Below are 121,896 nucleotides of genomic sequence, written 5' to 3'. Positions count from 1 at the left end.
GACATTAGCTTTATGAGATACGTTATCTTCGAGCGGTCCGAGGGGAAGGATGAAGGCTCCAGCTCGAAGATGAGGGAACACTGGGAAAGAAACACCCGACAGGTTCCTGACCCTCCAGCGAAGTGTTCCGGAAGAGGTAAGCGGGGTTCTTGGGAAGCCGGGGTGGCCTGGAGAGATGCACTGCAGACAGTGATGTTACTGGGGGGCTGGAAGGCTACTGTCGTGGCCGGCTGACTCACAGATAATCAGTGGAATTGCTCCAGCAATGTATTCAAGGCACAGTCATGGCGTTCTGCCAAGGTCTGGAATCCATCTAGATGACCTTGAAGTAACTCCTCGTGTCCCCCAATGGTGGCTCCTTGGGAGGAGATGGCGTTGCGGAGTTGGTCCGAAAGGAACAGAACAGCAGGCAGCCACAGGGCAGGCAGAATGGTCAAAACCAGGAAAACTAGATAACAGTGACTAGAGAGAACCCAGGAGTACAGGAAAACCACTAGTAGGCTTGACGAGACAAGACGAACTGGCAACAGACAAACAGTTAACACAGGTTTAATTACACAGGGGATAATGGGGCAAATGGGCGACACCTGGAGGGGGGTGGAGACAAGCACAAAGATAGGTGAAACAGATCAGGGTGTGACAGGTACTGTAAATCCACACTATGAGGTTGGAAAAATACTGTGAAATTGTGTAAGAGTTTTTAGTGTAAGAGCTGTTTGAAAAGACTGCCTGAAATCTCAACCTGTTTTGGTGGGATGGAATTGTGGCCTGCCTGGTGACATCACCAGGCTGTAAATGAGTTAGTAGGCTAATAAGAAAGAGTTTAAGGACTGCACTGTGGCTGCATGGTCCTACACACTGTACAGAGGTCAGGTGTAGTAAACTTCTAAACTACCTCCTCATGACTGTGTATTGTAGATAGAATATAGGGTTAAAAAAACAGTCCATTATTCACTTGCAAAAAAATTACTCAATAACTTATAACTTAATAACTTACTCAATAATGATAGCTATCCTATCTGACAGGAGAACAAAAAAACATGTGAATACTTACATACCTGCAAATGAATACAGTATGTCAGAGTCAGACCACAAAGGTTCATGTGATCTTACTTGATATATTTACCCACCTGGCAGGCACCAATAACCCCACTAAACGGATAAGCTGGATAGGCGTCATAAATCTCTAAATGTTATTTACCTGTGTCGGGCAACTTAGGAGTTATTGGAACACTTGGATGAATGTTATATGGATTTGGGCATTAAATGTCAGGCCTTTGACTCAGATTGGAACGTACATATGCATTAGGAAAGAGAAATACAGGAACAAGATTGTAATCTTTAGTTTCCCTTCTGTTCTCTTGTGGTGTTAGAACAATAGCTACTGTTTCAGTGCTGGGGTCAATTCCATTTTAATTCAACTTAGTTTACTTCCTGACATGACATTTTTGTTTACTTACTGAATTGACTCAATAGCAATGGAATTGACCCCAACCCAGCTCACACCCTGTCCTGTGTTTCCCCTATTGTGCCAGGTAGGCTGCACTCCTTAAATAACATTAAGCTTGGCTCATAGATTAATTAATCAAATTTATTTACACCAGCTGATGTCACAAATTCTTACATCAGCTGATGTCACAAAGTGCTGTACAGAAACCCAGTCTAAAACCCCAAACAGCAAGCAATGCAGGTGTAGAAGCACAGTGGCTAGGAAAAACTCCCTAGAAAGGCCAGAACCTAGGAAGAAACCTAGAGAGGAACCAGGCTATGAGGGGTGGCCAGTCCTCTTCTGGCTGTGCCGGTTGGAGATTATAACAGAACATGGCCAAGATGTTCAAATGTTCATAGATGACCAGCAGGGTCAAATATAATAATCACAGTGGTTGTAGAGGGTGCAACAGGTCAGCAGGAAACAGTTGGAAACAACAGGTCTGGAACAGGTAGCACGTCCGGTGAACAGGTCAGGGTTCCATAGCCGCAGGCAGAACAGTTGAAACTGGAGCAGCAGCACGACCAGGTGGATTGGGGACAACAAGGAGTCATCAGTCCAAGTAGTCCTAAGGCATGGTCCTAGAGCTCAGGTCCTCAGAGAGAGAAAGAAAGAAAGAGAGAAAGAAAGATAAAAAGAGAGAATTAGAGAGCATACTTAAATTCACACAGGACACCGGATAAGACAGGAGAAATACTCCAGATATAACAGACTGACCCTAGCCCCCCGACACAAACTATTGCAGCATAAATACTGGAGGCTGAGACAGGAGGGGTCGGTAGACACTGTGGCCCCGTCCGACGATACCCGCGGACAAGGCCAAACAGGCAGGATATAACCCCACCCACTTTGCCAAAGCACAGCCCCCACACCACTAGAGGGATATCTTCAATTATAATTTGAAAGAGATTATAATTAGTAAGAGGTACAGACCTTTAAGTTATCTGTCTTCAGAGCTTGATGTGATCCGCCATATGAATGGTGTTCTTGGTGTTATATTAGATTGTAAACTGTCATGGTCAAAGCATACTGATGCACAATTGAGACATCCTGTAGGGCTGTATCACCGCCTGGTACGGCAACTGCACCGCCCACAATAGCAAGGCTCTTGTGGGCGGTGTGAACTGCACAACGCATCACCGGGAGCAAACTACCTGCCCTCCAGGACATCTAGAGCACCCGATGTCACAGGAAGGCCAAAAAGATCATCAAGGACAACCACCACCCAAGCCAATGCCTGTTCACCCCGCTGCCATCCAGAAGTCGAGGTCAGTACAGGTGCATCAAAGCTGAGACCGAGAGACTGAAAAACAGCTTCTATCTCAAGGCCATCAGACTTTTAAACAACCTTCACTAACACTGAGAGGCTGCTGCCTAGAAACAGACTTGAAATCATTGGCCACTTTAATAAATGGATCACTAGTCACTTTAATAATGCCACTTTAATAATGTTTACATATCATGCACTGCTCATCTACATTTACATTTTAGTCATTTAGCAGACGCTCTTATCCAGAGCGACTTACAGTAGTGAATACATACATTTCATTTTAAAAAATTGTACTGGCCCCCCGTGGGAATCAAACCCACAACCCTGGCGTTGCACACACCATGCTGGCGTTGCAAACACCATGCTCTACCAACTGAGCCATATGTATATACTGTATTTTATACCATCTATTGCATCTTGCCTATGCCGCTCTGTCATTGCTCATCCATATATTTCTATGTATATATTCTTATTCCATTCCTTTACTTAGATTTGTGTGTATTAGGTAGTTGTTGTGGAATTGTTAGATTACATGTTAGATATTGCTGCACTGTCAGAACTAGAAGCACAAGCATTTCGCTACACTCGCAATAACATCTGCTAACCATGTGTATGTGACCAATAAAATGTGGTTTGATTTTGATTTGATTTGATTATATTGTTGAAAAGATGGGGAGAGGTCGGTCTTTGATAAAGAGATGCTCTGCTTTTTTTAACATCACATGCAATCAACAAATCCTGTAAGCTCTGGTTTTGTAGCATCTTGACTATTTCCCAGTTGTATGGTCAGATGCGGCACAAAATGACCTAGAAAAGCTGCAGCTAGCCCAAAACAGAGCAGCACGTCTGGCCCTCAAATGTACACGGAGGGCTAATGTCAAAAAACATTTATTTAAGTCTCTTCTGTTTCAGAGTGGAGGAGAGATTGACTGCATCACTGCTCGTCTTTGTAAGAAGTATTGATGTGCTGAAAGTACCAAATTGTCTGTTCAGCCAGTTAACACACAGCAAAAAAATCCATACATACCTGACAAGACACACAATCAGTGGTCTCTTCACAGTCCCCAAGTCCAGAACAGAGGCTGGGAGATGCACAGTACTGTATAGTGCAGGGGTATTCAACTCTGATCCTACGAGATTCGGAGCCTGCTGGTTTTCTGTTCTTCTACCTGATACTTAATTTCACTCACCTGGTGTACCAGGTCTAAATCAGTTAATGATTAGAGGGGAACACTGAAAATGCAGTGGAACTGGCTTCGAGGTCCAGAGTTGAGTTTGAGGGGTATAGAGCAATGACTACATGGAATTCTCTCCACCTCAGGTAACTCAGGCAAGCAATAAAATCACTTATTAAAAAACAAATAAAACAACACTGCAAGGAACAAAGTGGTCTTTGAAGAGACACAAACTCTAACACACACAATCTCACACACCCACACATAATTTGTTTTGCTGCATTCTTTAACTGCAACATCCTACAAGTGTCTACATGACAATGCACTTGAATGTTTGAGATTAGTATTATTCATTTATTTATTTTCTCCTTTTTTTTAAAAGTAGTTGTATTGTTCTTTAGTCGTAGTGTTCTTATTTAAATGTTATTGCTGTTCTTGTCCATTAGTGCTCTGTATTTTGTCATGTTCTATGTTTCTGTGGACCCCAGGAAGAATAGCTGCTGATCTTCAACAGCTAATGGGGATCTGACTAAAAATCATAAAAAGTAATAAATCATATGCTAATTGTAGTTACTCAGTCCTATTCTTGCCATATCAGCACTGGAGTCTGTGGGTTTTGATTGACAGGTGACAGATGTATTATTGCTTGGCCGCTCATGAAAGGTCTGCACTTTAACCTTTTTGGCAAGATTAAACATAGCCCATAAAAACACATTGGACTGTCTTTTTCACATTGGACTGTCTTTTTTTTCACATTGGACTCTTTATCACACTGAAAGCGTAATAGGCAGGTTTAGGAAGTTACATTTTTTCGGAGGCAATGTGCTGCCATAGCTGATAGAGACTAAAACAAAAACCTTGAATCATGCCTCTAGTCTAAATAGTGGTAGCAGTTATCCTTTCCATGTCAACGGTCAGTTTGTGTATAATGCCCTGCATGTGAGGTCTCTGCTGCCATCTGTTGGATAAAAACTGAACTTTAGCCACTACTCCTGTCACTTATGTTCAGAGAACGATAGACAGAGTTTACAAAAGATTAAGAACACCTTCCTAATATTGAGTTGCACCCCCTTTTGACCACAGAACAGCCTACATTTTTGGGACTTGCACTCTACAAGGTGTTGAAAGCGTTCCACAGGGATTGTGGCCCATGTTGACTCCAATAATTCCCACAGTTGTGTTAAGTTGGCTGGATGTCCTTTGGGTGGTGGACCATTCTTGATACACATGGGAAACTGTTGAGTGTGAAAAACCCAGCAGCGTTGCAGTTCTTGACAAACTGGCACCTGCTACCATATCTCGTTCAAAGGCACTTAAATCTTTTGTCTAGCTCATTGACCTTCTGAATTGCACACATATACAATCCATGTCTCAATTGTCTCAAGGCTTAAAAATCCTTCTTTAACCTGTCTCCTCACCTTCATCTACACTGATTGAAGTGGATTTAGTAAGTGACATCAATAAGGGATCATATCTTTCACCTGGATTCACCTGGTCAGTCTATGTTATGGAAAGAGCAGTCTATTTTTCAGCAGAGTCAGACTTAATGGTTTTCTAAACCATATAACACACCTACAAAGAGTTTCCATATTTCATGAGTTAATATTCACTGTCAAACTGTCGATGACAATAACAATTCTGACAGTAGAGCAGGATAAACGATGTCCATATGGTTTATGAGAGAATACAAGTGGAGAAGTGATACTGTTATTACAGTACAGACATAAACCTGCCCCATCTAAGTGGAAGTTTGTTTCAAAACATGTAATCCCCAAGTCAAGGACACTCCCACTTATCTTTCCTGACCAATAAAAGGAGCCGCCAAACTAGCAGAAATTCTAGCAGCCTTCTCTGAGTTTCCCTTATAGTTGCCATGGATATGGAACGTATTAATTAGCATTTCTAGGAGAGGACTTGGCCTCCCAGACAGTGAATTCCTAGAGTAAGGTCTTGCTTGATGATTCCTTTCCTCAACTGAACACATGAGCGCTACTTCACATGTAATGGAAGCCACTCTAACAAGCTTTTTTCCCCCAGAGGTCAAATTCAGAATGTGAGCTTATCTTGAATTAAGGAGAGTAATTTATCTCACTTCGGTATCACCCATATAGCCCAGTGATACACTCTGTTTGTACTTTTGCCAAATGTATGACATGACAACGAGCTGTTTATACTGTAGGCCTAAAAACATTATGGGACCAGGCTATTACTGTCACGTCCTGACCAGTGAAAAGGGTCATTTGCCATAGTAGAATGGTCAGGGCGTGGCAGGGGAGTTGTTTTGTGTGTTTTGGGGTTTTTGGTTCTAGGGGAATTTGTTCTAGTTTTCTATTTCTATGTTTCGTTTTCCATGTTTGGCCGAGTATGGTTTCCAATCAGAGGCAGGTGTCTTTCGTTGTCTCTGATTGGAAGCCATACTTAGGAAGCCTGTTTTCCTTTGGGTTTTGTGGGTTAGGATACCTGACAGAACTGTTTGGCTGTCGTTTGTTTTTCTTTGTGAAGTGCTTTCATTCAAAATAAAAGATGAGCATTCAACACGCTGCGCCTTGGTCTATTCACTATGACGGCTGTGACAATTACCATCATGCCCAGAGTTACATACATGCCTTACATTCAGATGGTTATGACATGGTGGGCTGACTCTGTGGTTGTTGTGTGTGGTTTCTCAGTATGGGTGTTTTTTCCCCCAATAACTAATGTCAATGTTGAAAGAGGAAGCACTATGTTGGGACATATGATATTTATGCCTCTTAAACATTCTCACTCATCATTATTCACGATTCATTCATGATTATCCGTAATCATGAAAGCATCCACATTAATTTAGAAGTGTTTAGAAACATATTCTATTCTTATTTACAATAAAAGTGACTCAAAAATGACACAATACATTATGTACCATTAATTTCTATTGGGCACCACATAATCTGAAACACAACCAAAACAAACTGCAAATGCATCCAACAAGTTTGTAGAGTCACAAGCTTGATGTAGTCATTGCGTGCTAGGAATATGGGACCAAATACTAAACCTTTGATTACTTTAATACACATAAGATAATTTGTCTAAGTACTTATGACACCTTCAAATTGGGGGGATTATATACATAAAGTGCTTTCATTTCTAAACGGTAAAACAGATATGTATGAAAATACCCTAAAATAAAAGGTGACATTCGGTACTGTCTCCTCATATGAAACATTTGATCTCAAATCCAAATGCTGGGGTATAGAACCAAATGTCAAGTTCTATCTTCACTGTCCAAATAAATATGTAGGGGAGTGTATGTAATTGTGTGGAGAATACAGTAGATATGTGCATCGATGCATGAGCAAAGAGGGCATTTCCTGCATTTTCTAGTTTCGCATCTTTTTTTATTTTCTCACTTTCATTTCCTGTTTATATTGTGAGCTACTGTACTGTGCACACTAGTTACCAAACATGATGCAGCAAATGCTAAAATTGTCCTGTCAGTTATTTTATTTGCTACGCCTTAGATAAATTATGTAAATAAATCCACTGAAGTTGTTATACATGGGTAGTAATACTATAGTAACAATATTGTTTTAGTAAATGCATAATAATGGACTTGAGTGTTTTTTGCTATTACAAAAGTGGAGTAAGGAGCAGCCCCTATTCTGCTTGGGTAATTGCCAAAACTGCTCAACATGTATACACAATGTTGTTAGTGTAATTACAGCTCAGTAAAATTTGTGGGACAAAATCTACATTTTAAAAGGCCATCTCACATTATCACATACACAGTAGGCATATTCCACCAATGATTTAGCACTGCTACTGCAAGTGGAATGGTTACAGGGATAGCCAACAGTTTTTGTGATACAATAATACTCACTGATACAACATTATTTTCAGTGTGATATTTTCAGTGTAGTTTATTATTTGAGATTTGCCTAGCAAAAGTTGCAGTGTGGTGTCATTTTTGCAGCGTTTGTGTTTTGGTTTGATCACATTACAATAGGTCCATCATGTACGCAACTTGCTCCTTTAAATTGAGAATTTGACCAACCATTAGGCACTTGAGAGTCATATTCAGTAATATTTAGAATAAAATACAGTGACGAATAAGAGCCAAATGTCCCTGCAAGTCCCTCCTCCTGCTCTCCTTCCACCAATAATCTGCCTTTCCCAGCTGCCTGCCTATATCAGTTTGTGTGCCTGTGTTCAGCCAACCGGCTCGCTCCTTGCCGCTGACATCACTAACTAGCCAGTTCCCTCCAGCAGCACCAGAGAGCTTCATTTTCTGATCTGCTTTTGTGTTAAAATGGAGGCTGGCTCCTTGCCTTAAGTGGATTGCCTTCCTGGTCGAGTTTAGATGTTGACATGCACTAAAGCTGGAATGAGGATGGTTGTGGATGCACCTAATTCCAATGGGCCTTTCCAGCCAGTGGCTCTTATGCACTTCAGAGGTACGTAGGAACCGTTGTTGCTTTTTGTCCTGGGGAAGACAGAGACAGCATTTCTCTAGCTGTTCTTTTTCCCTCCATTGGTTATTGGCTGATTTGTCACCAAGATGGGAAGATACGGTTTAAGAGTCTTTGTTTCAGAAGGATTGATGTTTGTAAAGGGTTTTATAGTTTCCTTATAGGGGATCGGGGATGTTTGTCTTGGGGATGGCATGCAGAGCTCCAAGAAAAGAGAGTGTGAAAAAGCTGGTTTTACTACCCTCTCAGCCCCCCCCCCCCCCCCCCCCCACACACACACACAGAGCGCAGGGATGTAAAAGGAAGTGAGGTCATAGCCTAGGGAAGGTGTGTGTGTGTGTGTGTGTGTGTGTGTGTGTGTGTGTGTGTGTGTGTGTGTGTGTGTGTGTGTGTGTGTGTGTGTGTGTGTGTGTGTGTGTGTGTGTGTGTGTGTGCTTATCTGTGTAAGTGTTTAAGAGAGTTAGACAGAAAGAAATAGGGAAGGGTAGCCTTTGCCTGTGTTCGTTCTGCTTGTCTCTATTTGGTCCCAGCTCATGGTTTGTGTATCACTCCAGTTCATCTGGGCACAATTTAGCCATAGGGTGTTGTAGACTACTGCCTCTGCTGCAGCAGCCTCTCCCTGCCCTTTTCCTTCTTCCCTCCTTCCTCTTCCCAATGGAGGAGAGGTTGCCTCCGCTTAAGAGGGGAAAAGCCTGTTATTACCTTCCCCTGAAAAAACAAACCTTAGTGAGGCACAGTTACTAGGCTATAGGCTTGCAGTAGGCTATTTCAGCTATAGGCTAGCTTAGTCAATAGGCTAACTGCTAGCGCTTTCATAAAGAGCCATTTCCATGTAAAATGACCCATGAGCATCAACATGTGAAGTTAATAGGAGCATGTGAAATTGGGTGTCAAATGAAAGGTAAGAGTCTATATTTTTGAGAAATTAAGGCATATACATTTTTCTACCGTTTTCAATCCTAAAAATGAGGAATAAGTAAAGGCATTGATATCTTGTCAAACAGATGGAAAAGGGGTCTTAGAAAACATCTACCAGAAAAAATTATTAAAAGGTATCAGAAATATATCAAAACATGTTAATGTTGAAGTAAAGACCCCTGTCAACTAACATCAACACTTATATTTCGTTCAGGGGAATCTAGTGCTTTCTGTAAGTTTAAGAAACATTGCCTTGAAATTCCATTACCAAAAACCTACATCTTAAAGATATTTTCTAATTTCTCTCCCTCGTGAGTAGGGAGGATAATGAAAGTTCACAAAAGTAACAAGTAAAAGTAGACCTATCAATTACTAGTGTTTTTACTGACATCAATTTTGTGTATGAATTGTTAAGTGATTACAACTCAAAATTCTCTTAATAAATCGGTAACAGAATTTCTGAAATCATAGTAGTCACAAACCACAGTTGGGTCACCTGCTGCTGTCCTCTTTTCCTCTGGCATACTGTTATGTATAGCTGAGAACTATTTTCTTTCTCTTTCTGTTGTCTGGTTGTCAAAGCGAGTGTGAAAAGTCTGGACAACCCCTCCCTCTCTCTCCTCTCTCTCTCCGATAATGTCACCTCTCCCGACTCTGACTTGATTTCAACGTCCACAGACCTCGTTTTTTAGTCAGGTCCAGACCAGCCTTGATTTCAATGTCCATATACGTCTGGACCGGCCTTCATTTGGGCCAAACATAGATGTCCTGGACGTTCTATGTTTTGACAGCATAGTACATTACAGTAGAGCACAGTAAAGTACAGTAAAGAAAAGTAGAGTATAGTTCAGTACAGTCCATGTCATAGCTGACTCCCCATTCTTTCTGCAGACATTTTCTTATCTTAATTCGGAGCAGATATTTAGGAGTTTTTAAAAAACATGATCACAAAAAAACAGAGGGTTACGGTTAGTTAGTTCTTAGTTAAATGTTTTTGCAAAATATTCTGTGTAAATTGTTAAAAGTAGTCCTTGTGCATAGTTGTATGGTTTGTTAAACTTTGAAATCAATGATTTTAGTTTGGCATACATAGAGTCTCAGTTCAATTACATTACCTTGGAATTTCCCTGAGCTATAGGCAAGGCTAGCCAGCACACTGAGTCAGTAGTATGCAGACTTGAACTTGTCTGAAAATGTGAGTCTGAAACTTGTCTGAAAATGCCCCCGCTGTATTCTGTGAAAGCCAAGGGGGGTGGTGGTGTTGAATAAGATCTATGATGCCATGGGGTGTTATTGATTTGACTATGAATTTGAGCCGACACACCCCTGCATTGAATTACATTCATTTGTTTTGTGTGAGCTATCACACACTCTCTCTTATCCCCTATGTCCTTGTAAGACGTCGGACATATTCTTCTTGCAAAGAGAATAGCACAAATGGCCGTTGAAAGGCCTTAAGTTTATTATTCTGAACGCAAGACACAATGGAAATTGCAGCATAATGTGGCATGCTTTACCTATTCAGAGCCCATGCCTTTGTCAGTAACCTGTCCAAATAATACAAAAAGCAAATGTCGCTAGCTATATGTAACTTTAGAGCTCCTTCCTAAACCAGTTTTCTAGGCAGAAATGCCTACTACTGACTACTGTTTATATCCTGAAATAAACAAGCTAAATGTTTGCCTGGAAAGTTTCAGTCACTGGAACTTACAATAGCCCGTACTGAAACAGATTGCTATTTTGGAAGCTATTATGTGAATATGACCCATGCCAATGAGACTCCCATTTAGTATTGCTATTATATCCACGCAAAGACGATAATACTTTTCCGGCAAGGCTGCCTCCCGTGACCCTATTGTGTGCAACAGTAATGGAAGTCACATCAGGGTTAATGTATATTGTCACAACCATAACACAGCGCCTTTCTCTCTTCATCACAGAGGGTATTTTAGCCACATGTACAGAAACTTGATCAGTGAGCGTTATGTAATTGGAGAAGTCTGCGGGCTGACATGGACAAGGTAGGCAAGGGTGCCTGTGCCTAAATGAAGACCCTGTTCTGGAAGCAACTACTTGGGGACAGAACATTTACACATAACATATCGGTTAACACATATCATAAAGTATAACACAGGCTAACGTATAACCAAATGGCCATTTTATCCATAAGAAATGCTTTTACTTTCATCTGATGTGGAATTCCCAAGCTATTATCACTGACATTTATATGATTTATTGTCTTAAATTGAACATGTCAATGACACTCCAGACAGTTGTCTCTCTGTACCAAATCCCTTTTGTGTGTATCTAGGAAGGATGGGCCTCTCCTTTAACCCAGAATCTGTCACGGCCTGCTAAAGCCTTTGGGATATCTTTGTGTTTTCTCTTCTGTCCTCTGGCATTCGTCAGTCTTTGTGTATATCCACAAAAATTAGGGCAAGTGCTGTTATTATTTTGGGGATTGTGTTTGTCAAGTAGGCTAGTCGTTTCATGGGATGTTTTCCTCTCAATTATTCTTGACATTTGACTCAATACTATAGTGGTTAGTGCCACAGTCAATAAATGCAACTCCAGAGATGGTTGCACATTCACTTTCCTCAGTAAGGGTATAGTTTTCAACATTTATGTTAAGATTGTCATTTTGGCTCCTCCTAAATGAAGGCCAAATATGCCAAAAATGTAGGCTAAATTCACAGATTTTCTTTTTTTTTTCTCCGCAATCAGTCCACTATTATGTTTGATTGCTTGAGTAAAACCCTTCCATTTTATTCAGAGCTGGATAAGTGGAATATAAGTGGAATCATGCTTTGCATGAAAGCGCTCCATCAAAATGTCCTTCAATTTATTTTAATCTAGGCCTATATCAGATGGGATATAAAGGGGCTTTATTCAGTTGTTTGGGCCCCAGGTCCTCAACCCTATCTCTTGACCACACCCTTACTGCATCCTAGTCTAGACAACAACCAACTTTGCCATAAAAGCATGTGAAAAATCAGTAAGCCTCAGACCTCAAGTCTAATTTACGCACTTACCATTTAATTTGAAAAATATTCAAATTGATAAAGATGGTGTTGTGTCCCTTCCCCGCCACAAGAATGGCTGGGGTATTGATGGAAGGTCTTGCATTGTCCAATTTAAGAGCCTGGCCCTGCAGGGAATTTAATGGTTACATTTCTTCCAGGACCTATTTCATATGAATAGGCCATGGGTTGGACAGCCTTTGTGGGCTGAAAGAGGCAGTGATGTGCCGAAGCATGTAAAGTTTGTGGAATATACTGTACAACTGTGCAGGCACGGCTGGTGATTCAGCAGACTGTGGCCCTGTTCGAATACTTTAGAAATTATTTCTTGATCCTTCATTCCGTCCTTCTTTCCTTGCGGTACATACACAGATCTTTAAGTGATTGGATTGGTGAATAAAAGGTTACCACCTTATCACTTTCCTCAATCTAAACAATGTTTATTTCTGAGGCCTTTCTGAAGTATTCGAACTGGGCCTTTTGACTAGTGTCAGATACCCACTAGCAGACATACTGTACCAGTCTTATCAGCACAAAATCTCTGCCGCTTTAAACACACTCCACCTTCCCCTGGAGAGAACTTTGGCCATGACATGCAGAGGCAGACGACTATTATATTATACTAAAATAGTGTGTGTGTTAATTGACTGCTTTCTGTGCCATAGCATGACTGCTCACTGTGTCAAAACTGTGACACAGTGAGAACATCCCACCCTAGCATATTAAGTAATAGACTGGCACTGTGGAATGTTCCCAATGCTGTCTGTGACACCAGGGTTGGCATGTTCTAGTAACGATATCTCTATCATGCTGACTGCCTGCCACCCAGTGCGGTTCCTGTTGCCATGTTGGTACGGCAGATTGGGGATTAGTGATGGCAAATGTGCTTATTTGCCTCCTGTATTTGTTGTTTACATTGGCAGTGTTATAGGCTTTGATTTTTCCATTAATATTTTGAGGTTGGACGTTTGCAGATGGGGCGCACCGATTGATGTCACCTCATTAGTCAGTATGTGTTACACCTGTGCTGGTTTGTCATCTCGTTAGTGGGAAGGTGTTTCACCTGTGCTGGCCTAGTGCTCCAGTTGGCTTAAGAGATGTGGAGGGTTAATACCTTTTAGTTGGCGCTCCTGATTTTGATTTCTAAAAAACAATCCTTTATCTGATCTTCCTGGTTTTTGTTTTGTTCCACCATTTTGGTTTGCTTCCGGTCATTAAGTTTGGTGTTGGTTTTATTTTGTTTGCCTCTTGTTGGGCAAATTTAGTGGTCTCTCATGGTGGGTGACTTAAGTCCCAGTTGTTTCTAGTCAATTTTCAGTGGACACGCCCATGAGTGACTTTCAGAACCCCCTCTTAGAACCCCACCTGTTTGGTTGTTTGTGACTCTTTGCTAGTTCTCCCTTCTGTTTTGAGTGACAATTTGGGGTTTCTTGCTGGGGAATGTAACAAAATGGGGCTCGTCCGGGTTCTTGTTTCCCAGTAGTATGGCAGTTGCTCAGCTGTGCCCAGACAGTTTGTCACTGACATCCACCCAGAGGGGTTATAAGATTGGTGGAATCATTTTGAAAGTTGCATAAAAAAAGCATTTGTGGAAAACCCTACATGGGAGATACTAGATAAATGTACGATGGAGAATCTGCTTGTCATTGCAAAGCACTATGACATCAAAGTTGCACATGCCAATTCGAAATGAGTAGTCAGAGTTTGTCTATACTGTTTGTGTAGGATGAAATCCTTCCGTAGAGCGAGGATGATGAAAAGGGTCCTACGGGTGGTAGAGTACACCCCATAGACGTGCAACTTGCGAGAGGTAGAACTAAAGACAAAATGGGAACAACAGAAATTAGAGATTGAGCACGAGGAATGGGAACAGGAATGGGAGCATGCCATTCGATTAAGAGATTTGGAAGAACTCTGAATCTAGTCAAGCCATCCTGCACCCTCAGCAGAGTTTGATCTTGGTCGGAACAGCCGACTTGTACCGCCTTTCAAAGAAAAAGTGGACGTATATTTTACTCTGTTTGAGCAGATTGCCACATGCCTAAAATGGCCGCGAGATATTTGGTAAGTGTCCTTGTGAGAAAAGCTCGGAAAGTGTACGTCGCTTTATCTCTTGACCAGAGTTCTGATTATGACACTGTTAAAGCTGTTACCCTTCTGGTTTATGAGTTGGTCCCAGATGCATACAGACAACTGTTCTGTAAATTATGGAAGACAGAAATACAAAGCCATGTTGAGTTTGCAAGGGAACAAGCATGTATTCTTGATCGGTGGTGTGGTTCTCAAGAGGTCAAGGACCTTGAGGATTTAAAGACACATACTTCTCAAGCAGTTCAAGAATTGCCTTCATTAAAGGGTTGCTACCTACATTGATGATCACAAGGATCTCACTCTTGAGAAAGCTGCAGTCTGTGCAGATGAGTTTGTGTTGACACATAAACCTACCTTTACAAACAAAGAACCCAGTAGTTATGCCAATGCGAAAAGCAATCCCGAGAAGACACATCCTACTACAAGGTTTCAGTCTTTTTCTACAGTGCCCAAAGATAAAGATCAGCAGAAAACAACTTTTTTTCCGCATCCGCCAGTTTATCGTTACTGCTGTGAGAAAGGGCACATTGTCTCTGTGTCCTAAGAGGAAACAGAACATTGTGAGGGAGTAAAAGCTGTTTCTTCTTGTGGGAGCACTCCAGCCCATCAAGTCTCTGGTTGGTTGAGACTGGTGTATCTCCTAATCAAGATTTTAGATCTGATGTTTCAGACGGGTTCGTGTCTCTACCGAGTGGTGATTCTGTTAGGCAGCCAGTGAAGGTCCTGCAAGACACTGGGGAAGCCCAATCCTTCATTTTGGAGAGTGTTTTGCCTTCGTCTGACACTTCATCAACTGGTTACATTGTCTTAGTACAAAGAGTGGAGATGGGTTGCATGTAAGTTCCTTTATATAATGTGGAACTTGAGTCTGATCTTGTTTCTGGTTCGCTGTCGTTGGAGTGAAGCCTAGCCTAGCAGTGAAGGGGGGTCTCCTTCATTTTGGAAAAAGATTTGGCTGGAGGTGATGTCGTGCCAAATCCTGTCGTTTGTAAGGAATCTGATGGGTTACCTGAAAAGTACCCTAGAGTGTTCCCAGCGTGCTCCGTTAACATGCTGTCTAAGAAAGTTGCTGGGAGCAAGTCTAGTGTTGAGGAGGATGTCAGCAACCCCATCTTGATCGATCTGTCTGAGACGTTTGTGTGATTCTGATTTCTTTAACCTCTTACATCTAGATGTTCCGCTAGTGGAACACCGCTCCAATATCCAATGATAGGGCGTGGCGCGAAATACAAAGTCCTGGAAAATCCGAAAACTTCAATTTTTCAAACATATGACTATTTTACACCATTTTAAAGACAAGACTCTCCTTTATCTAACCACACTGTCCGAAAAGGCTTTACAACGAAAGCAAAACATTAGATTATGTCAGGAGAGTACCCAGCCAGAAATAATCAGACACCCATTTTTCAAGCTAGCATATAATGTCACAAAAACCAAAACCACAGCTAAATGCAGCACTAACCTTTGATGATCTTCATCAGATGACACTCCTAGGACATTATGTTATACAATACATGCATGTTTTGTTCAATCAAGTTCATATTTATATCAAAAACCAGCTTTTTACATTAGCATGTGACGTTCAGAACTAGCATTCCCACCGAACACTTCCGGTGAATTTACTAAATTACTCACGATAAACGTTCACAAAAAACATAACAATTATTTTAAGAACTATAGATACAGAACTCCTTTATGCAATCGCGGTGTCCGATTTTAAAATAGCTTTTCGGTGAAAGCACATTTTGCAATATTCTGAGTAGATAGCCCGGCCATCACAGGCTAGCTATTTTAACACCCACCAAGTTTGGTACTCACCAAACTCAGATTTACTATAAGAAAAATTGGATTACCTTTGCTGTTCTTCGTCAGAATGCACTCCCAGGACTTCTACTTCAACAACAAATGTTGGTTTGGTTCCAAATAATCCATAGTTATATCCAAATAGCGGCGTTTTGTTCGTGCGTTCAAGACACTATCCGAAGGGTAACGAAGGGTGATGCGCCGGCACGTATCGTGACAAAAAATTTCAAAATATTCCATTACCGTACTTCGAAGCATGTCAAACGCTGTTTAAAATCAATTTTCATGCGATTTTTCTCGTAAAATAGCGATAATATTCCGACCGGGAGACGTTGTTTTCGTTCAAAGACTGAAAATGTCAAATGGCCTCTTCACGTGCATGCGCGCACCCGTCTCATTGTTCTCAGATCGACCACTATCCAAATGCGCTACTGTTTTTCAGCCAGAGACTGCAGAGTCATCATTCAACGTTCTGGCGCCTTCTGAGAGCCTATGGGAGCCTTAGAAAGTGTCACGTTACAGCAGAGATGACAAAGAAGGCCAAGAAATGGTCAGACAGGGTACTTCCTGTACAGAATCTTCTCAGGTTTTGGCCTGCCATTTGAGTTCTGTTATACTCACAGACACCATTCAAACTGTTTTAGAAACTTTGGAGTGTTTTCTATCCAAAGCTACTAATTATATGCATATTCTAGTTTCTGGGCAGGAGTAATAACCAGATTAAATCGGGTACGTTTTTTATCCGGCCGTGAAAATACTGCCCCCTCTCCATAACAAGTTAAACCTCCTGAGTTGACCTCTTCTTTGAAAACTACAAAGGTGAGCAAGTTTGAAGGACCACTGAAAGAAGATAGGGTCCATACAGTTGACACATCGATGTCTAGGAAGCAGCTGATTGCGAAACAGAGTAAAGATGGTACCCTCTCCCCACTTTTTAAAGAGATACGTTCAGAGGAGGAGTTTGATGAAGTTCGTGGGGGTTACTTTGACAGAAGTGGTGTTCTGATGGGGAAATGGCGTTATAGGGCCATTTCTGTACAAGACGATTGGCCCAGAGTATCTCAAATTGCCTTTCCAGTTACAGCTTCGACAAGAGATTGTCACGTCCTGGCCAGTATAAGGGTTAATTGGTATTGTAGTTTGGTCAGGACGTGGCAGAGGGTATTCGTTTTATGTGGTTCGGGGTGGTGTGTTTGTTGAAGGGGCATTTGATTTAAGTATTCCGGGGTTTTTGGGCACTGTTTGATTTTCATGTATTCTATGTTTAGTCTAGTGTGTCTGTTTCTATGTTTGGTTAATTGGGGTTGGGACTCTCAGTTGAAGGCAGGTGTTGTCTATTTGCCTTTGATTGAGAGTCCCATATATTAGGGTGTGTTTGTGTTTGTCATTTGTGGGAGATTGTTCTGTGTTAGCCTTGTGCCTTGCCAGACTGTCAGTAGATCGTTCGTTCTCTTGTTTGTTGTTTTTTGTGTTCGTTTTTTGATTTAAATAAATGTTCAAAATGAACAAACACAGTCCTGCTGCATTTTGGTCCTCCTTCACCGACGATACCCGTGACAGAATCTTCCACCACACCAGGACCAAGCAGCAGAGGAAGGAGCAGTGGGACTTCGAGTTGGACTGGCGGGAGAGATGGACCTGGGAGGAAGTTCTAGACGGGGCTGGACCTTGGCACCAGGCTGGGGATTATCGCCGCCCGCAGTGGGAAATCGAGGCAGCCAAGGCAGAGAGGCGGAGGTAGGAGGCCTTGGACGCGCTGAGGGAGAAGCACGAGAGGCACCCCAATAATTTTTTTTTGGGGGGGGGCACACGGGTAGTTTGGCTAGGCCTAGGAAGAGCCGGAAGCCAGCTACCCGTGGTTATATGGAGGAGCGTATGAGGTGGAGAGCGCCATGTTTCGCTGAGGAGCGCACTGTCTCACCCATACGCACGCACAGTCCGGTGCGCGTTATTCCAGCCCCTCGCAGGTGCCGTGCTAGAGCGGGCATCCAGCCTGGTAGGAGGATGCCTGCGCAGCGCATCTGGTCGCCGGTACGCCTCCGAGGACCAGGCTACCCAACTCCCGCTCTACGCACGGCTACCATCAGGCCCCTGCACAGCCCAGTCTGCCCTGTACAAGCACCCCGCTCGTACAGGGCTACTAGTTCTATCCAGCCAAGACGGGTTGTGCAGGAGGTAAGATCAAGACCGACTGTGCGCCTCCATAGCCCTGGGTTTCCAGCTCCTGTCTCTCGTGCGGACCCGGAAGTGCGTCAACCCAGTCCGACTCGTCCTGTTCCCGCTCCCCGCACTAGCCTGGAGGTGCGTGTTCCCAATCTGGTACGCCCAGTACCAGCACCACGCACCAGGCTTCAAGTGCGTAAACCCAGCCTCGCCAGTCAACAGTCACTAGAGCTGCCCGCCAGTCAACAGTCACTAGAGCTGCCCGCCAGTCAACAGTCGTCAGAGCTGCCCGCCAGTCAACAGTCGTCAGAGCTGCCCGCCAGTCAACAGTCGTCAGAGCTGCCCGCCAGTCAACAGTCGTCAGAGCTGCCCGCCAGTCAACAGTCGTCAGAGCTGCCCGCCAGACAACAGTCGTCAGAGCTGCCCGCCAGTCAACAGTCGCCAGAGCTGCCCGCCAGTCAACAGTCGTCAGAGCTGCCCGCCAGTCAACAGTCGTCAGAGCTGCCCGCCAGTCAACAGTCGTCAGAGCTTCCCCGTCAGAGCTGCCCATCAGTCAACAGTCGTCAGAGCTGCCCGCCAGTCAACAGTCGTCAGAGCTGCCCGCCAGTCAACAGTCGCCAGAGATGCCCGCCAGTCAACAGTCGCCAGAATGGCCAGACCGCCCTGAACTGCCGGAGTGGCCCGACCGCCCTGAACTGCCGGAGTGGCCCGACCGCCCTGAACTGCCGGAGTGGCCCGACCGCCCTGAACTGCCGGAGTGGCCCGACCGCCCTGAACTGCCGGAGTGGCCCGACCAACCCAGAACCGCCGGAGTGGCCCGACCGCCCTGAACCGCCGGAGTGGCCCGACCGCCCTGAACCGCCGGAGTGGCCCGACCGCCCTGAACCGCCGGAGTGGCCCGACCGCCCTGAACCGCCGGAGTGGCCCGACCGCCCTGAACCGCCGGAGTGGCCCGACCGCCCTGAACCGCCGGAGTGGCCCGACCGCCCTGAACCGCCGGAGTGGCCCGACCGCCCTGAACCGCCGGAGTGGCCAGACCGCCCCGAACCGCCGGAGCCGCCAGACCGTCCCGAGCCGCCAGACTGCCCCGAGCTGCCAGACCGCCCCGAGCTGCCAGACTGCCCCGACAGCCTGGAACGGCCTGAACCGGAGCCACCTCCAGAGATAGGTGGGTTGGGGAGGGGGGGTGTAGCACAGTGCCGTCGTTGACGGCAGCCACCCTCCCTTTAGTAGGGGGGAATTTTTCTTTTGGTGTTGTTTGGGGTTATTTTTGTTAAGGTGCTTCCGGGGTTAGCACCTTTAAGGGGGGGGGGGGTACTGTCACGTCCTGGCCAGTATAAGGGTTAATTGGTATTGTAGTTTGGTCAGGACGTGGCAGAGGGTATTCGTTTTATGTGGTTCGGGGTGGTGTGTTTGTTGAAGGGGCATTTGATTTAAGTATTCCGGGGTTTTTGAGCACTGTTTGATTTTCATGTATTCTATGTTTAGTCTAGTGTGTCTGTTTCTATGTTTGGTTAATTGGGGTTGGGACTCTCAGTTGAAGGCAGGTGTTGTCTATTTGCCTTTGATTGAGAGTCCCATATATTAGGGTGTGTTTGTGTTTGTCATTTGTGGGAGATTGTTCTGTGTTAGCCTTGTGCCTTGCCAGACTGTCAGTGGATCGTTCGTTCTCTTGTTTGTTGTTTTTTGTGTTCGTTTTTTGATTTAAATAAATGTTCAAAATGAACAAACACAGTCCTGCTGCATTTTGGTCCTCCTTCACCGACGATACCCGTGACAGAATCACCCACCACACCAGGACCAAGCAGCAGAGGAAGGAGCAGTGGGACTTCGAGTTGGACTGGCGGGAGAGATGGACCTGGGAGGAAGTTCTAGACGGGGCTGGACCTTGGCACCAGGCTGGGGATTATCGCCGCCCGCAGTGGGAAATCGAGGCAGCCAAGGCAGAGAGGCGGAGGTACGAGGCCTTGGACGCGCTGAGGGAGAAGCACGAGAGGCACCCCCAATAAAACAAATTTGGGGGGGCACACGGGTAGTTTGGCTAGGCCTAGGAAGAGCCGGAAGCCAGCTACTCGTGCTGCTGCATTTTGGTCCTCCTTCACCGACGATACCCGTGACAGAGATTCTAAGGTTGAATCACGGTGGTAGTATTGCAGGCCATCTTGGGGTCAGCATGACGTATCTTGTGTAACTTCTTCTGGTCTGGTCTGAAACAAGATGTTGTGGCTTAATGTAAATCCTTCCGCAGGTAGAGCAATCAGACCAAGGTTCGAATTTAATTTAAATGGTCTTCCAGCAAGTGCTACAGCAGTTGGGTGTTACCCATTGCCCCTCTAGTACCTACCCCCCAGAGTCTCAAAGTGCTCTTGAGAGATTTCATCAGCCTTTGAAGTCTATGTTGAGAGCTTACTGCTTTGAGTTTGAGAAAGACTGGGATGAAGGGGTCCGTCTTGTGCTGTTTGCAACAAGGGAGGTTGTTCAGGAATCTCTCGGGTTTTAGTCTGAATAAGCTTGTGGTTGGACATCATGTCAGAGGTCCTTTGAGCTTGCTGAGGGAGAGGTTGTTGCAGGGCAACAGCTTACCCTGTTTAAACACAAAAAAACTAATCTGTTGGAGCACGTTAGCGCTTTTCGATACAGATTGCACTGCGCCTGTGAATTTGCCAGTGAGAATCTGCAAACAAATATGAAAGTTTGGTAAGGTCGAAAGGCCCAAAACCGCACTTTCGATGTGGGTGACCAAGTCTTGGTTTTGTTACCCATTCGGGGGTCACTGTTGCAAGCTCGCTTTCAAGCCCTTACCCCATAGTGAAAAACAGTTGTTAATCTGGATTACTTTATCGCCATTATTGTGCAGGAAAAAACCCAGCTGTGTCATGTCAACATGTTGAAACCATACTTCACCCGCTATGGTTGGTGAAAACCGGTAGTGATGTTCTGCCTGTGGCCACTGCTGTCACCGTTGACTATAGTCTTCCTCAAGTGCAGAAGGAAAGCCCAATACATCCTGTGCCTGTTGGACGATTGAGTAACTCAGAGATTCTAGACAACATTGTTGCACTGCTTTTAGAATATCAGGGTTTAATCTCATATGTGCCAACTCAGACAAATGTACTCAATCATGACATTGACATTGGGGACTTTGCCCCAATCAAACAATATGCCTATCGAGTAACTCCTGAAAATAGAGTAACTAAGATTTTCTGAAACTCAATGGCGTTACTAAGTCGGACTCGTACTCGTACCCTTTTCCAAGGGTTGATGATTTAGGCAAATTTTGTGGCCGCTCATGGTGGGTGACTTAAGTCCCAGTTGTTGCTAGTCAACTTTCAGTGTACACACACGAGTGTCATTCAAACCCCCACCTGTTTCATTTTGGTTGTTAGAGACACCTTCTGTTTGAGCGACAATTTTTGCTTTCTAGCTGGGGAATGTAACATCCGTATGTTAATATTGTTGACTTTGGGACATGGTGTAGAAGGAGTGTCTATTCTCAGATTATTTTGTTCCCAGGGTGTAAACCGGAAGGTCTTAAAACTCTGTATTGTACATGCAGGAAGCGATGCCTTTTCAGTTGTGTATTCGACCAATGATGCAGATGACTGACTCCACACATTGTTGGCCCTTGTATGTTGGGCTCTTTGAATTCTCACTCAGTTCTCCTTATTGACAGGGAACTCACTCCTCTCCCCCCTCACCCCTCCTCTCTCTCCCTTTTTGTGAGAGCACTAGAAGAAAGTCCGGTCAAGCGAGAATTTGAACTCGAATTTTTTGCAAAAATAAAAAATTGCATAAAAATGTTATGAGACCTCAGGCTTTGGGATAATTTTGGGTCGTTCCATATGATTTCACTTTCTGTCTGCACTCCTTTTAGATTTGAATGAAACCTTCCAAACATGTGTGCCCATGGTAGTGGTCAAAACATTCAGGAGATGGAGGTGCTCAAAGTTGTTATTAACTGACTTGCCTAGTTAAATAAAAAAATCAAATAAAATACAATTGGTCATCCATGTCTTCATCTCTGAAAAAGTTAAAGTTTGAGTTTGATAACATTTGAAAGCTTACAAACAGGCTTTTTTTTACCTTTAACACAAATGGTCTAAAAACATGGAAACTCCGATTTTTCTCTTTTCACATACAGTACAAGTCAAAAGTTTGGACACACCTTCTCATTCAAGTGTTTTAGTTTATTTTTACAATTGTCTACATTGTAGAATAATAGTGAAGACATCAAAATTATGAAATAACACACATGGAATCATGTAGTAACCAAAAAAGTGTTAAACAAATTAAAATATATTTCAGATTCTTCAAAGTAGCCACCCTTTGCCTTGATGACAGCTTTGCACGCTCTTGGCATTCTCTCAACCAGCTTCATGAGGTAGTCACCTGGAATGCATTTCAATTAACCTGTTAGGGCTAGGGGGCAGTATTGACACGGCCGGATAAAAAATGTACCCGATTTAATCTGGTTACTACTCCTGCCCAGTAACTAGAATATGCATATAATTATTGGCTTTGGATAGAAAACACGCTAAAGTGTCTAAAACTGGTTGAATGGTGTCTGTGAGTATAACAGAACTCATATGGCAGGCAAAAACCTGAGAAGATTCCAAACAGGAAGCGCCCTCTCTGACAAGTTGTTGTTCATCTTGGCTCTTTTTATTGAAGACTGAGGATCTTTGCCGTAACGTGAAACTTCCTACGGCTCCCATAGGCTCTCAGAACCCGGGAAAAAGCTGAATGATATCGAGGCAGCCTCTGGCTGAAACACATTATCGCGTTTGGATAGTGGCTGGTCAGAGTACTCTGAGACTCACGCTCGTGCACGAGATGTATTTATTTTCTCTCTCTTTGTACGTATACATGCTTTCCCGGTCGGAATATTATCGCTTTTTTAGGAGAAAAATGGCATAAAAATTGATTTTAAACAGCGGTTGACATGCTTCGAAGTACGGTAATGGAATATTTAGACATTTTTTGTCACGAAATGCGCCATGCTCGTCACCCTTATTTACCCTTTCGGATAGTGTCTTGAACGCACGAACAAAACGCCACTATTTGGATATAACAATGGATTATTTGGGACCAAACCAACATTTGTTATTGAAGTAGAAGTCCTGGGAGTGCATTCTGACGAAGAACAGCAAAGGTAATAACATTTTTCTTATAGTAAATCTGACTTTGGTGAGTGCTAAACTTGCTGGGTGTCTAAATGCTGGGTGTCTAAATAGCTAGCCCTGTGATGCCGGGCTATCTACTGAGAATATTGCAAAATGTGCTTTCACCGAAAAGCTATTTTAAAATCGGACATATCGAGTGCATAGAGGAGTTCTGTATCTATAATTCTTAAAATAATTGTTATGTTTTTTTTTCAACGTTTATCGTGAGTAATTTAGTAAATTCACCGGCAGTGTTCGGTGGGAATGCTAGTCACATGTTAGTGCACGATGCTAATGTAAAAAGCTGGTTTTTGATATAAATATGAACTTGATTGAACAAAACATGCATGTATTTTATAACATAATGTCCTAGGGTTGTCATCTGATGAAGATCATCAAAGGTTAGTGCTGCATTTAGCTGTGGTTTGGGTTTATGTGACATTATATGCTAGCTTGAAAAATGGGTGTCTGATTATTTCTGGCTGGGTACTCTGCTGACATAATCTAATGTTTTGCTTTCGTTGTAAAGCCTTTTTGAAATCAGACAGTGTGGTTAGATTAACGAGAGTCTTGTCTTTAAAATTGTGTAAAATAGTCATATGTTTGAAAAATTGAAGTTTTTGCATTTTTTAGGTATTTGAATATCGCGCCACGGGATTACACTGGCTGTTGAGTAGGCAAGCGTCCCACCTAGCCCATAGAAGTTAACAGGTGTTCCTCGTTAAGTTAATTTGGGCAATTTCTTTCCTCCTGAATGCGTTTGAGACAATCAGTTGTGTTGTGACAAGGTAGGGGTGGTATACAGAAGATAGCCATATTGGTAAAAGACCAAGTCCATATTATGGCAAGAACAGCTCAAATAAGCAAAGTGAAACAACAGTCCATCATTACTTTAGAACATGAAGGTCAGTCAATCCGGGAAATCCCAAGAATTTTCAAAGTTTCTTCAAGTGCAGTCGCAAAAACCATCAAGCGCTATGATGAAACTGGCTCTCATGAGGACCGCCACAGGAAAGGAAGACCCAAAGTTACCTCAGCTGCAGGGGATAAGTTCATTGGCGTTAACTGCACCTCAAATTAAATGCTTCACAGAGTTCAAGTAACAGACACATCTCAACATCAACTGTTCAGAGGAGACTGCGTGAATCAGGCCTTCATGGTCGAATTGCTGCAAAGAAACCACTACCAAAGGACACCAATTGGAAGAAGAGACTTTATTGGGCCAAGAAACACGAGCAATGGACATTAGATTGGTGGAAATCTGTCCTTTGTTCTGATGAGTACAAATTTGAGATTTGAGATTATTGTGAGATGCAGAGTAGGTGAACAAATTATCTCCGCATGTGTGGTTCCCACCATGAAGCATGAAGGAGGAGGTGTGGTGGTGCTTTGCTGGTGACACTGTCTGTGATTTATTTAGAATTCAAGGCACACTTAACCAGCATGGCTACCACAGCATTCTGCAGCGATACGCCATCCCATCTGGTTTGCGCTTAGTCCCACTATCATTTGTTTTTCAACAGGACAATGACCCAAAACACACCTCCAGGCTGTGTAAGGGCTATTTGACCAAGGAGGGTGATGGAGTGCTGCATCAGATGACCTGGCCTCTACAATTCTCAACCCAATTTGAGATGGTTTGGGATGAGTTGGACCGCAGGTTGAAGGAAAAGCAGCCAACAAGTGCTCAGCATATGTGGGAACTCCTTCAAGACTGTTGGAAAAGCATTCCTCATGAAGCTGGTTGAGAGAATGCCAAGAGTGTGCAAAGCTGTCATCAAGGCAAAGGGTGGCTACTTTTGAAGAATCTAAAATGTATTTTGATTTGTTTTAATACTTTTTTTGGTTACTACTTGATTCCACTTGATTCCATGATGTGTTATTTCATAGTTTTGATGTCTTCACTATTACTCTACAATGTAGAAAAAATAGTAAAAAGTCAAGAAAAACTCTTGAATTAATAGGTGTGTCCAAACTTTTGACTAGTACTGTATGTTGTAGCTTAGACCCTATTTTACAGGGTCTGAGTTGTTTTTGTTGTGCCCGCCATCAGTTTAGACACAGCATTCTCTTGAATACAGGGTAGGTGTCATTTCAATCATAGAAACAGAATTCATAGAATGGACCTATCCCTTCAGACCACTGCAATTTAGCTGGTATGCCACTGACATTTGAAAAAAAAATGTATTTAGTTTTTTAGTCTAAATTACTCTCAGAAAGATGGCCGCCAGTCCACCATCCGTCGAAGGTCAACTTGAATGTGTATTCTATTATCTAGGCTATTTCTATGATTTCAATAGGTTTCCTATGGGAGATTGACGCTTTCCTTTCAAACAATGGATATTCCCACTCAAATCAACATTCTCTGTGTGGACCTCCAACCATCTTTTTGGTGCCATTTGAAAGTTAAAATGTACATTTTTAGTTCATTTATTAGGCAAAACATGACACCCATCCTGTATTCAGGGGCTCCCAAGTGGCGCAGTGGTCTAAGGTACTATGGGACAAGGTGCAGAAGAGCGGTGCAGAATTGGCCTAGCGTCGTCCCGGTTAGGGGAGGGTTTGACCGGGGTAGGTCGTCATTGTTAAATAAGAATTTGTTCTTAACTGATTTGCCTAGTTAAAACCTGTTAGGGCTAGGGGGCAGTATTTGCACGGCTGGATAAAAAAATGTACCCGATTTAATCTGGTTACTAATCCTACCCAGTAACTAGAATATGCATATACTTATTATATATGGATAGAAAACACCCTAAAGTTTCTAAAACTGTTTGAATGGTGTCTGTGAGTATAACAGAACTCATTTGGCAGGCAAAACCCTGAGACATTTTCTGACAGGAAGTGGATACCTGATGTGTTGTATTACCTTTAAACCTATGCCATTGAAAAACACAGGGGCTGAGGAATATTTTGGCACTTCCTATTGCTTCCACTAGATGTCACCAGCCTTTACAAAGTGTTTTGAGTCTTCTGGAGGGAGATCTGACCGAACAAGAGCCATGGAACGATGATGGCCCATTAGACACCTGGCGCGCGAGTTCATGTTGGGTACCCTCGTTCCAATACGTTATAAAAGAGAATGCATTCGTCCACCTTGAATATTATTCATGTTCTGGTTAAAAAAGGCCCTAATGATTTATGCTATACAACGTTTGACATGTTTGAACGAACGTAAATATATTTTTTCCCCTCGTTCATGAAGTGAAGTCCGGCGGGCTTAGATCATGTGCTAACAAGACGGAGATTTTTGGACATAAATGATGAGCTTTTTTGAACAAAACTACATTCGTTATGGACCTGTGATACCTGGAAGTGACATCTGATGAAGAGAATCAAAGGTAATGGATTATTTACATAGTATTTTCGATTTTAGATCTCCCCAACATGACGGCTAGTCTGTATCGCAACGCGTATTTTTCTGGGCGCAGTGCTCAGATTATTGCAAAGTGTGATTTCCCAGTAAGGTTATTTTTAAATCTGGCAAGTTGATTGCGTTCAAGAGATGTAAATCTATAATTCTTTAAATGACAATATAATATTTTACCAATGTTTTTTAATTTTAATTATTTAATTTGTGGTGCTGACTTGACTGCCGGTTATTGGAGGGAAACGATTTCCTCAACATCAATGCCATAGTAAAACGCTGTTTTTGGATATAAATATGAACTTGATAGAACTAAAAATGCATGCATTGTCTAACATAATGTCCTAGGAGTGTCATCTGATGGAGATTGTAAAAGGTTAGTGCATCATTTTAGCTGGTTTTATGGTTTTGGTGACCCTGTCTTTGAATTGACAAAACATTACACACAACTCTTGTAAATGTACTGTCCTAAACATACTCTAAATTTATGCTTTCTCCGTAAAACCTTTTTGAAATCGTAAAACGTGGTTAGATTAAGGAGATGTTTATCTTTCAAAGGGTGTAAAATAGTTGTATGTTTGAAAAATTAGAATTTTGACATTTATTTGGATTCAAATTTGCCGCTCTTGAAATGCACCTGCTGTTGATGGAGTGCACCACGGGTGGGACGCTTGCGTCCCACCTAGCCCATAGAGGTTAAATATTTTTTTTATTCAAGAGCATGCTGTGTCTCAACCGATGGTGGGCACAACAAACACCTCTGATGTAAAATAGTCTAAGCTTCAACATATATGAACCAAAAAAAATGGAGTACATGTTTGTGATAGTTGATTATAAAGGTGAAACTTATTTTTATTTTAAATAAATAATCAAATAGTTTGGCAAACATGTTTGTAACCTTTCAAATTATATCAAGCTCAACTATTTATATTTTTCACTGATGAAGACATGGTTGTCTCATGGTAGTGTGGCCTATGCAAAATGGGTAAACCTTGAGCACCCCTAGCTCCTGAATGTTTAGGCATTCAGGTCCAAAAAGTTATGTTCTGACCACTTCTACTATGGGCAAACATGAATAGAAGGTTTTGTTCAAATCAAAAGGGCTGCAATCAAAAAGTAATTGAAATCATATATTATTATTATTATTAGAACGCCTTATAGGAGAGGTAATTTTTTACAACAAAATATAATTTTTTTTATCTAAATGAAAGGGTCCAGACACCCTTTTTTGTGATTTCACGTTTCAGAGAAACGTACCCCAAAGACCAAATCACTTCCTCATCCTTGTTATGTAGTATTGGGGCCCCCAAAAACATGAACAAAGGCTCGAAAAACACCCAAATACATCCTTTTAGAAACGACAAAGCTCTCAGTATAGTGACACATGTGTTTAGATGTTGTACACTTGAAATTGTGTCATTATGAACTTTATCTGCGACCTTATATTACATTTTGTTGCGACTCTAGCATTTTACAGGTAACTGCCAAAATAATGGAAACACTTGAGTAAATTAGGGATACAAAGTATATTGAAAGCATGGGGTGCTTCCACACAGGAAGTTCCAGACACTTGTAGAAACTATGCCAAGGAGCATTGAAGCTGTTCTGGTGGCTCGTGGTGGCCCAACACCCTATTAAGACACTATAGGTTGGTGTTTCCTTTATTTTTGCAGTTACCTGTAGCAGCAGGCTACATGGAAAATGGAACCGCTCGAGTTGCGCAAATGGGAATATAACATTGTGGATAAAGTTCAGAATGACAACTTCATGTGTACAACATCTAAAGACCTGCATCACTATAATAAGATTTCTAAAAGGACGTATTTGGGTGTTTTTGGAGATTTTCTTCATGTTTTTTTCAGGGCCCCAATACTATACAACGAGGAAGTGATTTGCTGTTTGGGTAAGTTTCCCTAAAACATGTGAAATCACAAATGTGTCTGGACCCTTCTATAACATTCCATTTACATAAAAAAGTATTGAAAATGTATTATTTTTCAAAATAATCATTTTATAAAACTTTATTTTCTCTCTCCCTCAGACTGTGCTCCGGCGGAGCAGGAGAAGCTGTTTGTGCAGAAGCTACGCCAGTGTTGCGTGCTCTTTGACTTCCTGTCGGACCCACTAAGTGACCTGAAATGGAAGGAGGTGAAGCGGGCGGCGTTGAGCGAGATGGTGGAGTACATCACCCACAACAGGAACGTCATCACAGAGCCCATCTACCCAGAGGTGGTGCACATGGTGAGTGTCAGCAGACTGACTGGAAGAGAGTAGATGAGTCACCCTTAAGGCCAACCCTGGCTGGGGTGTATATGGCTGTGTTGAGTTGGACTGGGTAGAGCTGGTGTTATGATCATCTGTGCTACCACCCAGAATGTGCTACTTTCTGACAATCTAAGCTATCCCTCAGAATGTGCTATTTTTATTTCCCGGGTCCCACTGTTCAGAATGAAAGAGTAAGGGTAGCACGCTTTAAAACATGTTTCCAACAGAAAGAATGCAATACCATGAGAATCTCCATTGGGGCTAGCACATTCTGAGCTGTCAGGTCAGAGTTATTAACCAGATTATTAGCCTTTTACAGGGATTTGCTTTACATTTGAGCTCCACAAATTAAGAAAGAGATAGATAGTGACAACACCAGATGTAACAGACAGGAATGGGGTTAAGTTAAGGTTGAGTGCTCATTTTAACTTTTATTGAACACCTAAATAACAAAACAAGAAAACGAACGAACGCACAGTATTGCAGGCTAAACACAGCAGTGCAAAAACAACTTCCCACGAAGGACAGGTGAAAACAGGGCTACCTAAGTATGACTCCCAATCAGCAACAACGATATACAGCTGTTCCTGATTGAGAGCCATACACAAAGAAATACACAACATAGACAGAGCATAGAAATACAAAACCTAGAACATAACCAAAAACCCCAGAATACTCTAAACAAACACCCCTCTACATAAACACATATCCCAACAAACCCCGAACCACATAAAACCCCCCCTGCCACGTCCTGACCAAACGACAATAACAAATAACCCCTTTACTGGTCAGGACATGACAGTACCCCCCCAAAGGTGCAGACCCCGGATGCACCTCACATAAAAAATAAACACAAAAATAAACCCCCCAAACTAAAGGGAGGGAAGGGAGGGTGGCTACCATCACCGACGGTTCCCGTGCTACAACCCCCCCCCCAATCCTCCTACTGTGGAGGTGGCTCAGGCTCTGGCCTTAGTCCCCCACCTAACCTGTCCACCCCCGCTGAATATCTCAGGCTGAAGCGCGTCGCTGTAGACCTCGGGCTGAAGCGCGTCGCTGTAGACCTCGGGCTGAAGTGCGTCGCTGTAGACCTCGGGCTGAAGGGCGACTCTGGGAGCTCCGGACTGTAGGGCGACTCTCTCGGCTCCGGACTGTGGGCCGTCTCTCTTGGCTCCGGACTGTGCCGCCATCTCTCTCGGCTCCGGACTGTGCCGCCGTCTCTCTCGGCTCCGGACTGTGGGCCGTCTCTCTCGGCTCCGGACTGTGGGCCGTCTCTCTCGGTTCCGGACTGTGGGCCGTCTCTCTCGGTTCCGGACTGTGGGCCGTCTCTCTCGGTTCCGGACTGTGGGCCGTCTCTCTACGGGGCACTGTCGCCGGAAGCTCTAGACGGGGCACTGTCGCCAGACACTCTGGACGGGGCACTGTCGCCGGACACTCTGGACGGGGCACTGTCGCCGGACACTCTGGACGGGGCACTGTCGCCGGACACTCTGGACGAGGCACTGTCGCCGGACACTCTGGACGAGGCACTGTCGCCGGACACTCTGGACGAGGCACTGTCGCCGGACACTCTGGAACAGGACGAGTTGGACTGGGTTGACGCACTGGAGGCCTGGTGCGTGGTGCTGGTAGTAGAGGTACCAGACTGGCGACACGCACCCCAAGGCTAGTGCGAGGAGCAGAAACAGGACATCCTGGACTGGGCTGATGCACTGAAGGCCTGGTGCGTGGTGCTGGCTTTGAAGATGCCAGACTGGATACACGCACCTCAGGGCTAGTGCGAGGAGCGGGAACAGGGTACACTGGGCCGTGAAGGCGCACTGGCGGTCTTGAGCGCAGTACTGGCACCACCCTTACTGGCTGGATGCCCGCTTCCCCCTGGCAAATGCGGGACGCTGGCACCGCGCACACCGGCCTGTGAATGCTCGGCCTCGACGCCGTGCGCATCACCCCATAGCACGGGGCCTGACCAGTAACATGCTGCCTCCGGTAAGCTCGGGGAGTTGGCTTGGGGCTTAACCCTGGCCCAGCCAAACTACCCGTGTGCCCCCCCAAAACATTTCTTGGGGCTGCCTCTCAGGCTTCCATGCCAATCGTGTTCCAATATAACAGTCCCGGTCCTCTCCAGACTTTTTCCATGGTCCCTCTCCGGCTAGGATCTCCTCCCAGGTCCACGACTCCCGATAGCTTTTCTCCAGCTCCTTACCCCGCTGCTTGGTCCATATTAGGTGGGAAGTTCTGTAACGGTCGTCGTATGAAGTAGACCAAGGCGCAGCGGGTTGAGTGCTCATTTGAACTTTTATTGAACACCTAAATAACAAAACAAGAAAACGAACGAACACACAGTATTGCAGGCTAAACACAGCAGAGCAAAAACAACTTCCCACAAAGGACAGGTGAAAACAGGGCTACCTAAGTATGACTCCCAATCAGCAACAACGATATACAGCTGTTCCTGATTGAGAGCCATACCAGGCCAACACAAAGAAATACACAACATAGACAGAGCATAGAAATACAAAACCTAGAACATAACCAAAAACCCCGAAATACTCTAAACAAACACCCCTCTACATAAACACATATCCCAACAAACCCCGAACCACATAAAACAAACACCCCCCCCTGCCACGTCCTGACCAAACTACAATAACAAATAACCCATTTACTGGTCAGGACGTGACACAAATTGAATTTTCAATTTTCCTCATTGAGGAGCCTTTGACGTCACAAAGCCATACAAAAACTATAAATCTGAAGCATGAAGCAATTATCTGCATGCGTGACCCATCAAGTTAGCCTGTCGTGGTTTTTAATGTGATAGCTCATTGTGGCCTGGCATAAGGCTGTCATGGATAAGTGTGTAAACGCAATGATCCTTTTCAAGTGTCAAAGCATTTAACCTCTCTAGGGTAGGTGTCACCAAATCGTCCCACCTACGTAACAGCCAGTGTAATCCCGTGGCGCGTTATTCAAAAACCTCAAAAATGCAAAAACTTCAATTTTTCAAATATATGACTATTTTACACCATTTTAAAGACAAGACTCTCGTTAATCTAACCACACTGTCCGATTTCAAAAAGGCTTTACAACGAAAGCAAAACATTAGATTATGTCAGCAGAGTACCCAGCCAGAAATAATCAGACACCCATTTTTCAAGCTAGCATATAATGTCACATAAACCCAAACCACAGCTAAATGCAGCACTAACCTTTGATGATCTTCATCAGATGACAACCCTAGGACATTATGTTATACAATACATGCATGTTTTGTTCAATCAAGTTCATATTTATATCAAAAAACAGCTTTTTACATTAGCATGTGACTAGCATGTGACTAGCATTCCTACCGAACACTGCCGGTGAATTTACTAAATTACTCACGATAAACGTTCACAAAAAGCATAACAATTATTTTAAGAATTATAGATACAGAACTCCTCTATGCACTCGATATGTCCGATTTTAAAATAGCTTTTCGGTGAAAGCACATTTTGCAATATTCTCAGTAGATAGCCCGGCATCACAGCGCTAGCTATTTAGACACCCAGCAAGTTTAGCACTCACCAAAGTCAGATTTACTATAAGAAAAATGTTATTACCTTTGCTGTCTTCGTCAGAATGCACTCCCAGGACTTCTACTTCAATAACAAATGTTGGTTTGGTTCAAAATAATCCATAGTTATATCCAAACAGCGGCGTTTTGTTCGTGCGTTCAAGACACTATCCGAAAGGGTAAATAAGGGTGACGAGCATGGCGCAATTCGTGACAAAAAAATAGAAATATTCCATTACCGTACTTCGAAGCATGTCAACCGCTGTTTAAAATCAATTTTTATGCCATTTTTCTCATAAAAAAGCGATAATATTCCGACCGGGAATCTGCGTTTAGGTAAACAGACGAAAGAAAATAAAGCATTCAGTCGACTCGGGCACGCGCCTAAGCCCATAGTACTCTGATCGGCCACTTGCCAAAAGCGATAATGTGTTTCAGCCAGAGGCTGCCTCGATATCGTTCAGCTTTTTCCCGGGCTCTGAGAGCCTATGGGAGCCGTAGGAAGTGTCACGTTAGAGCAAAGATCCTCAGTCTTCAATAAAAAGAGCCAAGATGGAACACAACTTGTCAGACAGGCCACTTCCTGCATGGAATCTTCTCAGGTTTTGGCCTGCCATTTGAGTTCTGTTATACTCACAGACACCATTCAAACAGTTTTAGAAACTTTAGGGTGTTTTCTATCCAAAGCCAATAATTATATGCATATTCTAGTTACTGGGCAGGAGTAGTAACCAGATTAAATCGGGTACGTTTTTTATCCGGCCATGTCAATACTGCCCCCTAGCCCTAACAGGTTAATTCAGTCCATGATTTTAAAACATTCAAATCGTAATGCTTTACCCCAGCTCCCTACTGTACTCTCGCTTGTCTTCCACCCGTCAGCAGTCATCACCCAGATTCACTTTGAAGTGTTTCTCTTTTATACATCAAAGCTTCCGCAGTTAGCGGTAAAGCTAATGAGTTATTATAATCATTTGACATTGACATCTGTGAACGAATAAATGTATCTTTTCTCTTTTTAAAAGCTACATCTGGGCTTGAACTTGTTTACCTAGCTAGCAGCTCTGCAACCAACAGAAATAGCAGTGTTCTATATCCTCAGGCCACCTGCACTGTCCCATGATCTGTCTTTACTGGGAATAGCAGTTATAGCTAGCACCCCACAGGGCAAGTCAGTTGATGTTGGAGACAAATGATAACACACTTGGTTCCAATGAAAGATGTACAACTGGTTGAGTTGGCCAAGTAGATACTACTGCCCTGTTTGAATACTTCAGACATGCGCCCTTCCTTCCTTATCTCCTTCAGGTAAACACAGATCTATAAGTGACTAGATAGAGTGGTAACTTTCTCTCATCCATCACTTTCACCAATTGTATATCTGTGTTTAAGTAAGGTATGAAGGAAGGATCAAGGATGCATTCTAAAGTATTTTAACAGGGCCTATATTATTTGGACAAAAAAATTCCCAAGGCGATCCTGTTACATTCAATGTAAAATGAAACAACAGCCAGGGAAGTGTTTTGTCTACATACTGGCCTCCATCAGGGTGATCTACTGAATCTGAATAGACTTTGTTGTGCTTTTCCCACCCTCAGTTTGCAGTGAACATGTTCCGAACGTTGCCTCCGTCGTCCAACCCCACAGGAGCAGAGTTTGACCCCGAGGAGGACGAGCCTACACTTGAGGCTGCATGGCCACATCTCCAGGTACCCAGGGCATCTAATAACCCAGCTGACATGGCCCGGGTCGTGTTCATTCGGCACCAAATGGAAGAAAACAGACAAACTACCTGGTTTTGTCCTAAACACACATTTTTGTTCGTAAAGAGTTTTCTGTTGCATGTCCCAATGAACACACGACCCTGCTGTTTGAGTAAGATTTAAGTGCTGCAAATCTTACATTCTCTGAAGTACAGTGCTTTAAAATGAAAGCATATAATCAGTTTAGAATTAAAGTTAATTGGACCTTCCCTAACTCTTGGCTCAGACCAAACGAGCACATCTGTTTATTATGGATCATTATGATAGGATTTGCATTGGGGAATTACTGTGATTTTACAAAACATTTTTGTAAGGAAAGATTATGACTAGCATTTTGAACATGATCTTTCTTGATATGCATTCAGCAAATTAGGTATTTGTAAAAGGTTTTCTTTCTTTACAGCTCGTCTACGAATTTTTCCTTCGGTTTTTAGAATCTCCCGACTTTCAACCGAACATAGCAAAGAAGTATATCGACCAAAAATTTGTGATGCAGGTAAGAGCTGAAAGAAACATGGATACTCGTACATTGTTGAATGCTCACACAGTTTTATTGTGATGGCAAGAGCTGATGTTTCCAAAGTGCATTTCTTTCTTTAAGTGTAAAGTCTTGTCCTTGGTTTTGTGGAGTCTGATGGGAGTGATGTCATGTGTCCACAGCTTTTAGACCTGTTTGACAGTGAGGACCCACGGGAGAGGGACTTCCTCAAAACCACTCTCCACAGGATCTATGGGAAATTCCTGGGACTAAGGGCCTACATCAGAAAACACATCAATAATATATTTTATAGGTGAGTTTAATTTCAGCCGCTTGTTTAATCTTAGATATTTTAACACATCAAATCGATTGCTAAAGATTCAATGGTGAATTTGGTTGTTTAGTTTTATCACTACTAAGAAATGTATGTTTGGCTGTGCAACTAAATAAAATGTCTCTCTGTTTTTGACAGGTTTATCTATGAGACCGAGCACCATAATGGAATAGCAGAATTACTGGAGATACTCGGAAGGTACACTTTAAGCTCTAATCCAGCGTGTCTTGCAGTGGAGTTGGAATAGTTATTTTTGACTGTTATCCAGTCTCATGATGTCTTCTCGACTGCAGATAGGATCTCTAACCATTCATGGTCAGCTGTTGTTTATCCTTTATCCCTTTATTTTTCTGTTACTATTTTGAGGTCAGTTGAATTTAGTTTATTGTTCTTATACAGGGCCTAATTATTTGTTTCTCTCTCTATTCACAGTATAATCAATGGGTTTGCCTTACCACTAAAAGAGGAGCACAAGATTTTCCTGTTAAAGGTCCTGTTGCCTTTGCACAAAGTCAAATCACTTAGTGTCTACCATCCACAGGTAAGTCCTTCTTTTTTTCATGTTTAATGTCATGTTTATTAGGCACATAAGGTAAGAAAACAGACTGAAACAGGGAGGGACTACCTTCACTTGTCCAATAAGAAACGTGTGTTTTCATTTTCCGTTGAAAGACATTTTAAAATGTTTTCCATTGTGTGGCCCTAATGAACATGACACAGTTCTGATGATTGTTCAACTATCAGCCATGCTGCCCTGGGCTCGGTTCAGGAGGGTGAGAAGTTACAGAACGTTCAGATAGAAATGCATTGTGTAGAACAGACACGATTCTCTGTCGTCAAGAATAGGGAGTCGTTTCAGCTCTCTTCAATACATTTCGATCTGCAACTTTCTGATTTTCTTTTTTCCCTACTGGATACACCCTATGGAAATGTATAGAATTCTATGGAAATGGCTGAGTTCTAGTTCTGGCCAGTTGGCACACAGTGGTGTTGTTTCCAGTTGGGTCAGGCCTGTTCAGGCAGTGAGTGGGGGAGGTGAGAGCAGTAGCCTGGCTGCTACAAGCTAGCTGTAATCCGATACCTGGCATTCACAAGCCTGAGTTACTATGTGACAAAGGTCCTTCTCAGGGGCCTCTTGCTCTCTCTCGCTCTCTGGGCCGGTGTGTGTCTCTTTCACTGTATGACTGCTGTCAGCCAAGTGGGTCCCTTGAGCTGGTGGAACAGTTCTTAGTCTGCTCTGTGGGCCATTGCATAGCATAGTAGCTCAATTAGAGCTTGATCTATGTGTTAGCATCTGTTTTGCCCCAGCCTAATGCAAAATGAGGAAACACCCTTTACAGTAATTGTCGTTACAGTGTAGAACATAGCAGTTATATCGCCGTTATACTGCTAGTATTACTCGATCAAAGTATTACAGTTACTACACTGTAACTGCAACTTCGTGACTACAATGATTTGTTAGGGACTATTTTCAGTGTGAATGTCAACACAATAAGATTGTGTCTTCACTAATTGAATCACCACTAATTGTGTACTATATTGTGTTTTTTTCCCCCCTAGCTGGCATACTGTGTTGTGCAATTTCTAGAGAAGGACAGCACTCTCACTGAACCAGTAAGTCATGTGAAATTTCTCCTCACATTTCCTTGTCAATCGCTTGTTTATAGTATTTGATATTTGACCTGAGGCTGAAGGTGTGTTGCGTGTTCCTTCTGTGTTGTATTGCATCATCTCAGAAGGTATTGCTATAGCAATGCATATCAACCCATTTATCCAAATTGATCGGTTTTGATAAAAAAGTGTATAAATGCTCATTACAAGTTTATAAATTATTAACTCATTTATTATTAGCATATACACTATAAAAAGGTAATATTAAAGTAAATGTTAATGCTTATTCATGAAAGTCATTATAAAGTGTTACTAACTAATAGTAATATATTGGTCAATATTGGTCAATATCCACTCCACTCACTGATCATTGTCTTCCCAGGTGGTAATGGCCCTTCTCAAATACTGGCCAAAGACTCACAGCCCCAAAGAGGTGATGTTCCTCAATGAGCTGGAGGAGATTCTGGACGTCATTGAGCCGTCTGAGTTCGTCAAGGTCATGGAGCCACTCTTCAGGCAGCTGGCAAAGTGTGTGTCCAGCCCGCACTTCCAGGTGACTGACCCTCTGACCCCATGCCACGGGAACCCTGCTATTGGTGCCATTTTGATCTTTAGCATCATTATAATCTCGTGGGAAAGTAAAATTCAGTAGTGAAATGTTTTAATTGGTTCCGAGAACTAATCAGTCCATTACAATGGAAACAAAACAAGAACCAGGAATTTAACGGTTCTGCCTGGATCAGACTTGTAGTAGAGGACCGACATAATATACAGTCAGGTCCATAATTATTGGCACCCTTGATAAAGATATGACTGTATAACAAATAAGACTGTATAACATAAATAATGGAAATACTGCGCTACAGTATATTGTATGCTCCAAAAAATTGGGAAATTATATTATTTTATAATAGTACAATTGCCACAAGAAATACATTTTGTTTAACAAGTAATAAAAAATAATCTCAAAAAGATAAGGGTCAAAATTATTTGCACCCCTGTTTTCAATACTCTATCACTCTACCCATGCGAGGATAACGACACTGAGCCTTTTTCTAAAATGTTTTATGTGATTGGAGAACAATTTGGGAGGGATTTTAGACCATTCTTCCATAAAGAATCTTTGCAGATCCTTGATATCCTTTGTTTGCTCTTATGTACTGCCCTATTCAATTCAAACCATAGGTTTTCAAGGTTCAAGTACAGAGACTTGAACCCAATGTGGTCAATTAACTATTTCTTTGTGGATTTTGATGAGTGCTTGGGGTTATTGTCTTGTTGGAAGATCCACTTGCGGCTAAGATCCCTCCCAATGAGTTGTCCATTCTCATAAAACATTTTAGAAAAAGGCTGTGTCATGATCCTCGCACGGGTAGGTTGCTGGAGTATTGTAAACAGGGGTGCCAATACTTTTGAACCCTGTCTTTTAGAGACTGTTTGTATTACTTGTTAAACAAAATCTCTTCCTCTGAGCAATTGTATAGGTATTAAACAATATAACTCCCCCAGGTTTTTGAGAATGCAATATAGATCAGCATTTGTATTTATTTTATACAGTCTTTTTCGCTCATCTTTATCAAGGGTGACCATAATTATAGGCTTGAGGGAAGGATGTGACACGTTACTTTTGTCACCTTTTTGTTTCATCAATCAAGAGTACTCATCAGTAGTACTCTTATTGCCCCTCTAATGCTCCTGCAATTAAAGGGATTCACTCAAAATACATATTAATTTCCTTATCCTGAAAGCAGTCTATGGACAAGGAGAGAGTGTCCCTTTAACCTTCTGATGCCCTACAGTATATGGCTTCCCCTTTCGTTGTCATATTGAGTGAGATGTCCTCACCGATGGTGCTGTATGCTTGTGGTCACTGTGCAGGTAGCAGAGAGAGCTCTGTACTACTGGAACAATGAGTACATCATGAGTCTAATCAGCGACAATGCAGCCAAAATCCTGCCCATCATGTTCCCGGCACTCTACCGTAACTCCAAGACCCACTGGAACAAGTAAGTAGCCCCTCCACTTGGGCCGCGTTCATTAGGCACCAAACGGAAGATGACAAACTGAAATAGGGAGGGACTAATAAATTCAACTTTTTCATTGCAAAACATTTTCCGCTTTGTGGCCTAATCAGAATGCCCCATTGGTCACTTACTTCCATTTCTCAGGACATGCAGTGTCAGCCAGACCTGGGTTCAAATGTTATTTGTTTTCTTTCAAAAACGTTTTAGCTGCACTTGATTGAGCTTGCCTGGTGCAATGGAACCAATATAATAGTCCCAAAAGTGCTCAGCCATCTGGCACTCCAGGCAGACTCAATCAAACGTTCAGTTTTGAAAGATTTCCAGTAATCCAAATTAGAACCCAGGCCCTTATTGAATTTAGCTGAATTTGAAAGACATTGCCCCTTAAATGTCAACACCTTACCAAACAGTTTTATGTGGAATGAGAGTTATTTAACATTAAGCTGCTCTGAAAGTGCAGTGTTGAATGCGGAGAGCTCAACATTAGTACAGACCTACTTTACTCATTCCCCTGAATCAAATGTTGGTTTGGGCTGGAGGACAGGGCTGCCTTTTATGACATGACGGTAGACTGACTCACTTCTGTGTGTGCGTGCCTGTGTGCAGGACCATCCATGGCCTCATCTACAATGCTCTCAAGCTCTTCATGGAGATGAACCAGAAGCTGTTTGATGACTGCACACAGCAGTTCAGAACAGAGAAAAATAAGTATGTAAACAATATTATCATTTGAGATTAGCATAATTATCTGAAGTCTTGACTATAGATTGTAGTTAAGACTATGGATTATGATGTAATATTATCATTTACATTAGTATATGGCAAATGCTGACTATAGATTGTAATGTAGACTATTGCAATCTAGAAGCTTCAGAAATGAGCCTTAGTGTTTTTAATTGTCGTGGAACTAAACTATTAATTTAATACATTCAATTATTTAGCTGTAATTAATAATGAATCATAGGTTTAATGAATGTCATTTGACCTGATATTATGGCCATAGATGAGCAAATTAATCCTGAGATTTATCAAATTACATTTTTAAAACAGTTTAGATGTAATTGTAAACATTTTTGTGTGGTCTGAGTCTCAGATATGGTTTTGCATAAGGAATATTTTTGAAATTCTGTTATTTAATATGGTGGTTTATTTTTTGAAAGAAATTGCATAGAGAATATATTTTATTTGTTATTTTAGTTGTTCTACCAGTTATCAACACATTGTTCAATGTTTAAATATACTGCTCAAAATAATAAAGGGAACACTTAAACAACACATCCTAGATCTGAATGAAATAAATAATCTTATTAAATACTTTTTTCTTTACATAGTTGAATGTGCTGACAACAAAATCACACAAAAATAACCAATGGAAATCCAATTTATCAACCCATGGAGGTCTGGATTTGGAGTCACACTCAAAATTAAAGTGGAAAACCACACTACAGGCTGATCCAACTTTGATGTAATGTCCTTAAAACAAGTCAAAATGAGGCTCAGTAGTGTGTGTGGCCTCCACGTGCCTGTATGACCTCCCTACAACGCCTGGGCATGCTCCTGCTGAGGTGGCGGATGGTCTCCTGAGGGATCTCGTCCCAGACCTGGACTAAAGCATCCGCCAACTCCTGGACAGTCTGTGGTGCAACGTGGCGTTGGTGGATGGAGCGAGACATGATGTCCCAGATGTGCTCAATTGGATTCAGGTCTGGGAAACGAGCGGGCCAGTCCATAGCATCAATGCCTTCCTCTTGCAGGAACTGCTGACACAATCCAGCCACATAAGGTCTAGCATTGTCTTGCATTAGGAGGAACCCAGGGGCAACCGCACCAGCATATGGTCTCACAAGGGGTCTGAGGATCTCATCTCGGTACCTAATGGCAGTCAGGCTACCTCTGGCGAGCACATGAAGGGCTGTGCGGCCCCCCAAAGAAATGCCACTCCACACCATGACTGACCCACTGCCAAACCGGTCATGCTGGAGGATGTTGCAGGCAGCAGAACATTCTCCACGGCGTCTCCAGACTCTGTCACGTCTGTCACGTGCTCAGTGTGAACCTGCTTTCATCTGTGAAGAGCACAGTGCGCCAGTGGCGAATTTGCCAATCTTGGTGTTCTCTGGCAAATGCCAAACGTCCTGCACGGTGTTGGGCTGTAAGCACAACCCCCACCTGTGGACGTCGGGCCCTCATACCACCCTCATGGAGTCTGTTTCTGACCGTTTGAGCAGACACATGCACATTTGTGGCCTGCTGGAGGTCATTTTGCAGGGCTCTGGCAGTTCTTCTCCTGCTCCTCCTTGCAGAAAGGCGGAGGTAGCGGTCCTGCTGCTGGGTTGTTGCCCTCCTACGGCCTCCTCCACGTCTCCTGATGTACTGGCCTGTCTCCTGGTAGCGCCTCCATGCTCTGGACACTACGCTGACAGACACAGCAAACCTTCTTGCCACAGCTCGCATTGATGTGCCATCCTGGATGAGCTGCACTACCTGAGCCACTTGTGTGGGTTGTAGACTCCGTCTCATGCTACCACTAGAGTGAAAGCACCGCCAGCATTCAAAAGTGACCAAAACATCAGCCAGGAAGCATAGGAACCGAGAAGTAGTCTGTGGTCCCCAACTGCAGAACCACTCCTTTATTGGGGGTGTCTTGCTAATTGCCTATAATTTCCACCTGTTGTCTATTCCATTTGCACAACAGCATGTGACATTTATTGTCAATCAGTGTTGCTTCCTAAGTGGACGGTTTGATTTCACAGAAGTGTGATTTACTTGGAGTTACATTGTGTTGTTTAAGTGTTCCCTTTATTTTTTTGAGCAGTGTATAATAATGCCCAGTGGTTATTCTGTGACTTTAGCTAATTGGCTTTCTTTTTGTTTTTTGCCGTGGTATGGTTTTGGTATCGAGTATAATTTTAGTATCGTGATACTAAACCTACTATTGCTATCGAAGTAAAAAAATCTGGTGTTGTGACAACATAGAAATACAATGGATTTTACACAGCACACTACAATTCCCAGGATGGAATGCTTCGCCCAGGGCTACTGGCTGGCTACCGCTAGCAAGCCCAAACGAACGCTAAGTAGTTTAAATATATTGCTGTCAAGTTATGGGTGCATTTCACATTAATTTTGGGTTGTAATCATACTATAATGCTCACATGAATGTCATGCTGAACATATGTTCACTTCAGTAGCTAGGTTTTCATTCATTTCAAATGGCGACAGATTTATGTGAATATTCCAAAATCCACATTAAAACAATATGCGCATTTTCCCTCCAGAGATGTTTCCATCAAATTCACTTGTTGCAGATAAAAGGCTGTGTGTGACGATGTAGTGCACATAAAAAACCTTTTGCGGTTAAATTCCCATGAACCGAATAAAACATACAAGTTAAATGGGTTTCCATCGCATTTTCAGCTCTACTGATGGTTTTCTCACATAAAATGTTGCGTTATATAGCAAGGTATTGGCACGTGTGCTCTAGCCAACAGCGATACAGTTGAAGTTGGAAGTTTACATACACTTAGGTTGGAGTCATTAAAACTCGTTTTTCAACCACTCCACACATTTTTGTTAACAAACTATAGTTTTGGCAAGTCGGGTAGGACATCTACTTTGTGCATGACACAAGTAATTTTTCCAACAATTGTTTACAGACAGATTATTTCACTTATAATTCACTGTATCACAATTCCAGTGGGTCAGAAGTTTAGATACATTAAGTTGACTGTGCCTTTAAACAGCTTGGACAATTCCAGAAAATAATGTCATGGCTTTAGAAGCTTCTGATAGGCTAATTGACATCATTTGAGTCAATTGGAGGTGTACCTGTGGATGTATTTCAAGGCCTACCTTCAAACTCAGTGCCTCTTTGCTTGACATCATGGGAAAATCTAAAGAAATCAGCCAAGATCTAAGAAGAAAAATTGTAGACCTCCACAAGTCTGGTTCATCCTTGGGAGCAATTTCTAAACGCCTGAAGGTACCATGTTCATCTGTACAAACAATAGTACGCAAGTATAAACACCATGGGACCACGCAGCTGTCATACCGCTCAGGAAGGAGACACTTTCTGTCTCCTAGAGAACGTACTTTGGTGTGAAAAGTGCAAATCAATCCTAGAACAACAGCAAAGGACCTTGTGAAGATGCTGGAGGAAACGGGTACAAAAGTATCTATATCCACAGTAAAACGAGTCCTATGTCGACATAACCTGAAAGGCCGCTCAGCAAGGAAGAAGCCACTGCTCCAAAACCGCCATAAAAAAGCCAGACTACGGTTTGCAACTGCACATGGGGACAAAGCTCGTACTTTTTGGAGGAATGTCCTCCGGTCTGATGAAACAAAATAGAACTGTTTGGCCATAATGAGCATCGTTATGTTTGGAGGAAAAAGGGGGATGCTTGCAAGGCGAAGAACACCATCCCAACCGTGAAGCACGGGGGTGGCAGCATCATGTTGTGTGGGTGCTTTGCTGCAGGAGGAACTGGTGCACTTCACAAAATAGATGGCATCATGAGGGAGGGAAATTATGTGGATATATTGAAGCAACATCTCAAGACATCAGTCAGGAAGTTAAAGCTTGGTTGCAAATGGGTCTTCCAAATGGACAATGACTCCAAGCATACTTCCAAAGTTGTGGAAAAATGGCTTAAGGACAACAAAGTCAAGGTATTGGAGTGACCATCACAAAACCCTGATCTCAATCCCATAGAAAATTTGTGGGCAAAACTGAAAACGTGTGTGCGAGCAAGGAGGCCTACAAACCTGGCTCAGTTATACCAACTCTGTCAGGAGGAATGGGCCAAAATTCACCCAACTTATTGCGGGAAGCTTGTGGAAGGCTACCCAAAACGTTTGACCCAAGTTAAACAATTTAAAGGCAATGCTACCACATACTAATTGAGTGTATGTAAACTTCTGACTCACTGGGAATGTGATGGGAACAAAATAAAACCTGAAATAAATCACTCTCTACTATTATTCTGACATTTCACATTCTTAAAATAAAGTGGTGATCCTAACTGGCCTAAAACTGGGAATTATTACTAGGATTAAATGTCAGGAATTGTGAAAAACTGAGTGAATGTTTTTGGCTAAGGTGTATGTTCTGACTTCAACTGTATCTGCGCACTATTGACTAGAGTGCACCTATAGCCTACATGATGAGATTATTATTATTATTAGTAGTAGTAGTATTGACAAAAGAGCAACATTATTTTTATTTATCAAACGGCAGCCAAACATCAATTATGATGTCACCAGAATAACACCCTCAATATTTATTGGAAAGGAGCATCAAGATCAACTATATCATTTTGGAACTTAGCCTCCCTTGCACTGCACTACTTTGTAAAACCTTCTGCCTAGTTGTTTCGGTGGGCTGGCTCTCATCTTCTCTGTAAGCAAAGTATTCCCATAGTTAGTTTCTGGAGCCAGTTTTGTCAACAAGCTGCAGGCGTGGATGTATGATTTCTTTTTATTTGAAGAAAGGGAAAGGAGATACCTAGTCAGTTGTACAACCGAATGCTTTCAACTGAAATGTCTTATGCATTTTACCCAACCCCTCTGACTCAGAGGGGCGAGGTGCGAAAGCCACGCTGTCACCATTTTCTATTCCTTCTCTTACTTCTCAAAACTAGCTTGCCTGGCTAGCTACTGCCTCTGAGAAGATTCAGACAAATTACTAGACAGACTCGATCCCCTCAATCCGTATATGACGTGAGACACATTTGACACAGAAAGTAACACAAATTCTAGTACCGAACTGTTTTCATGTTCTAAGTATGCAAAAAGTACTGAATTGTTTTATTTATTTATTTATTTAACCAGGTAGGCCAGTTGAGAACAAGTTCTCATTTATAACTGCGACCTGGCCAAGATCAAGCAAAGCAGTGCGACACAAACAACAACAGAGTTACACATGGGATAAACAAATGCACAGTCAATAACACAATAGAGAAATCTATATACAGTGTGTGCAAATGTAGTAAGATTAGGGAGGTAAGGCAATAAATAGGCCATAGTCGTGAAATAACTACAATTTAGCAATTAAACACTAGAGTGATGGATATGCAGAAGATGATGTGCAAGTAGAGATACTGGGGTGCAAAGGAGTAAAAAAAAAATTAGATGGGGATGAGGTAGTTGGGTGGGCTATTTACAGATGGACTGTGTACAGGTGCAATGATCGGTAAGCTGCTCTGACAGCTGATGCTTAAAGTTAGTGAGGGAGATATGAGTCTCCAGCTTCAGTGATTTTTGCAATTCGTTCCAGTCATTGGCAGCAGAGAACTCAATCAATCAAATTTATTTATAAAGCCCTTATTACATCAGCTGATGTCACAAAGTGCTGTATAGAAACCCAGCCTAAAACACCAAACAGCAAGCAATGCAGGTGTAGAAGCACGGTGGCTAGGAAAAACTCCCTAGGAAGAAACCTAGAGAGGAACCAGGCTACGAGGGGTGGCCAGTCCTCTTCTGGCTGTGCCAGGTGGAGATTAAAACAGAACATCGCCAAGATGTTCAAATGTTCATAGATGACCAGCAGGGTCAAATAATAATAATCACAGTGGTTGTAGAGGGTGCAAAAGGTCAGCACCTCAAGAATAAATGCAAGTTGGGTTTTCATAGCCAATCATTCAGAGTATCTCTACCGCTCCTGCTGTCTCTAGAGAGTTGAAAACAGCAGGTCTGGGACAGGTAGCACGTCCGGTGAACAGGTCAGGGTTCCATAGCCACAGGCAGAACAGTTAAAACTGGAGCAGCAGCATGGCCAGGTGGACTTGGGACAACAAGGAGTCATCAGGCCAGGTTGTCCTATTGCATGGTCCTAGGGCTCAGGTCCTCAGAGAGAGAAAGAGAGGAAGCAAAAAAGCGAGAGAATTAGAGAGAGCATACTTAAATTCACACAGGACACCAGATAAGACAGGAGAAATACTCCAGATATAACACACTGACCCTAGCCCCCGACACAAACTATTGCAGCGTAAATACTGGAGGCTGAGACAGGAGGGGTTGGGAGACACTGTGGCCCCGTCCGACGATACCCGCGAACAGGGCCAAACAGGCAGGATATAACCCCACCCACTTTGCCAAAGCACAGACCCCACACCACTAGAGGGATATCTTCAACCACCGACTTACCATCCTGAGACAAGGCCGAGTATAGCCCACGAAGATCTCCCCCACAGCACAACCCAAGGGGGGGGCGCCAACCCGGACAGGAAGACCACGTCAGTGACTCCACCCACTCAAGTGACACACCCCTCCTAGGGATGGCATGGAAGAGCACCAGCAAGCCAGTGACTCAACCCCTGTAATTGGGTTTGAGGCAGAGAATCCCAGTGGAGAGAGGGGAACCGGCCAGGCGGTTCGTTGCTCCAGTGCCTTTCCATTCACCTTCACACTCCTAGCCAGACTACACTCAATCATAGGACCTACTGAAGAGATGAGTCTTCAGTAAAACTTAAAGGTTGAGACCGAGTCTGCGTCTCTCACATGGATAGGCAGACCATTCCATAAAAATTTAGCTCTATAGGAGAAAGCCCTGCCTCCAGCTGTTTGCTTAGAAATTCTAGGGACAGTAAGGTGGCCTCCGTATTGTGACCGTAGCGTACATGTAAGTATGTACGACAGGACCAAATCGGAAAAGATAGGTAGGAGCAAGCCCATGTAATGCTTTGTAGGTTAGCAGTAAAACCTTGAACTCAGCCCTTGCCTTAACAGGAAACAAGTGTAGCGAGGCTAGCACTAGAGTAATATAATATTTTTTGGTTCTAGTCAAGATTCTAGCAGCTGTGTTTAGCATTAACCTGTTATGGATAGGGGGTAGTATTTTCACGGCCGGATAAAAAACGTACCCGATTTAATCTGTTTATTACTCCTGCCCAGAAACTAGAATATGCATATAATTGTTTGATTTGGATAGAACACACCCTAAAGTTTCTAAAACTGTTTGAATGGTGTCTGTGAGTATAACAGAACTCATATGGCAGGCCAAAACCTGAGAAGATTCCAAACAGGAAGTGCCCTCTCTGACCATTTCTTGGCCTTCTTTAGCCTCTTTATTGAAAACAGAGGATCTCTGCTGTAACGTGACACTTTCTAAGGCTCCCATAGGCTCTCAGAAGGCGCCAGAACGTTGAATGATGACTCTGCAGTCCATGGCTGAAAAACAGTAGCGCATTTGGATAGTGGTCGATCTGAGAACAATGAGACAGGCGCGCGCGTGCACGTGAAGAGTCCATTTTACATTTTCAGCCTTTGAACGAAAACGACGTCTCCCGGTCAGAATATTATCGCTATTTTACGAGAAAAAAAACGCATAAAAATTGATTTTAAACAGCGTTTGACATGCTTCGAAGTACGGTAATGGAATATTTTGAAATTTTTTGTCACGATACGCGCCGGCGCGTCACCCTTCGTTACCCTTCGGATAGTGTCTTGAACGCACAAACAAAACGCCGCTATTTGGATATAACTATGGATTATTTGGAACCAAACCAACATTTGTTGTTGAAGTAGAAGTCCTGGGAGTGCATTCTGACGAAGAACAGCAAAGGTAATCCAATTTTTCTTATAGTAAATCTGAGTTTGGTGAGTACCAAATTTGGTGGGTGTCAAAATAGCTAGCCTGTGATGGCCGGGCTATCGTCTCAGAATATTGCAAAATGTGCTTTCACCGAAAAGCTATTTTAAAATCGGACACCGCGATTGCATAAAGGAGTTCTGTATCTATAATTCTTAAAATAATTGTTATGTTTTTTTGTGAACGTTTATCGTGAGTAATTTAGGAAATTCACCGGAAGTGTTCGGTGGGAATGCTAGTTCTGAACGTCACATGCTAATGTAAAAAGCTGGTTTTTTATATAAATATGAACTTGATTGAACAAAACATGCATGCATTGTATAACATAATGTCCTAGGAGTGTCATCTGATGAAGATCATCAAAGCTTAGTGCTGCATTTAGCTGTGGTTTTGGTTTTTGTGACATTATATGCTAGCTTGAAAAATGGGTGTCTGATTATTTCTGGCTGGATACTCTCCTGACATAATCTAATGTTTTGCTTTCGTTGTAAAGCCTTTTTGAAATCGGACAGTGTGGTTAGATAAAGGAGAGTCTTGTCTTTAAAATGGTGTAAAATAGTCATATGTTTGAAAAATTTAAGTTTTCGGATTTTCGAGGAATTTGTAATTCGCGCCACGCCCTATCATTGGATATTGGAGCGGTGTTCCGCTAGCGGAACATCTAGATGTAAGAGGTTAATACTATATCTCTTGACACATTGATGAAAATAATCATGGCCTCTAAACCTTCAAGCTGTGTACTGGACCCTATTCCAACCAAACTACTGAAAGAGTTGCTTCATGTGCTTGGCTTTCCTATGTTGAACATAATAAACGGCTCTCTGTCCACCGGATGTGTACCAAACTCATTAAAAGTGTCAGTAGTAAAGCCTCTCTTGAAAAAGCCAAACCTTGACCCAAAAAATGTAAAAAACTATCGGCTTATATCGAGTCTCCCATTCCTCTCAAACATTTTAGAAAAAGCTGTTGCGCAGCAACTCACTGCCTTCCTGAAGACAATGTATACGAAATGCTTCCGTCTGGTTTTAGACCCCATCATAGGACTGAGACTGCACTTGTGAAGGTGGTAAATGACCTTTTAACGGAGTCAGACCGAGGCTCTGCATCTGTCCTCGTGCTCCTAGACCTTAGTGCTGCTTTTGATACCATCAATCACCACATTCTTTTGGAGAGATTGGAAACCCAAATTGGTCTACAAGGACAAGTTCTGGCCTGGTTTAGTTCTTATCTGTCGGAAAGATATCAGTTTGAGTCTGTAGATGGTTTGTCCTCTGACAAATCAACTGTAAATTGTGGTGTTCCTCAAGGCTCCATTTTAGGACCACTATTGTTTTCACTATATATTTTACCTCTTGGTGATGTCATTCGGAAACATAATGTTAACTTTCACTGCTATGCGGACGACACACAGCTGTACATTTCGATGAAACATGGTGAAGCCCCAAAATTGCCCTCCCTGGAAACCTGTGTTTCAGACATAAGGAAGTGGATGGCGGCAAATGTTCTACTTTTAAACTGAAGGACCTCGGCGTTACTCTGGACCCTGATTTCTCTTTTGACGAACATATCAAGACTGTTTCAAGGACAGCTTTTTTCCATCTACATAACATTGCAAAAATCAGACATTTTCTGTCCAAAAATGATGCAGAAAAATGTATCCACGCTTTTGTCACTTCTAGGTTAGACTACTGCAATGCTCTACTTTCCGGCTACCCAGATAAAGCACTAAATAAACTTCAGTTAAGAAACTTGAGTTTCTCCCTTGATCCTAGGTCCTGGCAGAGTTGTGCAGACTCAGGACAACTGAGCTTTGGAGGAATATGCAGATTTAAAGAGGAGTCTGTAATTTGCTTTCTAATGATCATGATCTTTTCCTCCAAGAAGTTCATGAATTTATCACTGCTGAAGTGAAAGCCATCCTCTCTTGGGGAATGCTGCTTTGTAGTTAGCTTTGCGACAGTATCAAAATACATTTTGGATTGTTCTTATTTTCCTCAATTAAGTTGGAAAAATAGGATGATCGAGCAGCAGTGAGGGCTCTTCGATACTGCACGGTACTGGCTTTCCAAGCTAGTCGGAAGACTTCCAGTTTGGTGTAGTGCCATTTCCATTCCAATTTTCTGGAAGCTTGCTTCAGAGATCGGGTATTTTCTGAATACCAGGGAGCTTGTTTCTTATGACAAATGCTTTTGGTTTTTAGGGGTGCGACTGCATCTAGGGTATTGCGCAAGGTTAAATTGAGTTCCTCAGTTAGGTGGTTAACTGATTTTTGTACTCTGACATCCTTGGGTAGGTGGAGGGAGTCTTGGAAGGGTATCTAGGAATCTTCGGGTTGTCCAAGAATTTATAGCACGGCTTTTGATAATCCTTGGTTGGGGTATGAGCAGATTATTTGTTGTGATTGTGGTCCGATAGTCCAGGATTATGAGGAAAGACATTAATATCCACAACATTTATTCCACGGGACAAAACTAGGTCCAGAGTATGACTGTGGCAGTGAGTAGGTCCGGAGACATGTTGGACAAAACCCACTGAGTTGATGATGGCTCCGAAAGGCTTTTGGAGTGGACCTGTGGACTTTTCCATGTGAATATTAAAGTCACCAAAAATTTGAATATTATCTGCCATGACTACAAGGTCCGATAGGAATTCAAGGAACTCAGTGAGGAACGTTGTGTATTGCTCAGGAGGCCTGTAAACAGTAGCTATAAAAAGTGATTGAGTAGGCTGCATAGATTTCATGACTAGAAGCTCAAAATATTTGCTATCATAAATGTTAGCAACACCTCTGCCTTTGCGGGATGCGCGGGGATATGGTCACTAGTGTAACCAGGAGGTGAGGCCTCATTTAACACAGTAAATGAATCAGGCTTAAGCCATGTTTCAGTCAGGCCAATCACATCAAGATTATGATCAGTGATTAGTTCATTGACTATAACTGCCTTTGAGATGTGAGGTATCACAATCTCTTTCAATAATGGCAGGAATGGAGGAGGTCTTTATTCCAGTGAGATTGCTAAAGCGAACACTGCCATGTTTAGTTTTGCCCAACCTAGATCGAGGCACAGACAAGGTCTCAATGGGGATAGCTGAGCTGACTACACTGACTGCTAGTGGCAGGCTCCACTAAGCTGGCAGGCTGGCCAACAGCCTGCTGCCTGGCCTGCAGCCTATCTCATTGTGGAGCTAGGGGAGTTAGAGCCCTGTCTATGTTAGTAGATAAGATGAGAGCACCCCTCCAGCTAGGATGGAGTCCGTCACTCCTCAACAGGCCAGGCTTGGTCCTGTTTGTGGGTGAGTCCCAGAAAGGGGGCCAATTATCTACAAATTCTATCTTTTGGGAGGGGCAGAAAACAATTTTCAACCAGCGATTGAGTTGTGAGACTCTGCTGTAGAGCTCATCACTCCCCCTAACTGGGAGGGGGCCAGAGACAATTACTTGATGCCAACACATCTTTTTAGGTTATTTACACACTGAAGCTATGTTGCGCTTGGTGACCTCTGACTGCTTCATCCTAACATTGTTGGTGCCAACGTGGATAACAACATCCCTATACTCTCTACACTCGCCAGTTTTAGCTTTAGCCAGCACTATCTTCAGATTAGCTTTAACGTCGGTAGCCCTGCTCCCTCGTAAACAGTGTATGATCGCTTGATGATTCGTTTTAAGTCTAATACTGCGGGTAATGGAGTCGCCAATGACTAGGGTTTTCAATTTGTCAGAGCTAATGGTGGGAGGCTTCGGCGTCTCAGACCCCGTAACGGGAGGAGTAGAGACCAGAGAAGGCTCGGCCTCTGACTCCGACCAGTTGCTTAATGGGGAGAACCGGTTGAAAGTTTCTGTCGACTGAATGAGCGACACCGGTTGAGCATTCCTTTTCCTTCCAGAAGCCATGAGAAAATTGTCCGGCTGCGCAAGGATATTTATACTACTATCTGTACGTACTGGTTGCACAGACGCTATTTCATCCTTTCCTACACTTAAATTACCCTTGCCTAACGATTGCGCCTGAAGCTGGGCTTGCAGCACAGCTATCCTCGCCATAAGGCGATCGTTCTCCTGTACATTATGAGTACAGCAACTGCAATAAAAGGCATCATGTTAATGTTACTACTTAGCTTCGGCTGGTGGAGGTCCTGACGAACCACGTCCAGATAAAGCTTTTGGGGTGAAAAAGTTGAGCGAGGGGGAAAAACTAAAAATATAAACGGAATTAAAAAGTAAAAAAACGTAAAGTTGGCAGGTAGCAAAGTAAGGTTAGCAACAAACCGCACAACAGCACGTAAACAAGTCTACAAGTTGTGACCGGAAGAAATGGAAGGAAAGGCAGCCAAAGGAGGAGTTGGCTTTGGGGATGACCAGTGAAATATACCTACTGGAGCGTGTGCTACGGGTGGGTGCTGCTATGGTGACCAGTGAGCTGAGATAAGGCGGGGCTTACCTAGCAAAGACTTATAGATGATCTGGAGCCAGTGGGAAGTGAGGGCCAGCCAACGAGAGCATACAGGCCGCAGTGGTGGGTAGTATATGGGGCTTTGGAGACAAAACGGATGGCACTGTGAAAGACTTCATCCAATTTTCTGAGTAGAGTGTTGGAGACTATTTTGTAAATGACATCGCCGAAGTCAAGGATCGGTAGGATAGTCAGTTTTAAGAGGGTATGTTTGGCAGAATGAGTGAAGGATGCTTTGTTGTGAAATAGGAAGCCGATTCGAGATTTAATTTTGGATTGGAGATGCTTAACCTCTCTAGGGAAGGTGGGACGAAATCGTCCCACCTACGTAAGAGCCAGTGGAATCCTGTGGCGCGTTATTCAAATACCTTAGAAATGCTATTACTTCAATTTCTCAAACATATGACTATTTTACACCATTTTAAAGACTCTCGTTAATCTAACCACACTGTCCGATTTCAAAAAGGCTTTACAACGAAAGCAAAACATTAGATTATGTCAGCAGAGTACCCAGCCAGAAATAATCAGACACCCATTTTTCAAGCATGTGACGTTCAGAACTAGCATACCCCCCCGCAAACTTCCGGTGAATTTACTAAGTTACTCATGATAAACGTTCACAAAAAACATAACAATTTTTTAAAGAATTATAGATACATAACTCCTCTATGCATTCGCTATGTCCGATTTTAAAATAGCTTTTCGGTGAAAGCACATTTCGCAATATTCTAAGTAGATAGCCCGGCATCACAGGGCTAGCTATTTAGACACCCACCAAGTTTAGCCCTCACCAAAGTCAGATTTACTATAAGAAAAATGTTATTACCTTTGCTGTTCTTCGTCAGAATGCACTCCCAGGACTTCTACTTCAATAACAAATGTTGGTTTGGTTCAAAATAATCCAAGCGTCCCACCTAGCCCATAGAGGTTAACACAGTGTCCAAAGAAGGGCCAGATGTATACAGAATGGTGTCGTCTGCGTAGAGGTGGATCAGAGAATCACCAGCAGCAAGAGCGACATCATTGATATACAGAGAAAAGAGTCAGCCCGAGAATTGAACCCTGTGGCACCCCCATAGACTGCCATAGGTCCGGACAACAGCCCCTCCGATTTGACACACTGAACTCTATCTGAGAAGTTGTTGGTGAACCAGGCGAGGCAGTCATTTGAGAAACCAAGGCTGTTGAGTCTGCCGATAAGAATACGGTGATTGACTGAGTCGAAAGCCTTGGCCAGGTCGACGAAAATGGCTGCACAGTACTGTCTTTTATCGATGGCAGTTATGATATTGTTTATGACCTTGAGCGTGGCTGAGGTGCACCCATGACCAGCTCGGAAACCGGATTGCATAGCGGAGAAGGTACGGTGGGATTCGAAATGGTCGGTGATCTGTTTGTTAACTTGGCTTTCGAAGACTTTAGAAAGGCAGGGTAGGATAGATATAGGTCCGTAACAGTTTGGGTCTAGTCTCTCCCCCTTTGAAGAGTGGGATGACCGCGGCAGCTTTCCAATCTTTAGGGATCTCAGACGACATACGAAAGAGAGGTTGAACAGGCTAGTAATGGGAGTTGCAACAATTGCGGTGAATAATTTTAGAAAGAGAGGGTCCAGATTGTCTAGCCCAGCTGATTTGTAGGGGTCCAGATTTTGCAGCTCTTTCAGAACATCGGCTATCTGGATTTGGGTGAAGGAGAAATGGGGGAGGCTTGGGCAAGTTGCTGTGAGGGGTGCAGAGCTGTTGACCAGGGTAGGGGTAGAAAAATGCTTATTGAAATTCTCCATTATCATAGATTTATCAGTGGTGACAGTGTTTCCTAGCCTCAGTGCAGTGGGCAGCTGGGAGGAGGCGCTTTTATTCTCCATAGACTTTAGTGTCCCAGAACTTTTTGGAATTTGTGCTACAGGATGAACATTTCTGTTTGAAAAAGCTAGCCTTTGCTTTCCCAACTGCCTGTGCATATTGGTTCCTAACTTCCCTGAAAATGTGCATATCATGGGGGCTATTCGATGCTAATGCAGAATGCCACAGGATGTTTTTGTGCTGGTCAAGGGCAGTCAAGTCTGGAATGAACCAAGGGCTATATCTGTTCTTAGTTCTACATTTTTTGAATGCGGCATGCTTATTTAAGATGGTGAGGAAAGCACTTTTGAAGAATAACCAGGCATCTTCTACTGACGGAATGAGGTCAATATCCTTCCAGGATACCCGGGCCATGTCAATTAGAAAGTCCTGCTCGCTGAGATTGACATTTCTTGAAGTTTCGATATACCGTGCAACACAACTATAGATTGATTCAATGTTTAGACTATTGTAATGATGACTATAGATTTATGATTCAATAATCTCATTCAGATTTGCATATCCCAAGGGATTTATAGGTAACTGCCAAAATAATGGAAACACTTTAGTAAATGAGGGATACAAAGTAGATTGAAAGCAGGTGCTTCCACACAGTTCTGGTTCCTGAGTTAATTAAGCAATTCGCATCCAATCAATATTTTGACTACCATGGCTATTCCCCAGGGGAGAAGACTGCCCCCTCTCATTGAAGCCACGGAAGTTCAAGGCCAACCACGGTACTGTTTGCAGAAAACAGGATCCCCCATTATACTGAATGAAGAAATGTCAATTTTTGTTTAATTAAAAAACAATTTTGAATTACAATCATGGTACCAATAATTGCTTCTAATACACCAGATATATGTCCTTGAACCAATTTTATTTGAAAGTCGCACATTAATTTTGTTCCAAATGTCAGCCTGCAGTACCCTGGTCAGCCTTCAACTTGAGTTAATCAATGAGAGGGGCTAGCATGAGCATGCAACTAACTTCCTCGAGTAGCTCAAACTGCACATGTTATGTTTTCATGAGACGTTCAATAATTTGCTTCTTTATATCCCCAAAATGTCCATTTGTTTGGCGCGTTTGATTCAGAAAAACACTGGTTCCAACTCGCCCAACATGCCTACAAAGTATCTAATAAGTTACCTGTAAACTTTGTGCAAACATTTCAAACAACATTCCTAATCCAAATGTATGTATCCTAAAACGTGCCATGGAAAGCTAATGGAAAACAGATTGAGCTCCAAAAACATTTTCCCTAGATGGATTGTGCTCAGGGTTTTGCCTGCCAAATCAGTTCTGTTATACTCACAGACATTATTCAAACAATTTTAGAAACTTCAGAGAGTTTTCTATCCAAATCTACTAATAATATGCATATCCTAGCTTCTGGGCCTGAGTAGCAGGCAGTTTACTTTGGGCACACTTTTCATCCGGACGCAAAAATACTGCCCCCTAGCCTAAAGAGGTTTTAAGAACAAATTCTTATTCCAATGACGGCCTACCCTGGCCAAACCCAGACGACGCTGGGCCAATTGTGCGCCGCCCTATGGGACTCCCAATCACAGCCGGATGTGATACAGCCTGGATTCGAACCAGGGACTGTAGTGATGCCTCTTGCCTTAGAACGCTGGGCCACTCGGGAGCCTCATGTTGATGACTATAGATATTTTTTTTTTATAGATATATTTTGTGTAACAGACATGTACAATGTAGACCCAGAGGATATCACTTGAAAGTATTAATTAAAACGCTTGTTTCCAAAGTGGTCCTCCATGGTAAAAACAACAACACATAATGATTAAGAGGTAAGACAAAATTACAAACAACCATAAATACATTCATTTATATTGACATCCTAAAAAGTGGCACTTTTCCCTAACCTTAAAAATCAACCATATTAATTGCACATCATACCGATCCTTCAAATAAATACACCTGACCAGCAGTAGGGGGCACAAGGGGCAGTGGAGTGGTTTCTCTCACTTAGACAACCTTTTCCAAATTAAAACCTTTTAAAGTCATTTGTACTTTTTCTTTGCTTGATCTCTAGGGGTAGGCTATTCCACAGACAAATGCCTGCATAGAAAAACTTGCTCCTCGCAGTACTGTTTACTCTTGGGATTTTACAAGACATAACACTAGATGATGATGATGCCATTTTGTCTGTTTCGTCCTATAGAGAAAAGGCCAAGTCAAAAGAGAGGGAAGAGGCCTGGCTCAAGATTGAGACCCTTGCCAAATCCAATCCACATGTGAGTGAGGGACACATTTGCACTAAGACTCACTTCACAGAATTGTTTGTGTGTACGTGTGTGCCATCTAAAGAGCTGAAGTTGTTTTTTTTTCTTTCTGTACCCCCTGAGGACTGTTTTGGTATGCTGTGCAGAGCATGACCAGTTTTTATCCTCATGCACTGCAAGTGATTGGTTGGGTGCCACAGCCAACGAGTTCAACCTATCTACTCAATTGCATTCCCAATATATTGTTTCATTCTAGGTAGTGTGCTAATGTGGATATTGGAACAGAGTCCTAGTGAAAGGTAAAATGATATTTTATGATATCTACTTAATCACGGTACTAACGTACATCTTTTAGATTTAGAGGCTTCAACTGAATGATCGATGTCTGTACGTCGTCCATTTCAATTATAACCAAATCACTAATAGAAGCAATGACTCCAGCATCAAAGTTTCAACCCTTCTGCTTATCTAACCTCTGATTTCATCTTTCTTTGCATGCAACAAGGTCCCATTGTTTTTGTGTCTTTACTTTGCGTTATGTTAGTTTCTTATGTGTGTTGATTCCACTGGCCTCAATGGACCAGTAGCAATGGAGTCTGATGGTCCATTAACCTCTGAAGAAGTTCACAGGTTAAAAAAGACAGTAACGGAAGAAGCCACTCAGGTAAATACTGACTTCTTTATCTACCAATGCTGGTCCAGGATTAGGTTCCCTTCGTACCTGTAGTCTTATTCAATATGATCTAAAAGGATAAATGGATCCTAGATCCTCTCCTACTCTGAGACATTTTATGAATATGGGCCCTGACCTCTCTCTTCAAAATGGGCATAGCTCCTATAGAGAAGGAATGACAAGTCAAACTATGGGCTGAACACTGGAATCAAGTACATTTGTTATTGTCTATGTACAGTATCTACTGGATCTCCCTTGCATGTGTTTTAAATGGCATGGGGGTAGTCCTGGTAGCTTATCACTAACATTTCATCAACTCTTTTCTCACCTTCCTGTTTGGTGTTTCTTCTTGAAACGTGGATTAGTTCATTAAGATGATGCATGGTTAGCATTTCTTTGTCAATTGGTGAGAAAGTTTAGCATGAATTTGATGTGAACAGGGAGTGGTACTTGTGGCAAAAACTTGGTAGTGCCTAACCCAAGGGAAATACTGTAGTTACACAAGCTAACTATTTTATTCCTGTGGAGCTAACTGTCACCTCTAACACTCCCCACCCTTCCCTTGTTGCAGTTACAAGAGAGAGACCAGAGAAAAGACTGTCCTCTGGTGCGGCGCGAGTCGGATTTCCCTCAGGACATCTACACCGCAAAAGCCTTGGAGACCCATCGCCGCGCCGATGACATGATCACCACCCACAATGGGCTTTAGGTCTGCCCCTCCTCTCTCTTCTCTTCTGTCCAGTCCCCTAAAGGAGTACCCTCGTCCCTCCACACCCCACCTTCCCACCCACACAGCACATTCAGAATACTGGCCCGGTTTCCCTATCTCGCCAGTACACTGCCCCACCTCCCTCAGATTTCTGCTTTCTCAGGTGTTTATTTTGGGGGGAGGGGTGGGGCTGCAACTCTTTTAGCTGTCGGTCTTGCAGAGTCATTGTTTTCCTTATTGTTTCCGCTGAATTGTGCATAAAACAGTATATCGGCTCATCCCTCCCTGCTCTTATTGTACGAATGAAAATGGGGACGTTTCGTTCCACCTGTGACATGACAAGCTCATGTGAAATGCACAACAAACGTAGAGAGCAGAAACTGAATGAGGGAGACTTCTTTTCTTCTTCTGTCTTCTGTTTTCTGTCAAGGGGAAACAACCAAAAACAGATTGTTGGATGGAGGGGTAGGACTGTTGGATCGACTTTCTGGACTTTATTTTTTATCCCAGGGACATCTGCCAGTGCCAAGACCATTTGTGTTTATTTTTTTTTTCTGTATTTTTCTTAACAAGGGCGACTAGCTAGGTAGAGCCTGCGTTGTTTGCCTTCATTTTTTTGGCCTCCGATGTTTTGACAATGCGTTTCTTGTTTTTAATAAGCTGAAGAGCATCAGGATTGTCTAAAGTGACTGATCCATCTGTTCTGATGAAGTCACATTGTGACAGGAATTGAGAGAGGGAGGGAGGTTCTCTGTGGACACTGAACTCTTTACACTCTACAGTTTGTGCCATATAAATGTTTTATTTTGTCTTATTTCCTTTCTCATACTCATCTGTTGAATTCCATCTGCAATATGTGAGCTGGATCACAGTGAAATATTGACAGTTCAAACAATGGTACTTCTTATTTCATATAGAGAAACATATTGGGTGGTTGTTAGTTTCCACCCTGTTTGTCATACTCAAAAGCCCCTCTTAGACATTTCAACATCTGTAGCCAGTAGGCACACACTGTAATGCTGCATTATGTAGAATTTATTTTTAATTTTTACTGGAATCACATTATGACACCTTACCTGGGGGTATCACATAATGAGTAGTTATTTGGGATGCAAGATGATTTGTAAATCAGTGATTCTGCACAGCCTGACTGCAATGTAGTCCATCTTAAATGCAAACCCCACTGGGCACACACTGGTTGAATCAATATTTCCATGTAATTTCAATGAAATTAAGTTGAACCAATGTGGAATAGATGTTGAGTTGATGATCCAGGCTTCAGCAGGAGCCTCGCAGTCCTGGAGCTACTTGCTTGTCAAGCATTGACCTCCATTTGTTTCAGAGGTACCCATGATATCACGTTGTGTCCATCTCGTACCCCCCCCAGCATGCTCACTATTCCCCTGTTGATTATTTTTTTTACCACCACCCTCTTATCCAGATGTGCTTCTCTGTGGAGCTGAAAGGACTGTTACTAAGCAAAGAACAAAACAAATGATTCACTTCCATAAGACATCCTTTTCGAAGACATCGGAGTGCCTTTTATCGTGAGGAGGAATATGAAATAATTTTTGGACCCAATGAGGAAAATAGCAACACTGTTTGAATGCGAAAACCATTTCATGTGACGGTTAAATGAGCATATGTGTCCATTGCCAATAATATATATTGATTCACAGGGACATTCACAGAGAAAGTAGAGACCGAGCGGTGATTCCAGACCTGAATCCCTCTTGGAAGTAGATGAATCGTGTAATTGTCAAGAAAAAGTATATTGAACTACCTATAAAGCACTTCCTGAAAACTTGAAAGATGTGACATGTTTGTGTATCTTCAATGAAGCTCTGTTCAGAATAGATGTACAGTCTATTCTGCTTTCTCAAGTCAGGAAGCTGTCAAATCCAGGATTGTTTTGACCCACTTACAAATGTTAGTGTCCGTCTCTTGTACCATTGTTTGAACTTCCAAATCTAGCATGGGTATACAGTCTGTAATGTATTTTGTGTTGTCCCTGGTAACGTATAGCCTGTATGCTACAGTGAGGGAAAAAAGTATTTGATCTCCTGCTGATTTTGTACGTTTGTCCACTGACAAAGAAATAATCAGTCCATCATTTTAATGGTAGGTTTATTTGAACAGTGAGAGACAGAAAAACAACAGAAAAATCCAGAAAAACGCATGTCAAAAATTTTCTAAATTGATTTGCATTTTAATGAAGGAAATAAGTATTTGAACCCTCTGCAAAACATGACTTAGTACTTGGTGGCAAAACCTTTGATGGCAATCACAGAGGTCAGACGTTTCTTGTAGTTGGCCACCAGGTTTGCACACATCTCAGGAGGAATTTGGTCCCATTCCTCTTTGCAGATCTTCTGTCATTAACTTCTTGGGGCTATGTGGGACGCTAGCGTGCCACCCGTGGTGCACCCTATCAACAGCAGGTGCATTTCAAGAGCGGCAAATTTGAAACCAAATAAATGTCAAAATTCAAATTTTTCAAACATACAACTATCTTACACCCTTTGAAAGATAAACATCTCCTTAATCTAACCACGTTGTCCGATTTCAAAAAGGTTTTACGGCGAAAGCATAAAGTTAGATTATGTTAGGAGAGTACATTGACAATAGCTGTGTGTAATGTTTTGTCAATTCAAAGACAGGCGTCACCAAAACCATAAAACCAGCTAAAATGATGCACTAACCTTTTACAATCTCCATCAGATGACACTCCTAGGACATTATGTTAGACAATGCATGCATTTTTAGTTCTATCAAGTTCATATTTATATCCAAAAACAGCGTTTTACTATGGCATTGATGTTGAGGAAATCGTTTCCCTCCAATAACCGGCAGTCAAGTAAGCACCACAAATTAAATAATTAAAATTAGAAAACATTGGTAAAATATTATATTGTCATTTAAAGAATTATAGATTTACATCTCTTGAACGCAATCAACTTGCCAGATTTAAAAATAACCTTACTGGGAAATCACACTTTGCAATAATCTGAGCACTGCGCCCAGAAAAATATGCTTTGCTATACAGACAAACGGCCATGTTGGAGAGATCTAAAATCGAAAATACTATGTAAATAATCCATTACCTTTGATTCTCTTCATCAGATGTCACTTCCAGGAATCCCAGGTCCATAACGAATGTAGTTTTGTTCAAAAAAGCTCATCATTTATATCCAAAAAGCTCCGTGTTGTTAGCACATGATCTAAGCCAGCCGGACTTCTCGTCATGAACGAGGGGAAAAAATATATTTACGTTCGTTCAAACATGTCAAACGTTGTATAGCATAAATCATTAGTGCCTTTTTTAACCAGAACATGAATAATATTCAAGGTGGACGAATGCATTCTCTTTTATAACGTATTGGAACGAGGGTACCCAACATGAACTCGCGCGCCAGAGTCTAATTGGCCATCACTGTTCCATGGCTCTTGTTCGGTCACATCTCACAGTAAAAGACTCAAAACACTTTGTAAAGGCTGGTGACATCTAGTGGAAGCAATAGGAAGTGCCAAAACATTAATCAACCCCTGTGTGTTTCAATGGCATAGGCTTAAAGGTAATTCAACACATCAGGTATCCACTTCCTGTCAGAAAATGTCTCAGGGTTTTGCCTGCCAAATGAGTTCTGTTATACTCACAGACACCATTCAAACATTTTTAGAAACTTTAGGGTGTTTTCTATCCATATATAATACGTATATGCATATTCTAGTTACTGGGTAGGATTAGTAACCAGATTAAATCGGGTACGTTTTTTTATCCAGCCGTGAAAATACTGCCCCCTAGCCCCAACAGGTTAAGGTTTCGAGGCTGACGTTTGGCAACTCGAACCTTCAGCTCCCTCCACATATTTTCTATGGGATTAAGGTCTGGAGACTGGCTAGGCAACTCCATGACCTTAATGTGTTTCTTCTTGAGCCACTCCTTTGTTGCCTTGGCAGTGTGTTTTGGGTCATTGTCATGCTGGAATACCCATCCACCACCCATTTTCAATGCCCTGGCTGAGGGAAGCAGGTTCTCACCCAAGATTTGACGGTACATGGCCCCGTCCATCGTCCCTTTGATGCGGTGAAGTTGTCCTGTCCCCTTAGCAGAAAAACACCCCCAAAGTATAATGTTTCCACCTCCATGTTTGACGGTGGGGATGGTGGTTCTTGGGGTCATAGGCAGCATTCCTCCTCCAAACACGGCAAGTTGAGTTGATGCCAAAGGGCTCCATTTTGGTCTCATCTGACCACAACACTTTCACCCAGTTGTCCTCTGAATCATTCAGATGTTCATTGGAAAACTTCAGACGGGCATGTATATGTGCGTTCTTGAGCAGGGGGACCTTGCGGGTGCTGCAGGATTTCAGTCCTTCACGGCGTAGTGTGTTACCAATTGTTTTCTTGGTAACTATGGTCCCTGCTGCCTTGAGATCATTGACAAGATCCTCCCGTGTAGTTCTGGGCTGATTCCTCACCGTTCTCATGATCATTGCAACTCCACGAGGTGAGATCTTGCATGGAGCCCCAGGCCGATGGAGATTGACAGTTCTTTTGTGTTTCTTCCATTTGCGAATAATCGCACCAACTGTTGTCACCTTCTCACCAAGCTGCTTGGTGATGGTCTTGTAGCCCATTCCAGCCTTGTGTAGGTCTACAATCTTGTCCCTGACATCCTTGGAGAGCTCTTTGGTCTTGGTCATGGTGGAAAGTTTGGAATCTGATTGATTGATTGCTTCTGTGGACAGGTGTCTTTTATGCAGGTAACAAGCTGAGATTAGGAGCACTCCCTTTAAGAGTGTGCTCCTAATCTCAGCTCGTTACCTGTATAAAAGACACCTGGGAGCCAGAAATCTTTCTGATTGAGAGGGGGTCAAATACTTATTGTCACAGTATCCAACGAAGGTGGCGCCCCTCCACGGTCTTGCGGCGCTCGGCGGTCGTCGTCGCCGGCCTATTAGCTACCACCGATCTATGTTTCTGTGTCTTTTGGTTTTGTCTGTCTATCCCGCACCTATTTCGTGTCTGTCATTAGTGGGGGGTTATTTAGTGTGTATTTTCAGTTTGGGTTCTCGTGCAGGATTGTTTATTGTCCACTCAGGACAGTTGTGTGTGTGGCCTGTTTCGCTGGCCTGTGTAAGCTTTATTGCCGGGCTGCGCCCCGTGCGCTTTTTCCCTCGTGTTTATTTTGGGAATGTGTTTTCCCTGGCGGACTTTATTGAGCGCCCTGTGCCTTTCGGCTATTGTGTTTTGCCCGTTGCATTAAAACTCTGTTGCTCCGGCTCTCTGTCTCCTGCGCCTGATTCCGCATCTCCACTGGTCCTAGAATTCCGTGACACTTATTTCCCTCATTGGTGGGTGCGTGACAGAATCCCGCACCCACCATGGAGTCAGCAGAAGCGCCGTACATGGCTGAGCAGGTCTCTCAACACGCCAGCCTCCTCCACCGCCTAGGCTCGGCCATGGACCAGGTGTTGGCCCGGTTGGAGAGCTGGGAGAGAGGTGCTTCCCTAGCCAGACCAGCTTCGGTTCCTCACCCTGCGCCCCTACCCACACCCACTGAAGCGGGCGCCAGCGGTATCCGGATCACACCTCCCAGGGAGTTCGATGGGACGGCCGCTGGGTGCAAGGGGTTCTTGCTCCAGTTGGAACTGTACCTGGCGACCGTCCACCCCCCCCCCCCCCCTCCGACGAAGAGAGGGTGAGCGTCCTCGTCTCGTGTCTCATGGGTCGAGCCCTGGAATGGGCCAATGCGGTCTGGGATGGTCCAGACTCGGCTCGGGGCGACTACCCTGAGTTAACCCGCCGCTTCCGGGCGGTTTTCGATCATCCCCCGGAGGGCAGGGCGGCGGGTGAGCTGCTATTTCATCTGAGACAGGAGACGAGGAGCGCTCAGGATTTCGCCCTGGAATTCCGGACTCTCGCCGCTGGATTGGGGTGGAACGAGCGGGCCCTGATAGACCACTATAGGTGTAGTCTTTGCGAGGACGTCCGCCGGGAGCTGGCTTGTAGGGACAACGCCTCCACCCTAGACCAACTGGTGGATTTGTCCATTAGATTGGACAACCTACTGGCTGCCCGGGGACGTTCCAGTCGGGGCCTGTTCGTTCCGCCTCCCAGTCCTCCTGCTCCACAGCCCATGGAGATAGGGGGGGCTGCGTCGAGGAGGGCCAGAGGGGGGGGGTCTCTCCTGCACCCACTGTGGGCGCAGAGGACACACTGTGGACCGGTGCTGGAGAGGTCCACCCGGGAGTTCGGAGGGCAGGCAGAGCACTACTTCGACCCCCCAGGTGAGTCCGCACCAGCCACACCCAGAGCCCCCTGTCGACCACATGTACACCTCCGTTTGTTTTCCAGATTTTTCCCCTCACTTCCAGTATAGGGCACTAGTCGATTCAGGTGCAGCTGGGAGTTTTATGGACCGTGGGTTAGCTAAGAGGTTAGGGATTCCCCTGGTTCAGCTGGACCACCCCTTCCCTGTGCACGCCCTAGATAGTCGACCGCTAGGGTCAGGCCAAGTAGGGGAGGTCACAGTGCCACTGGTTATGCAGACGTGGGGGGGTCATGAGGAACGTATCAGCCTGTTCCTCATTGACTCCCCGGCGTTTCCGGTGGTACTGGGAATCCCCTGGCCAGCCACTCACAACCCTCAGATTTTGTGGAGGCAGAGGGCTCTTACGGGGTGGTCGAGGGAGTGCTCAGGTAGGTGCATAGGAGTTTCCATCAGTGCGACTACGGTGGAGAGTCCAGACTAAGTCTCCACCGTGCACATTCCCTCAGAGTATGCAGATTTGGCTATCGCCTTCAGTAAGACCAAGGCGACTCTATTACCCCCCCATCGACAAGGGGATTGTGCGATAAACCTCCAGGCCGACACGGTCCTTCCTAGGAGTCACGTGTATCCTCTGTCTCAGGAGGAGACAGCGGCTATGGAGACATACGTCGCTGAGTCCTTGAGACAGGGATACATTCGGCCATCCAAGTCCTCCGTCTCCTCAAGTTTTTTTTCGTGAAGAAGAAGGAGGGAGGTCTGCGCCCGTGCATTGACTATAGAGGTCTAAATGCTATCACAGTGGGTTTCAGTTACCCGCTACCTCTCATTGCTACGGCAGTGGAGTCATTTCACGGGGCGCGCTTCTTCACGAAATTAGATCTCAGGAGCGCGTATAACCTGGTGCGTATCCGAGATGGAGATGAGTGGAAAACCACATTTAGTACCACATCGGGCCATTATGAGTACCTCGTCATGCCGTATGGGTTAAAGAACGCTCCCGCTGTCTTCCAATCCTTTGTGGACGAGGTCCTTAGGGACATGCTCGGGCAGGGTGTGGTGGTGTACATTGATGACATCCTGATCTACTCCGCCACACGCGCCGAGCATGTGTCCCTGGTGCGTAAAGTGCTTGGGCGGCTGCTGGAGCATAACCTATACGTCAAGGCTGAGAAATGTGAGTTCTCCAAATGAGCCGTCTCTTTTCTGGGATACCGCATTTCCACCTCGGGGGTGGTGGTGGAATGTGACCGCGTTACGGCTGTGCGTAATTGGCCAACCCCAACCACTGTGAAGGAGGTGCAGCGATTCTTGGGGTTCGCTAATTATTATCGGAGGTTTATCCGGGGTCTTGGCCAGGTGGCGGCTCCCATTACCTCACTGATGAAGGGGGGTCCGGTGCGGCTACGATGGTCAGCAGAGGCGGACAGAGCCTTCCATCGTCTGAAGGTGCTGTTTACCAACGCTCCTGTCCTGGCGACATTGGCTTGAGGGGGCACGTCACCCTTTTCTCATCTGGACCGACCACCGTAACCTGGAGTATATCCAGGCAGCGAGGAGGCTTAATCCCCGTCAGGCAAGGTGGGCCATGTTCTTTACGAGGTTTCACTTTACCCTCTCGTACATGCCACGTTCCCGGAACCGGAAGGCTGACGCACTGTCGCGTCTCTACGACACCGAGGAGCGGACCATCGATCCTACTCCCATACTTCCCGCCTCCTGTCTGGTGGCACCGGTGGTATGGGAGGTGGATGCGGACATCGAGCGGGCGGGTCGGTTAGAACCCACTCCACCTCAGTGTCCCGTGGGCCTGAAATACGTTCCGCTTGGTGTGCGCGGTCGCCTGATCCGATGGTCCCACACTCTACCCTCCTCGGGTCATCCTGTGGTGGAACGGACAGTGCGGGACCTGAAGGGGAGGTACTGGTGGCCCACCTTGGTTGAGGATGTTCGCCGTTATGTCTCTTCCTGTTCGGTATGCGCCCAGTGCAAGGCTCCTAGACACCTGCCTCGAGGGAAATTACAGCCCCTCCCCGTTCCACAATGGCCTTGGTCTCACCTCTCGGTGGATTTCCTCACGGATCTCCCGCCGTCCCAGGGGAACACTGCGATCCTGGTCGTTGTGGATCGGTTCTCTAAGTCCTGCCGTCTGCTCCCTTTGCCCGGTCTTCCTACGGCCCTGCAGACCGCGGAGGCCCTGTTCACCCATGTCTTCCGGCACTATGGGGTGCCCGAGGACATCGTATCTGATCGGGGTCCCCAGTTCACGTCCAGGGTGTGGAGATCGTTTATGGAGAGGCTGGGGGTCTCGGTCAGCCTGACCTCGGGTTTCCACCCCGAGAGTAATGGGCAGGTAGAGCGCATTAACCAGGATGTGGGCAGGTTCCTGCGGTCGTATTGCCGGGACCGGCCAGGGGAGTGGGCGCAGTTTGTACCATGGGCCGAGATGGCCCAGAACTCTCAGCGCCACTCCTCTACTAACCTGTCACCCTTCCAGGTTGTATTGGGGTATCAGCCGGTCCTGGTGCCATGGCAACAGAGCCGGATGGAGGCATGGGTGAAGCGCTCTCAGGAGACCTGGAATGCGGTCCAGGAGTGTCTAAGGAGGGCTGGTGAACGACACAAAGAGAGCACTGACCGCCACCGCAGTGAAGCCCCCGTGTTTAACCCGGGGGACAGAGTGTGGCTCTCGACCCTCCGCCTGCCCCTCCGCCTGCCCTGCCGGAAGCTGGGTCCGCGGTTTGTGGGGCCGTTCAAAGTCCTGAGGAGGATAAACGAGGTGTGTTACAGGTTACAACTCCCTTCATATTACCGCATTAACCCCTCGTTTCATGTGTCTCTCCTCAGGCCGGTGGTAGCTGGTCCGCTACAGGACGATGAGGTGCTGGAGGTCCCCCCGCCCCCCCTGGACATCGGGGGGGCCCCGGCGTACACAGTCCGAGCCATCCTGGACTCCCGACGTCGGGTAGGGTGCCTGCAGTACCTCGTTGGACTGGGAGGGGTACGGTCCGGAGGAGAGGTGCTGGGTTCCGGCAGTGGACGTTCTGGATCCACCTATGCTGCAGGAATTCCACCGTCGCCGTCCGGATCGGCCGGCGCCTTGCCCTCCGGGCCGTCCCCGAGGCCGGCGTCAGGGGAGGGCTACTGTCACAGTATCCAACGAAGGTGGCGCCCCTCCTCGGTCGGGCGGCGCTCGGCAGTCATCGTCGCCGGCCTATTAGCTACCACCGATCTATGTTTCTGTGTCTTTTGGTTTTGTCTGTTTATCCCGCACCTGTTTCGTGTCTGTCATTAGTGGGGGGTTATTTAGTGTGTATTTTCAGTTTGGGTTCTCATGCGGGATTGTTTATTGTCCACTCAGGACAGTTGTGTGTGTGGCCTGTTTCGCTGGCCTGCGTAAGCTTTATTGCCGGGCTCCGGCTTTTTCCCTCGTGTTTATTTTGGGAATGTGTTTTCCCTGGCAGACTTTATTGAGCGCCCTGTGCCTTTCGGCTATTGTGTTTTGCCCGTTGCATTAAAACTCTGTTGCTCCGGCCTTCTGTCTCCTGCGCCTGATTCCGCATCTCCACTGGTCCTAGAATTCCGTGACACTTATTTCCCTCATTAAAATGCAAATCAATTTATAACATTTTTGACATGCGTTTTTCTGGATTTTTTGTTGTTATTCTGTCTCTCACTGTTCAATTAAACCTACCATTAAAATTATAGACTGGTCATTTCTTTGTCAGTGGGCAAACGTACAAAATCAGCAGGGGATCAAATACTTTTTTCCCTCACTGTAGTTTTAGCATTGTAGCTGCCAATGGAAATGGCCAATGCTAAAACAGACTGAGATCGAGGCTTGGCAACTGTATTTTTCATATTTGCTTGAATGCAAAAGGTGTAAATTTATACAACCAATGTTAAACATGTATTTTTTCCCCTGGAAGAATGGCACTCACCAAAACAATTTCTATCCTAAAATAATATATTAGCTTTTTATTTAACGGTATTGGTTTGTTAAGATATTTTATCAGTTTGCATTTTATTTGTGTTCAAACTGTTGTGGTTTGTTTTCGTGTTGACCCATAGATAAAACAAGTTAGATGTGAAAAAAAATATTGGTGACTGTTTTTCTAAATTCTTTGCTTGACCGCAGCATCTTTGCAGGATTTTAGTTGAACATGTACTTTACAAAATATATTAACTTGACAAGTGTCCTTTTGTATGTGACCTGTACTATATGGCTTCATTTAATATTGTGTACATATGATTTACTTTGTTTTATGTAGTGTTATAGATCTAGATTTTGTACAAAATGGTCATCTGTACAGAATAAAACATCAATAGCAATGACAAGAAGTCAATGTGGCACATACATTCTTTTCCTCTTTCACGTGTAACTTTGCATTATTAGAAATAACAAGTCATATTTTTATCTGTTTTAACTCTTCAAGGTTTGTTCCCTATTCAAAATGTCTTTGACCAGATTTCAGTCCATAGTCTTTGTGTGCTTTTCTCACAGTTTCAAGTGGTGTACATCTATATTGAATGAATAAAGAGAATATTTGAACTTATATTTTCAACCATACATCAATTCTGGAGTCATTTTACTTAACGGGAAGTCTCAACGTGGACAGTTGTTAGGAGTTTTGACAGTTTATGTATGATTGACCTGAAATAAAAAGGGGTTGCAAAAGTTGATTTGATAAAAGGGTGTTTGATTTAGTATTTCCGGGTTTTTGGTTTATGGTCTATGTTTATGTATTTCTATGTGTAGTCTAGTAAGTGTGTTTCTATGTAGAGTTAATTGGGGTGGACTTCCAATTGAATGCAGCTGTGTGGTGTTGCCTTTGATTGGAAGTCCTATATTAGTTGGGTGTGTTTGTCTGTGTGTTTGTGGGAGATTGTTCTGTGTTTAGCCTTGTGCCTTGCCAGACTGTCTGTATACCGTTCGTTCACTTGTTTTGTTATTTTGGTGTTCATTTTGGAAAGTTAATAAACGTCAAGATGAGCGTACACATACCTGCTGCGTTTTGGTCCTCCATTACCGACGAAAACCGTGACAGAATCTCCCACCAACTAAGGACCAAGCAGCAGAAGAAAAAGGATTTCGAGTTGGACTGGCGGGAGAGATGGACCTGGGAGGAAGTTCTGGACGGGGCTGGACCTTGGCACCAGGCTGGGGAGTACCGTCGCCCACGGGAGGAAATTGAGGCAGCCAAGGCAGAGAGGCGGAGGTACGAAGCCTTGGACGCGCTGAGGGAGAAGCACGAGAGGCACCCCCAAGATTTTTTTTGGGGGGGGCACACGGGTAGTTTGGCTAGGCCTAGAAAGAGCCGGAAGCCAGCTACCCGTGGTTATATGGAGGAGCGTATGAGGTGGAGAGCGCCATGTTTCGCTGAGGAGCGCACTATCTCACCCATACGCATGCACAGTCCGGTGCGCGTTATTCCAGCCCCTCGCAGGTGCCGTGCTAGAGCGGGCATCCAGCCTGGTAGGAGGATGCCTGCGCAGCGCATCTGGTCGCCGGTACGCCTCCGAGGACCAGGCTACCCAACTCCCGCTCTACGCACGGCTACCATCAGGCCCCTGCACAGCCCAGTCTGCCCTGTACAAGCACCCCGCTCGTACAGGGCTACTAGTTCCATCCAGCGAAGACGGGTTGTGCAGGAGGTAAGATCAAGACCAACTGTGCGCCTCCATAGCCCTGGGTTTCCAGCTCCTGTCTCTCATGCGGACCCGGAAGTGCGTCAACCCAGTCCGACTCGTCCTGTTCCCGCTCCCCGCACTAACCTGGAGGTCCGTGTTACCAGTCTGGTACGCCCAGTACCAGCACCACGCACAAGGCATCTAGTGCGTAAACCCAGCCTCGCCAGTCTAAAGTCGCCAGAGCTGCCCGCCAGTCAACAGTCACCAGAGCTGCCCGCCAGTCAACAGTCACCAGAGCTGCCCGCCAGTCAAGAGTCGCCAGAACAGCCCGTCAGTCAAGAGTCGCCAGAACAGCCCGTCAGTCAAGAGTCGCCAGAACAGCCCGTCAGTCAAGAGTCGCCAGAACAGCCAGTCAGTCAAGAGTCGCCAGAGCCGCCCGTCAGTGAGGAATCGCCAGAGCCACCCACTAGTCAGGAGCTGCCAGAGTGGCCAAACTGCCCGGAGATGCCAGAGTGGCCAGACTGCCCGGAGATGCAAGAGTGGCCAGACTGCCCGGAGATGCCAGAGTGGCCAGACTGCCCGGAGATGCCAGAGTGGCCAGACTGCCCGGAGATGCCAGAGTGGCCAGACTGCCCCGAGCTGCCAGAGTGGCCAGACTGCCCCGAGCTGCCAGAGTGGCCAGACTGCCCCGAGCTGCCAGAGTGGCCAGACTGCCCCGAGCCGCCAGACTGCCCGGACTGCCCCGAGCCGCCAGACTGCCCGGACTGCCCCGAGCCGCCAGACTGCCCGGACTGCCCCGAGCCGCCAGACTGCCCGGACTGCCCCGAGCCGCCAGACTGCCCCGACTGCCCCGAGCCGCCAGACTGCCCCGACTGCCCCGAGCCGCCAGACTCGCCAGACTGCCCCGAGCCGCCAGACTGCCCCGAGCCGCCAGACTGCCCAGACTGCCCCGAGCCGCCAGACTGCCCCGACTGCCCCGAGCTGCCAGAGTGGCCCGACTGCCTGGAACGGCCAGAACCGGAGCCACCTCCAGATATAGGTGGGTTGGGGACGGGGGGTGTAGCACAGTGCCGTCGTTGACGGCAGCCACCCTCTCTTCCCTCCCTTTAGTAGGGGGAAATGTTGTTTTTGTTGTTTGGGGTTGTTGTTTTTTTTGTTTTTTTTAAGGTGCTTCCGGGGTTAGCACCTTTAAGGGGGGGGGGGTACTGTCACGTCCTGGCCAGTATAAGGGTTAATTGTTATTGTAGTTTGGTCAGGACGTGGCAGAGGGTATTTGTTTTATGTGGTTCGGGGTGGTGTTTTGGTAAAAGGGTGTTTGATTTAGTATTTCCGGGTTTTTGGTTTATGGTCTATGTTTATGTATTTCTATGTGTAGTCTAGTAAGTGTGTTTCTATGTAGAGTTAATTGGGGTGGACTTCCAATTGAAGGTAGCTGTGTGGTGTTGCCTTTGATTGGAAGTCCTATATTAGTTGGGTGTGTTTGTCTGTGTGTTTGTGGGAGATTGTTCTGTGTTTAGCCTTGTGCCTTGCCAGACTGTCTGTATATCGTTCGTTCACTTGTTTTGTTATTTTGGTGTTCATTTTGGAAAGTTAATAAACGTCAAGATGAGCGTACACATACCTGCTGCGTTTTGGTCCTCCATTACCGACGAAAACCGTGACAGAATCTCCCACCAACTAAGGACCAAGCAGCAGAAGAAAAAGGATTTCGAGTTGGACTGGCGGGAGAGATGGACCTGGGAGGAAGTTCTGGACGGGGCTGGACCTTGGCACCAGGCTGGGGAGTACCGTCGCCCACGGGAGGAAATTGAGGCAGCCAAGGCAGTGAGGCGGAGGTACGAAGCCTTGGACGCGCTGAGGGAGAAGCACGAGAGGCACCCCCAATCATTTTTTGGGGGGGGGCACACGGGTAGTTTGGCTAGGCCTAGAAAGAGCCGGAAGCCAGCTACCCGTGGTTATATGGAGGAGCGTATGAGGTGGAGAGCGCCATGTTTCGCTGAGGAGCGCACCATCTCACCCATACGCATGCACAGTCCGGTGCGCGTTATTCCAGCCCCTCGCAGGTGCCGTGCTAGAGCGGGCATCCAGCCTGGTAGGAGGATGCCTGCGCAGCGCATCTGGTCGCCGGTACGCCTCCGAGGACCAGGCTACCCAACTCCCGCTCTACGCACGGCTACCATCAGGCCCCTGCACAGCCCAGTCTGCCCTGTACAAGCACCCCGCTCGTACATGGCTACTAGTTCCAACCAGCGAAGACGGGTTGTGCAGGAGGTAAGATCAAGACCAACTGTGCGCCTCCATAGCCCTGGGTTTCCAGCTCCTGTCTCTCATGCGGACCCGGAAGTGCGTCAACCCAGTCCGACTCGTCCTGTTCCCGCTCCCCGCACTAGCCTGGAGGTGCGTGTTACCAGTCTGGTACGCCCAGTACCAGCACCACGCACAAGGCATCTAGTGCGTAAACCCAGCCTCGCCAGTCTAAAGTCGCCAGAGCTGCCCGCCAGTCAACAGTCACCAGAGCTGCCCGCCAGTCAACAGTCACCAGAGCTGCCTGCCAGTCAAGAGTCGCCAGAACAGCCCGTCAGTCAAGAGTCGCCAGAACAGCCCGTCAGTCAAGAGTCGCCAGAACAGCCCGTCAGTCAAGAGTCGCCAGAACAGCCCGTCAGTCAAGAGTCGCCAGAACAGCCCGTCAGTCAAGAGTCGCCAGAGCCGCCCGTCAGTGAGGAATCGCCAGAGCCACCCACTAGTCAGGAGCTGCCAGAGTGGCCAAACTGCCCGGAGATGCCAAAGTGGCCAGACTGCCCGGAGATGCCAGAGTGGCCAGACTGCCCGGAGATGCCAGAGTGGCCAGACTGCCCGGAGATGCCAGAGTGGCCAGACTGCCCGGAGATGCCAGAGTGGCCAGACTCCCCCGAGCTGCCAGAGTGGCCAGACTGCCCCGAGCTGCCAGAGTGGCCAGACTGCCCCGAGCTGCCAGAGTGGCCAGACTGCCCCGAGCCGCCAGACTGCCCGGACTGCCCCGAGCCGCCAGACTGCCCGGACTGCCCCGAGCCGCCAGACTGCCCGGACTGCCCCGAAGGGTTAATTGTTATTGTAGTTTGGTCAGGACGTGGCAGAGTGTATTTGTTTTATGTGGTTCGGGGTGGTGTTTTGGTAAAAGGGTGTTTGATTTAGTATTTCCGGGTTTTTGGTTTATGGTCTATGTTTATGTATTTCTATGTGTAGTCTAGTAAGTGTGTTTCTATGTAGAGTTAATTGGGGTGGACTTCCAATTGACGGCAGCTGTGTGGTGTTGCCTTTGATTGGAAGTCCTATATTAGTTGGGTGTGTTTGTCTGTGTGTTTGTGGGAGATTGTTCTGTGTTTAGCCTTGTGCCTTGCCAGACTGTCTGTGTATCGTTCGTTCACTTGTTTTGTTATTTTGGTGTTCATTTTGGAAAGTTAATAAACGTCAAGATGAGCGTACACTTACCTTCTGCGTTTTGGTCCTCCATTACCGACGAAAACCGTGACAAGAACAGTTATAGCCCTTGGTTCACTCCAGACTTGACTGCCCTTGACCAGCACAAAAACATCCTGTGGCGTACTGCACTAGCATCGAATAGTCCCTGCGATATGCAACTTTTCAGGGAAGTCAGGAACCAATATACACAGGCAGTTTAGGAAAGCAAAGGCTAGCTTTTTCAAACAGAAATGTTCATCCTGTAGCACAAATTCCAAAAAGTTCTGGGACACTGTAAAGTCCATGGAGAATAAGAGCACCTCCTCCCAGCTGCCCACTGCACTGAGGCTAGGAAACACTGTCACCATCGATAAATCCACGATAATCGAGAATTTAAAGAAGCATTTCTCTACGGCTGGCCATGCTTTCCACCTGGCTACCCCAACCCCGGCCAACAGCTCTGCACCCCCCGCAGCAACTGGTCCAAGCCCCCCCTTCTCCTTCACCCAAATGCAGACAGCTTATGTTCTGATAGAGCTGCAAAATCTGGATCCCTACAAATCAGCTGGGCTAGACAATCTGGACCCTCTCTTCCTAAAATTATCCACCCGCCATTGTTGCAACCCCTATTACTAGCCTGTTCAACCTCTCTTTCGTATCATCTGAGATTCCTAAAGATTGGAAAGCGGCAGCAGTCATCCCCTCTTCAAAGGGGGAGACACTCTAGACCCAAACTGTTACAAATCTATATCCATCCTGCCCTGCCTCTAAAGTCTTTGAAAGCAAAGTGAACAAACAGATCACTGACCATTTCGAATCCCACCGTACCTTCTCCGCTATGCAATCCGGTTTCCGAGCTGGTCATGGGTGCACCTCAGCCACGCTCAAGGTCCTAAACGATATCATAACTGTCATCGATAAAAGACAGTACTGTGCAGCCATTTTCATCGACCTGGCCAAGGCTTTTGACTCAGTCAATCACTGCATTCTTATCGTCAGACTCAACAGCCTTGGTTTCTCAAATGACTGCCTCGCCTGGTTCACCAACTACTTCTCAGATAGAGTTCAGTGTGTCAAATCAGAGGGCCTGTTGTCCGGACCTCTGGCAGTCATTATGTGGGTGCCACAGCGTTCAATTCTCGGGCTGACTCTTTTCTCTGAATACATCAATGATGTCGCTCTTGCTGCTGGCGATTCTCTGATCCACCTATACGCAGACGAAACCATTCTATATACATCTGGCCTTTCTTTGGACACTGTGTTAACAAACCTCCAGACGAGCTTCAATGCCATACAACACTCCTTCTGTGGCCTCCAACTGCTCTTAAATGCAAGTAAAACTAAATGCATGGTCTTCAACCGATCGCTGCACGCACCTGCCCGTCTACGATCACTACTCTGGACGGTTCTGACTTAGAATATGTGGACAACTACAAATACCTAGGTGTCTGGTTAGAATGTAAACTCTCCTTCCAGACTCATGTTAAGCATCTCCAATCCAAAATTAAATCTAGAATCAGCTTCCTATTTTGCAACAAAGCATCCTTCACTCATGCTGCCAAACATACCCTCTTAAAACTGACTATCCTACCAATCCTTGATCATTTACAAAATAGCCTCCAACACTCTACTCAGAAAATTGGATGCAATCTATCACAGTGCCATCCGTTTTGTCACCAAAGCCCCATATACTAACCACCACTGCGACCTGTATGCTCTCGTTGGCTGGTCCTCGCTACATATTCCTCGCCAAACCCACTGGCTCTAGGTCATTTATAAGTCTTTGCAAGGTATAGCTCCGCCTTATCTCAGCTGGTCACTGGTCAACATAGCAACACCCCTCGTAGCACGCGCTCCAGCAGGTATATTTCACTGGTCATCCCCAAAGCCTACACTTCCTTTGGCCGCCTTTCCTTCCAGTTCTCTGCTGCCAATGACTGGAACGAATTGCAAAAATCACTGAAGTTGGAGACATATCTCCCTCACTATCTAAGCATCAGCTGTCAGAGCAGCTTACCGATCGCTGCAGCAGTACACAGCCCATCAGTAAATAGCCCATCCAACCAACTACCTACCTCACCCCATATTTGTTTTGGTTTTTCTGCTCTTTTGCACAAAGTATTTCTACTTGCACATCCTCACCTGCACATCTTTTTCTCCAGTGTTAATTGCTAAATTGTAATTACTTCGCCACTATGGCCTATTTATTGCCTTACCTCCTTACTTCATTTGCACACACTGTATACAGATTTTTTCGATTGTGTTATTGACTGAACGTTTGTTTATTGTCACGTCCTGACCAGTATGAGGGTTATTTGTTATTGTAGTTTGGTCAGGACGTGGCAGAGGGTATTTGTTTTATGTGGTTCGGGGTGGTGGTTTATTTAGTAGGGTGTTTGATTTATTATTTCTGGGTTTTGGTTTATGTTCTATGTTTTGTACTTCTATGTTCTTTCTGGGTTGGTGTATTTCTATGTGTAGGTTAATGGGGGATTGGACTCTCAATTGGAGGCAGGTGCTTTCTCGTTGCCTCTGATTGAGAGTCCTATATATGGGTAATTGTTTGGTGCAGTGTTGTGGGAGATTGTTTCTTGTTTTGCCTGTGTGAGCCTGACAAGACTGTTTTGTTGTTCGTGCGTTTCGTTTTGTTGTTTTGGGTGTTCACTTTATTTAAAAATAAATATCAAGATGAGCATCCATATTCCTGCTGCGTTTTGGTCCTCTATTCCCGACGACAACCGTTACAGAATCTCCCACCACAAAAGGACCAAGCAGCGGAGAAAGGAGCAAGGGGAATTCAATATGGACTGGCGGGAGAAATGGACGTGGGAGCAGATTCTGGCCGGAGAGGGCCCATGGAGGAAGTCTAGTGAGGACCGGGAAGGCTACCGGGGAATACGACTGGCGTTTAAGCCCGAGAGGCAGCCCCAATAATTTTTTTTGGGGGGGCACATGGGTAGTTTGGCTGGGCGAGGAGTGAGCCCCAGGCCAAATCCCCGTACCTTTTCTGGGCAACCAGTGAATGGACAGGTCCCGTGCTTCGGTGTAATGGGTACTGTGGCGAGGCCAAGTATTTTTAGGCCGGTACGCGCAATACCAGCGCCCCGCATTTGCCAGGGGGAAGTGGGCATCCAGCCAGTAAGAGCGATGCCAGTTCTGCGCTCGAGACCGCCAGTACGCCTCTACGGTCCAGTGCGTCAGCCCTGTCCGACTCGTCCTGTTCCCGCTCCCCGACACTAGCCCTGAGGTGCGTGTTCCCAGGCTGATACCTCCAGTACCAGCACCACGCATCAGGCTTCCAGTGCGTCAGCCCAGTCTGACTCGTCCTGTTCCCGCTCCCCGCACTAGCCCTGAGGTGCGTGTTCCCAGGCTGATACCTCCAGTACCAGCACCACGCATCAGGCTTCCAGTGCGTTAGCCCAGTCCGACACGGCCTGTTCCTGCTCCCCGCACTAGCCCTGAGGTGCGTGTTCCCAGGCTGATACCTCCAGTACCAGCACCACGCATCAGGCTTCCAGTGTGTCAACCCAGTCCGACTCGGACTGTTCCCGCTCCCCGCACTAGCCCTGAGGTGCGTGTTCCCAGGCTGATACCTCCAGTACCAGCACCACGCATCAGGCTTCCAGTGCGTCAACCCAGTCCGACTCGGCCTGTTCCCACTCCCCGCACTAGCCCTGAGGTGCGTGTCCCCAGACTGGCACATCCAGTACCAGTACCACGCATCAGGCTTCCAGTGCGTCAGCCCAGCCTCGAGAGTTCGGCAACAGTGTGCGGTCCAGAGTATCCGGCAACGGTGTGCGGTCCAGAGTATCCGGCAACGGTGTGCGGTCCAGAGTATCCGGCAACGGTGTGCGGTCCAGAGTATCCGGCAACGGTGTGCGGTCCAGAGTATCCGGCAACGGTGTGCGGTCCAGAGTATCCGGCAACGGTGTACGGTCCAGAGTATCCGGCAACGGTGTGCGGTCCAGAGTATCCGGCAACGGTGTGCGGTCCAGAGTATCCGGCAACGGTGTGCTGTCCAGAGTATCCGGCAACGGTGTGCAGTCCAGAGTATCCGGCAACAGTGTGCAGTCCAGAGTATCCGGCAACAGTGTGCAGTCCAGAGTATCCGGCAACAGTGTCTAGTCCGGAACCGAGGGAGACTGCCTGTGATCCGGAACCGAGGGAGTCTGCCCGCGACCCGGAACCGAGGGAGTCTGCCCGTGACCCGGAACCGAGGGAGTCTGCCCGTGACCCGGAACCGAGGAAGTCTGCCCGCGACCCGGAACCGAGGGGGTCTGCCCGCGACCCGGAACCGAGGGGGTCTGCCCGTGACCCGGAACCAAAGGGATCTGCCTGTGACCTGGAACCGAGGGGGTCTTTCCTGTGACCCGGAACCGAGGGGGTCGGCCTGCGACCCGGAACCGAAGGGGTCTGCCTGTGACACGGAACCGGGTGAGTCTGCCTATGACCCGGAACCGGGTGAGTCTGCCTATGACCCGTAACCAAGGGAGTCCATCAGCGACCCAGAACCGGGTGAGTCTGCCTATGACCCGGAACCAAAGGAGTCTATCAGCAACCCGGAACTAAGTAAGTCAGTTGACGATCCGGAACTAAAAATGATTAACTATGTATTTAATGAGTCTGCCTACAGTGTGGAAAGGAAGAGGTCTGCCTACGATCCGGAACAAGGGGAATCTGCCTACGGCCCGAAACTAATCAAGTCTGTCTGCATTCTGGAGGACAGTAGGCCGGAGCCAGAACCACCTCCTGTATAGGTGGGTTGGGGAGGGGGGGTGTAGCACAAGTGCCGTCGGTGACGGCAGCCACCCTCCCTTCCCTCCCTTTAGTTTAGGGGGATTCTTTTGTTGTTGTTTTGGTGTTTTTTGTTTATTTATGAGGTGCATCCGGGGTCTGCACCTTTAGGGGGGGTTCTGTCACGTCCTGACCAGTATAAGGGTTATTTGTTATTGTAGTTTGGTCAGGACGTGGCAGAGGGTATTTGTTTTATGTGGTTCGGGGTGGTGGTTTATTTAGTAGGGTGTTTGATTTATTATTTACGGGTTTTGGTTTATGTTCTATGTTTTGTACTTCTATGTTCTTTCTGGGTTGGTGTATTTCTATGTGTAGGTTAATGTGGGGTTGGACTCTCAATTGGAGGCAGGTGCTTTCTCGTTGCCTCTGATTGAGAGTCCTATATATGGGTAATTGTTTGGTGTAGTGTTGTGGGAGATTGTTTCTTGTTTTGCCTGTGTGAGCCTGACAAGACTGTTTTGTTGTTTGTGCGTTTTCGTTTTGTTGTTTTTGGTGTTCTCGTTATTTAAAATAAATATCAAGATGAGGATCCACATTCCTGCTGCGTTTTGGTCCTCTATTCCCGACGACAACTGTTATATTTATACCATTTGTAACTGTTGTTGTTTTTGTCTCACTGCTTTGCTTTATCTTGGCCAGGTCGCAGTTGTAATTTATAACTTGTTCTCAACAGGCCTACCTGGTGAAATAAATAAAAAAATAAAAAATCAGAAATACAGTGTAGACATTGTTAATGTTGTAAATGACTATTGTAGCTGGAAACGGCAGATTTATGGAATATCTGCATAGGCGTACAGAGGCCCATAATCAGCAACTATCCCTCCTTGTGTTTCAATGGCACGTTGTGTTAGCTAATCCAAGTTTATCATTTTAAAAGGCTAATTGATTACTAGAAAATGCTGTTGCAATTATGTTAGCACAGCTGAAAACTGTTGTTCTCATTAAAAAAGCAATAAAACTGGCCATCTTTAGACTAGTTGAGTATCTGGAGCATCAGCATTTGTTGGTTCGATTGCACAAAATGGCCAGAAACAAAGACTTTCTTCTGAAGCTCGTCAGTCTATTCTTGTTCTGAGAAATGAAGGCTATTGTAAAGATGTGCAATGAAAGTCAGAAAGCAAGTTCAGGGAGTGAGTGTTTTAATAAATAAACACGAAACACGCATAGAACTGACACAGGAACAGAAACAATAATGCCTGCGGAAGGAACCAAAGGGAATGACATATATAGGGAAGGAAATCAGGGAGGTGATGGAGTCCAGTTGAGTCTGATGACGCGCAGGTCCTACCATCTCAACTACACAGTACTGGACAAAGTTATACTTACCAATTGAATCAAACATGTTTTAGACCTTGTTTATGGAAAACTGTTTATAACTGTGTTGCATGGTTGCAACTTGCTGAAAATTGTCCATAGAGTTCCTACCATTTCAACTACCCAGTAAAGCACACATTTTTACTTACCAATTGCATAAACATGTTTTAGACCTTGTTTATGGAAAACTGTTTATAACTATTTTTCATGGTTGCAACTTGCTGAAAATTGTCCATATTGTTCCTACGATCTCAACTACAAAGTTTTACTTACCAATTGCATCAAACAAGTTTTAGACCTGCTTTATGGAAAACGGTTTATAATTGTATTTCATGGTTGCAACTTGCTGAAAATTGTCCACAGTGTTCCTATCATCTCGACTACCCAGTATATAACTAGATTTCTCTTATCAATTGCATGAAAAAATGTTTTAGACCTTGTTTATGAAAAACAGTTTATAACTGTATTTCATGGTTGCTACTTGCTGAAAATTGTTCGTAGTATTCCTACCATCTCAACTACACAGTACTGGACAAAGTTTTAATTACCAATTCCGTCAAACATGTTTTAGACCTTGTTTATGGAATACTGTTTATAACTGTATTTTGTGGTTGCAACTTGCTGAAAATTGTCCATTGTGTTCCTACCATCTCACCAACACAGTACTGGACAAAGTTTTACTTACCAATTGCATCAAACATGTTTTAGACCTTATTTATGGAAAACTGTTTATAACTATTTTCCATGGTTGCAACTTGCTGCAAATTGTCCATAGTTTTCCTACCATCTCAACTGCACAGTACTGGACAAAGTTTTACTTACCAATTACATCAAACATGTTTTAGACCATGTTTATGGAAAACTGTTTATAAGTATTTTCCATGGTTGCATCTTGCTGAAAATAGTCCAGTGTTCCTACCATCTCAACTACACAGTACTGGACAAAGTTTTACTTACCAATTGCATCAAACATGTTTTAGACCTTGTTTATGGAAAACTGTTTATAACTGTTTTTTATGGTTGCAACTTGCTGAAAATTGTCCATATTGTTCCTACAATCTCAACTACAAAGTTTTACCTACCAATTGCATCAAACATGTTTTAGACCTTGTTTATGGAATACTGTTTTTGACAGTAATTAGTAGTTAGAACTTTCTGATAATTGTCCGTAGTGTTCCTACCATCTCAACTACACAGTACTGGACACAGTTTTACATACCAATTGCATCAAACATGTTTTTGAACTTGTTTATGGAAAACATTTTATAACTGTATTTCATGGTTGCAACTTGCTGAAAATTGTCCATAGGGTTCCTACCATCTCGAGTACCCAGTACTGCACACATGTTTACTTACAAATAGCATCGAACATGTTTTAGACCTTGTTTATGGAAAACTGTTTGTAACATTTTCCATTGTTGCAACTTGCTGAAAATTGTCCATTGTGTTCCTACCATCTCAACTACACAGTACTGGACAAAGTTTTACTTACTAATTGCATCCAACATGTTTTAGACCTTGTTTATGGAAAACTGTTTATAACATTTTCCATGGTTGCAACTTGCTGAAAATTGTCCATTGTGTTCCTACCATCTGAACTACACAGTACTGGTCAAAGTTTTACTTACCAATTGCATCAAACATGTTTTAGACCTTGTTTATGGAATACTGTTTATAACTATATTTTGTGGTTGCAACTTGCTGAAAATTGTCCATAGCGTTCCTACCATCTCAACTACACAGTACTGGACACAGTTTTACTTTCAAATTGAATCAAACATGTTTTAGACCTTGTTTATGGAAAACTGTTTATAACTATTTTACATTGTTGCAACTTGCTGAAAATAGTCCATAGTGTTCCTACCATCTCATATACACAGTACTGGACAAAGTTTTACTTACCAATTGCATCAAACATGTTTTAGACATTGTTTATGGAAAATAGTTTATAGCTCTTTTCATTGTTGCAACTTGCTAAAAATAGTCCATATTGTTCCTATCATCTGAACTAAACAGTACTGGACAAAGTGTTACTTACCAATTGCATCAAACATGTTTTAGACCTTGTTTATGGAAAACTTTTTATAACATTTTCCATGGTTGCAATTTGCTGAAAATTGTCCGTAGTTTTCCTACCATCTCAACTACACAGTACTGGACAAAGTTTTACTTACCAATTGCATCAAACATGTTTTTGAACTTGTTTATGGAAAACATTTTATAACTGTATTTCATGGTTGCAACTTGCTGAAAATTGTCCATAGGGATTATACCATCTCGAGTACCCAGTACTGCACACATTTTTACTTACAAATAGCATCGAACATGTTTTAGACCTTGTTTATGGAAAACTGTTTATAAAATGTTACATGGTTGCAACTTGCTGAAAATTGTCCATTGTGTTCCTACCATCTCAACTACACAGTACTGGACAAAGTTGTACTTACCAATTGCATCGAACATGTTTTAGACCTTGTTTATGGAAAGCTGTTTAAAACATTTTCCATGGTTGCAACTTGCTGAAAATTGTCCGTAGTGTTCCTACCATCTCAACTACACAGTACTGGACAAAGTTTTACTTACCAATTGCATCAAACATGTTTTAGACCTTGTTTATGGAAAACTGTTTATAACTATTTTACATTGTTGCAACTTGCTGAAAATAGTCCATAGTGTTCCTACCATCTCAAATACACAGTACTGGACATAGTTTTACTTACCAATTGCATCAAACATGTTTTAGACCTTGTTTATGGAAAACTGTTTATAAAATGTTACATGGTTGCAACTTGCTGAAAATTGTCCATTGTGTTCCTACCATCTCAACTACACAGTACTGGACAAAGTTGTACTTACCAATTGCATCAAACATGTTTTAGACATTGTTTATGGAAAATAGTTTATAGCGCTTTTCATTGTTGCAACTTGCTAAAAATAGTCCATATTGTTCCTATCATCTGAACTAAACAGTACTGGACAAAGTGTTACTTACCAATTGCATCAAACATGTTTTAGACCTTGTTTATGGAAAACTGTTTATAACATTTTCCATGGTTGCAATTTGCTGAAAATTGTCCGTAGTTTTCCTACCATCTCAACTACACAGTACTGGACAAAGTTTTACTTACCAATGGCATCAAACATGTTTTTGAACTTGTTTATGGAAAACATTTTATAACTGTATTTCATGGTTGCAACTTGCTGAAAATTGTCCATAGGGATTATACCATCTCGAGTACCCAGTACTGCACACATTTTTACTTACAAATAGCATCGAACATGTTTTAGACCTTGTTTATGGAAAACTGTTTATAAAATGTTACATGGTTGCAACTTGCTGAAAATTGTCCATTGTATTCCTACCATCTCAACTACACAGTACTGGACAAAGTTGTACTTACCAATTGCATCAAACATGTTTTAGACCTTGTTTATGGAATACTGTTTTTGACTGTAATTCGTAGTTAGAACTTGCTGATAATTGTCCATAGCGTTCCTACCATCTCAAGTACACAGTACTGGACACATTTTTACTTACCAATTAAATTAAACATGTTTTAGACCTTGTTTATGGAAAACTGTTTAACTTTTTTCCATGGTTGCAACTTGCTGAAAATTGTCCGTAGTGTTCCTACCATCTCAACTACACAGTACTGGACAAAGTTCTACTTACCAATTGCATCAAACATGTTTTTGAACTTGTTTATGGAAAACATTTTATAACTGTATTTCATGGTTGCAACTTGCTGAAAATTGTCCATAGGGTTCCTACCATCTCGAGTACCCAGTACCGCACTCATTTTTACTTACAAATAGCATCGAACATGTTTTAGACCTTGTTTATGGAATACTGTTTTTAACTGTAATTCGTAGTTGCAACTTGCTGAGAATTGTCCATAGCGTTCCAACCATCTCAACTACACAGTACTGGACACAGTTGTAAATACCAATTGCATCAAACATGTTTTAGATATTGTTTATGGAAAACTGTTTAACTATTTTCCATGGTTGCAACTTGCTGAAAATTGTCCGTAGTGTTCCTACCATCTCAAATACACAGTACTGGACAAATTTCTACTTACCAATTGCATCAAACATGTTTTTGAACTTGTTTATGGAAAACATTTTATAACTGTCTTTCATGGTTGCAACTTGCTGAAAATTGTCCTTAGGGCTCCTACCATCTCGAGTACCCAGTACTGCACACATTTTTACTTACAAATAGCATCGAACATGTTTTAGACCTTGTTTATGGAAAACTGTTTATAACATTTTCCATGGTTGCAACTTGCTGAAAATTGTCCATTGTGTTCCTACCATCTCAACTACACAGTACTGGACAAAGTTTTACTTACTAATTGCATCCAACATGTTTTAGACCTTGTTTAGGGAAAACTGTTTAAAAAATATTCCATGGTTGCAACTTGCTGAAAATTGTCCTTAGTGTTCCTACCATCTCAACTACACAGTACTGGACATAATTTTACTTACCAATTGCATCAAACATGTTTTAGACCTTGTTTATGGAAAACTGTTTATAACTGTTTTTTATGGTTGCAACTTGCTGAAAATTGTCCATATTGTTCCTACAATCTCAACTACAAAGTTGTACTTACCAATTGCATCAAACATGTTTTAGACCTTGTTTATGGAATACTGTTTTTGACTGTAATTCGTAGTTAGAACTTGCTGAGAATTGTCCATAGCATTCCTACCATCTCAACTACACAGTACTGGACACATTTTTACTTACCAATTGCATCAAACATGTTTTTGAACTTGTTTATGGAAAACATTTTATAACTGTATTTCATGGTTGCAACTTGCTGAAAATTGTCCATAGGGTTCCTACCATCTCGAGTACCCAGTACCGCACACATTTTTACTTACAAATAGCATCGAACATGTTTTAGACCTTGTTTATGCTAAACTGTTTATAACATTTTCCATGGTTGCAACTTGCTGAAAATTGTCCATTGTGTTCCTACCATCTCAACTACACAGTACTGGACAAAGTTTTACTTACTAATTGCATCAAACATGTTTTAGACCTTGTTTATGGAAAATAGTTTATAAAATTTTCCATGGTTGCAATTTACTGAAAATTGTCCGTAGTTTTCCTACCATCTCAACTACAGAGTACTGGACAAAGTTTTACTTACCAATTGCATCAAACATGTTTTTGAACTTGTTTATGGAAAACATTTTATAACTGTTTTTCATGGTTGCAACTTGCTGAAAATTGTCCATAGGGATTATACCATCTCGAGTACCCAGTACTGCACACATTTTTACTTACAAATAGCATCGAACATGTTTTAGTCTTTGTTTATGGAAAACTGTTTATAAAATGTTACATGGTTGCAACTTGCTGAAAATTGTCCATTGTATTCCTACCATCTCAACTACACAGTACTGGACAAAGTTGTACTTACCAATTGCATCAAACATGTTTTAGACCTTGTTTATGGAATACTGTTTTTGACTGTAATTCGTAGTTAGAACTTGCTGATAATTGTCCATAGCGTTCCTACCATCTCAAGTACACAGTACTGGACACATTTTTACTTACCAATTAAATTAAACATGTTTTAGACCTTGTTTATGGAAAACTGTTTAACTTTTTTCCATGGTTGCAACTTGCTGAAAATTGTCCGTAGTGTTCCTACCATCTCAACTACACAGTACTGGACAAAGTTCTACTTACCAATTGCATCAAACATGTTTTTGAACTTGTTTATGGAAAACATTTTATAACTGTATTTCATGGTTGCAACTTGCTGAAAATTGTCCATAGGGTTCCTACCATCTCGAGTACCCAGTACCGCACTCATTTTTACTTACAAATAGCATCGAACATGTTTTAGACCTTGTTTATGGAATACTGTTTTTAACTGTAATTCGTAGTTGCAACTTGCTGAGAATTGTCCATAGCGTTCCAACCATCTCAACTACACAGTACTGGACACAGTTGTAAATACCAATTGCATCAAACATGTTTTAGATATTGTTTATGGAAAACTGTTTATAACATTTTCCATGGTTGCAACTTGCTGAAAATTGTCCATTGTGTTCCTACCATCTCAACTACACAGTACTGGACAAAGTTTTACTTACTAATTGCATCCAACATGTTTTAGACCTTGTTTATGGAAAACTGTTTATAACATTTTCCATGGTTGCAACTTGCTGAAAATTGTCCATTGTGTTCCTACCATCTCAACTACACAGTACTGGACAAAGTTTTACTTACTAATTGCATCAAACATGTTTTAGACCTTGTTTATGGAAAATAGTTTATAAAATTTTCCATGGTTGCAATTTGCTGAAAATTGTCCGTAGTTTTCCTACCATCTCAACTACAGAGTACTGGACAAAGTTTTACTTACCAATTGCATCAAACATGTTTTAGACCTTGTTTATGGAATACTGTTTATAACTGTATTTTGTGTTTGCAACTTGCTGAAAATTGTCCATAGCGTTCCTACCATCTCAACTACACAGTACTGGACAAAGTTTTACTTACCAATTGCATCAAACATGTTTTAGACATTGTTTATGGAAAATAGTTTATAGCGCTTTTCATTGTTGCAACTTGCTAAAAATAGTCCATATTGTTCCTATCATCTCAACTACACAGTACTGGACAAAGTTGTACTTACCAATTGCATCGAACATGTTTTAGACCTTGTTTATGGAAAACTGTTTAAAACATTTTCCATGGTTGCAACTTGCTGAAAATTGTCCACAGTGTTCCTACCATCTCAACTACACAGTACTGGTCAAAGTTTTAATTACCAATTGCGTCAAACATGTTTTAGAACTTGTTTATGGAAAACGGTTTATAACTGTATTTCATGGTTGCAACTTGCTGAAAATTGTCCGTAGTTTTCCTACCATCTCAACTACACAGTACTGGACAAAGTGTTACTTACCAATTGCATCAAACATGTTTTAGACCTTGTTTATGGAAAACTGTTTAGAACATTTTCCATGGTTGCAACTTGCTGAAAATCGTCCGTAGTGTTCCTACCATCTGAACTACACAGTACAGGACAAAGTTTTAATTACCAATTGCGTCAAACATGTTTTAGAACTTGTTTATGGAAAACGGTTTATAACTGTATTTCATGGTTGCAAATTGCTGAAAATTGTCCACAGTGATCCTATTATCTCGACTACCCAGTACATCCCTAGATTTTTCTTACCAATTGCATAAAAAATGTTTCAGACCTTGTTTATGAAAACCAGTTTATAACTGTATTTCATGGTTGCAACTTGCGGAAAATTGTCCATTGTGGTCCTACCATCTCAACAACACAGTACTTCACGAAGTTTTACTTACCAATTGCATCAAACATGTTTTAGACCTTGTTTATGGAAAAAATTGTATAGAACTATTTTCCAGGGTTGCAACTTGCTGAAAATAGTCCACAGTGTTCCTACAATCTCAACTACACAGTACTGGACAAAGTTTTACTTACCAATTGCATCAAACATTTTTTAGACCTTATTTATGGAAAACTGTTTATAACTATTTTCCATTGTTGCAACTTGCTGAAAATTGTCTATATTGTTCCTATAATCTCAACTACAAAGTTTTACTTACCAATTGCATCAAACATGTTTTAGACCTTGTTTATGGAATACTGTTTATAACTGTATTTTGTGGTTGCAACTTGTTGAAAATATTCCATAGCGTTCCTACCATCTCAACTACACAGTACTGGACACATTTTTACTTTCAAATTGCATCAAACATGTTTTAGACCTTGTTTATGGAAAATAGTTTATAGCTCTTTTCATTGTTGCAACTTGCTAAAAATAGTCCATATTGTTCCTATCATCTGAACTAAACAGTACTGGACAAAGTGTTACTTACCAATTGCATCAAACATGTTTTAGACCTTGTTTTTAACTGTATTTTGTGGTTGCAACTTGCTGAAAATTGTCCATAGCGTTCCTACCATCTCAACTACAAAGTACTGGACACAGTTTTACTTTCAAATTGCATCAAACATGTTTTAGACCTTGTTTATGGAAAACTGTTTATAACTATTTTACATTGTTGCAACTTGCTGAAAATAGTCCATAGTGTTCCTACCATCTCAAATACAAAGTACTGGACAAAGTTTTACTTACCAATTGCATCAAACATGTTTTAGACATCGTTTATGGAAAATACTTTATACCTCTTTTCATTGTTGCAACTTGCTAAAAATCGTCCATATTGTTCCTATCATCTGAACTAAACAGTACTGGACAAAGTGTTACTTACCAATTGCATCAAACATGTTTTAGACCTTGTTTATGGAAAACTGTTTATAACATTTTCCATGGTTGCAATTTGCTGAAAATTGTCCGTAGTTTTCCTACCATCTCAACTACACAGTACTGGACAAAGTTTTACTTACCAATGGCATCAAACATGTTTTTGAACTTGTTTATGGAAAACATTTTATAACTGTATTTCATGGTTGCAACTTGCTGAAAATTGTCCTTAGGGATTATACCATCTCGAGTACCCAGTACTGCACACATTTTTACTTACAAATAGCATCGAACATGTTTTAGACCTTGTTTATGGAAAACTGTTTATAACATTTTCCATGGTTGCAACTTGCTGAAAATTGTCCTTAGTGTTCCTACCATCTCAACTACACAGTACTGGACAAAGTTTTACTTACTAATTGCATCCAACATGTTTTAGACCTTGTTTATGGAAAACTGTTTATAACATTTTCCATGGTTGCAATTTGCTGAAAATTGTCCGTAGTTTTCCTACCATCTCAACTACACAGTACTGGACAAAGTTTTACTTACCAATGGCATCAAACATGTTTTTGAACTTGTTTATGTAAAACATTTTATAACTGTATTTCATGGTTGCAACTTGCTGAAAATTGTCCTTAGGGATTATACCATCTCGAGTACCCAGTACTGCACACATTTTTACTTACAAATAGCATCGAACATGTTTTAGACCTTGTTTATGGAAAACTGTTTATAACTGTTTTTTATGGTTGCAACTTGCTGAAAATTGTCCATATTGTTCCTACAATCTCAACTACAAAGTTGTACTTACCAATTGCATCAAACATGTTTTAGACCTTGTTTATGGAATACTGTTTTTGACTGTAATTCGTAGTTAGAACTTGCTGAGAATTGTCCATAGCATTCCAACCATCTCAACTACACAGTACTGGACACAGTTGTACATACCAATTGCATCAAACATGTTTTAGATATTGTTTATGGAAAACTGTTTAACTATTTTCCATGGTTGCAACTTGCTGAAAATTGTCCGTAGTGTTCCTACCATCTCATATACACAGTACTGGACAAAGTTCTACTTACCAATTGCATCAAACATGTTTTTGAACTTGTTTATGGAAAACATTTTATGACTGTATTTCATGGTTGCAACTTGCTGAAAATTGTCCTTAGGGCTCCTACCATCTCGAGTACCCAGTACTGCACACATTTTTACTTACAAATAGCATCGAACATGTTTTAGACCTTGTTTATGGAAAACTGTTTATAACATTTTCCATGGTTGCAACTTGCTGAAAATTGTCCTTAGTGTTCCTACCATCTCAACTACACAGTACTGGACAAAGTTTTACTTACTAATTGCATCCAACATGTTTTAGACCTTGTTTATGGAAAACTGTTTATAACATTTTCCATGGTTGCAACTTGCTGAAAATTGTCCGTAGTGTTCCTACCATCTCAACTACACAGTACTGGTCAAAGTTTTACTTACCAATTGCATCAAACATGTTTTAGACCTTGTTTATGGAATACTGTTTATAACTATTTTTTGTGGTTGCAACTTGCTGAAAATTGTCCATAGCGTTCCTACCATCTCAACTACACAGTACTGGACACAGTTTTACTTTCAAATTGCATCAAACATGTTTTAGACCTTGTTTATGGAAAACTGTTTATAACTATTTTACATTGTTGCAACTTGCTGAAAATAGTCCATAGTGTTCCTACCATCTCAACTACGCAGTACTGGACAAAGTTTTACTTACCAATTGCATCAAACATGTTTTAGACCTTGTTTATGGAAAATAGTTTATAAAATTTTCCATGGTGGCAACTTGCTGAAAATTGTCCTTAGTGTTCCTACCATCTCAAATACACATTACTGGACATAATTTTACTTACCAATTGCATCAAACATGTTTTAGACCTTGTTTATTGAAAACTGTTTATAACTGTTTTTTATGGTTGCAACTTGCTGAAAATTGTCCATATTGTTCCTACAATCTCAACTACAAAGTTGTACTTACCAATTGCATCAAACATGTTTTAGACCTTGTTTATGGAATACTGTTTTTGACTGTAATTCGTAGTTAGAACTTGCTGAGAATTGTCCATAGCATTCCAACCATCTCAACTACACAGTACTGGACACAGTTGTACATACCAATTGCATCAAACATGTTTTAGATATTGTTTATGGAAAACTGTTTAACTATTTTCCATGGTTGCAACTTGCTGAAAATTGTCCGTAGTGTTCCTACCATCTCATATACACAGTACTGGACAAAGTTCTACTTACCAATTGCATCAAACATGTTTTTGAACTTGTTTATGGAAAACATTTTATGACTGTATTTCATGGTTGCAACTTGCTGAAAATTGTCCTTAGGGCTCCTACCATCTCGAGTACCCAGTACTGCACACATTTTTACTTACAAATAGCATCGAACATGTTTTAGACCTTGTTTATGGAAAACTGTTTATAACATTTTCCATGGTTGCAACTTGCTGAAAATTGTCCTTAGTGTTCCTACCATCTCAACTACACAGTACTGGACAAAGTTTTACTTACTAATTGCATCCAACATGTTTTAGACCTTGTTTATGGAAAACTGTTTATAACATTTTCCATGGTTGCAACTTGCTGAAAATTGTCCGTAGTGTTCCTACCATCTCAACTACACAGTACTGGTCAAAGTTTTACTTACCAATTGCATCAAACATGTTTTAGACCTTGTTTATGGAATACTGTTTATAACTATATTTTGTGGTTGCAACTTGCTGAAAATTGTCCATAGCGTTCCTACCATCTCAACTACACAGTACTGGACACAGTTTTACTTTCAAATTGCATCAAACATGTTTTAGACCTTGTTTATGGAAAACTGTTTATAACTATTTTACATTGTTGCAACTTGCTGAAAATAGTCCATAGTGTTCCTACCATCTCAACTACGCAGTACTGGACAAAGTTTTACTTACCAATTGCATCAAACATGTTTTAGACCTTGTTTATGGAAAATAGTTTATAAAATTTTCCATGGTTGCAACTTGCTGAAAATTGTCCGTAGTGTTCGTACCATCTCAACTACACAGTACTGGGCATCGTTTTACTTACCAATTGCATCAAACATGTTTTAGACCTTGTTTATGGAAAACTGTTTATAACTGTTTTTTATGGTTGCAACTTGCTGAAAATTGTCCATATTGTTCCTACAATCTCAACTAAAAAGTTGTACTTACCAATTGCATCAAACATGTTTTAGACCTTGTTTATGGAATACTGTTTTTGACTGTAATTCGTAGTTAGAACTTGCTGAGAATTGTCCATAGCATTCCTACCATCTCAACTACAGAGTACTGGACAAAGTTTTACTTACCAATGCCATCAAACATGTTTTTGAACTTGTTTATGGAAAACATTTTATAACTGTATTTCATGGTTGCAACTTGCTGAAAATTGTCCATAGGGTTCCTACCATCTCGAGTACCCAGTACTGCACAAATTTTTACTTACAAATAGCATCGAAGATGTTTTAGACCTTGTTTATGGAAAACTGTTTATAACATTTTCCATGGTTGCAACTTGCTGAAAATTGTCCATCGTTTTCCTACCATCTCAACTACACGGTACTGGACAAAGTTGTACTTACCAATTCCATCGAACATGTTTTAGACCTTGTTTATGGAAAACTGTTTATAACATTTTCGATGGTTGCAACTTGCTGAAAATTGTCCATTTGTTTCCTACCATCTCAACTACACAGTACTGGACAAAGTTTTACTTACCAATTGCATCGAAGATGTTTTAGACCTTGTTTATGGAAAACTGTTTAAAACATTTTCCATGGTTGCAACTTGCTGAAAATTGTCCATTGTGTTCCTACCATCTCAACTACACAGTACTGGACAAAGTTTTACTTACTAATTGCATCCAACATGATTTAGACCTTGTTTATGGAAAACTGTTTATAACATTTTCCATGGTTGCAACTTGCTGAAAATTGTCCGTAGTGTTCCTACCATCTCAACTACACAGTACTGGTCAAAGTTTTACTTACTAATTGCATCAAACATGTTTTAGACCTTGTTTATGGAATACTGTTTATAACTATATTTTGTGGTTGCAACTTGCTGAAAATTGTCCATAGCGTTCCTACCATCTCAACTACACAGTACTGGACACAGTTTTACTTTCAAATTGCATCAAACATGTTTTAGACCTTGTTTATGGAAAACTGTTTATAACTATTTTACATTGTTGGAACTTGCTGAAAATAGTCTTTAGTGTTCCTACCATCTCAACTACACAGTACTGGACAAAGTTCTACTTACCAATTGCATCAAACATGTTTTAGACCTTGTTTATGGAATACTGTTTATAACTGTATTTTGTGGTTGCAACTTGCTGAAAATTGTCCATAGCGTTCCTACCATCTCAACGACAAAGTACTGGACACAGTTTTACTTTCAAATTGCATCAAACATGTTTTAGACCTTGTTTATGGAAAACTGTTTATAACTATTTTACATTGTTGCAACTTGCTGAAAATAGTCCATAGTGTTCCTACCATCTCAAATACACAGTACTGGACAAAGTTTTACTTACCAATTGCATCAAACATGTTTTAGACATTGTTTATGGAAAACTGTTTATAACATTATCCATGGTTGCAATTTGCTGAAAATTGTCTGTATTTTTCCTACCATCTCAACTACACAGTACTGGACAAAGTTTTACTTACCAATGGCATCAAACATGTTTTTGAACTTGTTTATGGAAAACATTTTATAACTTGATTTCATGGTTGCAACTTGCTGAAAATTGTCCATAGGGATTATACCATCTCGAGTACCCAGTACTGCACACATTTTTACTTACAAATAGCATCGAACATGTTTTAGACCTTGTTTATGGAAAACTGTTTATAAAATGTTACATGGTTGCAACTTGCTGAAAATTGTCCATTGTGTTCCTACCATCTCAACTACACAGTACTGGACAAAGTTGTACTTACCAATTGCATCGAACATGTTTTTGAACTTGTTTATGGAAAACATTTTATAACTGTATTTCATGGTTGCAACTTGCTGAAAATTGTCCATAGGGTTTCTACCATCTCAAGTACCCAGTACTGCACACATTTTTACTTACAAATAGCATCGAACATGTTTTAGACCTTGTTTATGGAAAACTGTTTATAAAATTTTCCATGGTTGCAACTTGCTGAAAATTGTCCTTAGTGTTCCTACCATCTCAAATACACAGTACTGGACATAATTTTACTTACCAATTGCATCAAACATGTTTTAGACCTTGTTTATGGAAAACTGTTTATAACTGTTTTTTATGGTTGCAACTTGCTGAAAATTGTCCATATTGTTCCTACAATCTCAACTACAAAGTTGTACTTACCAATTGCATCAAACATGTTTTAGACCTTGTTTATGGAATACTGTTTTTGACTGTAATTCGTAGTTAGAACTTGCTGAGAATTGTCCATAGGGTTCCTACCATCTCGAGTACCCAGTACCGCACACATTTTTACTTACAAATAGCATCGAACATGTTTTAGACCTTGTTTATGGAATACTGTTATTAACTGTAATTCGTAGTTGCAACTTGCTGAGAATTGTCCATAGCGTTCCAACCATCTCAACTACACAGTACTGGACACAGTTGTACATACCAATTGCATCAAACATGTTTTAGATATTGTTTATGGAAAACTGTTTAACTATTTTCCATGGTTGCAACTTGCTGAAAATTGTCCGTAGTGTTCCTACCATCTCATATACACAGTACTGGACAAAGTTCTACTTACCAATTGCATCAAACATGTTTTTTAACTTGTTTATGGAAAACATTTTATGACTGTATTTCATGATTGCAACTTGCTGAAAATTGTCCTTAGGGCTCCTACCATCTCGAGTACCCAGTACTGCACACATTTTTACTTACAAATAGCATCGAACATGTTTTAGACCTTGTTTATGGAAAACTGTTTATAACATTTTCCATGGTTGCAACTTGCTGAAAATTGTCCATTGTGTTCCTACCATCTCAACTACACAGTACTGGACAAAGTTTTACTTACTAATTGCATCCAACATGTTTTAGACCTTGTTTATGGAAAACTGTTTATAACATTTTCCATGGTTGCAACTTGCTGAAAATTGTCCGTAGTGTTCCTACCATCTCAACTACACAGTACTGGTCAAAGTTTTACTTACCAATTGCATCAAACATGTTTTAAACCTTGTTTATGGAATACTGTTTATAACTGTATTTTGTGGTTGCAACTTGCTGAAAATTGTCCATTGCGTTCCTACCATCTCAACTACACAGTACTGGACAAAGTTTTACTTACCAATTGCATCGAAGATGTTTTAGACCTTGTTTATGGAAAACTGTTTATAACTGTTTTTTATGGTTGCAACTTGCTGAAAATTGTCCATATTGTTCCTACAATCTCAACTAAAAAGTTGTACTTACCAATTGCATCAAACATGTTTTAGACCTTGTTTATGGAATACTGTTTTTGACTGTAATTCGTAGTTAGAACTTGCTGAGAATTGTCCATAGCATTCCTACCATCTCAACTACAGAGTACTGGACAAAGTTTTACTTACCAATGCCATCAAACATGTTTTTGAACTTGTTTATGGAAAACATTTTATAACTGTATTTCATGGTCGCAACTTGCTGAAAATTGTCCATAGGGTTCCTACCATCTCGAGTACCCAGTACTGCACAATTTTTTACTTACAAATAGCATCGAAGATGTTTTAGACCTTGTTTATGGAAAACTGTTTATAACATTTTCCATGGTTGCAACTTGCTGAAAATTGTCCATCGTTTTCCTACCATCTCAACTACACGGTACTAGACAAAGTTTTACTTACCAATTACATCGAACATGTTTTAGACCTTGTTTATGGAAAACTGTTTATAACATTTTCGATGGTTGCAACTTGCTGAAAATTGTCCATTGTGTTCCTACCATCTCAACTACACAGTACTGGACAAAGTTTTACTTACCAATTGCATCGAAGATGTTTTAGACCTTGTTTATGGAAAACTGTTTAAAACATTTTCCATGGTTGCAACTTGCTGAAAATTGTCCATTGTGTTCCTACCATCTCAACTACACAGTACTGGACAAAGTTTTACTTACTAATTGCATCCAACATGTTTTAGACCTTGTTTATGTAAAACTGTTTATAACATTTTCCATGGTTGCAACTTGCTGAAAATTGTCCGTAGTGTTCCTACCATCTCAACTACACAGTACTGGTCAAAGTTTTACTTACCAATTGCATCAAACATGTTTTAGACCTTGTTTATGGAATACTGTTTATAACTATATTTTGTGGTTGCAACTTGCTGAAAATTGTCCATAGCGTTCCTACCATCTCAACTACACAGTACTGGACACAGTTTTACTTTCAAATTGCATCAAACATGTTTTAGACCTTGTTTATGGAAAATAGTTTATAAAATTTTCCATGGTTGCAACTTGCTGAAAATTGTCCGTAGTGTTCGTACCATCTCAACTACACAGTACTGGGCATAGTTTTACTTACCAATTGCATCAAACATGTTTTAGACCTTGTTTATGGAAAACTGTTTTATAACTGTTTTTTATGGTTGCAACTTGCTGAAAATTTTCCATATTGTTCCTACAATCTCAACTAAAAAGTTGTACTTACCAATTGCATCAAACATGTTTTAGACCTTGTTTATGGAATACTGTTTTTGACTGTATATCGTAGTTAGAACTTGCTGAGAATTGTCCATAGCATTCCTACCATCTCAACTACAGAGTACTGGACAAAGTTTTACTTACCAATGCCATCAAACATGTTTTTGAACTTTTTTATGGAAAACATTTTATAACTGTATTTCATGGTTGCAACTTGCTGAAAATTGTCCATAGGGTTCCTACCATCTCGAGTACCCAGTACTGCACAAATTTTTACTTACAAATAGCATCGAAGATGTTTTAGACCTTGTTTATGGAAAACTGTTTATAACATTTTCCATGGTTGCAACTTGCTGAAAATTGTCCATCGTTTTCCTACCATCTCAACTACACGGTACTGGACAAAGTTTTACTTACCAATTCCATCGAACATGTTTTAGACCTTGTTTATGGAAAACTGTTTATAACATTTTCGATGGTTGCAACTTGCTGAAAATTGTCCATTGTGTTCCTACCATCTCAACTACACAGTACTGGACAAAGTTTTACTTACCAATTGCATCGAAGATGTTTTAGACCTTGTTTATGGAAAACTGTTTAAAACATTTTCCATGGTTGCAACTTGCTGAAAATTGTCCATTGTGTTCCTACCATCTCAACTACACAGTACTGGACAAAGTTTTACTTACTAATTGCATCCAACATGTTTTAGACCTTGTTTATGTAAAACTGTTTATAACATTTTCCATGGTTGCAACTTGCTGAAAATTGTCCGTAGTGTTCCTACCATCTCAACTACACAGTACTGGTCAAAGTTTTACTTACCAATTGCATCAAACATGTTTTAGACCTTGTTTATGGAATACTGTTTATAACTATATTTTGTGGTTGCAACTTGCTGAAAATTGTCCATAGCGTTCCTACCATCTCAACTACACAGTACTGGACACAGTTTTACTTTCAAATTGCATCAAACATGTTTTAGACCTTGTTTATGGAAAATAGTTTATAAAATTTTCCATGGTTGCAACTTGCTGAAAATTGTCCGTAGTGTTCGTACCATCTCAACTACACAGTACTGGGCATAGTTTTACTTACCAATTGCATCAAACATGTTTTAGACCTTGTTTATGGAAAACTGTTTTATAACTGTTTTTTATGGTTGCAACTTGCTGAAAATTTTCCATATTGTTCCTACAATCTCAACTAAAAAGTTGTACTTACCAATTGCATCAAACATGTTTTAGACCTTGTTTATGGAATACTGTTTTTGACTGTATATCGTAGTTAGAACTTGCTGAGAATTGTCCATAGCATTCCTACCATCTCAACTACAGAGTACTGGACAAAGTTTTACTTACCAATGCCATCAAACATGTTTTTGAACTTTTTTATGGAAAACATTTTATAACTGTATTTCATGGTTGCAACTTGCTGAAAATTGTCCATAGGGTTCCTACCATCTCGAGTACCCAGTACTGCACAAATTTTTACTTACAAATAGCATCGAAGATGTTTTAGACCTTGTTTATGGAAAACTGTTTATAACATTTTCCATGGTTGCAACTTGCTGAAAATTGTCCATCGTTTTCCTACCATCTCAACTACACGGTACTGGACAAAGTTTTACTTACCAATTCTATAGAACATGTTTTAGACCTTGTTTATGGAAAACTGTTTATAACATTTTCGATGGTTGCAACTTGCTGAAAATTGTCCATTGTGTTCCTACCATCTCAACTACACAGTACTGGACAAAGTTTTACTTACCAATTGCATCGAAGATGTTTTAGACCTTGTTTATGGAAAACTGTTTATAACTGTTTTTTATGGTTGCAACTTGCTGAAAATTGTCCATATTGTTCCTACAATCTCAACTACAAAGTTGTACTTACCAATTGCATCAAACATGTTTTAGACCTTGTTTATGGAATACTGTTTTTGACTGTAATTCGTAGTTAGAACTTGCTGAGAATTGTCCATAGCATTCCTACCATCTCAACTACAGAGTACTGGACAAAGTTTTACTTACCAATGCCATCAAACATGTTTTTGAACTTGTTTATGGAAAACATTTTATAACTGTATTTCATGGTTGCAACTTGCTGAAAATTGTCCATAGGGTTCCTACCATCTCGAGTACCCAGTACTGCACAATTTTTTACTTACAAATAGCATCGAAGATGTTTTAGACCTTGTTTATGGAAAACTGTTTATAACATTTTCCATGGTTGCAACTTGCTGAAAATTGTCCATCGTTTTCCTACCATCTCAACTACACGGTACTGGACAAAGTTTTACTTACCAATTCCATCGAACATGTTTTAGACCTTGTTTATGGAAAACTGTTTATAACATTTTCGATGGTTGCAACTTGCTGAAAATTGTCCATTGTGTTCCTACCATCTCAACTACACAGTACTGGACAAAGTTTTACTTACCAATTGCATCGAAGATGTTTTAGACCTTGTTTATGGAAAACTGTTTAAAACATTTTCCATGGTTGCAACTTGCTGAAAATTGTCCATTGTGTTCCTACCATCTCAACTACACAGTACTGGACAAAGTTTTACTTACTAATTGCATCCAACATGTTTTAGACCTTGTTTATGTAAAACTGTTTATAACATTTTCCATGGTTGCAACTTGCTGAAAATTGTCCGTAGTGTTCCTACCATCTCAACTACACAGTACTGGTCAAAGTTTTACTTACCAATTGCATCAAACATGTTTTAGACCTTGTTTATGGAATACTGTTTATAACTATATTTTGTGGTTGCAACTTGCTGAAAATTGTCCATAGCGTTCCTACCATCTCAACTACACAGTACTGGACACAGTTTTACTTTCAAATTGCATCAAACATGTTTTAGACCTTGTTTATGGAAAATAGTTTATAAAATTTTCCATGGTTGCAACTTGCTGAAAATTGTCCGTAGTGTTCGTACCATCTCAACTACACAGTACTGGGCATAGTTTTACTTACCAATTGCATCAAACATGTTTTAGACCTTGTTTATGGAAAACTGTTTTATAACTGTTTTTTATGGTTGCAACTTGCTGAAAATTTTCCATATTGTTCCTACAATCTCAACTAAAAAGTTGTACTTACCAATTGCATCAAACATGTTTTAGACCTTGTTTATGGAATACTGTTTTTGACTGTATATCGTAGTTAGAACTTGCTGAGAATTGTCCATAGCATTCCTACCATCTCAACTACAGAGTACTGGACAAAGTTTTACTTACCAATGCCATCAAACATGTTTTTGAACTTTTTTATGGAAAACATTTTATAACTGTATTTCATGGTTGCAACTTGCTGAAAATTGTCCATAGGGTTCCTACCATCTCGAGTACCCAGTACTGCACAAATTTTTACTTACAAATAGCATCGAAGATGTTTTAGACCTTGTTTATGGAAAACTGTTTATAACATTTTCCATGGTTGCAACTTGCTGAAAATTGTCCATCGTTTTCCTACCATCTCAACTACACGGTACTGGACAAAGTTTTACTTACCAATTCTATAGAACATGTTTTAGACCTTGTTTATGGAAAACTGTTTATAACATTTTCGATGGTTGCAACTTGCTGAAAATTGTCCATTGTGTTCCTACCATCTCAACTACACAGTACTGGACAAAGTTTTACTTACCAATTGCATCGAAGATGTTTTAGACCTTGTTTATGGAAAACTGTTTATAACTGTTTTTTATGGTTGCAACTTGCTGAAAATTGTCCATATTGTTCCTACAATCTCAACTACAAAGTTGTACTTACCAATTGCATCAAACATGTTTTAGACCTTGTTTATGGAATACTGTTTTTGACTGTAATTCGTAGTTAGAACTTGCTGAGAATTGTCCATAGGGTTCCTACCATCTCGAGTACCCAGTACCGCACACATTTTTACTTACAAATAGCATCGAACATGTTTTAGACCTTGTTTATGTAAAACTGTTTATAACATTTTCCATGGTTGCAACTTGCTGAAAATTGTCCGTAGTGTTCCTACCATCTCAACTACACAGTACTGGTCAAAGTTTTACTTACCAATTGCATCAAACATGTTTTAGACCTTGTTTATGGAATACTGTTTATAACTATATTTTGTGGTTGCAACTTGCTGAAAATTGTCCATAGCGTTCCTACCATCTCAACTACACAGTACTGGACACAGTTTTACTTTCAAATTGCATCAAACATGTTTTAGACCTTGTTTATGGAAAATAGTTTATAAAATTTTCCATGGTTGCAACTTGCTGAAAATTGTCCGTAGTGTTCGTACCATCTCAACTACACAGTACTGGGCATAGTTTTACTTACCAATTGCATCAAACATGTTTTAGACCTTGTTTATGGAAAACTGTTTTATAACTGTTTTTTATGGTTGCAACTTGCTGAAAATTTTCCATATTGTTCCTACAATCTCAACTAAAAAGTTGTACTTACCAATTGCATCAAACATGTTTTAGACCTTGTTTATGGAATACTGTTTTTGACTGTATATCGTAGTTAGAACTTGCTGAGAATTGTCCATAGCATTCCTACCATCTCAACTACAGAGTACTGGACAAAGTTTTACTTACCAATGCCATCAAACATGTTTTTGAACTTTTTTATGGAAAACATTTTATAACTGTATTTCATGGTTGCAACTTGCTGAAAATTGTCCATAGGGTTCCTACCATCTCGAGTACCCAGTACTGCACAAATTTTTACTTACAAATAGCATCGAAGATGTTTTAGACCTTGTTTATGGAAAACTGTTTATAACATTTTCCATGGTTGCAACTTGCTGAAAATTGTCCATCGTTTTCCTACCATCTCAACTACACGGTACTGGACAAAGTTTTACTTACCAATTCCATCGAACATGTTTTAGACCTTGTTTATGGAAAACTGTTTATAACATTTTCGATGGTTGCAACTTGCTGAAAATTGTCCATTGTGTTCCTACCATCTCAACTACACAGTACTGGACAAAGTTTTACTTACCAATTGCATTGAAGATGTTTTAGACCTTGTTTATGGAAAACTGTTTAAAACATTTTCCATGGTTGCAACTTGCTGAAAATTGTCCATAGCGTTCCTACCATCTCAACTACACAGTACTGGACACATTTTTACTTACCAATTGCATTAAACATGTTTTAGACCTTGTTTATGGAAAACTGTTTAACTATTTTCCATGGTTGCAACTTGCTGAAAATTGTCCGTAGTGTTCCTACCATCTCAACTACACAGTACTGGACAAAGTTTTACTTACCAATTGCATCAAACATGTTTTAGACCTTGTTTATGGAAAATAGTTTATACAATTTTCCATGGTTGCAACTTGCTGAAAATTGTCCGTAGTGTTCCTACCATCTCAACTACACAGTACTGGACAAAGTTTTACTTACCAATTGCATCAAACATGTTTTAGACCTTGTTTATGGAAAATAGTTTATACAATTTTCCATGGTTGCAACTTGCTGAAAATAGTCCACAGTGTTCCTACCATCTCAACTAGACAGTACTGGACAAAGTTTTACTTACCAATTGCATCAAACATGTTTTAGACCTTGTTTATGGAAAACTGTTTATAAAATGTTCCATGGTTGCAACTTGCTGAAAAATGTCCTTAGTGTTCCTACCATCTCAAATACACAGTACTGGACATAATTTTACTTACCAATTGCATCAAACATGTTTTAGACCTTGTTTATGGAAAACTGTTTATAACTGTCTTTTATGGTTGCAACTTGCTGAAAATTGTCCATATTGTTCCTACAATCTCAACTACAAAGTTGTACTTACCAATTGCATCAAACATGTTTTAGACCTTGTTTATGGAATACTGTTTTTGACTGTAATTCGTAGTTAGAACTTGCTGAGAATTGTCCATAGGGTTCCTACCATCTCGAGTACCCAGTACCGCACACATTTTTACTTACAAATAGCATCGAACATGTTTTAGACCTTGTTTATGGAATACTGTTTTTAACTGTAATTCGTAGTTGCAACTTGCTGAGAATTGTCCGTAGTGTTCCTACCATCTCATATACACAGTACTGGACAAAGTTCTACTTACCAATTGCATCAAACATGTTTTTGAACTTGTTTATGGAAAACATTTTATGACTGTATTTCATGGTTGCAACTTGCTGAAAATTGTCCTTAGGGCTCCTACCATCTCGAGTACCCAGTACTGCACACATTTTTACTTACAAATAGCATCGAACATGTTTTAGACCTTGTTTATGGAAAACTGTTTATAACATTTTCCATGGTTGCAACTTGCTGAAAATTGTCCATTGTGTTCCTACCATCTCAACTACACAGTACTGGACAAAGTTTTACTTACTAATTGCATCCAACATGTTTTAGACCTTGTTTATGGATAACTGTTTATAACATTTTCCATGGTTGCAACTTGCTGAAAATTGTCCGTAGTGTTCCTACCATCTCAACTACACAGTACTGGACATAGTTTTATTTACCAATTGCATCGAAGATGTTTTAGACCTTGTTTATGGAAAACTGTTTAAAACATTTTCCATGGTTGCAACTTGCTGAAAATTGTCCATAGTGTTCCTACCATCTCAACTACACAGTACTGGACACATTTTTAATTACCAATTGCATTAAACATGTTTTAGACCTTGTTTATGGAAAACTGTTTAACTAATTTCCATGGTTGCAACTTGCTGAAAATTGTCCCTAGTGGTCCTACCATCTCAACTACACAGTACTGGACAAAGTTCTACTTACCAATTGCATCAAACATGTTTTAGACCTTGTTTATGGAATACTGTTTATAACTGTATTTTGTGGTTGCAACTTGCTGAAAATTGTCCATAGCGTTCCTACCATCTCAACTACAAAGTACTGGACACAGTTTTACTTTCAAATTGCATCAAACATGTTTTAGACCTTGTTTATGGAAAACTGTTTATAACTATTTTACATTGTTGCAACTTGCTGAAAATAGTCCATAGTGGTCCTACCATCTCAAATACACAGTACTGGACAAAGTTTTACTTACCAATTGCATCAAACATGTTTTAGACATTGTTTATGGAAAATAGTTTATACCTCTTTTCATTGTTGCAACTTGCTAAAGATAGTCCATATTGTTCCTATCATCTGAACTAAACAGTACTGGACAAAGTGTTACTTACCAATTGCATCAAACATGTTTTAGACCTTGTTTATGGAAAACTGTTTATAACATTTTCCATGGTTGCAATTTGCTGAAAATTGTCTGTAGTTTTCCTACCATCTCAACTACACAGTACTGGACAAAGTTTTACTTACCAATTGCATCAAACATGTTTTTGAACTTGTTTATGGAAAACATTTCATAACTGTATTTCATGGTTGCAACTTGCTGAAAATTGTCCATAGGGATTATACCATCTCGAGTACCCAGTACTGCACACATTTTTACTTACAAATAGCATCGAACATGTTTTAGACCTTGTTTATGGAATACTGTTTTTAACTGTAATTCGTAGTTGCAACTTGCTGAGAATTGTCCATAGCGTTCCAACCATCTCAACTACACAGTACTGGACACAGTTGTACATACCAATTGCATCAAACATGTTTTAGATATTGTTTATGGAAAACTGTTTAACTATTTTCCATGGTTGCAACTTGCTGAAAATTGTCCGTAGTGTTCCTACCATCTCAAATACACAGTACTGGACAAAGTTTTACTTACCAATTGCATCGAACATGTTTTAGACCTTGTTTATGGAAAACTGTTTATAACATTTTCCATGGTTGCAACTTGCTGAAAATTGTCCATTGTGTTCCTACCATCTCAACTACACAGTACTGGACAAAGTTTTACTTACTAATTGCATCCAACATGTTTTAGACCTTGTTTATGGAAAACTGTTTATAACTGTTTTTTATGGTTGCAACTTGCTGAAAATTGTCCATATTGTTCCTACAATCTCAACTAAAAAGTTGTACTTACCAATTGCATCAAACATGTTTTAGACCTTGTTTATGGAATACTGTTTTTGACTGTAATTCGTAGTTAGAACTTGCTGAGAATTGTCCATAGCATTCCTACCATCTCAACTACAGAGTACTGGACAAAGTTTTACTTACCAATGCCATCAAACATGTTTTTGAACTTGTTTATGGAAAACATTTTATAACTGTATTTCATGGTTGCAACTTGCTGAAAATTGTCCATAGGGTTCCTACCATCTCGAGTACCCAGTACTGCACAAATTTTTACTTACAAATAGCATCGAACATGTTTTAGACCTTGTTTATGGAAAACTGTTTATAACTATTTTACATTGTTGCAACTTGCTGAAAATAGTCCATAGTGGTCCTACCATCTCAAATACACAGTACTGGACAAAGTTTTACTTACCAATTGCATCAAACATGTTTTAGACATTGTTTATGGAAAATAGTTTATACCTCTTTTCATTGTTGCAACTTGCTAAAGATAGTCCATATTGTTCCTATCATCTGAACTAAACAGTACTGGACAAAGTGTTACTTACCAATTGCATCAAACATGTTTTAGACCTTGTTTATGGAAAACTGTTTATAACATTTTCCATGGTTGCAATTTGCTGAAAATTGTCTGTAGTTTTCCTACCATCTCAACTACACAGTACTGGACAAAGTTTTACTTACCAATTGCATCAAACATGTTTTTGAACTTGTTTATGGAAAACATTTCATAACTGTATTTCATGGTTGCAACTTGCTGAAAATTGTCCATAGGGATTATACCATCTCGAGTACCCAGTACTGCACACATTTTTACTTACAAATAGCATCGAACATGTTTTAGACCTTGTTTATGGAATACTGTTTTTAACTGTAATTCGTAGTTGCAACTTGCTGAGAATTGTCCATAGCGTTCCAACCATCTCAACTACACAGTACTGGACACAGTTGTACATACCAATTGCATCAAACATGTTTTAGATATTGTTTATGGAAAACTGTTTAACTATTTTCCATGGTTGCAACTTGCTGAAAATTGTCCGTAGTGTTCCTACCATCTCAAATACACAGTACTGGACAAAGTTTTACTTACCAATTGCATCGAACATGTTTTAGACCTTGTTTATGGAAAACTGTTTATAACATTTTCCATGGTTGCAACTTGCTGAAAATTGTCCATTGTGTTCCTACCATCTCAACTACACAGTACTGGACAAAGTTTTACTTAATAATTGCATCCAACATGTTTTAGACCTTGTTTATGGAAAACTGTTTATAACATTTTCCATTGTTGCAACTTGCTGAAAATTGTCCGTAGTGTTCCTACCATCTCAACTACACAGTACTGGTCAAAGTTTTACTTACCAATTGCATCAAACATGTTTTAGACCTTGTTTATGGAAAATAGTTTATAAAATTTTCCATGGTTGCAACTTGCTGAAAATTGTCCGTAGTGTTCGTACCATCTCAACTACACAGTACTGGGCATAGTTTTACTTACCAATTGCATCAAACATGTTTTAGACCTTGTTTATGGAAAACTGTTTATAACTGTTTTTTATGGTTGCAACTTGCTGAAAATTGTCCATATTGTTCCTACAATCTCAACTAAAAAGTTGTACTTACCAATTGCATCAAACATGTTTTAGACCTTGTTTATGGAATACTGTTTTTGACTGTAATTCGTAGTTAGAACTTGCTGAGAATTGTCCATAGCATTCCTACCATCTCAACTACAGAGTACTGGACAAAGTTTTACTTACCAATGCCATCAAACATGTTTTTGAACTTGTTTATGGAAAACATTTTATAACTGTATTTCATGGTTGCAACTTGCTGAAAATTGTCCATAGGGTTCCTACCATCTCGAGTACCCAGTACTGCACAAATTTTTACTTACAAATAGCATCGAAGATGTTTTAGACCTTGTTTATGGAAAACTGTTTATAACATTTTCCATGGTTGCAACTTGCTGAAAATTGTCCGTAGTGTTCGTACCATCTCAACTACACAGTACTGGGCATAGTTTTACTTACCAATTGCATCAAACATGTTTTAGACCTTGTTTATGGAAAACTGTTTTATAACTGTTTTTTATGGTTGCAACTTGCTGAAAATTTTCCATATTGTTCCTACAATCTCAACTAAAAAGTTGTACTTACCAATTGCATCAAACATGTTTTAGACCTTGTTTATGGAATACTGTTTTTGACTGTATATCGTAGTTAGAACTTGCTGAGAATTGTCCATAGCATTCCTACCATCTCAACTACAGAGTACTGGACAAAGTTTTACTTACCAATGCCATCAAACATGTTTTTGAACTTTTTTATGGAAAACATTTTATAACTGTATTTCATGGTTGCAACTTGCTGAAAATTGTCCATAGGGTTCCTACCATCTCGAGTACCCAGTACTGCACAAATTTTTACTTACAAATAGCATCGAAGATGTTTTAGACCTTGTTTATGGAAAACTGTTTATAACATTTTCCATGGTTGCAACTTGCTGAAAATTGTCCATCGTTTTCCTACCATCTCAACTACACGGTACTGGACAAAGTTTTACTTACCAATTCCATCGAACATGTTTTAGACCTTGTTTATGGAAAACTGTTTATAACATTTTCGATGGTTGCAACTTGCTGAAAATTGTCCATTGTGTTCCTACCATCTCAACTACACAGTACTGGACAAAGTTTTACTTACCAATTGCATTGAAGATGTTTTAGACCTTGTTTATGGAAAACTGTTTAAAACATTTTCCATGGTTGCAACTTGCTGAAAATTGTCCATAGCGTTCCTACCATCTCAACTACACAGTACTGGACACATTTTTACTTACCAATTGCATTAAACATGTTTTAGACCTTGTTTATGGAAAACTGTTTAACTATTTTCCATGGTTGCAACTTGCTGAAAATTGTCCGTAGTGTTCCTACCATCTCAACTACACAGTACTGGACAAAGTTTTACTTACCAATTGCATCAAACATGTTTTAGACCTTGTTTATGGAAAATAGTTTATACAATTTTCCATGGTTGCAACTTGCTGAAAATTGTCCGTAGTGTTCCTACCATCTCAACTACACAGTACTGGACAAAGTTTTACTTACCAATTGCATCAAACATGTTTTAGACCTTGTTTATGGAAAATAGTTTATACAATTTTCCATGGTTGCAACTTGCTGAAAATAGTCCACAGTGTTCCTACCATCTCAACTAGACAGTACTGGACAAAGTTTTACTTACCAATTGCATCAAACATGTTTTAGACCTTGTTTATGGAAAACTGTTTATAAAATGTTCCATGGTTGCAACTTGCTGAAAAATGTCCTTAGTGTTCCTACCATCTCAAATACACAGTACTGGACATAATTTTACTTACCAATTGCATCAAACATGTTTTAGACCTTGTTTATGGAAAACTGTTTATAACTGTCTTTTATGGTTGCAACTTGCTGAAAATTGTCCATATTGTTCCTACAATCTCAACTACAAAGTTGTACTTACCAATTGCATCAAACATGTTTTAGACCTTGTTTATGGAATACTGTTTTTGACTGTAATTCGTAGTTAGAACTTGCTGAGAATTGTCCATAGGGTTCCTACCATCTCGAGTACCCAGTACCGCACACATTTTTACTTACAAATAGCATCGAACATGTTTTAGACCTTGTTTATGGAATACTGTTTTTAACTGTAATTCGTAGTTGCAACTTGCTGAGAATTGTCCGTAGTGTTCCTACCATCTCATATACACAGTACTGGACAAAGTTCTACTTACCAATTGCATCAAACATGTTTTTGAACTTGTTTATGGAAAACATTTTATGACTGTATTTCATGGTTGCAACTTGCTGAAAATTGTCCTTAGGGCTCCTACCATCTCGAGTACCCAGTACTGCACACATTTTTACTTACAAATAGCATCGAACATGTTTTAGACCTTGTTTATGGAAAACTGTTTATAACATTTTCCATGGTTGCAACTTGCTGAAAATTGTCCATTGTGTTCCTACCATCTCAACTACACAGTACTGGACAAAGTTTTACTTACTAATTGCATCCAACATGTTTTAGACCTTGTTTATGGATAACTGTTTATAACATTTTCCATGGTTGCAACTTGCTGAAAATTGTCCGTAGTGTTCCTACCATCTCAACTACACAGTACTGGACATAGTTTTATTTACCAATTGCATCGAAGATGTTTTAGACCTTGTTTATGGAAAACTGTTTAAAACATTTTCCATGGTTGCAACTTGCTGAAAATTGTCCATAGTGTTCCTACCATCTCAACTACACAGTACTGGACACATTTTTAATTACCAATTGCATTAAACATGTTTTAGACCTTGTTTATGGAAAACTGTTTAACTAATTTCCATGGTTGCAACTTGCTGAAAATTGTCCCTAGTGGTCCTACCATCTCAACTACACAGTACTGGACAAAGTTCTACTTACCAATTGCATCAAACATGTTTTAGACCTTGTTTATGGAATACTGTTTATAACTGTATTTTGTGGTTGCAACTTGCTGAAAATTGTCCATAGCGTTCCTACCATCTCAACTACAAAGTACTGGACACAGTTTTACTTTCAAATTGCATCAAACATGTTTTAGACCTTGTTTATGGAAAACTGTTTATAACTATTTTACATTGTTGCAACTTGCTGAAAATAGTCCATAGTGGTCCTACCATCTCAAATACACAGTACTGGACAAAGTTTTACTTACCAATTGCATCAAACATGTTTTAGACATTGTTTATGGAAAATAGTTTATACCTCTTTTCATTGTTGCAACTTGCTAAAGATAGTCCATATTGTTCCTATCATCTGAACTAAACAGTACTGGACAAAGTGTTACTTACCAATTGCATCAAACATGTTTTAGACCTTGTTTATGGAAAACTGTTTATAACATTTTCCATGGTTGCAATTTGCTGAAAATTGTCTGTAGTTTTCCTACCATCTCAACTACACAGTACTGGACAAAGTTTTACTTACCAATTGCATCAAACATGTTTTTGAACTTGTTTATGGAAAACATTTCATAACTGTATTTCATGGTTGCAACTTGCTGAAAATTGTCCATAGGGATTATACCATCTCGAGTACCCAGTACTGCACACATTTTTACTTACAAATAGCATCGAACATGTTTTAGACCTTGTTTATGGAATACTGTTTTTAACTGTAATTCGTAGTTGCAACTTGCTGAGAATTGTCCATAGCGTTCCAACCATCTCAACTACACAGTACTGGACACAGTTGTACATACCAATTGCATCAAACATGTTTTAGATATTGTTTATGGAAAACTGTTTAACTATTTTCCATGGTTGCAACTTGCTGAAAATTGTCCGTAGTGTTCCTACCATCTCAAATACACAGTACTGGACAAAGTTTTACTTACCAATTGCATCGAACATGTTTTAGACCTTGTTTATGGAAAACTGTTTATAACATTTTCCATGGTTGCAACTTGCTGAAAATTGTCCATTGTGTTCCTACCATCTCAACTACACAGTACTGGACAAAGTTTTACTTACTAATTGCATCCAACATGTTTTAGACCTTGTTTATGGAAAACTGTTTATAACTGTTTTTTATGGTTGCAACTTGCTGAAAATTGTCCATATTGTTCCTACAATCTCAACTAAAAAGTTGTACTTACCAATTGCATCAAACATGTTTTAGACCTTGTTTATGGAATACTGTTTTTGACTGTAATTCGTAGTTAGAACTTGCTGAGAATTGTCCATAGCATTCCTACCATCTCAACTACAGAGTACTGGACAAAGTTTTACTTACCAATGCCATCAAACATGTTTTTGAACTTGTTTATGGAAAACATTTTATAACTGTATTTCATGGTTGCAACTTGCTGAAAATTGTCCATAGGGTTCCTACCATCTCGAGTACCCAGTACTGCACAAATTTTTACTTACAAATAGCATCGAACATGTTTTAGACCTTGTTTATGGAAAACTGTTTATAACTATTTTACATTGTTGCAACTTGCTGAAAATAGTCCATAGTGGTCCTACCATCTCAAATACACAGTACTGGACAAAGTTTTACTTACCAATTGCATCAAACATGTTTTAGACATTGTTTATGGAAAATAGTTTATACCTCTTTTCATTGTTGCAACTTGCTAAAGATAGTCCATATTGTTCCTATCATCTGAACTAAACAGTACTGGACAAAGTGTTACTTACCAATTGCATCAAACATGTTTTAGACCTTGTTTATGGAAAACTGTTTATAACATTTTCCATGGTTGCAATTTGCTGAAAATTGTCTGTAGTTTTCCTACCATCTCAACTACACAGTACTGGACAAAGTTTTACTTACCAATTGCATCAAACATGTTTTTGAACTTGTTTATGGAAAACATTTCATAACTGTATTTCATGGTTGCAACTTGCTGAAAATTGTCCATAGGGATTATACCATCTCGAGTACCCAGTACTGCACACATTTTTACTTACAAATAGCATCGAACATGTTTTAGACCTTGTTTATGGAATACTGTTTTTAACTGTAATTCGTAGTTGCAACTTGCTGAGAATTGTCCATAGCGTTCCAACCATCTCAACTACACAGTACTGGACACAGTTGTACATACCAATTGCATCAAACATGTTTTAGATATTGTTTATGGAAAACTGTTTAACTATTTTCCATGGTTGCAACTTGCTGAAAATTGTCCGTAGTGTTCCTACCATCTCAAATACACAGTACTGGACAAAGTTTTACTTACCAATTGCATCGAACATGTTTTAGACCTTGTTTATGGAAAACTGTTTATAACATTTTCCATGGTTGCAACTTGCTGAAAATTGTCCATTGTGTTCCTACCATCTCAACTACACAGTACTGGACAAAGTTTTACTTAATAATTGCATCCAACATGTTTTAGACCTTGTTTATGGAAAACTGTTTATAACATTTTCCATTGTTGCAACTTGCTGAAAATTGTCCGTAGTGTTCCTACCATCTCAACTACACAGTACTGGTCAAAGTTTTACTTACCAATTGCATCAAACATGTTTTAGACCTTGTTTATGGAAAATAGTTTATAAAATTTTCCATGGTTGCAACTTGCTGAAAATTGTCCGTAGTGTTCGTACCATCTCAACTACACAGTACTGGGCATAGTTTTACTTACCAATTGCATCAAACATGTTTTAGACCTTGTTTATGGAAAACTGTTTATAACTGTTTTTTATGGTTGCAACTTGCTGAAAATTGTCCATATTGTTCCTACAATCTCAACTAAAAAGTTGTACTTACCAATTGCATCAAACATGTTTTAGACCTTGTTTATGGAATACTGTTTTTGACTGTAATTCGTAGTTAGAACTTGCTGAGAATTGTCCATAGCATTCCTACCATCTCAACTACAGAGTACTGGACAAAGTTTTACTTACCAATGCCATCAAACATGTTTTTGAACTTGTTTATGGAAAACATTTTATAACTGTATTTCATGGTTGCAACTTGCTGAAAATTGTCCATAGGGTTCCTACCATCTCGAGTACCCAGTACTGCACAAATTTTTACTTACAAATAGCATCGAACATGTTTTAGACCTTGTTTATGGAAAACTGTTTATAACATTTTCCATGGTTGCAACTTGCTGAAAATTGTCCATCGTTTTCCTACCATCTCAACTACATGGTACTGGACAAAGTTTTACTTACCAATTCCATCGAACATGTTTTAGACCTTGTTTACGGAAAACTGTTTAAAACATTTTCCATGGTTGCAACTTGCTGAAAATTGTCCATAGCGTTCCTACCATCTCAACTACACAGTACTGGACACATTTTTACTTACCAATTGCATTAAACATGTTTTAGACCTTGTTTATGGAAAACTGTTTAACTATTTTCCATGGTTGCAACTTGCTGAAAATTGTCCGTAGTGTTCCTACCATCTCAACTACACAGTACTGGACAAAGTTTTACTTACCAATTGCATCAAACATGTTTTAGACCTTGTTTATGGAAAATAGTTTATACAATTTTCCATGGTTGCAACTTGCTGAAAATAGTCCACAGTGTTCCTACCATCTCAACTACACAGTACTGGACAAAGTTTTACTTACCAATTGCATCAAACATGTTTTTGAACTTGTTTATGGAAAACATTTTATAACTGTATTTCATGGTTGCAACTTGCTGAAAATTGTCCATAGAGATTATACCATCTCGAGTACCCAGTACTGCACACATTTTTACTTACAAATAGCATCGAACATATTTTAGACCTTGTTTATGGAAAACTGTTTATTAAATGTTACATGGTTGCAACTTGCTGAAAATTGTCCATTGTGTTCCTGCCATCTCAACTACACAGTACAGGACAAAGTTGTACTTACCAATTGCATCGAACATGTTTTAGACCTTGTTTATGGAAAACTGTTTAAAACATTTTCCATGGTTGCAACTTGCTGAAAATTGTCCGTAGTGTTCCTACCATCTCAACTACACAGTACTGGACAAAGTTTTACTTACCAATTGCATCAAACATGTTTTAGACCTTGTTTATAACTGTATTTTGTGGTTGCAACTTGCTGAAAATTGTCCATAGCGTTCCTACAATCTCAACTAGAAAGTACTGGACACAGTTTTACTTTCAAATTGCATCAAACATGTTTCAGACCTTGTTTATGGAAAACTGTTTATAACTATTTTACATTGTTGCAACTTGCTGAAAATAGTCCATAGTGTTCCTACCATCTCAAATACACAGTACTGGACAAAGTTTTACTTACCAATTGCATCAAACATGTTTTAGACATTGTCTATGGAAAATAGTTTATACCTCTTTTCATTGTTGCAACTTGCTAAAAATAGTCCATATTGTTCCTATCATCTGAACTAAACTGTACTGGACAAAGTGTTACTTACCAATTGCATCAAACATGTTTTAGACCTTGTTTATGGAAAACTGTTTATAACATTTTCCATGGTTGCAATTTGCTGAAAATTGTCTGTAGTTTTCCTACCATCTCAACTACACAGTACTGGACAAAGTTTTACTTACCAATTGCATCAAACATGTTTTTGAACTTGTTTATGGAAAACATTTTATAACTGTATTTCATGGTTGCAACTTGCTGAAAATTGTCCATAGGGATTATACCATCTCGAGTACCCAGTACTGCACACATTTTTACTTACAAATAGCATCGAACATGTTTTAGACCTTGTTTATGGAAAACTGTTTATAAAATGTTACATGGTTGCAACTTGCTGAAAATTGTCCATTGTGTTCCTACCATCTCAACTACACAGTACTGGACAAAGTTGTACTTACCAATTGCATCGAACATGTTTTTGAACTTGTTTATGGAAAACATTTTATAAATGTATTTCATGGTTGCAACTTGCTGAAAATTGTCCATAGGGTTTCTACCATCTCAAGTACCCAGTACTGCACACATTTTTACTTACAAATAGCATCGAACATGTTTTAGACCTTGTTTATGGAAAACTGTTTATAAAATGTTCCATGGTTGCAACTTGCTGAAAAATGTCCTTAGTGTTCCTACCATCTCAAATACACAGTACTGGACATAATTTTACTTACCAATTGCATCAAACATGTTTTAGACCTTGTTTATGGAAAACTGTTTATAACTGTCTTTTATGGTTGCAACTTGCTGAAAATTGTCCATATTGTTCCTACAATCTCAACTACAAAGTTGTACTTACCAATTGCATCAAACATGTTTTAGACCTTGTTTATGGAATACTGTTTTTGACTGTAATTCGTAGTTAGAACTTGCTGAGAATTGTCCATAGGGTTCCTACCATCTCGAGTACCCAGTACCGCACACATTTTTACTTACAAATAGCATCGAACATGTTTTAGACCTTGTTTATGGAATACTGTTTTTAACTGTAATTCGTAGTTGCAACTTGCTGAGAATTGTCCGTAGTGTTCCTACCATCTCATATACACAGTACTGGACAAAGTTCTACTTACCAATTGCATCAAACATGTTTTTGAACTTGTTTATGGAAAACATTTTATGACTGTATTTCATGGTTGCAACTTGCTGAAAATTGTCCTTAGGGCTCCTACCATCTCGAGTACCCAGTACTGCACACATTTTTACTTACAAATAGCATCGAACATGTTTTAGACCTTGTTTATGGAAAACTGTTTATAACATTTTCCATGGTTGCAACTTGCTGAAAATTGTCCATTGTGTTCCTACCATCTCAACTACACAGTACTGGACAAAGTTTTACTTACTAATTGCATCCAACATGTTTTAGACCTTGTTTATGGATAACTGTTTATAACATTTTCCATGGTTGCAACTTGCTGAAAATTGTCCGTAGTGTTCCTACCATCTCAACTACACAGTACTGGACATAGTTTTATTTACCAATTGCATCGAAGATGTTTTAGACCTTGTTTATGGAAAACTGTTTAAAACATTTTCCATGGTTGCAACTTGCTGAAAATTGTCCATAGTGTTCCTACCATCTCAACTACACAGTACTGGACACATTTTTAATTACCAATTGCATTAAACATGTTTTAGACCTTGTTTATGGAAAACTGTTTAACTAATTTCCATGGTTGCAACTTGCTGAAAATTGTCCCTAGTGGTCCTACCATCTCAACTACACAGTACTGGACAAAGTTCTACTTACCAATTGCATCAAACATGTTTTAGACCTTGTTTATGGAATACTGTTTATAACTGTATTTTGTGGTTGCAACTTGCTGAAAATTGTCCATAGCGTTCCTACCATCTCAACTACAAAGTACTGGACACAGTTTTACTTTCAAATTGCATCAAACATGTTTTAGACCTTGTTTATGGAAAACTGTTTATAACTATTTTACATTGTTGCAACTTGCTGAAAATAGTCCATAGTGGTCCTACCATCTCAAATACACAGTACTGGACAAAGTTTTACTTACCAATTGCATCAAACATGTTTTAGACATTGTTTATGGAAAATAGTTTATACCTCTTTTCATTGTTGCAACTTGCTAAAGATAGTCCATATTGTTCCTATCATCTGAACTAAACAGTACTGGACAAAGTGTTACTTACCAATTGCATCAAACATGTTTTAGACCTTGTTTATGGAAAACTGTTTATAACATTTTCCATGGTTGCAATTTGCTGAAAATTGTCTGTAGTTTTCCTACCATCTCAACTACACAGTACTGGACAAAGTTTTACTTACCAATTGCATCAAACATGTTTTTGAACTTGTTTATGGAAAACATTTCATAACTGTATTTCATGGTTGCAACTTGCTGAAAATTGTCCATAGGGATTATACCATCTCGAGTACCCAGTACTGCACACATTTTTACTTACAAATAGCATCGAACATGTTTTAGACCTTGTTTATGGAATACTGTTTTTAACTGTAATTCGTAGTTGCAACTTGCTGAGAATTGTCCATAGCGTTCCAACCATCTCAACTACACAGTACTGGACACAGTTGTACATACCAATTGCATCAAACATGTTTTAGATATTGTTTATGGAAAACTGTTTAACTATTTTCCATGGTTGCAACTTGCTGAAAATTGTCCGTAGTGTTCCTACCATCTCAAATACACAGTACTGGACAAAGTTTTACTTACCAATTGCATCGAACATGTTTTAGACCTTGTTTATGGAAAACTGTTTATAACATTTTCCATGGTTGCAACTTGCTGAAAATTGTCCATTGTGTTCCTACCATCTCAACTACACAGTACTGGACAAAGTTTTACTTACTAATTGCATCCAACATGTTTTAGACCTTGTTTATGGAAAACTGTTTATAACTGTTTTTTATGGTTGCAACTTGCTGAAAATTGTCCATATTGTTCCTACAATCTCAACTAAAAAGTTGTACTTACCAATTGCATCAAACATGTTTTAGACCTTGTTTATGGAATACTGTTTTTGACTGTAATTCGTAGTTAGAACTTGCTGAGAATTGTCCATAGCATTCCTACCATCTCAACTACAGAGTACTGGACAAAGTTTTACTTACCAATGCCATCAAACATGTTTTTGAACTTGTTTATGGAAAACATTTTATAACTGTATTTCATGGTTGCAACTTGCTGAAAATTGTCCATAGGGTTCCTACCATCTCGAGTACCCAGTACTGCACAAATTTTTACTTACAAATAGCATCGAACATGTTTTAGACCTTGTTTATGGAAAACTGTTTATAACTATTTTACATTGTTGCAACTTGCTGAAAATAGTCCATAGTGGTCCTACCATCTCAAATACACAGTACTGGACAAAGTTTTACTTACCAATTGCATCAAACATGTTTTAGACATTGTTTATGGAAAATAGTTTATACCTCTTTTCATTGTTGCAACTTGCTAAAGATAGTCCATATTGTTCCTATCATCTGAACTAAACAGTACTGGACAAAGTGTTACTTACCAATTGCATCAAACATGTTTTAGACCTTGTTTATGGAAAACTGTTTATAACATTTTCCATGGTTGCAATTTGCTGAAAATTGTCTGTAGTTTTCCTACCATCTCAACTACACAGTACTGGACAAAGTTTTACTTACCAATTGCATCAAACATGTTTTTGAACTTGTTTATGGAAAACATTTCATAACTGTATTTCATGGTTGCAACTTGCTGAAAATTGTCCATAGGGATTATACCATCTCGAGTACCCAGTACTGCACACATTTTTACTTACAAATAGCATCGAACATGTTTTAGACCTTGTTTATGGAATACTGTTTTTAACTGTAATTCGTAGTTGCAACTTGCTGAGAATTGTCCATAGCGTTCCAACCATCTCAACTACACAGTACTGGACACAGTTGTACATACCAATTGCATCAAACATGTTTTAGATATTGTTTATGGAAAACTGTTTAACTATTTTCCATGGTTGCAACTTGCTGAAAATTGTCCGTAGTGTTCCTACCATCTCAAATACACAGTACTGGACAAAGTTTTACTTACCAATTGCATCGAACATGTTTTAGACCTTGTTTATGGAAAACTGTTTATAACATTTTCCATGGTTGCAACTTGCTGAAAATTGTCCATTGTGTTCCTACCATCTCAACTACACAGTACTGGACAAAGTTTTACTTAATAATTGCATCCAACATGTTTTAGACCTTGTTTATGGAAAACTGTTTATAACATTTTCCATTGTTGCAACTTGCTGAAAATTGTCCGTAGTGTTCCTACCATCTCAACTACACAGTACTGGTCAAAGTTTTACTTACCAATTGCATCAAACATGTTTTAGACCTTGTTTATGGAAAATAGTTTATAACATTTTCCATGGTTGCAACTTGCTGAAAATTGTCCGTAGTGTTCGTACCATCTCAACTACACAGTACTGGGCATAGTTTTACTTACCAATTGCATCAAACATGTTTTAGACCTTGTTTATGGAAAACTGTTTATAACTGTTTTTTATGGTTGCAACTTGCTGAAAATTGTCCATATTGTTCCTACAATCTCAACTAAAAAGTTGTACTTACCAATTGCATCAAACATGTTTTAGACCTTGTTTATGGAATACTGTTTTTGACTGTAATTCGTAGTTAGAACTTGCTGAGAATTGTCCATAGCATTCCTACCATCTCAACTACAGAGTACTGGACAAAGTTTTACTTACCAATGCCATCAAACATGTTTTTGAACTTGTTTATGGAAAACATTTTATAACTGTATTTCATGGTTGCAACTTGCTGAAAATTGTCCATAGGGTTCCTACCATCTCGAGTACCCAGTACTGCACAAATTTTTACTTACAAATAGCATCGAACATGTTTTAGACCTTGTTTATGGAAAACTGTTTATAACTATTTTACATTGTTGCAACTTGCTGAAAATAGTCCATAGTGGTCCTACCATCTCAAATACACAGTACTGGACAAAGTTTTACTTACCAATTGCATCAAACATGTTTTAGACATTGTTTATGGAAAATAGTTTATACCTCTTTTCATTGTTGCAACTTGCTAAAGATAGTCCATATTGTTCCTATCATCTGAACTAAACAGTACTGGACAAAGTGTTACTTACCAATTGCATCAAACATGTTTTAGACCTTGTTTATGGAAAACTGTTTATAACATTTTCCATGGTTGCAATTTGCTGAAAATTGTCTGTAGTTTTCCTACCATCTCAACTACACAGTACTGGACAAAGTTTTACTTACCAATTGCATCAAACATGTTTTTGAACTTGTTTATGGAAAACATTTCATAACTGTATTTCATGGTTGCAACTTGCTGAAAATTGTCCATAGGGATTATACCATCTCGAGTACCCAGTACTGCACACATTTTTACTTACAAATAGCATCGAACATGTTTTAGACCTTGTTTATGGAATACTGTTTTTAACTGTAATTCGTAGTTGCAACTTGCTGAGAATTGTCCATAGCGTTCCAACCATCTCAACTACACAGTACTGGACACAGTTGTACATACCAATTGCATCAAACATGTTTTAGATATTGTTTATGGAAAACTGTTTAACTATTTTCCATGGTTGCAACTTGCTGAAAATTGTCCGTAGTGTTCCTACCATCTCAAATACACAGTACTGGACAAAGTTTTACTTACCAATTGCATCGAACATGTTTTAGACCTTGTTTATGGAAAACTGTTTATAACATTTTCCATGGTTGCAACTTGCTGAAAATTGTCCATTGTGTTCCTACCATCTCAACTACACAGTACTGGACAAAGTTTTACTTAATAATTGCATCCAACATGTTTTAGACCTTGTTTATGGAAAACTGTTTATAACATTTTCCATTGTTGCAACTTGCTGAAAATTGTCCGTAGTGTTCCTACCATCTCAACTACACAGTACTGGTCAAAGTTTTACTTACCAATTGCATCAAACATGTTTTAGACCTTGTTTATGGAAAATAGTTTATAACATTTTCCATGGTTGCAACTTGCTGAAAATTGTCCGTAGTGTTCGTACCATCTCAACTACACAGTACTGGGCATAGTTTTACTTACCAATTGCATCAAACATGTTTTAGACCTTGTTTATGGAAAACTGTTTATAACTGTTTTTTATGGTTGCAACTTGCTGAAAATTGTCCATATTGTTCCTACAATCTCAACTAAAAAGTTGTACTTACCAATTGCATCAAACATGTTTTAGACCTTGTTTATGGAATACTGTTTTTGACTGTAATTCGTAGTTAGAACTTGCTGAGAATTGTCCATAGCATTCCTACCATCTCAACTACAGAGTACTGGACAAAGTTTTACTTACCAATGCCATCAAACATGTTTTTGAACTTGTTTATGGAAAACATTTTATAACTGTATTTCATGGTTGCAACTTGCTGAAAATTGTCCATAGGGTTCCTACCATCTCGAGTACCCAGTACTGCACAAATTTTTACTTAAAATAGCATCGAACATGTTTTAGACCTTGTTTATGGAAAACTGTTTATAACATTTTCCATGGTTGCAACTTGCTGAAAATTGTCCATCGTTTTCCTACCATCTCAACTACATGGTACTGGACAAAGTTTTACTTACCAATTCCATCGAACATGTTTTAGACCTTGTTTACGGAAAACTGTTTAAAACATTTTCCATGGTTGCAACTTGCTGAAAATTGTCCATAGCGTTCCTACCATCTCAACTACACAGTACTGGACACATTTTTACTTACCAATTGCATTAAACATGTTTTAGACCTTGTTTATGGAAAACTGTTTAACTATTTTCCATGGTTGCAACTTGCTGAAAATTGTCCGTAGTGTTCCTACCATCTCAACTACACAGTACTGGACAAAGTTTTACTTACCAATTGCATCAAACATGTTTTAGACCTTGTTTATGGAAAATAGTTTATACAATTTTCCATGGTTGCAACTTGCTGAAAATAGTCCACAGTGTTCCTACCATCTCAACTACACAGTACTGGACAAAGTTTTACTTACCAATTGCATCAAACATGTTTTTGAACTTGTTTATGGAAAACATTTTATAACTGTATTTCATGGTTGCAACTTGCTGAAAATTGTCCATAGAGATTATACCATCTCGAGTACCCAGTACTGCACACATTTTTACTTACAAATAGCATCGAACATATTTTAGACCTTGTTTATGGAAAACTGTTTATTAAATGTTACATGGTTGCAACTTGCTGAAAATTGTCCATTGTGTTCCTGCCATCTCAACTACACAGTACAGGACAAAGTTGTACTTACCAATTGCATCGAACATGTTTTAGACCTTGTTTATGGAAAACTGTTTAAAACATTTTCCATGGTTGCAACTTGCTGAAAATTGTCCGTAGTGTTCCTACCATCTCAACTACACAGTACTGGACAAAGTTTTACTTACCAATTGCATCAAACATGTTTTAGACCTTGTTTATAACTGTATTTTGTGGTTGCAACTTGCTGAAAATTGTCCATAGCGTTCCTACAATCTCAACTAGAAAGTACTGGACACAGTTTTACTTTCAAATTGCATCAAACATGTTTCAGACCTTGTTTATGGAAAACTGTTTATAACTATTTTACATTGTTGCAACTTGCTGAAAATAGTCCATAGTGTTCCTACCATCTCAAATACACAGTACTGGACAAAGTTTTACTTACCAATTGCATCAAACATGTTTTAGACATTGTCTATGGAAAATAGTTTATACCTCTTTTCATTGTTGCAACTTGCTAAAAATAGTCCATATTGTTCCTATCATCTGAACTAAACAGTACTGGACAAAGTGTTACTTACCAATTGCATCAAACATGTTTTAGACCTTGTTTATGGAAAACTGTTTATAACATTTTCCATGGTTGCAACTTGCTGAAAATTGTCCGTAGTGTTCGTACCATCTCAACTACACAGTACTGGGCATAGTTTTACTTACCAATTGCATCAAACATGTTTTAGACCTTGTTTATGGAAAACTGTTTATAACTGTTTTTTATGGTTGCAACTTGCTGAAAATTGTCCATATTGTTCCTACAATCTCAACTAAAAAGTTGTACTTACCAATTGCATCAAACATGTTTTAGACCTTGTTTATGGAATACTGTTTTTGACTGTAATTCGTAGTTAGAACTTGCTGAGAATTGTCCATAGCATTCCTACCATCTCAACTACAGAGTACTGGACAAAGTTTTACTTACCAATGCCATCAAACATGTTTTTGAACTTGTTTATGGAAAACATTTTATAACTGTATTTCATGGTTGCAACTTGCTGAAAATTGTCCATAGGGTTCCTACCATCTCGAGTACCCAGTACTGCACAAATTTTTACTTACAAATAGCATCGAACATGTTTTAGACCTTGTTTATGGAAAACTGTTTATAACATTTTCCATGGTTGCAACTTGCTGAAAATTGTCCATCGTTTTCCTACCATCTCAACTACACGGTACTGGACAAAGTTTTACTTACCAATTCCATCGAACATGTTTTAGACCTTGTTTACGGAAAACTGTTTAAAACATTTTCCATGGTTGCAACTTGCTGAAAATTGTCCATAGCGTTCCTACCATCTCAACTACACAGTACTGGACACATTTTTACTTACCAATTGCATTAAACATGTTTTAGACCTTGTTTATGGAAAACTGTTTAACTATTTTCCATGGTTGCAACTTGCTGAAAATTGTCCGTAGTGTTCCTACCATCTCAACTACACAGTACTGGACAAAGTTTTACTTACCAATTGCATCAAACATGTTTTAGACCTTGTTTATGGAAAATAGTTTATACAATTTTCCATGGTTGCAACTTGCTGAAAATAGTCCACAGTGTTCCTACCATCTCAACTACACAGTACTGGACAAAGTTTTACTTACCAATTGCATCAAACATGTTTTTGAACTTGTTTATGGAAAACATTTTATAACTGTATTTCATGGTTGCAACTTGCTGAAAATTGCCCATAGAGATTATACCATCTCGAGTACCCAGTACTGCACACATTTTTACTTACAAATAGCATCGAACATATTTTAGACCTTGTTTATGGAAAACTGTTTATTAAATGTTACATGGTTGCAACTTGCTGAAAATTGTCCATTGTGTTCCTGCCATCTCAACTACACAGTACAGGACAAAGTTGTACTTACCAATTGCATCGAACATGTTTTAGACCTTGTTTATGGAAAACTGTTTAAAACATTTTCCATGGTTGCAACTTGCTGAAAATTGTCCGTAGTGTTCCTACCATCTCAACTACACAGTACTGGACAAAGTTTTACTTACCAATTGCATCAAACATGTTTTAGACCTTGTTTATAACTGTATTTTGTGGTTGCAACTTGCTGAAAATTGTCCATAGCGTTCCTACAATCTCAACTAGAAAGTACTGGACACAGTTTTACTTTCAAATTGCATCAAACATGTTTCAGACCTTGTTTATGGAAAACTGTTTATAACTATTTTACATTGTTGCAACTTGCTGAAAATAGTCCATAGTGTTCCTACCATCTCAAATACACAGTACTGGACAAAGTTTTACTTACCAATTGCATCAAACATGTTTTAGACATTGTTTATGGAAAATAGTTTATACCTCTTTTCATTGTTGCAACTTGCTAAAAATAGTCCATATTGTTCCTATCATCTGAACTAAACAGTACTGGACAAAGTGTTACTTACCAATTGCATCAAACATGTTTTAGACCTTGTTTATGGAAAACTGTTTATAACATTTTCCATGGTTGCAACTTGCTGAAAATTGTCCGTAGTGTTCGTACCATCTCAACTACACAGTACTGGGCATAGTTTTACTTACCAATTGCATCAAACATGTTTTAGACCTTGTTTATGGAAAACTGTTTATAACTGTTTTTTATGGTTGCAACTTGCTGAAAATTGTCCATATTGTTCCTACAATCTCAACTAAAAAGTTGTACTTACCAATTGCATCAAACATGTTTTAGACCTTGTTTATGGAATACTGTTTTTGACTGTAATTCGTAGTTAGAACTTGCTGAGAATTGTCCATAGCATTCCTACCATCTCAACTACAGAGTACTGGAC

The 121,896-nt window shown here is 41.1% G+C and overlaps 2 protein-coding genes and 1 pseudogene across 10 annotated transcripts; 2 read left to right on the top strand and 1 right to left on the bottom strand.

Moving 5' to 3' along the window:
• Positions 1-8,146: 8,146 nt before the first annotated feature.
• On the top strand, positions 8,147-68,291 carry LOC106610635 (serine/threonine-protein phosphatase 2A 56 kDa regulatory subunit gamma isoform). Of its 9 annotated transcripts, none has more exons than XR_001329939.3 (15): positions 8,147-8,364; positions 28,942-29,141; positions 34,323-34,433; positions 34,891-34,983; positions 35,148-35,278; positions 35,438-35,497; positions 35,732-35,840; positions 36,860-36,913; positions 37,293-37,463; positions 38,789-38,916; positions 39,541-39,642; positions 56,005-56,077; positions 56,322-56,364; positions 56,696-56,729; positions 57,310-68,291. XR_001329939.3 is itself a non-coding variant. In XM_014210072.3 (15 exons), the coding sequence occupies exons 1-13, from the start codon at positions 8,271-8,273 to the stop codon at positions 56,356-56,358; spliced, it is 1,359 nt and encodes a 452-aa protein (XP_014065547.1). In that variant the 5' UTR covers positions 8,147-8,270; the 3' UTR covers positions 56,359-56,364; positions 56,696-56,729; positions 57,310-68,291. The 9 variants fall into 9 exon arrangements, 5 of the variants coding, with proteins under 5 accessions (XP_014065547.1, XP_014065545.1, XP_014065546.1 ...); XR_006770914.2 differs by having other exon boundaries at positions 56,689-56,729; XR_006770913.2 differs by having other exon boundaries at positions 56,212-56,364.
• Positions 50,700-51,592, bottom strand: LOC145857987 (uncharacterized; annotated as a pseudogene).
• On the top strand, positions 65,310-68,291 carry LOC100380853 (uncharacterized). The gene has a single exon (XM_014210076.3). It carries the CDS (start codon positions 65,310-65,312, stop codon positions 67,014-67,016), a length of 1,707 nt encoding a protein of 568 aa, XP_014065551.1. The 3' UTR covers positions 67,017-68,291.
• Positions 68,292-121,896: the final 53,605 nt, after the last annotated feature.

This window comes from Salmo salar, chromosome 09, assembly GCF_965601325.2.
Source record: "Salmo salar chromosome 09, fSalSal1, whole genome shotgun sequence".
NCBI lineage: Eukaryota > Metazoa > Chordata > Actinopteri > Salmoniformes > Salmonidae > Salmo > Salmo salar.
Note: the sequence above shows the minus strand (reverse complement) of the source record. Positions and strands in the feature narration are given on the sequence as shown.

Bases quoted from the DNA above. Each gene is read 5' to 3' on its own strand.
- LOC106610635 (XM_014210069.3), top strand. From the start codon at position 8,271: ATGTTGACATGCACTAAAGCTGGAATGAGGATGGTTGTGGATGCACCT. The intron at 34,434-34,890 runs GTACCCAGGGCA...CTTTCTTTACAG, and splicing joins CTGCATGGCCACATCTCCAG to CTCGTCTACGAATTTTTCCT. The intron at 38,917-39,540 runs GTAAGTAGCCCC...GCCTGTGTGCAG, and splicing joins TCCAAGACCCACTGGAACAA to GACCATCCATGGCCTCATCT.
- LOC100380853 (XM_014210076.3), top strand. From the start codon at position 65,310: ATGTTCTTTACGAGGTTTCACTTTACCCTCTCGTACATGCCACGTTCC.